Source organism: Xenopus tropicalis, chromosome 1, assembly GCF_000004195.4.
Source record: "Xenopus tropicalis strain Nigerian chromosome 1, UCB_Xtro_10.0, whole genome shotgun sequence".
Classification (NCBI taxonomy): domain Eukaryota; kingdom Metazoa; phylum Chordata; class Amphibia; order Anura; family Pipidae; genus Xenopus; species Xenopus tropicalis.
The window spans coordinates 154,122,414-154,266,592 of NC_030677.2; the positions used below are offsets into that span (position 1 = coordinate 154,122,414).

The window sequence follows — 144,179 nt, forward strand, 5'->3', positions numbered from 1 at the left end:
AGTAACCAATGACATGTTTGCATAGAAACAGCAGACCAGATAATGCTATTTCCTTATTTGTTGCTCAGGGTACTGGAACAATGCTGTCCATTTACAATTATCCAGATTTGACCAAAAGTAAAGAAATCCACCATGTCCTTGCTCACAAGACAAAAACATAAAGCAATTCAGAATGACATGATGATGGATGGACAGGCATACTATTTAAGAAATACTGTACTACAAAGATGGCACACACATGGAACACAGCAGAGCTGATAGCAACTACAGCTTAATAAAAACAAGACTTCTGCTAGCGATGTTGCAGTATCATGTTAAAGTGAGATATTTACATCTGCAGTGATACTGGTCCTGACTAATGTTTTGTCTGCCACTAGAGGACACAGAGAACCTACAGGAGTTATGAAATAAAAAGCTTGAAGTTTGTCCAGGAGCAGTAACCTGGGCAAACCTATGAGCAGGTAGGATTGCTGGTCACGTGCTGAAAGGCAAACTTCTTATTGGTTTCTATGGGTTACTGTCCCTGGGTAAACTTAGTGCAATTTGTTATATTTGGGGGTTTGAAGTGATCCATCCCCGATACTGGAGAACAAATGCATGAAATCTTTATTTGAAAGGAAGGACAACTGGTGCTTGAAAACCTCAAATAAAATTTATTGAAAAAATATAGAGACCTTGAGAATCAAGCGATAGCCAAGTCTCTAACATTTCCCTCTCTGCTGGATACAGCAGAGATATCCCAGCGCAGCATTTGGGTCTCGGAAGAAAAATCTGTTTGATTACCATAATTCTGTATCATTTTACAAAGAACTGTGTGCAGTCTGAAGCACTAGTATACAGGGCATACTAGATATGGTAAGATTTGCAAATAATCCCTTGGATATGCCAATGTTGAACTAAGGCAAGCAATAAAAAATGAGAAAAAGCTGTATAAGCAGGACTGTGGCAATATTTCACATAGATGAACCAATGGGGAAGGCAGTACAAGAGATAATGTTACAATACATCAGGCATAGGTTTTAATGTTGTTGCTTACATATCTTTATATTTTTAGTAATCCTAAACTTGCACACACCCATTGAAGGCAGGTAATAGCACTAGTCAGGTTTCAGACTGGAACTTAAAATCTTATAGGTATGTAATTAGATGATGTGGTCCCATATTCATTTCCCCCATTTTAAACATTCTTCTTGTGACCTTCATTATTCTACTGCCTGTCATTTTTGCACAGCCTTTATCACTCCATAACAGGTCACGCACTGTCATTCATTGTGGCCTCATGGCCTGTCCATTCTATTACTGGTTAACCCTTGTTGCCATTCTTGCACTGACTGCTTTAGAATTCATTTGCTCTACAATTTTCTTGTTCCCTGTTGTTTCTGAAAAAGCTTCATCTTATATCAAAGCTGATGCCTATTGCTCTGTTCTTCTTTATCCCAAAAATACTTTTGCAGTCGCCTATTATATCCTGATGTGTCGGTGTAAGCTCCCCAAGAATCTTCAGACGCATATTTTCCCAAAACAAGTCCAGCTATTAGAGGGCCAATTTACAGTTATACAGAGAGGTCACCTTAAGTCCAAGAGCAAGTGGATAGGAAACTGGGGTCCTTTGCCCCTACCAGGAGCTAAAATCTTTAAAGTCCCGTGTCAGTCTTTCCTTTTTGCTAGTAGATGGACCCGTTTCATCATCTTCAGCTGAACGTTTTCTAAAATACATAAAACAGAGTTTGAACACAAAGTGTAGTTATTGTTTTTTTTTTTTTAATACAAATAAAGGAAGTGCAAAAAACTCTTGTGAAACACAAAATAATAATGATATCTATATAGGATAACAATACACTGCACGAACCATGTTGTAGGTGCAGTTGTAAATGAACAATCTGTAATTGGCCTTGCACAGAATACATGCCAGTGAGCGTGGTTGGAAGAAGAGAAGCATGAACTAATATACAGTATCTCATGGGAAGGATTCTATAGTTACAGAATCAGCATAGCGCAGTATAACTTGGGATTTGGAAGAGCCGATTTACTGTATTATCTTAATAACCACTTAACTGATACGGCTGAATACAAAGCAATGCAACCAATGTAAATTGTTACTAGCAGGCAAATGTTTAGTGTCATATGAATAAAAATGCCCTGACAGAGGACCATGTTATTACCTGGATATTTTTGGCGGGGGGGGAAGCTGTACTCTGAGTGAAACACCTACTCAGGATTATTATTGCCACTGACTTCAGAACAATGTATACCAGCTGTGCAACCAATCTTTAGTGACATGCTGTGTATACCTGTGCCTTAAATATTAGTAGTATTGTGACACAAACAAAATAAGTGTAGTCAAGTTCAGGTCTCTGTAATAATACCACACATTTTTTCTAATTAATATTTAATATTAATATATCAGATCTGATCTGAGAACCAAAGAAAATACCCTGAAAGGCAATGGTGTATGCTAGGGAAGGTGCCTACACACTAGGTTTTTTTGCCTGTATTTTTGCCTGACTCAAGTCTGAAATTAGGTAATGCTTATCCAGCAGCTCCGAATTAGGTGCAGGTAAAGGCACTGTCACCATTAAACATTGCATTGTAATCTGGATTCTTCACTTAAAAGGGTTAAAATACATTATTACTCTCTTTATTGAAAAACGTGATGAAAAACTCTTAAAATGCCATGTCAGGTTATGGTCCGGTCCCAAGGAAAGGAGAGGCACTTATTAATTAGTCAGTCCCTTCGTCTTTCTTATTCACAGAATCTTGTTTTACCTAGGGATGCGCCAAATCCAGGATTTGGCCAAGATTCAGCCTTTTTCAGCACGATTCAGATTTGGCAGTAAAATTATTTACCCCAGGAATTCAGTTATGATAACATCAGAAATCCTTTTACAATGGTTACTCAAGAATGTCCAGAATCTGCATATTTACTGTATATTTAACCATGGAGTGTACAGGATTAGGATGTTATTGGTGCAGCTGCTGAGACCACAATAACGTCATTCAGACATGCAGCTAATGACATTTTCTGGAACTGATTCAGGAATAGCTAGAAAGCATTGACCTAGAGGATGACTGCAACTAATTTACTGCTTTAAAAAGCCCAGTGTGGCGCACGCCCTAATCATGCAGTTCTATAACCTAGCAACCCTGCTTTAGAACAATCTACATAGAACTGTCTGAGAACTATATCTAGAAGTCTATCAGCAGAAAAACTACAATTGCACTGTATAAGGCTGATAAAACTTGTGAGTACCAGCATATTCCATGGCCACAGTATGTACATATAAAAAAAGATCTATTATGCGGAAAGCTACTGACATTGGATTTTCTAGATCACAGGCCTTTTTGTAATTGGGATTGCCATACCATAGGGCTATTAAAAGGCAATTAACCATTAAATAAAAACAATTTGATATGGAGTCATTCAGCCTAGTTAGGATCAAGTACAAGGAAAGGTTTAATTACAGAAACAGAGGCACTGCTACCATAAATTGAGTTGAGAAACTTGCCTTAGGTGGCAGCATCCCTGAAGTTACCAGGAAGAGCAAAAAAACGGTAACTTCAAGAACCAAAAATCCGATTTTCAAACCAGAATTTCGACTCTAGTTGCACCCTCTCGGCCGTGAAAAACCTACGCGCTAGGGGCATAAGGGCAGCATATGCTAGGCCACTGAAGCTGCCCTGTATAGAAAGGAAGGAAATCATTTAAAAAATGAGAATAATTTGCTTAAAATGCACTCTATGGAAGATGGCCTTCCATTAAAGGGGACCCTGTCAAATTCATTTTTTAATTTAAAGCTTTTACACATGAAACAGAATTTTTTTTTTAATTAAATCATCCATACCTGTCTTACATACGCAAACAGATAAATTTGGCTTCATTAGGCTGAATCACCAATTACTCAATATGCATAGTAAATTAAACATGGTATATTTGTCCTTTAGCTGTAATAAACTTATTGTATCAGCCACACTGTATGATATACTCACGTTGCTGCCATGTTAATATACTTCCCAACTCCTTTCCTGTAGGCTTTGGGTTCCTGGCTCTGTTCCTTTTTTGGTAGCAGAGCTTTTGCCTTCATTTTTTCTTCTTCTTCTGCTTTCCGAGTCTTTTCCCTTTCAGCAGCCACCTGAGAAGAAGTTACATGTTGGAAAGAAATTGCCCTTGATTTATATGTTTCAAGCTAGATAACCACAAAAAAAAAAAACAGGCAGAGCTGGACAAACTGACAAAATGCACTTCTGTAGACTGCTTCATAAAGAGACTAAATACAAGTCAAAATAAATAGCTCTAGTTGCTAAATCAACAAATACATTGTAAGCTTTTTGCTCCTTCCTCAGTCATGAAAACGGTTATTTAAAACCAATGTGAATATAACAAACTCTCTATATTTTTTAAACCTTAGCAACCAATAAGATAACCAATATTTTTATTAAACCAGTAAATTCTACCTGAATATTGCCTGCTTTGGAATATCGCCTTGGAGCAAACTTTGCGCCTTTTATTACAATGTTTCTAATATAGTAAGAGTTGGAGCATGCTAGGTATCAAAATAGCTAAGGTAAAGCAAAGGTCTCACCTGAGCATCAGCCTCATCATAGGGATCCACAAACACTGTGCTACTTTCTATGCGAATCTCCTCCTTAAAAAAACAAACAAAAAAAACCAAAGCATGCCGTTTAGGAGATGGATGGAAGGGGGTCTTTTTTTTGGGGGGGGGGGCGCATGTGTATATAATATGTTGGATCTAATAAACATGATACCTTAGGACGGTCGGTTTTTGTATCAGTGTCAACATTCTCCATAGCAGTCAGGGTATCAAATCCCCCAACCACTCTGCAAAGAGAAGAGAAAAATCAGAAGGTTTTGACATTCACAATTAATTTGCAAAAATATCCTTCTTATTTACACACTGAAACTCACCTCCCAAACACTGTGTGCTTCCTATCTAGATAGGTACAAGATCGGAAGGTAATGAAACTGTAAGTAAAAGAAAATTCATTTACAATACATAAGCCAAAAGTGTATTGATGTAAATTTCCCACAACATGTGCCTTCAAGAGATGATGGTGAGCTTCTGGCTGCACTTACAACTGGGATTTGTTAGTGTTGGGTCCTGTGTTAGCCATGCTAAGAACTCCTCTCCCTGTGTGTGATAAGTTGGGCTTAAGTTCATCTTTGAAGGGTTTTCCCCAAAATGACTCTCCTCCTGCAAGTAAAAAAAAAAAAGAAAAATCAAATGAATAAAGATGAGCAAATATATTTGTGAAACAATAAAAATAAATACATATCCTTTCCACTTGATTAAGGGTCTAGCAAACATATGTACTGTTATTTTCCCCTTGCATTGTTTTCACTTGCTGCCATGTACTGCCATGGACTCAAGCTTGACGTTTCAGTCTTGCTTCAACCTCCGCAGTTTAAAAACTGGCAGCCAAAACCTTGGGCACTCCTTCTAAAATGTAAAAAATCCTTTACTTACCATATACTAAGGTTGCAGCCAAGCATCCCATATGGTGTGATCAGGCAAAAACAGATTTATAGCAGAATACCCCACACATAGTATTAACAGACCAAACCCCTACATTTACTCCTTTTATGTAAACTCATACTCATAATACTTATGGCAGAATAAATATATCTCTCCACTAACCACATTTTGCATCAGACTGGGATTTTAAAAAGGAATAATATCTGTAACTGTACATTAAGGGCCTAGCTCTGAAAAAGACAAGGGATAGACCACTTGGGTATTAATGTAAATGGTGCACATGCAACATAAGTGACCAAAGAAGTAGGTACAGAAAGAGATACAGAAAGATACAGAAAGAGGGAGCTGAACTTGTTCAAGTTGGTAAAATGAGATAGCAAACACAAACTATAAAGGTGGCCATACACGCACCGATATTATCGTACGAAACCTCGTTTCGTACGATAATCGGTGCGTGTATGGCATGTCAGCGAGCCGACCGATATCGCAGGAAGCTGCTGAAATCGGTCGGCTCGCCGATCGGCCAAGTTAGAAAATTTTGATCGGGCGCCATAGAAGGCGCCTGACCAAAATTCTCCCTTCAGAGCTGAATCGGCAGAAGGAGGTAGAAATCCTATTGTTTCTACCTCCTTACCTGCCGATTCAGCCCTGAATGGTGTGTGGCGGATCTGACGATGTTTCGTGCGACCGACGGTCGTACGAAACATCGTGAGATCGCCACGTGTATGGCCAGCTTAAACTAAATTACTGACCGGAACGCAGGAAGCCTGTACTCCCACAAATAATCTTTAAATATCTTTAAATTAACTTTATTTGCTTATGTTTTAACCCAACCCCATGGTAATGTAGTTTCTTAAAAACAGCAGCAATAAAAGGTGCCACAATTGAAATGCTGCTAAGCAATACAGTTTCCCTTTCAGTCAACCACCACCACCAGTTATGCCACTAAAGCAAATCTCTCAAATGACGACGGTTATAAAGCAACAATTGGTTATAGCACTTGCAACTTAACCCCTCAGCTAGGAAAGTTCAATAGATCACAAATTCTAGGACTCCTATCTAAAGAAGACTGTAGGACTGGTTTAGCTTGTGTACAGCACTTATGTAAAAGACAAAACATTTCTTCTGTCACTAAATTCTGCCATTTAAAGCATTTCTTAAAAGATCTTGGTAAGTTAAAATAAACCTCTCTCATTTTGTATAACCTGGTTAACTATACCATAGCAGCCCTTTAAACAAGTACTAAAGCTAAAATATTATGCCATTATGTCTGGGGAAAGGCAGGCTATAAAGATCTGCATATGGCATTACCTTTACACTGAGCGAGTTACATCACAGCAAGTAGAAAGGTCTGGGAATTGAGTTTCAGAAAGCACAAAACCAACAACAAGTTGGTTACCTGGAGAACAGAAGAGAGATACATGGCCTACCTGTTCCTGTGCCTGTGGGGTCCCCTCCTTGGATCTGAAAGAATGAACATGGAGTGGTTCAGTTCACGTTCCCTGATGAATATTCCTTAACCAAAATGCACTAAATTTAGTCTGAACTGTTGCCGGTACTCACCACAAAGTTACGGATGGAGCGGTGAAAGATTGTACCATCGTAGTAATTCTTTTTACACAGCTTGACAAAATTCTCACATGTCTTGGGAGTCTAAAAAGGTAGAAACAACCCAACCAACAAAATACTTTAAAAAGAGGTAAACCAAGACAAAATTTAATAAGGCCTAATCCCCACCTATTATTTGTATGCTATATCTGCCAAATTGTAAATTCTGACAAATGCTTATGTATTTACAATAAATGTATTTTAAAAGTATTAAAAAATATATATTTTTGTCTTATTTACATATACATGGTGCACAGCAAAAACAACAAGTAGGCGAATCAAGTCCTAAGTGTGCAAGTTTGATTATTTATGCACTAAATACTCATGTTTACACTTCCTAATTCCTAAGGCCTCCTATTCATGAGTTTGTGCCTGCTGTGGGTACAACAGATCACTAGATAAGTGGTCCTTACTCAGATAAGATAAATTGGGTCAGCACTTCTTTAAATATTTAACACTTAATGCTTATCCCCCCCCACCGTAGCTCTCTCAGTGAGCTGCTCATAACACACCCAGATCTGCATTGCCACAGTAACAGGATGAAAAACTGCTAAGGTGTTGCTATGGCAGCTACAATGTCTGTTATGAGTCAACTGCAAAGAAGCTTTCTCATATATAATGTGATTTTCCATCCCTTCTTACTTTTACAGTCTGCTACTTGCCCCCCAGAGGTACAGTACGACATTATTAAATGACAAATTAAAATACAACTGCATACACAAACCGTTTCTCCATACAGAATGCTACATTAAGTAACCGAGGGAGGAATTAAAATACAAATCAGTTATGTAACCTAGTGTTCACCCTCATGGTATTTGCAGTTTAAAAATTACAATACAAGAGACACTTTTCTTTGTTACCCAGGTAGTAAAATGCACTGCTACACTGCAGGCACATTTAGTGTTTCAGGCTGGTATGATGGAGAGATTAATATACAACCCCCCCACCACACACACCTGAACTGTATTTGCCTGCTCCTCTGTCACAAAAACGGGGTAAGCAATTCTGCTATTATCTATTATTGGTTTCTACTGGGGCAGAATATACTTTGTATGGTGCAACTGTGAGTTTTACAAATGGATTAACTCTTTTACTGCCAAGCACGTATGGCATACGTGCTGGCAGTAAAAGGGCTTAAACGCCAACGACGTGTCTCATACGTCGTTGGCGTTTAAGCGCTGCCCTCTGCAGCGGCGGCATGTGCCACGGCGGCAATGTGCCAGGGGGGCTGTCATCAGGGTCCTGCGAGCCGATCGCTCGCAGGACCCTCCAGGAAGCAGCAGACGCGATCGCATCGCGTCTGCTGCTTCCTCTCTCTCCCCCAGCGCCGGCGCCACTGAAGGTGGAGGAGATCGGTCTTCAGGACAGGTAAGGAGTATTATTTTTTTTTTGCATTTATACACTTACACACACTTTTACATACATTTATACACACTTACATACATTTACACACACTTACAGCACACATTTTAGCATTTTTTTTTATTTTTATTTTTTTCATTTTTCACACTTTTATACACTTATTTACACTCATATACACACTTACACACTATCACACAACTTTAACACATGTACACACATGTATACACAAACACTTTGGTTTTTTTTGTTTTGCTTTTTTTTTTTTTTTTTTTTCATTTTACCACTTTGTTTTTATTTTCTTTTACCTAAAAACTGTTTATTTTGACAGCGTAACTATTGGATCAGATATTCTGGCCACTAATTACACTGTCATGTAACTTATTTTGTTGTTTCACTGATTTGCACAATTTTTGTGGTTTTATCACATTTTATCCCTATATAAGTGTTCCTGATCTGTTTTTAGCATAGCTTTGCCAGGTGTAACTTTGGTGTACAAAAATAACTTTACCTATTTTGAATTCATCAGAATGTGTACTTTCCAAAAATATATGGTTTTCTGGGGGTCACTGTATAGTTAGGGGGGGTTACTGCACATAATACACTGACAGGGGGCTCTGTGTGCAAAAGCTGAGCTGGCAGGCGAGAAATCCTTATGCGCTATTTTCATTTAGGGTTCAGTACATACCGCAGACTTTGGTATATCTATGCATATTGGGCATCAAACTGTTCAGTAGGCCTCTGGTGTTCCTATTTGGGGTGATTTGTCTTTATCTGATCTTTATCAAGAAATTGTGAGAGATAAATGCGGCAAATTGCAACATTTTTATGCGATTTTCGAAATGTCATATAAATCTGCAAACTTAGGAAAGCTTTACAGCTTGGTACTTTGTAGCAATAAGAAATATTTACCCATTATAGATTCGGGGGGATGTGTATTTTCCAAAAATATATGGCTTTCTGGGGTGAATGTACTTTTTTTGTAGCATTATCCCACATAAAGGATGTAAATGTGTTGATTTTGCAGGAGCTGAAATGATAGATCATATGGGGGTATGTTCCCATTCGGGCCCCTACATGCCACATACTTGGGTAAACCTATACATATTGGGCATCAAACTGTTCAGTGGACCCCTGGTGTTCAAATTCAGGGTGTTTTATCTTGGTACCTAATGCTATGTGGGAGATAAGATGCTGCAAAGTGGAAGCTTTGAGGGGATTTTTGGAAATGTCATCAAAATTGCTAACTTTAGAAAAGCTGTGCGGCTTGGTACTTTGGAGTAGAAAGACATGGGTACCCATTTTAGATTCGGGGGAATGTGTACTTTCCAAAAATATATGACTTTCTGGGGTGAGCATACTTTTTACTTGCTTTATCCCACATATAATGATGTAAATGTGTTGATTTTGCAGAAGCTGAAATGACAGAAATGACAGTTCATATGGGGGTATGTTCACATTGGGGCCCCTACATGCCACATACTTAGGTAAACCTATACATATTGGGCATCAAACTGTTCAGTGGACCCCTGGCGTTCAAATTCAGGGTGTTTTATCTTGGTACCTAATGCTATGTGGGAGATAAGATGCTTCAAAGTGGAAGCTTTGAGGGGATTTTTGGAAATGTCATCAAAATTGCTAACTTTAGAAAAGCTGTGCGGCTTGGTACTTTGGAGTAGAAAGACATGGGTACCCATTTTAGATTCGGGGGAATGTGTACTTTCCAAAAATATATGACTTTCTGGGGTGAGCATACTTTTTACTAGCTTTATCCCACATATAATGATGTAAATGTGTTGATTTTGCAGAAGCTGAAATGACAGAAATGACAGTTCATATGGGGTATGTTCACATTGGGGCCCCTACATGCCACATACTTAGGTAAACCTATACATATTGGGCATCAAACTGTTCAGTGGACCCCAGGCATTCATATTTAGGGTGTTTTATTTGGTTACTTTATGACCTGTAGGAGATAAGATACTATAGACTGGAAGCTTTGAAGCAATTTTTAAAAAAAAAATCACAAATTTTGATAAAAACCAATAACTTTAGGAAAGCATTGCGACTTGATAGTTTGGAGTAGACAGACAGTTGTGCCTATTCTGTATTCCCCAGAATCTGTTCTTTCCAAAAATGTACAATTTTCTGGGATAAACCTTCTGTTAGTGGAATTTTGGCCTTGAAATCCAAAGTATGCAGTTTTTTTGGAGCAGTGCTTTGGGAATTTGGTAGTGTACTGCTGGGAGTTTTTGACCTATACAAGTGAGAAATCTCCATAAAACTATATATATTTGGTATTGGCACGTTCAGGAGACATGGGACTTTCCAAATCAGTTGTATATTTGTGCATAAAATAATTTTTGTTTCTAGTATGTGTGATTATATTATGGAAAATTTGATTTTTTTTGCATTTTTAGACATTTAGAAGCCTATATCTTGTTACAGAATTGGAATTACACAAAAATTCTACCATATTTTGAAAGCTTAGGTTGTTCTGAAAAAAACGATATATTGTTTTCCTTGGTAAACTAAAAGTCCCCCCGAGGAAAGGCCCCTAAAGTGAAACAGTGCAAAATGTTCAAAAACTGTCTGGCAATACAAGTTCCGCTTTGACCAAAATGGCTGGCAGTAAAAGGGTTAAAGGAAAAAAAAAACCTACCGACAACAGCAAAGTGAAGGGACCTTTCAAAGTAAGATATCCCTAATTTAAAGGAGCACTGCCCAAGCTTTCAGTTTATGGCACATATATGTATATTGCAAAGTCCTTTAGCAACACAACCTTGCTTGTCAGTGCCTTGCACTGCTTGGAGACCCTACTGCACCATGGGGAGATTTTAGTCTCTTAATGTATTATAGTGAAGAACAAGATACCTCTATATTTTTGTTGTTGTGAAAACTGTTCTGCATAAAAGCCTGGAATGTCCCAGCAGCCTCAAGGAAACTGGCTGCTCACAAGCAGTTTATCATTTATTGATATAGCGCCAGCAAGTTACCAAAGGCTTTATACTGATTTATAATGCACAGGGATCTTACAGTCATTTAATAAACATGGGTTACAGAGTAAAAAAAAAAAAAAAAAAAAATCAGAGGGCCCATCCTATCTTGTGCTACACCCAATAAATGGCTACTGACAACTTACACCCAACAGTTTTTTTTTTTAATGATCTTTTTGAACTTTATTTATACTAAATTCCAATTAATTTCCACTAATTTAATATGGCATATAAAGAAATTACAGGTTTTGATCGCCATTTTTAGTATTCTGTTTTACATATAAAGAAAAAAAAGAAAAAACATACTTTTTATGAATCTTTGTCATTTAAGTAACATATAAGTAACACTGGAGGCAAGACAGCAATTTTGAATTACCTTGTCACAATACAACTCCAAGTTGAGGTCACCTTTATTAGTGTGCAAGCGAACATAACCTTTCTTCTTTACATATTGATAACGCACGGTGTCTTCAGCAATAGCAGCTGTAAGAATGAAGTAATTTTAATTATTATTGGTACAGACCTGGGTACACCAAGAGATCTGTGTATGATCTGTGAGCCAATTTTAGTGTTTTGTGATATAGACTCAAGCACGACTTCACCCCATACAATTATATTTCTTGTACCAACACCCCCACAAAGAATGTCCTCTGCTTTCCTCTACTCCCTGAGGATATGCCTATTTACTATGGCTTAACATCTGCCAATCAATCAGAATGCTCTGCACATTCATCTTTATTCAGAGTCCAGTTTGTATCTGCCAACTATTTTCCTGATAAAGTATACTACAATACACACACAATAAATCTGTGACATCTTACCAGCTTCATGAGTAGTCTCAGGAGTCATTGCTGTGGAGGTGAAGGATGCACTCACAGCTCCCGTAGAATAATGAGCCTGGTAAAAAAGATGAATCATTTAGATTACAAAGGGTCTGTTATCAACTGTTGTTATCCAACCACCTACACTAATATTAAGACATTCCTTAGCTGCTCAAAATATTACAATAGAAATGATATAAATGCTAAGTGGTTAGTTGAGAAACAGCTTGGAGTCAGAGAACTGAGTGAGCAAAGACAGTCTAAAACAGTGACAGAAAGCACACCCTGCAGGAATATGTAGGGAAAAAAAAGAGATAAACTGATAGATAAATGTATACACACTGCATTGAGTTTATCTGTTGTTTTTTTCTCCGGGCCTTTCATAGTGGCTGCCAACATTTCATCCCCTTTAAAGTCTCTGTAAAGCTCACTCAGAGTTTCCCGAGTTTCCATGTTTGCATTTTTCAGGTAATATGATGGGTCCTGACGTGCCTTTTCCTCATCTGAAAAACAACAAGTAAATTTACAAAGATATCTTTTTGACTGAATACATTTTTACTTCTTACGTGCATGCTGGACCAGTTTTAAACAAGAAATTGCTGTTCACAGCGACCATTGAGAAACACAGAGGATACGAGTCCTTGCATATCCTTATATTCATATAAGTAATAAAAACTAGCATCTGGATAAAGTGTGTGTCTGTAAATATATATTTAAAAAAAATAAATTTGTATGAATAGTAAACTAACAATTTTTGAAAATTCCATGTACTAATCATTTGTTACATGTAGCAGTTCTTCATTCTGGAAGGTAAAAGCTGGGGCTGACTAAAACTATGTAGATTCAATGAATGGAGCTCAAAAGTTCTTTCATTTTAAATTCATCCAGTTTAACTGAAACCTCCAAATATCTTTCAGACTATTATAAAAGCTGAAATGAAGTGCTTGCCTCTCTGTTTTACTGCTGGTTTGTGGTCTGTGGCTTCTGTATAGTTTGCCTTAATTAACAGACTTTATTATGGCTTTCCTCTGAGATACTATCGCATTGGTCAGAATTTGCCTGTGTAACAGATCAGACCTATGCACACTGTTAAAAAGAGAGCCTTCTTATGACTATTGGGAAGAGCTGAAATATTATGTTTTATTTATAAAGCTTTAGAGCTGGGGGCAGTTCACACTGTTGAAGTAAGTTTAGGAAATGCCTGACGAGCCGCTCTATTTCGTGTTACAGCGGACTGCTGGTCCTGAGTAGTTTAATGCTGAAGAGAAAAGTGGCAATGAAGAGTACAAAGAGAAGACAACAGAAACTTTAAAGTCCCCTTCCCCACTTCCTTTATCATGGCTCTAGGGTGTGTGTGTCTGGGTTTAGGCATAACGTCCAACGCTAGCATGTTCGGGGGCATATTAAGGTCCGGTGCTGCCCTAGGTACCAGACACCCTAGGTTATTTAAAGCAATACTGATAGCCAGAAAACAAATCTATATATCATGTCCTGTCCATTTAATATGTTCCACATCATTGTAAGAAAGACACACTATATAGGTTGGCGCTAAACATGCACTTTAAGTGCCAAGTGCATCCATTTCTGCTTATATGTAATATTTCTTTAACAAAAAGGCAATATAGGACAAAACAGAAGGACAAACAGAAGGACCTCTTACCTGGATCTGTTACTTTCAAATTGTTCTTGACATGGTGGAAATTTGAGACATTGAATTTGTCCAGCTGGTTGGGGTCCTAAAGGAAACAGTCAAAATAGCACGGGTCCTTAAAGTACTCCAGTTCCATGCTGAATCCAGACAGGCTACCAAACATACCAACTCACGTGACTTGTGAATGCACCCATGATTGCAAGTGACTGAGGTTCAAATGAACAGTGAGCAATATACAGCATTTGTCACTTATCCACAGAGTTATCATTTGCCTGAGCAACAATACACCCAAGATAGCCAAATGTGTCAAGGGCTTGAAAAATGTAACATCTCTTTAAGGGCAACAAAGAAGCCAACAGAATGTTTTAGTCTATCCAATTAAACGAAAAAGAATACCAATATATTAAGATATTTGTGTTTGTATTGAAGAAGGACTAAAGAAGTGCACAGTTAATCAACAAATACTAAAAGTTCTCATCTTGATACTCTTTGGAGGCCATTCATATGCGGCAGGATCCAAAAGATTTATAAACGAGTTTCAGCAAAAAAAAAAAAAAAAAAAAAAGAAAAAAGAAGATTCCAAACTGATGTATTTGTGTATTCAACTTAGGGATGTACAGAGTCATCCCTAGAGAATGTACATAATATTTGGATTCTGCCAAATACTTAATCCTTCATAAAATATTCAGCCTAAACCAAAGTGAACCCTCACATGCATATTTAAGTTTTAGAAATAATAGAAAATAGCACCAGTTATAAACAAACAAAATATATTAGGTGCAGTCATCCAGACCATCACAGTGACATTTAAGGGTTCAACTAAACAATTGTGCCACAAAGTGCTAGGAGCTGTCAGAATCCTGGATTCTGTGCATCCCTAATTAAAATATTCTCATATTATAGCGGATAACCACCCCCTATCACTACCAAACCTTATACCTTAACCAAAATTTATGTAAATAATGCAACAGCAATACAGAATTCCTAGTCTTGTCATTTGAAGGAGGACTTTCCTACCTAAATCTGTGTTCTGCAATGAATAAGCACTATTATACGCATCCTTAATTATAAAAATGCTTCTCATGCCCCTGCAACCTTAAATATAACTTTCCTGTCCAAATTAATTTGTTTCTCAGCATCACAAGCAACACACAGGGGGAGATTCACTAAGACACGAACGCTCAGAGCGCATTCTCGCCGTTTTTTTTGCGCGGCCGCCCCACTTTTTCGCGCACCCGCGCGAAAAATTCGGAAAGGCTCTGCCGCTGTTTACAATGGTCAGTACGAAAATTTAGTGACTTTCGGATCGACAATATGATATTATCGTAATACAATTTTGCAATCTGCGATCAATTTGCGATCTTCAGAAATTTTCATTTCCAATCCGAATTTTTCCCATTCGTGATTCGAATTCGTGGATTAGTAAATCTGCCCCATAGTATGAAGTTGGTCCAAACCATGCACAATGTAATGCTACAAAAGGGCCTCCATCTCCGCTTACATGCTATATTGGTTTTGCCTCACACACTTGATCACTTTCTTGTGCAGTATGACCTTTTTTCACAAACTTATTAACTTCTGGTAGGGTTTCTTTCTACAGTTTACAATCTGCTATTTATATACTGAAAGCTTGGCAGTCTGTGATGCACTTTGAAAATATAATAAATTCCACATGCTATTTTTGTCTGGCAAACCACATTTAGGTTTTCAAACTCTATATATTGAAAAATATAAAGTTATGGGCAAACATAAGGAGGTTCAGGAAGCATCTGTAGCTACTTAGATATGTCTTACAGTGTGCTTAGCATACATTACAGTTTAGGAGCCTTATACTTAGGCTAATGTCCCACGGAGAGATTAGTCACTGTGTTTAAAAAGCGAGTTCCAGCGACAAGTTGCACGTTTTGTCTATACATAGAGAAGACTATTAATCGACAGTATCTAAAACGACGATACTACTTCAAATCGCTTATTGCTCCGAACCACTATGAGACCGTTTTCCAAGTGGTTTTACAAAGAAAGCATTGTCTCAGTGGGTCAAAACCCACTGAGAATTCCTGCGATTTTCCCATTGCACTGAAAGTAATTTATAATTGTGGGTGGGGAATAGGACACCTGGATTTGTGGGAAATAGAATCGCTCCATTGTTGAAATCTCTAGTAATCGCTTGTTAGGTAAAGACGAGCGACTTGTTGATGAAACTCTCTTTTTAAAAATCTCAGCGACTAATTTCTCCATGGGACATTAGCCTAAGGCTTTGCTCTGCCAGTTGGGTGATGGCACACAATAAGATTTGTTGTCTGCAGTAGTGCAGATTTAACCGCTGGCAACAAATCTTCTGAAAATGCAACCCTCTTCTGTAACATTAGAATTGCTGTAAGTAAACTATATTATTTGTGTGATTCTCCTAAATCACAGGGAAATGCTTTCCTTGGCATCTTTCCACAATTAAGCCGAATCATTGCGCATCATATATCTTACTTGCGGCAATTCTAATGTTACAGAAGGGGATGGCTTTTTGAAAGATTTGATGCCCATGGTAGCAAAGACTTAACCACAGGTAACAAATATTACCATGTGCCATTACCATTAGGGTAATGGCACACAGGACATTTTGATGCCTGTGATAGCAAAGATTTATGGGCAACAAAACATCCCATGTGCCAAAGGTCTAAAGGAGTAAAAGTATGGGATCTATTATCTAAAAACCCATTATACTGAATACTTTGAAAACACAATAGAGACATATTTAGTGGGGAAATTTCTATTTTTTAATAAAGTGACAAGCGTTATGGTGCTACTTTGCCTGGTCTTTGTACCTGGAGAGTTATTATGTCCTGGCGGGTGAAAGGTTCATCAGTGAGAAGGTCCTTGTAGCTCTTTGATTTAATGTTCAGTTGCTCAACAGCCTGTGGGCAGATATTACACAAGTAATACATATTACACTGCACATCCCACACTCAAAAAAAAAAAAAAAAAATAACTTTTGTATTTGGCAGTGAGGGGTGTCCAATAAGTAATATAGAAGGACATTTCTAATAATCTTCAGTGTCATTTGTATCTTTACTTCACTATTAATATTAAAACTTTGCAAGTTATATTGCCTTGTAGGACAAGCTTTCGCGACAGACACTATACCTTTGAGATGTATGATGACTTGGGTACAGTCCTATGTCTATACTTGTGTTGCAGAAAGGGACCCGTGTCAGATATATAAAACACTTTTTTTTTTGGAATGAACTTAGCTTATAGACAAATAACATATTGTAGTAGTACATATGCTCATATGAGTAGATCTCACCCGCAGTATAGGTGGGCCCAGGTGCTCATGCCCCAGACCTTCAGCCAAAGGGAACCATCATGGATACATCTCTGATATAAATTGAGGGCAGGCACTCCGGTATAGTCAAAAAGAATAGCGATTGTTCGTGAAAGGTAAAAGTAAAATCAATAACCTTTTATTTAACACATGATACAGAGAGCCTTACGCGTTTCGTACCTCCTGGTACTTAATCATAGGCTCATAGCCTATGATTAAGTACCAGGAGGTACAAAACGCGTAAGGCTCTCTGTATCATGTGTTAAATAAAAGGTTATTGATTTTACTTTTACCTTTCACGAACAATCGCTATTCTTTTTGACTATACCGGAGTGCCTGCCCTCAATGAACTTAGCTTATCCTGACAAATGATAACAAAGCTGTGTATTACAAGATTCCAAGTCTCAGTGTAGTTCATCACATCACAGTGAGTTGAATATCCTTACCTCATAAGAAAAGACATTTCCAGTTTTGTTCACAGCCACAATATGGGAGTTGTTGGTGAAAACAGAGAAGAGCACGGGACAGTGATACTTGCCTTGAAATAAAGGACCAGTATTTAATATATGAAATACATCAGTCTGTTAGCAATTAAGCAAAAGCCCTGCTATTGAAATGATGTCTTAGTACAAAGTTGATCCAGGGACTGGTGCAATTGTCCCTTTGGAATCACAAAATATTTTAAAACATTTTGAGGTAAACTGGAGAGAAGTGCTTTTGCACAGGGCACCTTTTACCTCTTGTATTGGTTATTGTATGTTTTTATTGTATGTTATCTGTATGTTGTTAGTTCATAAAATAGTGCGCTCTAAAAATACATGTTAATAATAAATGTTTTTCTTGACTTATCATAATGTCTAAAAGCATGCATTTTTAGGCTAGTCTCCACACCGTGTAGCTCCACAGAGGCCAACGCCAGGCCCGACAAAGGAGCTACAGGGGTGAGTGCATAAAAGTGGATCTGCTTTTCTCCACCTGTGTGCCAAACGCAGGGCAGATGAAAGTGGACAATACGCTATGTGTGCCCAATATTTGTGTTATTCCAGTGATGTCTGCTGTTAAACATTAAGGGTTAGCACTCCAAATACTGATCAAATAGCACCCAATATACAGTGTACCAAACTCACCATCTTGGTTCTTGGCAAAATTCAGTTTTATTAGAGACTTGGCCTCAAGCTTCTGTAAAACAGAATAGTTGGAGGGTGTATGGTAAACAGAACAAGCAGTGAAACAGACAGTATATAAGAAATACCATTTTCCCTCAAAAGATAAAAAGCATTTTATTATTCCTTAATTATGATGGATTAACATCAATATAAATCAAGTTCTAGCTCTGCTGGGAAGCTGACAGATCAGTAACTTTTTATGCTGTGACATACAAGTCTTTCCTTTGCTTGGCAGACTTCTTCCTAGAGAAATATTTCTGTGAGCATAAGCAGCAAGTATCCATTTTTTGCATTGGACTACTACAAAATTTTAATTTTATAAGCGGCGGATCATGTATTTTAATGCCTCAGCATTAATATGTGTGATTCACCAGATAATAACGCTTTAGGGTGAAGACACACGGGTTGTTTAGTTGCTGCGACTTTTAAAAACTCAGTTGCAGTGATAAATCATGGCAATTTAGTGGGTGTAGGGTAATATATATGTTGCCGTGACCAATTGTGCACCGTTTTGTACATGCCAATTAGTTGCCTTGACTTTTTAAGAAGAACTAGAACTAGGGCTGTACTAAAATAAAACATGGCAATTGCTTCCTTTCTTCTAATCAAAGGCAGAGAGGTACCAAATAAAACACATCAAAATAAGAAGGAATATGCAGTTCAGTACACCTGCCTTATTGCAGTGTCCGCATATTACTATGAATGATATAGTAATCATTGTATACTGCTGTAGAATATGTTGGTATTATTTAAACAAAGAATAACTATAACCACCACCACCCTGCAGCAGTGCAACAGCTATTTTTGCAGCAATGAGCAAGCCTTTTTATGACAACAGGACCTGACTTACTGGCTGGCTCAGCACCACTCCATCTCTATTTACTGGCAGAGTGAATATATTACGTACATTTTCTATGTATTGTATTGTATAAAAGTGTTTTGTTTCAAGGCCAAACTCAAACACATACCTTTCAATGGCTGTTTCTAAGGACATTTAAAGACAAGTGTGAAATGTGAATAACGTGCAGCTGGCAGTGTTGTCAGTGCAGGTATGTGTGTGATGTGCAGTTAGACACATCTTGCTCTATTTCTGTGCATCTGGCACACCTACCAGTGTTTGTACCTATATGTGCTGAAACTTCAGTGTGTAGCTGCTTTTTGTGTATAAAAGCAGAACAAAGAGACTGAGAAATTCTTAGCGGTACATGCCCTTTTGCATTTAGCCAACTATATAAAAGTGGTGCCAAGGTAGTTAGTTCCCTGTGGTATTCTAAGGCTACTCTACTACAGTTAAAGCATGAGCCACTGAGAGCAATTCTGAGCCCCCAGTTATGTCTTCATGACCATACATTTCTCCCATGACCCACAGGCTGAAATTTACACATAATTTCTTTTACAATATGACAAAAGCCTTTCACAAAACCTAAGCAGACAATTTGTATTGCACTACCACCTAAAATGTATAATTATTTGCAAGATTTGCTATCTACAAAAAAAAATGCTGACTAATTCCTTTAGATCTCTCAGTAAATATTAAGATCTCTTCCATGCTTCATTAGTCAAACATACAGGTCTATAGTTTCCAGGCAGAACCAGATTTCCTGTCTGAATGCATTTGCAATGTAGCACAAAGTCTAAAGAAAATAGGAACAAAGCCTGGGATCTAAGCTTCCTAAATAAAGCAAACACCCCTTAGAATACCGATAGGGAGGTTTCTTCCAAGGTCAATAAGGTGGCATAGAAGGTAAGGGAAATGTCTTGACTTTAGGGAAGAACCTCTTTAGGGACTGTGGCTTATCATAAGAAAAACACTAAAGGTCCCCATACACATTGAGATTCGCTCGCTTGGCGAGATTGCCAAGTGAGCGGATCTTCCCCCGATTTCCACACCTACGGGTGGGCGATATCGGGGAGCGTGTAGGTAAAAAAATAATTCGATCGTTTGGCATGGTTGTATGACAAGCCGGGCAGGTATGGCCTGCTGTTGTTGCCTCAACAAACAAAAACAATATAATGGTGTCCATACATGTAACCCCAGGTACAGTGTCTGTTGTTCAGACCAATAGTTTGGATACTGTACTTGCTTGGACCACATAAGGCCACTTTAAGGCAGCTATCTGAGAGAAAAAGAGTGAAAAATAAAACATAAAAGATACTATAGCTGTGAAATTTTATTGTCATTTTATTTTTAATTCCCCTAGGGCAGGGGTGGCCAGACTTTTGCATCGGCAATAGACCGGGGAATACGGAAGTGTGGCGTGAATGCATACGTACGCATCCACGCAGCACTTCCGCATCCCCAGCTTCATTGTGGTCCACCAAAAATCCACAGGGGGAACGACTGGTGGACCGCGATCAATGTCTTGGCCACCCCTGCCCTAGGGGATTTAGGCTGATGGCCCACAAAGCGAGTTAATTGCCTGCAATAGATCTCTGCCAGTGGATAGGCCTACACATCACTTCGGCTTTCTGAAGACATTTTCCAGGAAAGTGAGCTGCTTTGCTAATAGCAGGAAAACTAGTCTAGGTCTTCAAGAGCTTCAGAATCAGTTGAAGATGGATATTTCTTGGGAGTTTTTCAGAATAAAACTGGTCTTATAAGTGGGTCAGGAACCTTATTGCTTTCATTCTGGATCAGCTCTTTAACCCTTGGAGCGGAAAGTATGTTAAAGGTCAGGAATCTAATATAAATGTTGTTTTTTTTTTATAAACTAGTGTTATTTAATGTAAAGAAAATATGAAAGCACACAATAGATTCAAGGGAACAATGGTCATGCTTAATCTCTCATTTAGGATTTAAGAGTCTACAAATGTGTTGTTTTTTCAAGACTTTGCCAGAGTGCTCTGAAGACCCTGACCAATTCTGACCAATAATACAGTAGTCTAAACACAAAGACCCAGCATTTTATACAAGCCCACCATCACTGTGCTGCAGGACACAGTCATCTCCCTGGCTTATGAGAAGAAAGAAAATCTATACAGTTGAGTTAAAGCTTTAAATAAATTTCTTGTAGCCTACGTGCATGTGGGTGTGATATTTTAACTGCTCCAGCAATGACAAATGCAGGAATGCCTGTATATATACACTCATAACATTACAAATAGCCAAGGCATGCAAGCTGCCTGGGTGGAGCATAAACACATGTGAAAACGTATCCCAATGGCTATCATGATGCCCAGAGTTTAAAAGCACCCAAAAAAAAAACAAACCAAAAATATTGATTATTTGAAAGCTAGTTAATTGATCACATACAAAATTATGCTCTGGAGAATGGTATTATGAGCAGTAATCAGCATGGCTTTATGCAGGACAGATCATGTCAGACCAATTTGAGGTTAGTAAGAAGCTGGACAGATTTTGCCAAAAGCATTTGATACCGTTCCCCACAAACGACTGCTTTCTAAACAATGGTCTATTGGTCTTGTGAAGTAGTTTGCACATGGATAGAAAACTGCCTACAGGGTCGGGTACAGAGGGTGGTTGTTAATGGTACATTCTCTGCTTGGAGTAAGGTTCTCAGTGGGGTCCCTCAGGGTTCTATACTGGGTCCATTTGGTTTATTATAAGTAATATATCAGTATTTGCAGATGACGCAAAACTCTGCAGCCCATTCAATTCTATCCTGGATGTGGCATCCTTGCAGCAGGATCTTGACAAACTGGCAATCTGGGCGGCTAAGTGGCAGATGAGATTTAATGTGGATAAATGTAAGGTCATGCACCTGGGATGTAAAAATATGCAAGCCACTTATACTCTTAATGGGATTGCACTAGGCAAATCCATAATGGAGAAGGACCTTGGAGTCCTTGTAGATAATAAACTTGGCTGTAGCAAGCAATGCCAGGGAGCAGCTGCAAGGGCAAGCAAGGTTTTGAGCTGTATTATAAGGGGTATAGATTCATGGGAGGAGGGGGTTATTCTTCCCCTTTACAGAGCGCTGGTAAGGCCCCATCTAGAATCTGCCGTTCAATTTTGGTCTTCAGTGCTCAACCGGGACATTATTGAATTAGAGAGGGTACAGAGAAGGGCAACTAAGCTGGTAAAGGGTATGAAAAGTCTCGGTTATGAAAAAAGACTGGCCAAGTGGGGGTTGTTTAGACTGGAGAAGAGGCGCTTAATGGGTGATATGATAACTATGTATAAATATATAAGGGGATCATATAATAAACTCTCTAATGCTTTAGGTCCTTCCAACTGACACAAGGCCACCCATTCTGATTAGAAGAAAGAAACTTCTGTTTAAATAATTTGGAGAGGATTTTTTTTTTAACTTGATGGACATTTGTCTTTTTTTCACTTACAATGTTACTATGATTCTTGTAAGAAAAGCTGATATGAAGTTCAGTATAATACAATGCAATTTCATGAACCTTGGTTTTATCTTGATGTATAATAAACATAGCCAAAATATTTACTAGTCAGAAGCAACAAACAGAAAGTTCTGCTATACACATGTATATTTCTTGTGCAGGGTGTTAAAATGAATATTAGTTGTTGCCTTCTGATTTATTCATACATATTAAACTTTACATAATTATTGTAATCATAATGTAATCTAGTATTAGCAAACTGACCGTAAGAACATTTTAAGAGGCAAACCCAGTAACTGTAGACGGAAATGGTTTATTTGTGTATAATGGAAAGGGTAGGGACTACATAGATTACACTGGAATGTAGGTATAATAGCAGCTCCATATATGACAGAGATGCACAGTGGGAAGTGACTGACCTAGTTTCCTAAGAAGCTGGGACAGCGCCACACCATCCCCTACAGAGGTGAGGGAAGAGATAATCCAACAAGGGCACAAGGCAAGCAGCACTGGCCACACATAACAAGCTGCAGTGCATCTGCTTCACACACAGCCAAGTCATGAGCTCACACACAAAAGACATATAAAGTAACTAAGACAACCTGCCTCAGCTTACATTGCCCTCAGGTACGATCTATTTAGTGTAATAAAATCACTGCCAAAGACACACAAGTCTCCCTTGTAGTCTCCAATTAGCTACAGAACCCCACAAAGCACTTAAAGCACCTTCCAAGATACAGCAGCATATTTACAAGCCAGAAGCTGCCCAAGAGCCTACGGGTATATCATTTGTGATTCAACTTGTTCCACTTGGAATATGACACATATAAGACTTGCTCCAACAGGCCAAAAATCTAAAGTATGCATGCTGCCTTGAAGGAACATGAATGGGCTAACACTTGCCAAAATAACTGATGTCTTACATTTCCCCCACATTTAGTCTGTGCCATCACAGTGGCTAACATATCAGGGGGTACTGTGTGTGTGCTACATGATTAAAGTTATTTTAAGCACTGCAGGCCTACACAATACTCTCAAATTAGTTTTTGTTCTGTGCCAGGCACCACCACCTTGTTCTCAAATTGTTTTAGCATTTCATAATACAGTACCTCCCTATATCATAAGCAAAAAGGACACATATACACTGTTAAACATTTTTATCATAAGTTTAGGGAATTACACAGCCCACGTATGCATGGACAGGCAGGAATGCATCATATATCTTGGAACATCAGCATGACACAGATAGAATTAGGTCACAAATGGCTGCATTAATCATTTTTCCAGAGGCTTCCATTGGTTAATACCACTTGTCTGTACCTATTCAACTAGCCGATGTGCAGCAACAAAGGAAAAAACACACCTATGTTATAAGAAGGAGGATTCACACCCCTATAAAGAGACAAGATATTTAACTGCTCAATATTCAATAATGTCTGCAGGCAGTGCCACTATTTATCTCAGTTTAAGCATAACACAGTCCAACCAATGCAGATCCATGATAATTACTGAATCAGCTTATAGCAGATCAGCTATTTTATTCATTTAAAGTTACAGAAATGCATACATGTGAGAATTCGCCCAACAAGCAATAACTGAAATGTATGATTTACAAAACCAAATATATGAGAGTATAGTTAACTATACTATGCATTTGTATTTTATACTTTAGAGTCAGAGCTATCTTACTGCTTGAAACAGTCATTCCATCTAAGTTGAAATTCCTCAAGGGTAGATCACATAGGCATATCAGATTTTTGGGTATTGCAGACTCCACCCCCCACCTGAAAAAATGACTGTCCTATGATAAATCATGAATGAGATTATTGACAGTGGTGTTTTTTTTTTTTCTCCCAATCAACACTGTTATCAACCTAATAGACTTTCCTGGAAGTACCTAGATGGTTGATCTGGTTTATGATTTTAATCTTTGCAAAAATAAATTGCAACATTATTATGAATCAATTAGAATTAATTCTTATTAAGCAGATTTTTTGTCTGCCCTTAAGATTTCAACTTCAAATTTGCTTTCAAATTACCAAAATGTTTATAGGTCAAGGGCTACTGTGCACATTGAAATTTAAAATACAAAAGTCATTCACTGTCTCTTCCTTGAGATGAAAATGAATTACAGAAACCATTTTACAATTCTGTATATACCAGACACTTTTGATAACATTAACATGCTGTCGTTAAAATGGACTGTGATCTCCATCTAGTGTTAAGAAAGGGTACTGCAAACTCATTAAAAAGATCAGCACAATATCATAGGCAACGAATGAATACCTCTATTAGATACAAAGTGCATATGGCAAAATGTAAATAAGTAATCATCCTCTGAGAAACTGTAGATAGAGCTATGCAAAACACTGCTTAGGTCTTTAGGTGGCTATACAGGGGCAGACCCTGGTCCACAGACCAAATGGATGGATATCAAAACAAGGATGCATTTATTCAAACTCTAGTCTACGGGAAGCTATATAAGGAGTGCAATTTCCTGTGGGTGACAAAATGCTCCATGTGCCGTTAGCCCTATTCAGTTGACCGACAACAGGGAAATCATTATTGCTGTATATTATCTCTGCTCACCTCGCCCGTGATTGGGTTGGTGCCATATTTCTTTATCCAAGGGATGATGCTCCTGGAAAGGGAGTAAGAAATAATCTATCAATGCCAACATGTTTAATGAGAAAAGAATTGTATTTTTACCTAGAGATGTATGATTTTTAGCAAAGTAGAATAATTTAAGCAATAATTACATTTAAGTGCTTGAATGAACTGGTGTTAGCAAATGTTAGTGTCCTTCCTACTCTCACAAAAACTGTTATGCTTTGAGGAGGGGATTTTGTCATTAGAAAAAAAGTTTGAAAAAAGTGATCAGAGATCCTAGTTGCACCAGATATTACAGGAGAGAGCTGCGATGTTCCATTCAGCAACAGACAATATAGCAGTACAATAATTTCAAACTTGAAATGGCCATTATAAATGCGTTTAGGTCCAGTTAATGTGAACTATACAATGCTATACTATACTTGAGCTTCTCGAATGATCTGCCTTGTTACAATGTAAAACTAATAGAACAAAAAAGTATGTAAATTGAAAAAAAGAGTAATGTTACATTAAGTTGTTTGGGTGGGTATGGTTTCCCTTTAACATAGCTCTGTACCCTCTGTCTGATGGTGTCATTATGGTAATAGGTGTCAGGGTGCTGTTAAGTAGGACAATGTTCAGTTTTCAAACACTGGAAAACTAAGTAAGCATATTAAAGAAGAAGGAAAGGCATTATGGCATTTTAATTCCAATAGATTAGGCACACCAGTGCCACCTAGAAAGCTATATTATACCTAAGTAAACAGCCCTAAAAAGCTGCTGCCATTTTAGTTTGGTCTCCACAGCTTCCATGCAGCTCAGATCACATTCTGATGGGAGGGGGAGTGAATTTTTATGAATTATTATGGGAGGGGGGAGCTGCACAGACTGAAGTCTGATACCGAATAATACGTTTACAAATCCTGTGTTTCTTTTGATAGAGGACTCAGTGCAGCGTTTCTGTGAGTGCTTATGGCTGTATTTACATAGACCTTTCTGATAAAGCTTAGTTTTTAACCTTTTATTCTCCTTTAAGTTATTAGGACAGTATTTATGTACTCACAGCAAATCAAAGACTATTCCATCCGGTGTGCAAACAGGATATTCAAAGGGCTGTAAGGACAAACTGAGAAACATCCTCTGTCAGTTCGACTCCAAACTTGCATACAACTCAGTTTAATTCCTATTGTACTTTTTCTCAAACACATATATTCAACACTGAAAACTACCTACCTGCAGTGATCAAACGACAGGCGTCTGAAATTTGATTTTGGAATATCTGTAGAGAGATTAAAAACCACCCATAAAAGTAGCCAGTAAAGTGAACTGTACACTATGGCGCAGTAATGTTGCCCATAGCAACCAATCAGATCTTTACATTCAAACTAAATTGTTAATTGGCGTGTACACAGATATTCATGTCAGTAGAGGTGTGGGTTCACTTATCCATAAACCAATTATCCAGAAGTCTTTCTTAGCCAAAGATAAGAAAAGTATCAATGAATTTAGCAAATTAGAACAAAATAAAAACAAATGACCGAAATAAAAAATAGAAAACAACTAAAAAAATATGTTTTTCTAGTGTACTATCTGAAACTAACTGAACTTAGAAAAAAAAAAGAAAGATAAACAACTCCTTTAAAGCTTAACTAAACTGAATTAATCCATTTTGTTGGCAAAGCAATCCTGTTTGATTTACTTAATGTGTAATTTTTTTTTAGCAGGCTTACAATGGTGGCACAGAAGGAGATTAGTCACCAGCGATAAATCTTTGCTACTGCGGGCGACTAACTCCCCTGAAATGCCTTCCCACTGGCAACAATGTAAATCTCTGGAGGGGATTCACATTCTTGCCGGTGGGATCCCAAGAATTCTGGAAAATAGATCCTATAATCTGTTAATAAAATGCAAGAAAGAAATATGCTGGACTCCAGTTTCATATATAGAAAAAAAAAAAACTCTTGCAGAAATAAAAACACCTGTTAACTGAAATTAGGCAGAAAATCTGTATCAAGTGTTCAATGTACCAATAATGTCATGCAAGACAATCTTAATCGGCCAGATATCGATCGGGCAGATTAAAAAATTCAGTCGGACCGGGGACCGCATCGGCACGTTGATGCGGTCCACGAACTGACTGCGCCTATTCCAGCCGTTATAATTCGATCATTTGCCCCCAGGGCCAAACGACCGAATAAGCCTAAATTACCCCGATATTGCCCCATTGCCCAAGGTGTATGGCCACCTTTAGAAGCAGTTTTAAGTAAACAACAACATTATAGTCAGGAGAGATGGCTGCTACATCAAGGCGATGTATCGCTAAAACTTTCAGAATATAATCGATTAAAAATTTGGTACCATTGTGGAAATAATTAGGTTTTTCTTCAGTAACCCCCTCTTAGCAATCTGTCTCTTTTTATGCAGGAGCTGGAGTCAGATCTAATACATCACTGATGTGTGCTCCCTTTGCCTATACAGGTATGGGACCTGCTATCCAGAATGCTCTGGATTAGCAATTATAGGGGTGACTGCGGGTTCAAAGTGATAATTAGGAGCCCATGATTTATACTTAGAGGGGGGCAACAAGTGCACATAACTATATTAGATACTGGTTACACATCTCAGGGTCTAAGGCAGAGGTGCCCAAAAGGTAGATCACGGTCTACCAGTAGATCACTTTAAAGTTTCTGGTAGACCTCGAGGTGGAATGGAGTGGGATGACATCCCGCCACTTTTTTTTCCCCACCCCCAGCATACAGGAGCTTTTGAGTGCGGCTGCTCAAGCCATCCGTCTTTGTAGTTTCATCCCAGTATATAAGACTGTCCCCACCGGGTCGCTGTATATATTTGTTCCCACTTTATAAATGTTTCTGTGTGCAAACTACAAAGTGGGCCATGAAGACGGGAAGTAAAAACTACTACAATCCTTTCACATTAATCTTGAAGTTGGCACCCCCACATGGTCCTGCTCAGCTAAGTCTCAGTAAGGAGAACTGCATCCCTGGGGATGCGCCACATACTATTGTGGTTATAAGCCATAGTTCTCTGGAGAACTGTGTCCCCTTGCTTAAAAATATTATTATTGTAGCTGCACCCCCATAAATTACCATTTAATTGGCTGAGCACTGTAGCACAGGGCAAACATAATAAATAAATGAATTTGTTTTCTTCCAAGTCCAGTGAGTGCTGTGTCCATTTGTTGTTTACATTTTGATAACTACACCAGGCAATTTTTATTCATTAGGAGATTACATTACTATGATATATATGTTATGATTTGTTTTGATTTTTCAAAAGAAATCCCGGAGTTGCTGGTCTTTTTTATACTATTGAAACCCTTTAGAACCATAGAGGAGCACTCCCTAAACTACCCAGGCAAGTAGCCAGAGTGCTGGTAAATATGTTAAATAGAAAAGCATAGTACCACACTCAATGGAAAAACTTGTGAAAAATCAAAATTTAAATATACATACAACCTATGTATGTAGTTGGTCTTACCTGGTCTCTTTCCTCCATAGAAGTTTGTGTATTCTGTACAAGTGATGTACCTGGTAAAATAATTAACAAATAAACAGATTTAGTAACCACACAGGATTAAGGGAAAAAGATGGTATAAAATTAGCATGTAAACATTTCAAATGGCCAAAATAGGATACATAGTAAAAAAAAACTAGAAAGAAAAAATAGTCAAACGTGCAGAATCAACCCTCTAGTGACCAAAAGAGGGAAAAATTACAATTTAACAATTAAGTCTGTAACTATCAAAAAAAGTTAAAAATTATCAACTTTATTACAATCCATTAAAACAAACCCCATGTACAAAGCCAGACGTGTTTATGCTTATGCAGCATGTAATCATAGGCTGGATAAAATTAGCATGCCCAAAAACTAACATGTACAGCTTGAATGTATCAAAAAAACAAAAAAGGAGGATGCTCACTAGAACAGTAACCTATGCCAATGTATTTTTTGACAAAGAGAAGAACCAGTCTGAGGGCTGATGTCAGTGATTATTATTACTGGGGGGTATGTAACAAATGGGACCCGCCACGCTCAGTATGGCATGGTACTCGGGTTTTTCGTGCCATGGGATTTTTCTTAACAATTGGTTAGTCATCTTTAAAAATTGTTTTATTTATTTTAGGGTAGCATAACACATGTCCTGTAAACAGCCTTGGTCATTTTAAACTTCAGAAACCGTGAAAGCATTTGTGAACAATATAGTGATACTTAATGGTGTATAGTCTTTGTGGGGGCAGCAAAGTGGCATTTATGTGCCACCTACAACCTCCATTTCTGCTTACACAGGACCTTGATATAAATGCTTCCCAGTCTATCCTAAATAAAGGTCCCCACTGTATGCAATAAGTGAAAGCCTTCTTCTAACAGATACATGCCCTCCCCCTCACACACAGCATTCCCTTAAACAAGAAGATGAGAGGTTGTAACTCTGGAATATGCTATGTGTGCATTATTGGGCGAGTGTAGATCCACAGACACAGGTTACACAGAGCATGCACAAACAGTACAACAACAATACGCCGCCATTTTACGTATAAGTCGCATTTAAGGCTCGCAACTTACATTTTATCTTTTTGATGCTGACGCTTCCCCATTTTGTTTATCTGTTACTGAAGCCCCGTTCTGTTTCAATACTGAACACTTTTTCCAGACTTAGCGTCCAATTATAACTTCCGGTCCGTCTATTGGTAGGGCTCGGGTACCGGAAGTAAAAAAACGCGGAAGCGTCTAATTCGAAATATCTGTGTTCCTAATACTGGAGACGAGGATGCTATGGTTAAAGTGATTGGCATTAAAGTAGAACTAGTTGTAGATATGCTTTTGTTTGCTCCACGTTTCGCAAATTCATTATAATTAATTACATTAATATGTCGTTTCTGTAAAGGATTTCAAAGAGAAAAGGAGCATTTTAAAGCTGTCAGGGGCAACATGGAAAAGGGAGGGGACGGAGAAGATCTGGCGCGGAGTGAGAAAGTGTTGAAGAGAGCAATAGGTGATGTAGAATAGTAAGCGATGTGGCGGAGAAGATAAATGTTAAAAATAGGGCGTTTGGGGCACCAACCTCAAAGCTGATAAGGAGCAATATGAATATTAGTGTTTTCTTTACCTATTCTGACTCAAGAAATGCGCTAAAATAGGTGGCAAATGCTTTTTGGCATTCTCAAGCCCAGTACTGACTGTCAGAACTAGTTCCTGCCACTCTTTTGGTACCTGTTCTGACACATGACATTATTTGTTTTATCCTCTCTAAATGGTTTCCATAATATGGGATTAAAGGCACAGTTCAGTGTAAAAATGAAACTGGGTCAAATAGACTGCTCAAAATAAAAAAAATATTTGTAATAGAGTTAGGCAAAAATGTACAGTAATTATAAAGGTTGGAGTGGACAGATGTCTATCAATAGCCAGAATACTACTTCCTGCTTTCAGCTGTCTAACCTCAGTTAGTTTGTGAGCACGCAGATCAGATTGAAAAGTAGTGTTCTGGCTCTTATGTTTAACATCTGTTCACTCTAGCCTTTATAAATAACATTTTTGGCTAACTCACCTACCTTTGGCTTCAGCCCTGCCTAAATAGGTGCCTGGCATTGTTTGGTTCCTTTTCTTAGGGCCAGAACAGATGTGTTATCCTGGTTGCCTAAATACATGCTTCACTTAGGTTCAGGCTGCTGGAATAAGTTCCTGGTACCCTATTATAAGAGCTGGAATAGGTGTCAGCACCCCTGACCCCTGTTTTTAGTGCCAGAAAGGTCCCCTGGCCCTGTGGCTCTTGTTCCAAATCTTAATTGGGTTAATTACACCAGGCCCTTACTGGCAATCTGTGGGTTTGGCAAAGGGGCTACTTTAAGATGCCATAGACCAGTGCTGTCCAACTGGCGGCCCGCAACCCCCCTCTGTGTGGCCCCTCACCTGTCTGGCTGCTTTGATGGCTTACCTTTGTGTAAGCTTTAAATGGTATCAGTACTGGCCCCCTGCATGGTTAACACCTCAGATTCAGGCTGTAAACCCCCTGTATTGTTTAAAAATATAATCCCCTGTGTTGTTCACACCTTTTTATCCCTACATTGTTCACCCCCTGCAGTGTTCACACCTCAGACTCAGGCTCTAATCACCCATATTGTTCACATGTTCACACCTCAAACAGACTGTAGGAGCAGTAGAAACCCACAAATAAACCCTACACACTATAAAAAGAACATATACTGAGGTGGTACTGCAATTAAAAAGTTTTCTAATATATAGTTATTGTGCAGACTGTAGGAGCAGTGCCAGCATCGTGTCACTGTAGGCTGCCTGTGTGTGCCATACTCTGCCTGCCCTATGCTGCCTGTGTGTGCCATACTCTGCCTGCCCTATGCTGCCTGTGTGTGCCACACTCTGCCTGCCCTATGCTGCCTGTGTGTGCCATACACACAGGCAGCATAGAACAGGCAGAGTATGACACACACAGGTAGGGTAGGGAAGGCAGAGTATGGCACACACAGGCAGCATAGGGCAGGCAGAGTATGGCACACACAGGCAGGGTAGGGCAGGCAGAGTATGGCACACACAGGCAGGGTAGAGAAGGCAAAATATGGCACACACAGGCAGGGTAGGGAAGGCAGAGTATGGCACACACAGGCAGGGCAGGCAGAGTATGGCAAACACAGGCACGGTAGGGAAGGCAAATTATGGCAGGTTTTTGCTGTACTACCACCATTAATATGGCTATGGTCATGCAATAATATGGGTGTGGTTTCAAGTGGGTGTGGTTTTAAAAAGGGGAGTGGTCAAAACTAGCTTCCATTATCAGCCCTCCACCACGGAGGACGGAAAAATTCCGGCCCTCGGTACCACAGAAGTTGGACAACACTGCCATAGACAGTCACTATTTATTGTGCTGGTTGGGGGCTTTCTGGGCCTCTGTGTACTTGAAATATCAGGGCCTATCTTGAAACCCAGTCCAGACTTGCATGGCACCCATTGGTGCCAAAATACCCAGGACATTGTTTAGGGAGACTTCTCCAAAAGTTCAAGTGGCATTAAGAAAAATGTGAATATGTAAATATGAAGTAATTTGTGGAACAAGTCCCTGGCAGCCACTGGCCCTTATCTTAGTGCTGGAACGGGTCCCTTGGTTTTTGGCTCGTTGTGGGTGCTGGAAGAGCTAGCCAACAGTTCTGTCTATATAATAAGTGCCTAGAACTCTTCGGCATCTGTGATGGCTGTTTGAAAAGGTGTTTGACAAATTGCAATCCCTTTTCTGGCTGCCAAAACAAGCACCACCAGAACTGCACACCAACGTTTGAGCTCAGATATCTACTAATTTTTAGCCTCCAATCTGACTGACTGAAGAGGACCCTAAGCATTTTGGGTATCTATTTAGGCAGTCAGACTACTTTCCAGAATAGGATTCCAGCACTATTTAGAGGGTAATGTAATAAAAGGCACTAAGTAACTCATAGCAACCAATCAGCAGGTAGCATTTACTTGTTAGCCATTTAAAAGTAAACATTGTACTGCACCTGGGCAACCTTAGTGCCTTTTATTACATAAGATGGCAGAATAGAGAGCCAATTTGAGCCAATAAATGTTGTTGTTTTTATTCCACTGAAATTTTTGCTGTTTATATTTTACTGGCACTATATAAATTATGATAAGGTGCCATTATGTCAGTTTATCCATGTTCTAACTGGCAGATCAAGTTTGTAGCACCATTTGACCCCTATGCAAGAGGCGCCATTGCCATTTGACCTCTGTTCTCACTGTCTGAATGGTTAACCTATGCCATTAAGCACCTGTTCTGGGAGCCAGAAGAGGTGTCTATGATAATCAGGCCCTATTGTTGGGTGCTATATGGTCTTTGTTCTGGCTGATGATTAGATGGCTTCTACTTTGGCAGGTCCTGGATATGCATTTTAAAGGAGAACCAAATCCTAAAAATAGATAGAAATGCTGTATTTTACACACTTACCTATTGCACGAGCCTAAACTTTCAGAATGTCTCTAACAGTAATGATTCATACCTTCAAAATTGTGCATATGGAGGGGGGGGGGGTGTCAGGTGAGGAGTTTTAGCAATACATATGCTCAGTGCGCTCTGGGGAGCTGTTGAGAATAAAAGCTTATGGGCTCTTGGAAATCAGCAGAAAAAGAGGTCCAAATATCATAGATACTACAGGGCTAATTACTGAATTCTGATGAAGAATGCACTGGTTGCTGAGCTGCCATGTAATGAGATGTAATTACTAATCAGCCTTATATTGTGATAAAATATACTGTATACATAGAATATGTGTAAGTTGGTCCCTGAGCTCAGTAACAGACAGCAGCAGTGCTTGCACAGTGAATCAGCAGAAAAGTAAATGGGGAGCTACTGGGGTATCTTCAGAGGTGCAGATCCTTCCTGCTAAAGGGCTGTGATTGCCTTGGGCTGGTGTAGAACCCAGAAACATAATGTGCAGCATTTTTTTAGCCCAGTCCTTAGATAAGCTTTAGTTTCTTTTCTGGCCCATTTGGTTTATGTTCTGGCCAAAAGGAGGGCTTTTAGAATATGCCAAAAGGGTGAGGTCATATGAAGCATATACAGTGGTGTGAAAAACTATTTGCCCCCTTCCTGATTTCTTATTCTTTTGCATGTTTGTCACACTTAAATGTTTCTGCTCATCAAAAACTGTTAACTATTAGTCAAAGATAACATAATTGAACACAAAATGCAGTTTTTAAATGAAGGTTTACGTTATTAAGGGAGAAAAAAAAATCCAAATCTACATGGCCCTGTGTGAAAAAGTGATTGCCCCCCTTGTTAAAAAATAACTTGTTGCAAGTTATCGCAAACGCTTGATTGCAGTTATTGCTGCTAAGGGTGGCCCAACCAGTTATTAGGTTCAGGGGGCAATTACTTTTTCACACAGGGCCATGTAGGTTTGGATTTTTTTTCTCCCTAAATAATAAAAACCCTCATTTAAAAACTGCATTTTGTCTTTACTTGTGTTATCTTTGATTAATAGTTAAATGTGTTTGATGATCAGAAACATTTTGTGTGAAAAACATGCAAAAGAATAAGAAATCAGGAAGGGGGCAAATCGTTTTTCACACCACTGTATATGCTCTCAGCCCTGCATTTTCCATCCAGCTAAGAGAAGTGGATCTGCTTTCCTATGCTGCCCACGTGCCTGAATTGAAAACTACAGAATCCGCTTCAGTGCAGCCACACAGGGGAATAGCGGAGTGTAAGCCCGCCTGTAAAAACATGAAAGCAGGCATTTTTGCTGCACACGGGCAGTGTAGGAAAGTGGATCTGCTTCTCTCAGCCTGATGGTAAAATGCAGGGCTGAGAGAAGTGGATCTACGCTTTTGTATGCTTAAAGGACCAGTAACACCAAAAAATTTAAGTAATTAATCCACTCCTAATCTTACTACCGCTTGGATTTTTTTTATAACATCTTTACCTAGAATTATGCTTATAAAACGCTCTGTAGCAGCAGGGTGATACAACAACAGGCATTCTGCATTCCTGTACTGGAAGTTAGCTTTGTAGCAGAGTACCTTTCCGCGCTTTTTTGTTTTTTTTTAATCAGTGTATGCAGTTTAAATTTATGTTCACAATCTGTTACAACATTACCCCCAAATTTGTCCAAAGAAACAAACATAAATTTAAACTGTACACGCTGGATAGGGGCTACTTGAAGGTTACTTCAAAAAGACAATATGCCACCCTAACTAAATAATCTTTGCTAAAGTCACAGGCCACACTTCTCCAAAATGTACTTTCAGGGTGTCAGTGATTTATTCTGTTATTTCTGTACTTTACCATAATTCCTGGTACAGCTACAAAGGAAATGTAAGATATACATCTTCTATACATATATTTATTGAAACATTTCCATTTTATTGCCACACCAAATAAAAGCATGGTGTTTTTCAGTGCAGGTTTTGTTCATTTAGAACTTTTTCACTTCAAGCCCCTTCAGTTCAAACCTTTGGTCAGGGGCCATTAGCTCATAGCTAGGTATACAGATATGGGAGAATTATCAGTGTGTAAACCATAGTTTCAATAATGTTTAAAGAAAGCACATTTTTACCCCAAATCTCACCCTTATTGATCTTCAAGCTGAGCTTTAGGTGTATCTAGAAGAGCAAGAGCAGTTTAGATTGGGAAGTATAGGTTGTGTGCTGGGTTTACTCGGATGGGTTGAACTTGATGGACAATGGTCTTTTTTCAACCCTATGTAACTATGTAATTAAGCTTTCTCCCTAAATCTTTTTCTAGCCAATATTAGTCTGAGCTCAGGGCTGACCCCTTCAGCACTGCTGTAGGAAGATTATGGGGTAGAGGTCTGATAAATGTAAAAATGGCAATCATGTCCTCAAAAAACAAAAATAAATTACAAACCTTGCCCTATATACCATATGGAACATTCTTATTATAGCAATAATATATATATATATATATATATATATATATATATATATATATATATATATATATATTTTTTTTTTTTTTTTTTTCTTTTTTCTGTTGAGGTTGAGTTTATAAACATCATTCTTCTTTGGCAAAGTTATATTAGGACCTGTCACTGCTCACAAACCAAAGCAAACAGCTACCAATGATTTTCATTTTAATTCAGCAATTAGAAAAGGAATGAAAAAAAAAAAAACAGTTTTACAAATGTTTAGAGTAAAATCTGAATGAGGACAGTTTAGCTGTAGAATCGCTCAGCACCGCAGTCATGATTTGGACTTCCTACATTCAGTGGACACGTAGCTTTTTGATTGTTGGCCCATGGAGAGTATCACAAGTTAGCAAAGTCTAGTACAAAAATAGTCTTGTTGGGTAGCATAGACTTGTGTTATTCTTTTTGTATTCAAAAGTGAAGTTTGGCTGCATAACAGCTATCAAGTTTCAAATAGTGCAAGGTCTTGTCATTACTGGACAGAGCCCAAGCTTTGGGGGGGAGGGGGGGAATTGCTTTTTAAGTGTATTAGTAATGTACTATGTGCTTTCTTGCAAACAAAGTCCAATATCCTCAATTATAACATTTTAATCAAACCCCGCTTTTTTCAAGTAACCATGAAACAAATTGGAATGACAGGGCTTCTAATGGATGCTAAGAAGGGCTAGAATGGGCTGTAGGCTTCCTAATGGGCTCCTCATACTTAACCATATTTCCTTTAGCACCACTGTTTCTTGCTTTGCAAGTTGCTTTGCTTTTCTTCTCTCCTTACCAGCTGGTTTTCACACAAAGTAGAAACAAATAATAACCAAGGAGGACTGTCAAGTGAATCAAGTAATGCTATTTGTCCCTCAAAATGTCCAACTGCTCTTGATATTCTGTGAAAAGTCGCTGGAAACGCAGGTTCTGTCCTATCAGAGGGAGAAGCTCCTTTAATAGCTCTCTTTTCCGCAAACCCTGAGCAAGAAATAAATTGAAAGTTATAGTCAAACATTGTCTGATTATTTTTTGTCTTTGAACTTACAAAAGTTGAAGAGCATTAATGTGCTTGCAATTAAGCAAGCCGAAGGAGAACAGGATGGCCATCCCTTGCCATACTAACCACAAAGATTATGGCACTTCATTATTTAACTGAAAGGGATGCTAACACTGATCACTGACTAAGCAGAGATCCCATTCCAAAATAATAATAAGGAAATTAAAGGGGAACAAAGGCAGATATCATAGCATTCAGACTAAGTGAGAAGAAAACATGTTTTTACATTTTCTATTATGCTACCTATAATATCCTAGGTGAAACCAGGCCTCAGTATGCATAACATACAATACAACTGATAAAAATGAATGCTGACTACGTTTCTATTGTCTATGGCCAAAAAACTGAAGAGCACAAAAATTGTAATACATTAGAATTACATTAAAAACATATAACATAATATTATGCTACATATATATAAATATATCTATACTTTTCCAAATTGTCTTACACCCACCCCCAGCCCAATTCATGACATTCTTAAACACAAAAATACCTAAACTGCCAGTTCTCCTGAACAAACAATTCAATGCCCTCATTACCAAATATAAGATACTAGATGGTGTAGACTCTTTTCTCCTTAAAGGAGAAGGAAAGGTAAAAACTAACTAAGCTTTATCAGAAAGGTCTATGTAAATACAGCCATAAGCATTAGTCGCGCCGCAACCCATCCGTTGTCGCTGGTGACCAATCTCCCAGCAATGCCATCCCACCGTCTAGAATGTAAATTGCCGGTGGGATGGCATATGCGGCGCCGCGATTTGCCGAAGTTGACGTTTCCTCTCAAGGCAACTTCGGCAAGTCGTGGCACCGCGTATGCCATCCCACCTGCGATTTACAGTCTTGCCAGTGGCATGGCATTGCAGGGAGATTAGTTGCCCGCAACAAGGGAGATTTGTCGTGGATCGACTAATCTCCCCACGTGTCACTGCCCTAAGGACACTATTGAGAGAACTGAAGGTATGCCTGCAGCTTGAGATTAACTCTTTATTAGCCTTTACTTCTCCTTTAACACAACACCAGGTCCTGACAAACTCCACCCCCAAATTGGTGTTAATAAATCGCTGAGTTCCAACAGAGTATATTGGTCAGTGAGTTGTAATACTTCACCTGACTTACCAGAATTCTTGATTCCCATTGACTATCACTAGAATTATGGACTGGGCCTAGCAGGTCCTGACATACTTCTCGTAGCCTCTGTTCAAAGCCTGGGTGATATCAAGAGAGACATGCCTGTTAAATAGCTTAAAAGAAAAATATTAACCCCCTTCCCCTTTTTTACATGAGCTCATTAAATTGAACCATTTCTCCACCACTTTGGGCACACAGTGATCCAACACCTCTCTCACCTTCTGGGGCTTTAAGCCCCTCTGTTTTCCATAGTGGGTGGTGCATACATTCTCTGGAAAGCATAAGGACTGTAAGTCTGAGAATCCATCCAATCACAATGGAAAAGGTGAGGGAGGGGTTGGATAACTGTAAGCCCTAGGGGGTGGGGACATGCTTCCTTTAAGCAGACTTAGTTCATCTTGGTTTCCTTTCAATCTGAAAAACTATTTGTTATTTAGTATTTTTTTTTTTAAGCAACTCTCCAATGTGTAATTTCAGCAGCTATCTGGTTGCTAGGGTACTGATTACCTTAGCAACCAGGCAGTGGTTTGAATGAGAAACTGAAACATAAATAGAAGGGGGCCTGAATAGAAAGATAAGAAGTACAAATTAGTAATAATAATAATAACAATAGATTTGTAAGCTCACAGAGCAATAGTTTTATCTGCTGGGGTCAGTCAATTAATAAGATGCAGAAGAAGAAGGCAAATAATTCAAAGACTACAACAAAAAAATAATTGCAAAGCTGCTAGGAACTGGACATTCCATGACATTTTAAAAGTTCATTTAAAGGTGAATCACCTCTTTAAATACAAATACTTTGAGATTATGTTTTACAGAAGCAAATAAAAAATAAAGAGATTATCTACGGTTTCCTTTCAGTCTGCTTATTTTGAAGGCCTCACCTTCATTGACCAGGTATCGTGCATAGATGAGCAACCAGTGCCTGTATTCCTGGCTGGACTGCAGCATAAGAGCAGCTGCTACCTGGTTCTCAAGGTAAGCCATGGTGGTTTCTTGCTGCACTTGATGAGGCATCGTAAAAAGGCGAGCAGCCTGTCTGCCAGCACTGAAATAGGAGAAAGACATTGTTCCACAACTCTGTATTATCAGATAAGAGAACTGTACTTATATGCAACCTGCTTTCATTCTAATGAAAAGCTTGTAAAATGCTTTGAATGCTTTCAACTATAAGGGCAACTCCTAGCACATAAAACCATTAAGGGCTCTGGCACACGGGGAGATTAGTCGCCCGCGACAAATCTCCCGTGTCTCGGGCGACTAATCTCCCAGGATTGCCATCCCACCGGCAAAAATGTAAATTGCCGGTGGGATGACATACGCAGGCGACTAATCTCCCCGTGTGCCAGAGCCCTAACACACCAATATATGTAAAACTATGTATTTTTATCAGCCTCAGTAATTTTTATTCAGCACTTACAGAAGCAGAAAGGCAGCAAAAACATTTTGCCTACAGTTGCATCGGTACAGGTATGGGACCTATTATCCAGAATGCTCTGAACTTGGGGTTTTCCGGATAAGGGACCTTTTCCGTAATTTGGATCTCCATAGCTTAAGTCTGCTAAAAAATCATTTAAATAATAAATAAACCCAATAGGATTGTTTTGCTTCCAATAAGGAATGATTCTATTAGTGCTGGGCGGTATACCGGTAAAAACCGATCACCGTTTTTTTTTTTGAAACCGATATGAATTTTCTACATACCGGTGTGCTGAATACTTCCAGGTGCGCGCGTGACGTCAGCGCGCACGTGACGTCAGCGCGCACACTCTACAAAAGCGCCATCGCTAGGACGCATTCAGAGTCGGATACCAATGTGAGCTGTCGGGGGGTGCCTGGCCAGTAATTATATTTTATGTGAAGGGGATGGGGTGGGGGGTTATATTTATGTGAAGGGGATGGGGGGGTGTTTGGGGTGGGGGTGGGTGGGTTATACTTATGTGAAGGGGATGGGGTTGTGTTTGGGATGGGGTTGTGTTTGGGGGGGGGTGGGATGGGGTGGGGTGGGGGGTTATATTTATGTGAAGGGGATGGGGGGGTGTTTGGGGTGGGGTGGGGTGTGTGCGGATGGGGGGGTGTTTGGGGTGGGGGGGTGCGTGCGGATAGGGGGGTGGGGGGGGTTGCGTGCGGATGGGGGGGTGCGTGCGGGTGGGGGGGCTGCGTGCGGATGGGGGGGTGTTTGGGGTGGCGGGGGGGGTGCGGGTGGCGGGTGTTTGGGGTGGTCACCTAATCATGCATGGGGAAAAAAAAATACCGTCAAATACCGTGATACCGATATAATTTTGAAAAATACCGTGATATAAATTTTTGGTCATACCGCCCAGCACTAGATTCTATCTTAGTTGGGATCCAGTACAAGGTACTGTTTTATTATTACAGAGAAAATGGAAATCATTTTCAAAAATTGTCTGCTTATAATGGAGTCTACGGGAGACGGCTATTACGTAATTCGAAACTTTCTGTATAACGGTCCCTCCCATACCTGAAAAACTTTTTACTAAATCCCAACATAAAACAATGCTGACCACTTTCAGGATTTGAGTGCTGAGAATGCTACTATGCAAATATCACTGGCCCCTCATACTTTTCTTTCCTTTACAAATCTTACTTAGACGCTCGTCCTTGAATTATGGCTAATGGTCCAGAGCACATGATGGCGTCTTGTGAGGGCATGCAGTTCCGGTAATCTGCACACTGTGTCAAGGAATCCTGTTTGTCAGAGACTAGACTCCTGAAACAAAGAAGTCAACAATAGATGTCACAATAAAATTATATACATTTGATCAGGGTTGTCTAATAGGAAGCATGTGGGCTTTCCTACTGGAATCAAAATATCTGATCCCCACTAAATTTCTAATGGTGATATGGCATGGTAGCAGGACGTAAAGGACAACTCTTGTTAAGACAATAACCCTTTTAAAGAAAAGGGCTTTCTTCAGTGTTAAATTAAAAAAGGATCATTGGCCCAAAGAACTGACATCAAGTTGCAGGTAAAACTTAGTCCCTTTGTTAAATGTATACTGAAACAGTAGAATTCTTAATGAATCAGATAAAAGTGAGTGTAGGACTGGCCTGAAGTATATTGTAAATATATGGACAAACAATCCCTGTTTTGTTCCATATAAGGTTATAGCCTTGGCTTGCAAATACAAACCGGATTCCAAAAAAGTTGGGACACTAAACAAATAGTGAATAAAAACTGAATGCAATGATGTGGAGGTGCCAACTTCTAATATTTTATTCAGAATAGAACATAAATCACGGAACAAAAGTTTAAACTGAGAAAATGTACCATTTTAAGGGAAAAATATGTTGATTCAGAATTTCATGCTGTCAACAAATCCCAAAAAAGTTGGGACAAGGCCATTTTCACCACTGTGTAGCATCTCCCCTTCTTCTTACAACACTCAACAGACGTCTGGGGACCGAGGAGACCAGTTTCTCAAGTTTAGGAATAGGAATGCTCTCCCATTCTGCAGACTGGCCATTTCAGTGCCCGGATCCTTCTCCTACGCAGCCATGATGTTGTGATTGATGCAGAACGTGGTCTGGCATTATCTTGTTGAAAAATGCAGGGTCTTCCCTGAAAGGGATGACGTCTGGATGGGAGCATATGTTGTTCTAGAACCTGAATATATTTTTCTGCATTGATGCTGCCTTTCCAGACATGCAAGCTGCCCATGCCACACGCACTCATGCAACCCCATACCATCAGAGATGCAGGCTTCTGAACTGAGCGTTGATAACAACTTGGGTTGTCCTTGTCCTCTTTGGTCCAGATGACATGGCGTCCCAGATTTCCAAAAAGAACTTCGAATCGTGACTCGTCTGACCACAGAACAGTCTTCCATTTTGCCACAATCCATTTTAAATGATCCCTGGCCCAGTGAAAACGCCTGAGCTTGTGGATCTTGCTTAGAAATGGCTTCTTCTTTGCACAGTAGAGTTTCAGCTGGCAACGGCGGATGGCACGGTGGATTGTGTTCACTGACAATGGTTTCTGGAAGTATTCCTGAGCCCATTCTGTGATTTCCTTTACAGTAGCATTCCTGTTTGTGGTGCAGTGTCGTTTAAGGGCCTGGAGATCACGGGCATCCAGTATGGTTTTACGGCCTTGACCCTTACGCACAGAGATTGTTCCAGATTCTCTGAATCTTCGGATGATGTTATGCACAGTTGATGATGATAGATGCAAAATCTTTGCAATTTTTCGCTGGGTAACACCTTTCTGATATTGCTCCACTATCTTTCTGCACAACATTGTGGGAATTGGTGATCCTCTACCCATCTTGGCTTCTGAGAGACACTGCAACTCTGAGAAGCTCTTTTTATACCCAATCATGTTGCCAATTGACCTAATTAGTGTTATTTGGTCTTCCAGCTCTTCGTTATGCTCAAATTTACTTTTTCCAGCCTCTTATTGCTACTTGTCCCAACTTTTTTGGGATTTGTTGACACCATGAAATTCTGAATCAACATATTTTTCCCTTAAAATGGTACATTTTCTCAGTTTAAACTTTTGTTCCGTGATTTATGTTCTATTCTGAATAAAATATTAGAAGTTGGCACCTCCACATCATTGCATTCAGTTTTTATTCACAATTTGTTTAGTGTCCCAACTTTTTTGGAATCCGGTTTGTACTTATTTTTATTTCTTATAAAAATGTTGACAATAATAAAAACATATTTTTTAAAAATAACTCTTTGAGTAGCATGGCCACCAGGCCGAGACCTGCTTGGGTTTAGTTTGACAGACCTGCCCTTGACCCAGACCCACTGGCCGACATTTCTATTTCTTCACATTAGTGAGATTTTCCCAAATAACAAAAAGGTTTAGCTGAATACCAAAGAAATGTGTACTAAAATTTTTATCCAGTGCTTTTCAGTGAAGACACATGCAACGATTAGTCACATCGATAAAAAGTCATGGTGACTATTCCGCGCAGTGCAATTTTACAAAGCTATAAGTTGCAGCAACTTATGTAATACCCTATGGCGGAAAAGTTGTTGTGATTAGTCGCTGCATGTCTTCGCCCTTAGAGTCATGCATCCAAATGTGAAGTGATAAAAACAGTAGTGGTATATTGCTAAATCACAAACTGAATCCTATATTTGGTGCTTTTTTAATTTTTTGTAAATGTTGGAAAACCAGATTTCATTTAGTGAAAGATAAAGGATCAAATACACAAAAAAATCAAAAGGCATTTACTATAGATGTCAACTAATCCTTTAGTTTCAGCAAACTACATAAGAATAATGTGTAGTACATGTTACCAGCATGAATAAAAGACAGAGACGGACAGTGAGGCACCATCCTTAGTTTACTTTACTTAGTGTCATATTGTCTGTACCATCCACCTGTTGGCAAAAATATAAAGCCGGTGCAGAAAGTTTGTTCAGCAAACGCAGCAAAACATACATGTACCTATCTTCTGCATTTTATGTGGGATACCCCTTTTCAACCACAACGCAGTTCAGTATCCAGACCAACAATTTATTATTATTATTATTCTTCCCCTTTACAGAGCGCTGGTAAGGCCCCATCTAGAATATGCTGTGCAGTTTTGGTCTCCAGAGCTCAAACGGGACATGATTGAGTTAGAGAGGGTCCAGAGAAGGGCAACTAAGCTGTTAAAGGGTATGGAAAGTCTCATTTATGAAGAAAGACTGGCCAAGTTGGGTCTGTTTACACTGGAGAAGAGGCTCTTAAGAGGTGACGTGATAACTATGTATAAATATATAAGGGGATCATATAATAACCTTTCTAATGTTTTATTTACCAGTAGGTCCTTCCAACGGACACGAGGGCACCCACTCCGTTTAGAAGAAGGGAGGTTCCATTTAAATATTCAGAAAGGATTTTTTACTGTGAGAGCTGTGAAGTTCTGGAATTCCCTCCCCAAATCAGTCGTGCTGGCTGATACATTATATAGCTTTAAGAAGGGACTGGATGGCTTTTTAGCAAGTGAGGGAATACAGGGTTATGGGAGATAGCTCTTAGTACAAGTTGATCCAGGGACTGGTCCGATTGCCATCTTGGAGTCAGGAAGGAATTTTTTCCCCTCTGCGGCAAATTAGAGAGGCTTCAGATGGGTTTTTTTGCCTTCCTTTGGATCAACTAGAAGTTAGGCAGGTTATATATAGGCATTATGGTTGAACGTGATGGACGTATGTCTTTTTTCAACCCAACTTACTATGTAAATACCAAAAAGCAGAAAGCTTACAAGATAATGGTCCCTTTAGGGGCTCCTCCAATAATAATAATAATAATGCAGATTCAAGAAGAATATTAATTATTTCTTACCATGTGGAGAGACTGGGACTGAAGCAATATGCTTTCCCATTGGACAGGTTTAGCACCGGTATCCCCCTCTTTGTTAGCAATGTCTGAGAAACGGTCATATCGTTACCTGTAGAAAATTAATCTGTACATTAACATGTCTTCACCACCATGCCATAATCTATTGTATGGCTAGAGGACAATTCAGCAACTGGTTAACAGTGTGCAATTACCTGATAAAAGTGGTTGTAATGATTCATCTTTGATGATTACCTTCTGGTTCTGGACATCCCTGTTGGAAAATAATAATTAAAACCATTCAGCTATGTTTTAATATAGTAAAAACTATAAGAATAGCCCATTTAACAATAAATCTGCAACCTTTTTAATCTAGCCCATTGTTTTCAGTCTCTGGGGCTCCTATAATAAATGCCTGCAATAATGGCACTCAGCAGTTGCTCCCAAGTGCTCTGGAACATGGAATCACTGTATTAGGAGATTATATACTGACACAGGCAACACTTTCCTGGTTCACTAACCCACATTCATTTCATTCTAACTGCACTGGTCAAAACTAATTGCCTCTTGATTTCTATGGGCTCATTACTAGATAATCTACTATAGCAATCAGTTCAGGAATAAAGTCCTGTAATATCAATGAAAGGGTTTTGTGCACAATTACATACAATGCACTTGTTCTGCGATGGGAAAAATTCACAGGGACAACCATTCAGGCTAAAATTGCACAATAGAACACATTTATATAGCAGATAAGCTCTGTAAAATACAGAAAGCTAATTAGGAGTTAAATGCAAGCCATGGCTCTCTATAGAACTCAATAATGGAAACCTCTCTTATTTGAACCAGGCATTTCTTATCAAGGAATAGTTTATTTATAGATGCTAGATATAGAGATGTACAGAGTTTTTGTGATGATTCAGTAGGAAACACAGTAAAATATGCAGTTTTCTACAAGTCTGGTAGCTCTTAGCAAAAATCAGAAATTTGCTTTCATTATTCCAGCTGCAGTAGACAAATAAGCTTCTTAATTAATGCTATGGGTTACTAGTTCAGGAGCAAACTAATTAATGATCTTAATGTATTGTCATATACAGTTTCTCTTCCTTATTTTCCATTAGATGGTGATGTGTAAAAGTGCATAAGATTCAAGCATGTATGCCACTTAAAATATTGCAGATTGCTACTGCTATGTATCATAATTTTTAAAAAGTGCTGCTGTTTTTCTATACTATTAACAAACATGCACCATTGGCGATGGATATGCTGAGAAAAGTTTGGAGTATTTGGTAGCTAGGGGACCTGCTACTACATTCCTACAAAAATCTTGGTTCTCCTGAAGGTACTCAAGTACTGATGGTTGTAACCTCACCAGACAGAGAGAGCAGCAGCAGCTGTGAGAGCCATAACATAGGATCCTGTACACTGCAGCGTGGAAATAGGTGAGGGAAGAATGATGGGTGGGAACAGTCTCCTTCCACTGCCTGAGAAAATAGACAACATTCTTTTCTCGCAGGCCACGCACACCACCTCGCTATAAAGATCAAAACAAACAAACAATGATCATTTTACCAAAAGTCAAAATTGTTGAACAATATGAATTATAAAGAATAATTTAGGCAATACATAATGCATTTGTTGGTTGTTTTCACAGCTAAGATTAAATATGGAATGAGGTAGAGAGAAATCTTGAATAGCCAAAATGGTAAAAACACAAACAAATCCAAATTAGAGCGTACTCACTGTACAATAGAAACATTTTAAAGTTATATTCATGCAGCATTTATGAAGAAGGAAAGTGCCAAATGTTATGCACCCCCCAGTGATTAAGATCACTTACATACACCGGGCTGATGCTTCTATTGGCAAAAAAATTGCACCAGCCCGGGGTACATGTAGGTGAGTGATCCTTAACCTTTCCCATAATTTTGCTGCAATCTTGGGGCCCACACATGAACAGTAGAGCTTTGTGGCTCTTCACTATACTGTGCATGTGCAGCTGGAGTGAAGAATAAAAAATGAAGAAAGATGATCACCTGCATGTACCCTGAGCTGGTGTGTTTTTTTTTGCTAACAGGGGCACCAAGCCTGGGGTATCAGGTAAGTGAATACAAACACTGGGGTGTGCATAACATTCAACCTTTCCTTCTCCATTAAGACAAGTTTAACCATGCACCGGTGGTACAACTTTTCAACTAGAAAAGTGTTTAATTAGGTAACTGAACACTAGCATGATGTCAGCTAGTAAATTCTTTAAAAGTACTACCAGCATATGCTCAGTAAAATGTAAAACCACTAGAAGAGATGAGTATAACTTTCACTGAGTTATATTCAGTTAAGTCATCCTGCATGTTTCTCTAGGAATACTTTGTAATGAGACTGACTTGCTGCCTGCTGCTGCAAGGATACGACTTGTGAGCACCGCTTCCCATTCTTTCCCTTCTCGGTGACACTTGAGCTGGCTGAGTTTGTTTCCACCTACTGTTTTCACTTCATTCTCAACTTCAATGTACATGGAAGGGTCTGAGCTTAACTGAACAGAGAAAAGAAAGAGATAAATCATTGTTTCCAGAGGAAGATTTAAAGCAGAACTTAAGTCTTCAATAAAAATGTTATAAAAATATTTTTATAAAAAAAAAGGAGAAGGAAGAAAAGGGGTAAGAAAAGGGTTAGGGCAAAGATCAGTATCCCATTATGCCCCTATAAATAGAACCCCTTGGGTCTGTGGATTTTTTTGTGCAGACCACAGATCTGTCATGGTGATGTTCTGCCAGGCATTCAGGAGTTTACATACCACACTGTACCTTTATTGAAAGACTGCATTCAGTAATCTTGGTCTCTGTTACAAGCTTTTTGTGGGTAGGCCATTCATTTATACCAAATAAATTTTTACTTATTTGGACTATCATGGGCCAAGTAATTTAATCTCTGGCTTACAAGTGCATCATTAATGATTTTCTTTAATGTATACAACATCATAATATTGTTGTGTATGACAGGATGTACAATAACTGTATAACTTGCACCTCAATAACTATCACTTGCACCATATCATCATGCCATTTTTTCTGCTACCTCACCACTTCACATATGCTCATAGGTGTCAAATAAAGCAATCACTTTATATACTTAAGTTTAATGGATTTTTCAGACCACTAGACAACAGTATTTAAAAAAGTGTTGCTTATGCTCAGTTTGATATGCCATTTGTTTTAACAGGTCTGGAGCAAGAGCAACAGGAGGTATTTTTAATCAGGATAAAAACATAACAAGAAATAGGACTTTAATACAAAGCATTGTAAATGACCATTTTCATTTTTTTTGGCACTTACCTGTACAGTAAAAGATTTTTGAGGAGTGGGAGTTGGAAGCTTAAGGGTTAATGAGGATGTTGTTACACATGTTAATTCCTTTTCAGAGGTTGATGCCACCTGAGACTGAAGAGAGAGAGAGAGAGATTTTTTTTTTCTTTTAGTTTTAACTGTGGTAACCAAAGAAAAATATTTATAAATATACATATATTTATGAATCCCATAAATTAAAACTATTCAAATGTGTTACATCCCCTGAACAAGTGTTGCACTATTTGTTGTATGAAGAATACTTCAACACCCCGACAACTGCACCTGCAACTTAAATGTCACACCGCACAGTTACTGCATTCAGCTGACATTTTGAGATGCGATGAGTCTTAAACCCCTAATTTTAAATCAATTTTAATTATTCAGGTAATATAGCCAGCAAAGTGTGTTGCTTAGAAAATGTTTAATGCATGATAAGACATCCTTCTTGCACTTAAAGACAGCACCATAACAAGGTATACTACTTCATATCCTGAACAATAACTTCTTAGGCCTTTTCTGAAACAGTGCTATTGTTCAGGTCACAGTCCTTTTGCTGAAATAAAGGCTAGAATATGCCTTATTACGGTGATGTCTATCTATTGAATATGGCCATTGGAGAACAATGGCATACCAAGAACGCGCCAGGCCACAAATATTAAAGGAGAGCGGCTACAGAGAAAGCAGATACCCCCCCCCCCATGAATGCAGGTTCTGCTTCCTCTATAGTTACGCCACTTTCGGGGAACATGCACCTAAATAACCTTTGTTTTGAGTGCTGACTTCCAGAAAAATTGGAAAGGGCACTCTTGTTGCCCATTTAAAGGAACAAAAATGAATTCTAAATTCTTTGCATTAGTATGTGCATCAAAAAATACAGAACTAACCTGCAGAGTGAGGGAGACCGACAGTCGGGGGTCTTTGCGTGGCCTCCCTTTCTTCCTCTTCTCTCCAAGATCAGCATCAGACTCCCCTTTTCGTTTGGAAAGCTGTTTGGTTGCAGGAATCTTTTCCTCACTGTCACTGCTACTCTCAAGGACCTCTCGTGGCTTTGAATCCTTTGTAACATTTTGCTCTTTTAGTCTGTGCAGATCAGGAAATAAAGTTTTAACTTTTATCTTAGACTTGTTGGGTCTCAGTTCACCCAGGTGGAAAATATAGTATGCTGCACAATGGCATTGTCAAATAAATTTAACATTGTTTACACAGAAACTATTTTGTTGAAGTACATGCTATGTATTTTTAGCATCTAAAGCACACCTTAAAATGTTGTTGCCAGCTTAAACCTAATTGTAGCACTTACATATGGTTAGGTCACAACTGTACTTTGCTCAGCACAAACTATTCAATTCTCAGAAAGAATTTATACTGGGACTGGTGCTTGATAACAAATAATTAAAGTTGCACTAATAATACTATAAGCAATACCATGCCAGTGTCTTATTAGAAAAAGTATATTACATTAACTAGAACAGTGATGCCCAACTTGGTGGTACTAAGTGGTGGTATCGTGGTAGAGAGACAATAATGGAAGCTAGTTTTGACCACTCCCTTTTTTAAAACCACACCTACTTTAAACCACACCTATAGTCATGGCCAAATTTTTCCAGAAAATCAAGTATTTCTCACAGAAAAGTATTGCAGTAACACATGTTTTGCTATACACATGTTTATTCCCTTTGTGCGTAGTGCTGGGCGGTATGACCAAAAATTTATATCACGGTATTTTTCAAAATTATATCGGTATCACGGTATTTGACGGTATTTTTTTTTTCCCCATGCATGATTAGGTGACCACCCCAAACACCCGCCACCCGCACCCCCCCCCACCACCCCCAAACACCCCCCCCGCCACCCCACATAATGTCACACAAAACTCCAAAAATGGGTTGGACAAAATTATTAGCACCCTTTCAAAATGGTGGATAAATAAGATTGTTTCAAACATGTGATGCTCCTTTAAACTCACCTGGGGCAAGTAACAGGTGTGGGCAATATAAAAATGACTCCTGAAAGCAGATAAAAAGGAGAGAAGTTCACATTGTCTTTGCATTGTGTGTCTAAGCATGGACAACAGAAAGTGGAGAAGAGAACTGTCTGAGGACTTGAGAACCAAAATTGTGGAAAAATATCAACAATCTCAAGGTTACAAGTCCATCTCCAGAGATCTAGATTTGCCTTTGTCCACAGTGCACAACATTATCAAGAAGTTTGCAATCCATGGCATTGTAGCTAATCTTCCTGGGCGTGGACGGAAGAGAAAAACTGATGAAAGGTTGCAACACAGGATAGTCTGGATGGTGGATAAGCAGCCCCAAACAAGTTCCAAAGAAATTCAAGCAATTCAGAGAGCATCAGTGTCATCGCGAACTATCCATCGACATTTAAATGAAATGAAACGCTATGGCAGGAGACCCAGGAGGACCCCACTGCTGACACAGAGACATAAAAAAGCAAGACTACAGTTTGCCAAAATGTACTTGAGTAAGCCTCAATCCTTCTAGGAAAACGTCTTGTGGACAGATGAGACCAAGATAGAGCTTTTTGGTAAAGCAAATCATTCTACTGTTTACCAAAAACGGAATGAGGCCTACAAAGAAAAGAACACAGTACCTACAGTGAAATATGGTGGAGGTTCAATGATGTTTTGGGGTTGTTTTGCTGCCTCTGGCACAATGAATGTGTGCAAGGCATCATGAAATCTGAGGATTACCAAAGGATTTTGGGTCGCACTGTAGAGCCCAGTGTCAGAAAGCTGGGTTTGCGTCCGTGATCTTGGGTCTTCCAGCAGGAGAATGACCCCAAACATACGTCAAAAAGCACCCAGAAATGGATGGCAACAAAGCACTGGAGAGTTCTGAAGTGGCCAGCAATGTGTCCAGATCTAAATCCCATTGAACATCTGTGGAGAGATCTTAAAATTGCTGTTGGGAAAAGGCACCCTTCCAATAAGGGACCTGGAGCAGTTTGCAAAGGAAGAGTGGTCCAAAATTCCCAGTGAGAGGTGTAAGAAGCTTATTGATGGTTATAGGAAGCGACTGATTTCAGTTATTTTTTCCAAAGGGTGTGCAACCAAATATTAAGTTAAGGGTGCAAATAATTTTGTCCAGCCCATTTTTGGAGTTTTGTGTGACATTATGTCCAATTTGCTTTTTTTCCTCCTTTTTTGTTCTGTTCCAATACACACAAAGGGAATAAACATGTGTATAGCAAAACATGTGTTACTGCAATACTTTTCTGTGAGAAATATTTGATTTTCTGGAAAAATTTCTGGGATGCCAACAATTTTGCCCATGACTGTATGTTATCACAAGAAGTTTAAAGACACAGCACACCAAAAAAAAAAAAAAATATTTAGTTCTCACTGTAGGGATATTGCCCATCAATGAATGATGTGTCATTAATGAACTCATTTTAAGACATACCATTAAATCCACAGGTCTCTGCCTCCCCTGTGGATAGTGCAGCAACCCCCAACACAAACACCTTAGGGACCATATATAATAACTATTTCCAAATTCTAAAAAAACCCCACCAGACTCCCCTCCCACAGGCAGAGCAGGGAAGGCAGATTATGGCACACACAGGCAGAGTAAAGCAAGCAGAGTATGGCACACACAGGTAGCTTAGAGAAGGCAGAGAATGGCACACACAGGAAGCATAGGGCAGGCAGAGTATAGCACACACAGGCAGAGTAGAGCAAGCAGAGTATGGCACATGGAAGAAGAGTAGGGCAAGCAGAGTGTGGCACAAGTAGGAAGAGTAGGGCAGGCAAAGCATGGAACACACAGGCAGCATAGGACAGGCAGAGTAGGGAACACACAGGGAGCACAGGGCAGCCAAAGTATGGTGCACACTGGGGGCATAGGGCAGACAGCCTGGGTAAAGCAGACACAGGCAAAATAGGACACAAGACAAGGAAACCTATCTTACAGGTGTGAACAATGCAGGAATTTACAGGTGTGGTCAATATGGGGGTTTACAGTCTGAATCTGAGGTGTTAACAATGCAGGGGCCAGTTAATCTAAGTACTGCTACCATTTAAAGCTTATACAAAAGGTAAGCAGTCACAGAGGCCAGACCTTAATGGGGGCCAAAAATGGGTGGGCTGCGGGCCAGATACCCCACCATTGAAAATCCTGATATTAAGGGAAATGTAAACATTCAAACAAATTTATGTAAAATTGCTCAGAGTGCTCCTCTCAGCACTTTTGCATTTTATGTTTTTTTTCTACTTTTCAGGATGAAAGATTATTGAATTTTTATTTGAACTTACAGCACAACCTGCTGTTCAGTTTAGCTAACTAGACACAGTCAGTAAACACTTTAAGGAAAAATAAGGATCTTTCTACATACAATCAGTAAAAAATTCCACACAGTTTTGAAATAATTAAGTTACTCTTCAGTATCCCCCTGTAAGTCATCTGTTTTTCTACATGCAGCTTTGTGTTAGAGTTGATTATTTTGAACTCTAATACAATATATAGGTAAAGGGAGCACACACTAATGTACCTGACCTAATCATAACCAAGACAAATAACTGATCCCAGAAATGATTACATTTTTAGGTTTTGGTTTGGTTAAGCAGCAATTGTTACTTTCAGACATACCGGTCAACCGCTGTTTGGTTCAAATGAGCAACTCCTGCTGTTCCTGAGGTGGCTTTTGAACGTTCGGTAAATCTGGAGTCAAGTGCCTTCATGGGTTCTATCTTTGGCTGGGCAGAGATGCTATTGGGGGCTACAGGACTGGAAGATGAAGCATTCCCACTAGAGTAGAGAGGGTGAAATGTTACTTAAACTGTTCATGAATGTGATAATCAATGCCCAAAGAGTAAAACAATTTTTTTAGCCTTAAAGTAAAAGTATAAAAATAACAGAAAAAAAAGAAAGTTTATCAAACACTGAAAGTGCCCAAGCAGAATGAACCTCTACTGTAAATAGTAACAGTGAAGTAGTCTAACCTAACAGAAAGCTACACATCTAAATAAAAGAATTGCAAAATCAAAAAATACCTAGTGAAAAAGCTGAAAGTCTGTGTACAAAGGAGTTCTGGCCTTCATCTTATAAAAGGACTTTAAATGCTCATTTCAAAACACCCATCCTGTTTTAACCCTTTCCCTGCAAGGTGCCTTGCGACCAATATAGAAAAGCAATCTAAATTAAGCCTCCTTTATTACCTCTCTTTATTTACGGTTTCCTCAGCTGGTTTTGTGTTTCCTGCAAGTTCCGCATTAGACTTGGGGGCCCCAGAAGAGCTGGTTGTGTTGGAATCCAAGGATATGAGTTGCTGGTTGCTTTGTGAAGTCAGCATTGAGCCCGGAAGTGCACCAGATATTGGAATACTATTAAAAAATGCTGTGGAAAAGTCCCTGTGAAAAAATCCCCCAAAAGGCCGAAAAATTAGCATGTCAGCCAGTATCACCCAAGCTGTAATGTAATTTAATCAATATTAGTTTTCCCTAGCACTGCAGCATTGCCAATGTTTTAAACACAGGTTTAATTTTATTAAGAAAACATACCCAGTGTCTAGCTGAGCAATGCAGAGTGGTGTGATCCTACGCCGTCCATCTGCTGTCCGTGTCTCCACTTGCTTTTTCAAGAGGTTCTGTGGGGTGCAAAAAAGGTACATTATAAGCAAGGCCAGACTGTCGAGCAACACATCACATCTCCATTAAACTGCATAAGCTTTTGTCCTTTGTCACAGTGCCTATTCCCTAAATTCCAGCAACATATTAATGTATCCTTTACATGTGTTAGCTTTAGCATCTCACCCATGAATGCATAGTTACTTTGGTTTTTAGCTGCCACATACACAGAGGCTACAGTGTATGTTATGTGAAAATGTCTGTACACCCCATGGCAATTTTTAGCTTTTTATAGATATCTGATCATTATTTCAATATTATTTATAGATAAAGGTGATATAACAAATATCACGTTCCATTTACATTTTGTATTTCATTGTGTAAAATACACATAAATAAAAAAATAAATAAGTACTCCCCTACATTTATCACTAGCTCAAATACCCAGAAAGTTTAGTCTGAGAGCTGAATGCAAGGTGCTGAAAGATGTTTTTATAAACCCCACAATGCCATCATGAGACCTACAGGTATATCTCGCTTCTACTGATGTCAAAGTCCATTAGAAAGAGGCTGCACAGATTAGAGCTGCGTGGAAGTTGTGCCAGAAGGAAACCTTTGCAGTGCACAAAGAACATCAGGGCAAGACTAAAGTTTGGCTCTGAACACAATGGGGCACATTTACTAATCCACGAATCCGAATGGGAAAAAATTGTATTGGAAATGAAAATTTTGTGACTTTTTCGTTGCTGTCTTTTCGTATTTTGCGCAATTTTTTTGGCCCCGTCGCGACTTTATCGTATTTTGCACTACTTTTTCGGCGCCGTCGTGATTTTTTCGTATTGAGCAATTGTAAGCGGCGGAAAAACCAATCCGATTTTTTTGTGACGGTGACGAAAAAGTTGTGGAAAATATATAATAAAGTCGTAACGCCGGCGAAAAAATTGCGGGACATACGAAAATGTTGTGACGGCGACAAAAAAAAATTGCAAAAATACCGATCATTACGATCCGTTCTGTTCGTGCATTAGTAAATCTTCCCCAATATGTTCTGAACAAATAACGCAAAGATGGAGTAATCTGGCCACAGTACCAGAAGACAGCATTTGTCCAGAAGAATCTGGTAAATGTAGAGCATGTAGAGGAAATGTTATGGTTTGGGGCTGCTTTGCTGCATGGGGGACTGGGCAGATCACCATTATATAATACACTATGAATTCTTCATTGACCAAGAGCCTGCTTGAGGATAATGTAAGTCCACCTGTCAAAAGACTGACGTTTAAGTAGACCTTGCAAAATGACATTTCCAGTAAATCCACTAAGGAATGGCTACATGGCTAAAAAACAAAAACAGAGTGTTTTGTAATAGCCAAGTCAAAGCCCAGATCTAAATACCATCAAGATGTGATGGGGTTGTGTATGCAAGAAACCACTCAAACATTGCACAGCTTAAAAAATTCTGAGCTTCTTCCAACCAATTTTGTCTTTTTTTCAGTTACATCACCTTTATCTTTATGTGTTGAAATATTGTCTATTTATGTCATATGTAAAACCCTGCTTCATCTAAATAAACCATTTTCAGACAAATATACTTTTTTTAGTACTATGTGCCATTGGGTACTCCTAAATAGAAAATTGCCATTTTGAGAATTAAGGGCCGCCCCCCCCCTAGGATCATAGGATTCACAGTGCACACAAACAAGCCAAGGCACACATACATGCTAGGCCACATCACCCAATGAATGGACAAAGTTCTGCCTTTCCACACTACGTCCTGTTACAGTTAGAGCTGCCTCCCTTCCTGTCAGGTGATCTCTGAGGGACCACACAGCCCATCACAAAATGGTGGATCAAGGGAAAGGATGTAAAAGAGCAATATTTACCGATATATATATTTCAGTTTTTTCGAGATTCTTTAATAGTTTATATTATGTTAAGCGACCTATCTGCTGGTTAAGTATTCATTTTGGGGGTATAGTTTTTCTTTAAAACAGGAAGAACTCATACTCATACTTCCATACGTGTAGGACACTATAACTGGCTTTCACTTATATTCCCTCATTCAAGCTTACAACATAAGCTCAATGATAGGGCTTGTGCTAAACAATCTTTTTGCCTATTGTTTTAATTAAGAAATGGTCTCTGTTATTTCTGGCACTAAATTAAAAGAAAAGACCAGCTTCACTTTAGCACTTCCTGATCCCAAAGAATATCAGACAAGCCTATAAAATTGAGCTGCTCAAAGCTTAGACATGAGAGGGGTTTGCTTCAGAGCTATATAAGGGGCTCTGCCCTGTTTATAAAGGAAGGGGGGGGGGAGGTCAGTGAAATTTCAAATTAGTGCTTTATCATAGGAAAAATGTTTTTTTTTTTTTAATTAAATCAATAGACAGAATGTAATTTCAGTCCTATTTATTGTGTTTATTTTTAGAAAAGGTGTCTTTAGATGTTTACTGTCTCTTTAAGAAGGTTAGCATGCTGCTAATATCTGGCCCTGGCAAGCGGCAATTTCAAATGCAGAAATCCAAAATATTCTGTATTAAAATATTATAATTTTGCTTTCTTGCTATATAATATAAGCTACAGGCTGCAAACCTAATTATACAACCAAATATAGGACCATTTTTCTCATACATGGGGAAGGCAAATCTGCACAGAGCCAATGGTTTGGCCTACAGACTAATACTTTGAAAAGTATTTAACAAGATATTTAAGGTTTTTATTTTATGTTTCTAGTAAACATAGATATACATACATATTTCCAATGCCTTATATAATTACCTAGGTCTTATTTAGAGTGAGTTCACTTCAGTCCACCAAGGGCTACATGAAAGGGGTTTTGACAGGCAAGTTTGGGTGGGAATCCAAAAGTAGGCCTCAGATTATAATAAATGTTAACAAAAAATGGCATACGTATTAATAGAGTTTGTTTTCATTTTTAGTATATATTTAGCATTGCAGTATACATATAGACCATTCTTTACAATACGATATATAAACATTGGAATGGCATTTAGTAACTGGAAGGCTCAACTAAATCCAAGACATCTTACCTTTCTTATGTCCTCCAAACTTTCCCCATTCACCATGCTTGCCACATTATGAGCTGGAGCCTCCCTCTGTGCTTGCACCCTATGTTCCCCATCCTGATGTGGCTGCTGCCTCTGCTGAAACTTGAGCATCTCTGGATTCTCTATAACAGTGTTAGACAGCTGGGGCTCTGTTGTGATGGCCAGACTCTTTCCATATGTAGTTTGGTGGATATTATTCTGTTTTGTATTGAGAAGCAGAAGCAATTAATCCTCTGGACTGTCAGCAAATTTACTAGAGATGCTTGAATTTGCAAACTGATTCTGCCGAAAAACGTTAAATGGCTGAATTTAGTGTGTAACACATCCAGGGTAAACAAATCAGGCAGACAGTGTGCAAGCAATGCTCAGCATTTTAACACATTACAGATTCAAAAAACACAAGCAAAAGCAATCTATTATATTAAAAAGGCCAGAGACACAACACACAGAAAGAAGGCTTGAAAAATCAATAAAAACGGACAAGTACCTTCTCTTCCTCACTTAATGGGTCACCAAGCTCATCCTGGGAGAAATCGAGATAAGCAACTGATCCATCCATAGAACAGACCAAAATGCCCAGTCCATTTAAAGTCCTGTAAACCAGAGATCAGACACAGTTCAATATTTTGAAATGAAAGCACCGGGTTAAAAGTATAGACTGAGCTGTTTCAGTCGAGATAAAGCAGGAATTGGGGGGCTGGTGACAACGTAAAACCTTGTGGCATGGTAAAAGCTTCTAATATCTCTCTTGAGACTGACTCATTTAGATGTGATGAAACCCTAGAGAAACAGTTAAGAACGGGAATCCAAGTTCTCAAGTTTACAGTAACAGTTACCAGTACCATTGGCTGCAAATAATAAAATGTGCTACATGTATGCCCAGATTTAATCTCAAGGTTGTTACTATGTCCAAGGTGTCAGGTTATTTACTTTGTCCTGTGCTCCTAACATAGTAACAGGAGTCCCTCAAAAAATTAGCCCTCATTCAGATTTGTTTTTACCAATTTTGCGACTTTAGTGTTTAAGCAGAGCCGGTACTCAGTATCCCTTAGGGCAAGGTCCTTTTCTGGTGTTTTGTAGTCGTAAGAAAATGCACTGTGTGTCACTGCCCTTAAACTTTGCTGTAAAGTTTGCACTCAGCACTTCAAGGTCAGTGATGGTCACACATTCACAGAACAAAGGTCATAAACCCCCTGGATTTTCAATTTTAACAAGACAAATAGAATTAGATCCAATTTCAACTGCTCATAATACTGATGGCCACACAAACACCAGTTAAAATAACAACCAAAGATACTCATGTAAAACTTTTTGTTATTATTATATACTGTGTTAGACTTTTAAATAATGTATATAATGTATTAAGCTTTAATATCAAACACTAAAAATACTAATGTTTTCAAATACGTAAAAACCAATATTGTTTTCCTTAATATTATTTTTAACATTAAACACTTCCTCATACCTCCAAAAAAGAATGCAGGCAGCAAAGAACAAAGTAGTAAAAAAGCATAAATCACAAGAGGCAGTGAAATTAGAATCCATTCATTAAGAGGTGGAAGAGTTTATAGGAGCCTAATTAAGAACAGCTAAGATAAAATGGCATTCCTATGTATGACCTACACATACACTAGCAATAATCAAAGAAGTTCACTACCCCCCTGTGCCCCATCAACCAATAAAAGATAAAAACTGAAATGTGGTTACCAAAACAAAGAAAAAAAACTGGCAACTGGCATGTTTGGTTCAAATCATGTTCATTGATTCTGTTATCTGAGATTTTTAGCAATTTAAATAGCCAAGAGAAAGAAAGGGAGAGAAGTTTCTTTTTATCCGTTTTCCTTTGCTGGTCTGAATTCAGTTATATCTGCCACCATAATATGCTAATGCATAATTTGGTTTTAAAAAATAATTCTAAACATAATCTTTAAGCACAACAAACAACTAAAACATTCAAATTGAAACTATCAACAGATATAAAGGGAGATAAACTATTATACAGAATATAACATAGGATCGGCCAAAACAAGAGAAATGGTTCTTACCAAGAGATATCCATTATGGATTTGTCAAAAAGTTCATGTATTACAACCAAAGGCCTCTTAAGGCAAGTGAGCTGCAATATAAAATATATGTGTTAAGTACACCAGCAATACCCACAAAATAGCCTAATGTTGGCCACTTGTAGGTGTGTCTCCATGCAACCTGGATAAAGGGTAATATTGCCAAAAAGGTAGCTGGTCAAATAAAGCTATTTATTTTTAATAGATAATCATATATCGGTTTCATTATTTAGACATATTCAATATATTGAGTAGTGGTCATTCCGTTTGGCTGCAATTAGCCATATTGAATCACCTCATTGCTTAAATGTGGTAGGTTTACAATTTTTATATGTTTTGTGCCATGTGTTTCAGTAATAAGCCAGCAAGGGCAGCATGCTCACCCATACTGACAAGGACCGGTCCTTGCTTCCAACAGCACAGCAGCAGTAAGGACAGTTGGTCTTTGTGGAGCTCCCATTTTTTTGCTTCTTCTTAAAGATTTTTGGATTGAATTTCTGAAATGGAACATACAGTATATAAATAAATAAATATATATATATATATACACACACACACACGTATTAATAAATGTCCTTGGTGCCCAGAAAGTATCCATTCATTCCTGCTACACTATAAATAAACTGATGAAACATTTATTTAAGTAGCCAGAGCACTTCTTAAAGGAATAGTAACCAAAAAATGACAATGTATCAAAGTAATTAAAATTGTTTTGTGCATTGTATTGTATACAGTTGCCCTACACTGGTCAAGGTTGTGTCTTTGCTGTAGAAACCCTACTATAGAAGGGTGCTGCTGGGTGACTGCTGTGTAGCCACGGGGGTTGCTATTCAAACTGAAATACAGCTAAATACCATCATATTCTCAGGGACACTTCTGCCATGAGGCAAGATAAGAACCTTGCCTCAGGAAGCAGCTAGTTACCAGGGTGGCAAAAGGCCACCTCTGGTAACTTCAAAAACTGAATTTTCGTTCTTTAAAAAGAAAGTTTAGCTCTGCTACACTAGTGATGAGGCCCCCTCTAGACCCGCGCCAAAGCTAAAACGGTAAGTATGACGCGTGAGAGAGGGGAAGGCTTCAGGATCACCGCTGTGTATGCTGTTATCTGCTATGTAACCTGTGCTTTTTCTCCTTTTTTCCAGCTTGAATGGCTGCCCCCATGGCTACACAGCAGCTTATTTATATAAACAATAGTAGGGTTTCTGAAGCAAACACACAAATTTTACCAACACTGCATTATATTTTAGGGGACCAGAAAAAATGGTACAAAATACGGAAAAATTTAAAATCAGGGAATTTTATTATATTTTAAATATTAGTGGGACCACAAAACTGGTGTAAAATTGAGGTTTCACTGTACGTTAAACCACTTTTTTCGTGTTACTATTCCTTTAATACAAAAATCAGCTAGTATTCCCTAATTCTCTGATATCTCTAGGAATAGGATATATTACCCAGAATGCTTGGTTTTTAATAATTTAAAAATATTTGGTAGATATTGGCCTTCCTATAATTTGGAGCTTTCTGGACAGGTTTCTGGATAAGTGATCCCATATCTGTAACTAAATTATAAATTAGTGTAGTTTGCCATGGCCATCTCCCTTGCAAGAATTTTATCAACTATTTATTGTTTTGCAATGTCGGTCACTTTGCAAAACAGAGTTACTTTTTAACCTCATGCCCTATACAAAAATCTCCTATAAAAGTCACTACAATGTCTATAGTTGCCCTAGCTAAAACTACAATCCAAAGAAAAAATGGCTGTGTACAGATATAGCACTGTAAACAAAGCCAAGTCCTATATTACTTCTACCTTCCCATGGACAATCAGAAACACTTGCTGATTTACACTGCTGCCAGCTTGATTTTAGCAAGAGGAAGAAAGATAAATGTTCTTTAATAATTTGTTGTTTCCTGGAGGTGAAGTTATGGCATAGGGGTTTGCACCATCATGGCAATATAACAAATGCATTACATAGAGAGAAAGCAGGTAAGTTTTTTTTAAAAAAACCTTGAATAATGTGGAGTGTGGACTACAAAAAAAAAAAAAGTGATCTAATGGGGTTGTTAGTGGACACTGCTGCTACTCTGAAGTACTTCCTCACCACTAAAGATTTACTTATACATCACAACCAAACTATTGGGCTCGGCTGCCATAGGCTGCTTCCCTGTACTGTTATCAGGCCAATCATTGCACTAGAGCAGCAGGCAGCCCTGAATGCACTACTTATGTACGGATTGTAAAGCATATATAGAATTTCTGAATGAGACAGAAGGATGCCTCATGTATGACTTTTTTGCTTCTGGAACAGGCATATTTGTATTGCACCAAATGTGTGTCAAGTATTTAATAACCCTGTATATTACATATTGCAGGAATATTAATTAAAACAGCAGACTGCCTTTTTATTCTGCTATGGAGAAATAGGCTGTCCCATTGACCTGAAAGCTATAGGAACTCTTGCTATGAGCTATATGCCAGTCTGGGACTAATAATATAGAAAGCATTATATAAAAATGCCATAATCTAGAAGGAGTAGTTACCTTTTGACATGTTTTATAATGTCCTATTATAAGTAATTTATCCATCATATTAGCAACTAGATAGCTGCTGAAATTCCAAACAAGAGAGCTACTGAACAAAAAGTTAAATAAACCAGAAAAAACAAAGAACAACTGCAACTGCGAACTTATTTGCTTACCACCACTGTGACAGCTTTACGATGTCCCACAAAGTCCATGTTTGCCTTCCAACCATCACGTTCAATGATTTGGGCCGTGGGGCCAGAGTTGTTCATGGCATGAGCCGATACCAGGTAATGTCCATCTGGAGACCAGCTAAGCCGCAAGACATGGGTTGTTCCTCCACACTATTGGGAAGATGGTGTTACAATTTTAAAAACTGTCAAGTATCTTAATCTGTTGGATGGGTTTTGGCAATTTGAAAAAGCGATGCTGCTCAGTCTAAAGTGTGTTTTTTTCTGTATATTTTTGTGGTCATAATTTCCAGCAGGTTTCACAGAAAGGCGTGTTACCACCTTATACTGTATATTCCTTTTATATTAGTGACCAAAGTTTGTAGGCTTATCTTGGCCCTGATAAATCTTTTTCCTCTATACTTGGCAAAAGGGTTATGCACAGTGGTTGGGCAAACTGTCATGAGGAAAATACAGAATACAATATTTTTTCTTTGCCTATTTACAATACTACAATTTTACCTCACTGCTATTTTTTTATTTTTTTGAAGGAATACATATTCTGGTACATGTGACTGATTTTTTTCTGGCAAACAGGAACCCTGTTTTTGCATTATAGAAGGGAGTTTAGTTATACTCTCAGGATCAAAGCTACTATCCAACAACACAATACCTGATCGATTACCCCTTCTAAAAGGCTCATTTCTCTATTTTCTACACTGCTGCTTGGAATGCCTGAGAGACTGAAATAAATAAGGGACCTTTACTGAGGCAAGTAAATGGATGCACTGGACTTATAAACTATATAAATATATTAAACCTAAACATATAAAGTATTATGTGACAAAAATAACAAAAGTATTAAAGATTTGTGTAGAAAATGAAATGGTATTAAAATAAGATAGGGTAATTATGTAATACAGTATACTACAAATGTATACTAGGCCATATGAAATGTAATGTAAGGAATGGGCTGGTAATGTTTTCCGGTCATGTTTCTGATTACCTCATCAAATGGTTTTGTGATGCTTGTTTCTAGCTGCCAGTCCATCGTCCTCCAGACCTTGATGCTTCGGTCATCAGCCTGAGAAGCAATGTACTTGCCAACAGGATCCCATGTTAGTCCTTTCACCAGCCCCGAGTGGCCCCGTAATGTGGAAATGATCTCTGTAAGAAGGAGAGATCATTTAAAGGTGGCACAGAGTCTGAATAGCTTTGTGTGCAAGAATCCACCAACACAGGTTGGTCAACTGCTGTAGTAGTAAGTAAAGAAAGAAATTTCTGACCATTAGTGAATTTCAGCACAAGATTTACATTTGGAACTGTCTGAGGCACAGACATCTGAACATCACCTCTAAAACTGAATTGAATTTCTTTAAAAAAAATCTTTAAAATGTTCTAGCAAGGTTTTCATATAGTCTACTAACAAACTTTATGGGAAAACTGGCAGCTAAGGATATGGGAAGGAGTGTGTGCCTAAAAGCAGCCCATGTTAGCATGTATAGAACATAGCAGAAAGAAGCAATCTTTGTTGTGAAAAAGCATTCTAAAATAAAACGGACATAAATGTTTTATTCCTACCTGGGAATTTCAAGGCATTCCATATAACCACTGTGTTATCCACACTGCATGAAGCTAACCAGGCATCATGGGGTGACCATGATACGTCCATCACATCTGATGGGAAAGATGCACAGCACAAGTATGAAATGAGGTAAATTGAATGACATATGCAACATAAGTTCCAGAAAAAGAAACTTGTTGCTTGGAATTATTTTGCTCACCTCCAGAATGACTCCTGAGAATGGAAAGGCAACGCCACTGCTCTACATTAGCCAATTTGCTGCTGGAACCAAAAACAGTGCTGGGTCCAATGTATCTGAAAATCAGTTAAAAAAAAAAAATTACTATTGTAATTGGATCTATGTGTATATCAGCCATATTCACATCCCTCGCCAAATGATTTTGGCTACAACAAAACAGACTTCAGCCAACAAATCCATCAATTATTTCCTCTTCAGTTATCGCAAGGGAATTTAAAGTCTACGCCAGAATATGTTTTAAATGGAATGTTATTAAAAAATTTACAGTAGGTTTATTTTTCACATCATTTACCCATCCACTATTGCACAGTGGAAAGTGATTTTTGCAGAAAACTAGTGCAAAATGACCCCGTTACGCACCGTCAGCATTGCCAAAAACAATCTCTTACTAAAATGGCAAAAAGAAGAAACTCTTAAATATAGGACTTGTGGGCACAATGAAAAATGTTTCCACTATACAGGTGTTTATGTAAGCGTCTCCAACTAGTGATATGTTTAATTTACTGATTGCTTGGGAATAGCCATCACTAAATAACTTCTTCTGTTGTTCATGAAAGCATATTGTTCTTCTTTTTAGTACTGTGCTTAGGATAGGATTTTTTTAAGGCATGTTAGCAGTGAAAAGTTCACAATCCTAAAGGCAGTGTAGACATCCTCAGCTCACCCTGATCGTTTCCACACCATGATAAGCTTGTCATCCCCTCCAGATGCTAAATAAGCTCCACTGTTGGACCACCGGACGCAGTTCACGCAGGCTGAAACAGAGTGTATGTAAGATTATTCCTGTTCCATGTGACAGCACTTGTTGAGGATAACATATTTCTTGCACTGGGTCCTTTCTTCGAAACTCTATTTTCCCATCCCAGGATTGTGTCACCATCTTATAATTTTCTCCAGCTCTCACTAGAGCTTTGAACCCCCAGGGCCGTTATATGCCCTCTTGATTGGTACCTAAGTGGTTGTCCATCTGGCAGAGCATCTTGGGAATATTTTCATTCTTTTCATCTTCCTCTTTGAGTAAAGGTGGCATATTCCAGATAACAACTTTCCCAGAATCTTGTCCTAAAGAGGAAAAAAAACATTACAATATACCCCAGTGTACTTAAATTGGTTCACCTTCTATGTCCAAATATCATTAAACCACCAAGAATGCTCTCAGCATGTTAGAAAATCCATTTTCCATATATTTAGTAAAAAGGCCACTGTAAAAACTACTATTTTTATACCTGTTAAATCAGTCCTTCTTCTGTCTCTCTGGACAGTTTTCTGAAGGGATGGGACTGGCCTATTTTGAACCTGGCACAATGAGAACTTCCTATATGCTTACATCATCACGTCCAGGCTTTGCATTTACTTTTTTCCTACTGGACCGATTCATTGGTTACTTGTGCACGCTAACCAGTTGCATAAATCGAAAGTTCTCTTGCAAGTCCCTTGCAAAGGCTTAGGCAAACAGACTCAGCATATCACAAACCTAACATACTGTTATGTTAGATTTGCAGCACTCTGTCACAGGCACAGGAAGCAATATCAGACTGACAGGAGACACAGCTGACAGGAGTTAAGTCTGCTGACAGTACTATGCATCATATAAGGAAGCAAAAAAGCAACTGTAGTGTTTATAGGGGTCTGACCCCCCCCAGCACAGGGTTTGTGCAGAAGTGAAGGATCAGCAGAGGGATGATTCTGAGGAGAATATCTCTTCAGCTGCACATTTTTTGTTAACCTTTTACATAGCAAAGATTGTTCTATTAATGTGAACTGTGAGAACTTAAGGGATGCCAAGCCTATGTTGGTAGACTAGAATAACCTTCATACCTTCTCAACCAAATAATGAAGCTGGGGGCTTCAGTTTAACAGTGGCTGGAGGGCTGCAGGCTGGGCATGCTTAATCTGTGCCATATGGTAGATAAAATATTTACGAGGTTATGCAATATAAAATGCAAAGTTTGCTCTGTCTCCTATTCACCTACATATCAATGTTACAATTAGCTAGGGAAAATCTGCATAAATGTCTAATTGGTGCAAGAATTATAGAAAACCCCCACAATAAAGACATGGATACAAAACACTTTAATATTCTCCACTCTATATGTTAACAAAGATTCACAGGAAGGTGATATCAATGTAACACTCTTTTAGATATTCTATCACAAAACAAGTACTTTGCATAAAACATTGTGATACATAGTACAGAAAGATGAGTATCGCCACCCAACAGTTTCTGTTTTATGGAATGTAGATATCTTGGGCAAGTAAAAATGACCCAAACGTTTTGCCACAAAATAAATTTCTCTTGGCACAGGCTTATTCTCAAAATACTGAAACAGAAACTGTGTTGGGTAGTACTTGTTAATTTCTCTGCACTATGTATTGCTCTGTTGTATGCAAAGTCGTATGTACTTTTTTTGTGATATGAAAAGTGAAAGAATCTTGTTGGCAATAATAAGCTCTTTATGTGAGTCAAGGTAAAGGACAAGGAAACACTTTCTAAATACATCTTATTTTTCCTGCGGTGCCACCTCCTAAGTCAATATAAGATCACAGTCAGGAACACCATTTTCACTTATCCTATGTCATCAGATGGTGGTAAAAAAAAAAATGATCTCTCCTGATCCAGGTAATGCACACACGTGGCTTTCTTATAGATGCTAGTGCACATGCTCCTGGTCTTGGTTGCAGTGCAAAAGTTTTGCATTGTAGTTTTTTTTAATTACTCACCATTTTCTTTAAAAAAAAAAAAATTGAACAGCACTTAAGCAGGTAACATCTAGCGCACAGAGTTATTAGTGTTCTAATTATCAAGTAAGCAATGTAAAGTATGTTTACTGCCATTAATTACATATAAGGGGTAAAGTGCACAAAAATAAATGCTGAATCAATGTTACACACACATTAAAAACATACCTTGACCTCCTGTAGCAAACTTGGTGCCATCTGGATGAATGTCCACTGAAAAAATGGGCTTGCCTTGAAAACAAACAATTGTTTAAAGTTACTATTCATTCTTGCAGGATGTATATATAAAGGCTCAATTTTACACATGAAAACTTATTTTGCTAGGAATTATAAAAATCCACCAAAATATAGCCAAAACTGAAAAGCTGTACCAAAAAACTCTCTGACAAGCTAGAAAATAAGACAACTAGCAACAATGTATTGGCTACAACTGTTGAAATATATATAAGCGTTATGGCTCACAGATCATTTTAATTGACATAACTGTACCAATGGAGAGCTGCAATGATAAGACATGAAAAAAATGTGGCAGGTATTTTCTTGCTGCTCTAGGTACAGATGATATCACCAAATCAAGTCCAAATTTCTGCAGCTGCTGCCCATAAAATATGGACTGGTGCATTCAGTCAGTAATGGCTTGCCATGGACTACCAGCTTCAATTCTATGCAAGTTTAGTTTTTTGTTGCACTCATTTTCCTGGAGAAAGCTGTGTGTCCAGGGGTCCTATAAGTCTTAGGTTTCCTTCACGATAAAGCCATGTTAAAATGATAATTATCTAAAGCCTAAAAAATGAATATAGCAAATACATATGGAAACATCACCTCATTTCCGCCCCTACAATTTAGATTGACTGTTTGTAAAATGAAATGAGAAAACAAATGTTGAAAATATCTGTGACCAGGGACACATAGGTGGGCCTCACCTGCAGTCCCATAAGGATTAATGGAAATGTGTTGCTTAATGTGCCTAATGCAAACATGCTACACTGCCATTTTGCATTTATTTAGCTGCAGCTATAACTGAAATACATCAGTGGCAAATGTTTTGTGACAGATCAGACAGAATCAGTACATAAGAACAGGGATCAAATTGCAAAAGGTGAGCAAAGTTTCAGATGCTCACTTGACAAGCTACTTTCTATTGCACCTTCCATGAAAGATGCTCAGCGACTTGTCAACTGATGCTCCACAACTTCTGAGCTTCTGGCTGGCTTTTTTTCTTTCTTTTTTTGCCACACTACTTTTCGCTTCATTGTGTTGCAATTCATGCCTCACGTCAATGGCTCATTGGTATTTTTAGTAGCCATTGCGCAGGTATCCTTCATCTGCGATTAACAAGCTGTTGCTAAACTATACATCTCAGCATCCAGTTCTGCATACTGGCTACTGGAAAGTATAATTCAAGAACTGCTAGACACCTACAGGAATATCTGTGTTGTAGGTAGCAGTTCCCTGCGATAACTAGAATTGACTTAAAAGCGCCTCTAACTCCCTCAGCCCCCGGGGACCTTTCCTCCCTCACCATTATGATTAACCCAGGTTGGTTTCAGGAGCTTCATTGTCCCGCAGTGCCCCGGGGATGTATGTCAGCTCCAGCCGTCCATTGAGCCACGGGGATATTCCCCGCCTGTTTGCCGGCTTCTGCCCGCCTCGGAGCCGCCTCTCAGCGTCGCTCCATCCCGCTCCGGCACAACCACCAAGACCGGAAGCCCGCGGGATGCACAGGTCAAAACTGTCCCGCCGGAAACATGGAGTTAAGAGCACGCGTTCCTCTGTAACCATGGGGGCACGAATCTTAGGGTCATAATTACTGCGGGAAAGCAAAGCTGTTCTTCTCAGGGCCTGTTAAACAATTAGGGTTGCTGTCTGGCCCATGTTTTACTGGCATGGTAGGTAAAAATGATGCTTGATGCCAATATGTGTTAATAGGGAAGGAAGTAAAGACTATAGCAAGGCCTGTATTTGTTTCTAGATGGCTAAACGATGATCATTAGGCTTTCTGCTATAGTGTTTCTGGAATCAGGACCAAGAGTACAGAGATCAGTCAGACACATACTGCTTTCAGCGGCAATTTAATTTGCAAATAATTGTAATTTGCCTGCAAGTCAGTAAGATTCTGCTGGAAAGGTGGCAACTCAAGCTGTGGCTGTATGGGCAATTGCTCTGTTATTACTGACTATTTTGTGCTCTAAATGCCTCATCTTATATACACCACAATAGACTTGAGGTCCCCACACACGTTGAGATTCGCTCGTTTGGCGAGATCGCCAAGCGAGCAGATCTTCACCCGATATCCCCACCTACGGGTGGGCGATATCGGGGAGCGTGTGTTTTGGTCCTGGGGCCAAACAATCGAATTATATTGGAGGCAATGGGGCAGTTGGTTTGGGGACCGCATCAATGAGCCGATGCATTCCCCGATCCGACTGAATTTTCTAACCTGGCTGATCGATATCTGCCCAATTTTAGGCCAGATATTGGTCAGGCAGGCCCCTTATTTCTGCCCCTACACGGGCCGATAAGCTGCCGAATCGGTCCAAGGGACCAATATCGGCAGCTACAATTGGCCCGTGTATGGTCACCTTAAGGGGCACATTCATCAAAGTACCACAGGTCCAAATAGAAAAAATTCATATTTTTTCTAAAGTTTAAAACTTTTGCATATTTTCTGCGATGTTTTTGTTAATTTGCAAGACTTTTTCGTACTTTGTGACAATTTGCGCAACAAAATTGTATTTGTACAAAAGTTTTGGATTCATTCAAGCTTCGGTATTGTGACTTTCCTTGGGCCAGGTTGGAGCTGCAGAGTGCCATTGAGTCCCATGGGAGGCTTCCAAAATCATGCACTGAAGGTTCAAAGTCAGAAAGGTTTTCTCGCTGTTTACGATCGTCGGATACAAAAATTGCTTAACTTTCGGATCGTACCACGATATTTGACTTATCGCAAAATTAACGGATGCTCAGAAATTTTCGTATTTAATGTGAATTTTCGCAAATTGTACTCGTAATTTGTACTGTAATGAATCTGGCCCTTAAACTGGCCACAAACAAACATATCAAAAAGTGACATAACTAGAAGTTAGTGATCCCCACAACAAAATAATTTTGAAATAAGACACATTGGGCTCTTACACAAAAGAGCTTTGTCCTGTATGCCCCTGTAGTCATGGGCGTCCACAGAAGGGGGCAAGAGGGGGCACTTGCCCCCCCCCCCCTGGAAAAGTAGCAAAAAAAACCTCAGTCGGACTTCTGACTTGCCGGCTGCAGCATCTCCCCGGCACTTCCCACTCGTGACGTCAGAGGCAGCGCCACCTGATAGCAGCGCCACCTACGGCCGGCAGACAGTCAGTCCAGCGGCAGCTGTCTGAGGAGGGTCCATAGGCACTTACATGGCACAGGGTTATGTTGGGTTTGAGTGCAGCTGCTCAACCCTCATAAAATAAACCACTGTCTCCTGTGAATGTTTCCCGCACCGATGTTGTTTCCATACAGGTTGGAACTGGCCAGTGAGTCCAAACACAGGACTGTAATTTTAGAGGCGATCCCGGGATATTATTAGTTATATTACTTATGTGCAACACTATATACTGTTTTACTCCAGTTGCCCTCTGTCTACATGTACATGTGCAGCACTATCGCTGCTCCTATCCATTTGCCCCGCTAAGAGAGAGCCTGCCCACCCCAAGCATTCCTACACATACACACTCCCATGCCTCCCCCCCAAATCCCAAACAAATGAAAGGGTGCCCCGCCTCCGGCCGCACAACTGGACGCATCACACCGGCCGCTCCCTGAAGCCCTTTCTGTAGCTCCTGTAGCCGCTCGGTACGACCCTCACACCCACCCCAGTTCCGTAAGCGAAGCTCCACTCGCAGCCCCTCTATCTGTACACATCTGCACCGTCCATGCCCCCTATTACTACAACCTTCACCTCAACTCCTCTCCCCGTTTCTCATGTGGCACTGTGAGGAGGCGGGCTTTTCCCTAGCAGGTACAGGCGCTGGACACGCCCCTAAGTGACTTCAAACTGTCCCCGCCCACATTCTGGTCACGTGACTGTGACATCACGACCTCCTGAAAGCCGCTCCAGTCTGGCACCCAGTGAGAGTTTACATCATGTATATGTATATATATATATATTTGTCTGTTGCAGGATGATGCTAGCTTACTTGCCCCCCCTTGGAAAATTTTCTGCGGACGCCCATGCCTGTAGTGTTTTTTTTTATGTGTTTTGCCACAAGGGAACACATGCATTATCACAACCCATTATATCCTACAGTGTCTATACATGCTGTATTACATGGAACTGCCGTATGCAGGTGGAAAACAGCAAGTTGCACTCCATGTGCTGTCATGAGAAAATGTTTTTTTTTTTTTAAAAGCATCCGTTAATAGAAATCCGTTTTTCAAAAACACAGATTTTTTTTAATATTTAATTTTATAATATCACAGGGGGCTAGCCATATTCTTCATTTCTCAGGGTGCCACAGCCATGTGACCTGTGCTCTGATAAACTTAAAGGAAAAGTAACATTAAAAAAGTAAAAAAGCTATTCTACCCTGCACCAATAACTGCCCTATCCTGCAAACCACTTAGTATTTGAAATGCTTTAATAGAAAATACCTGCTAAAACTTGGCTTCCTGTCAATTGAACTACGGCAATACGGCGAAGGAAGGAGCAGCATCCACTATGCGACAATCGATTGATCCAGCCTAGCCTTCCTTCTGTATAGGAAGGAGTCAGTATACAATAAAAATCACGACGGTACTGGTATTGGACCCCTTATCTGGAAACCCATTATCCAGAACGTTCTGAATTACGGAAAGGCCATCTCCCATAGACTCTATTTTAATAAAATAATTCACATTTTTAATAATGATTTTCTTTTTCTCTGTAATAATAAAACAGCACCTTGTACTTGATTCCAACCAAGATATAATTAATCCTTATTGGAGCCAAAACAATCCTATTGGGCTTAATTAGTGTTTATATAATTTTTTTAGCAGACCTAAGGTAGGAGGTCGGAATTATGGAAAGACCCCTTATGTGGAAAACACCAGGTCCCGAGCATTCTGGATAAGGGGTCCCATACCTGTATCCCTTTAAATGTAATATGTGAATCCCAGCTGGATTTTTCACCAATCCTTCACATGATCATAACCATATACGTTACTGCACATTCACCTGAGGGTTGCATGACCGGTATCTGTATTCCTTTTCTCCCTTGGATCTTGTTGCTCACTTGTAGTGGTGGTTGGAGTTTTTGTTCTGACATTACCCTAGCTCTTGTGTGTGGAAGCAATAGTATAAAACCTGAATGAATTGGTACTAAGCAGATCTGATGCTGCTGCTGCTCACCTGGTAATGCATCTCTGTGCTCATACTGAAGCAAGGTGAGGGGGGTTACATTTTTGCCATATAAAGTGCTATGATGGGCCAGCTTCTCCCCTTGCCTCATTGCAGAAGCAGTAATGTGCATAAAAAAACACCATTCCATGTCACGTTAGAAAAAGTACCTTTATTTAGCACTCACAAACAAGTGTCTGCTTACTATATCTAACAGGCCTGAAATTGTGCATACAAAACCCACAACTGCTTTTGTAAGAAAATGGGCTTTATATGAAATTTTGACACTAACAACACTAATCACTCATTTTTACTGATAACTTTGTTAAGAATAAGTATATTATTTAAGGTTTTTCATGCCTCTTGTACATTTTATGCAAATAATGTTTTCATGTGCAAATAAAAAGTTTTTTTCTTTTCTATTCTGAGAAAACATTCAGGCAATTGCTCATTTCTAAATCTTTTGTGTTTGTTATCAAGATTGGTCTTTGTTAGAGTTCCTTGATTTTTTACACCATTTTCACCTTTAGGGCTTTTGTACACGGGGAGTTTAGTCGCCCGTGACAAATCTCCCTTGTTACGGGTGACTAATCTCCCCGATATGACATCCCACTGGCGAAAATGTAAATCGCGTATGCCATCCCACTGGCGATTTACATTTTCGCCAGTGGGATGTCATATCGGGGAGATTAGTCGCCCACAACAAGGGAGATTTGTCACGGGCGACTAATCTCCCCGTGTACCAGAGCCCTTAGTGAAGGTTGCATGACTGTTATCTGCATTCCTTCTTTTTCTTGGATCTTGTTGCTTACTTGTAGTGGTGGCTGGAGTTGCTGTTCTGACATTACCCTAAAGGTCCCCATACACGGGCCGACTATAGCTGCCGATATTGGTCCCTTGGACCGATTTGGCAGCTGATCGGCCGTGTATGGGGAGAGCAGAGCGGCCTGGCCGACCGATATCTGGCCTGAAATTGGCCAGATCTCGATCGGCCAGGTTAGAAATTCCGGGTGGATCGGGGACCGCATCGGCTTGTTGATGCGGTCCCCGATCCGACTGCCCCATTGCCGCCCACATAATCCAATCGTTTGGCCCCAGGGCCAAACGATCGGATTATTTTTTTTTTACCTAAATGCTCCCCGATATCGCCCACCCGTAGGTGGGGATATCGTGGGAAGATCCGCTCGCTTGGCGACATCGCCAAGCGAGCGGATCTGCTCGTGTATGGCCACCTTATCTCTTGTGTGCGAAAGCAATGGTATAAAACCTGAATGAATTGCAGGGTTGCTGTCTTTGGTGTTATGTAAAAGTCCATACCAAAGGTCATTTGAGGTAAGATTTATTAGACACATACGTGGGTTCTGAGCAAAAGATAGTCAGAACAACAGAACAAAGAAAGAGCTGGGTTTTTATATGACATGGTAACATACAACATGATTACAGATGAGTATGGGTGTTACCAGTTTGAACAAAGAACTGGACAGCATCCATCCAAGTGGGGGGGGGGGGGTGCCAGCAGCTGGGTTCTAAACATCAACACAATACATAGGTGATAACACCTGCTTTAGAGCTTTAATTCCATTGGTACCGGAATGAAGGGTTATATGAATTGTTTCACGACATCCTCCATGAACCATTGAAGGGGGGGGGGGCATAGGAAATCTGCATACACAAAATGTATTCATTATCAGTACTAAGCAGATCTAAGTATATTATTTAAGGTATTTCATGTCTATTGTACATTTTATGCAAATTGGTCTTTGTTACAGGTTCTTGACTTTTTACACCACATTTGTAATATCCCTGTTCAAGAGGTCACTGGAGATGTAAAATTTCCCTTCTCTCTTATAATATAAACAAATCAGGTGGCATATCCATACTTTCCCATTAATGGCTCCTGCTATAAAAAAAAATTTTCCACTGTAATTCTATTACTTTTTTCCTAAAGGGGCTAGTATTGTTGGTTCAGTTAAAAGCAAAATTACAAAAAAGTACTACTGCGGAAATCAGTGTTTAAAAAAAATAAATAAATAAAAACATATTTGCAAAGGTTAATGCACAGTTACATTTTATTCTATGAAAACAAAGAAACAAGTATTGTGGCATGTGCAAAAGTTAATAGCTCCCCATTTGGCACAGATCAAAATGTGTAAATGGCTTTTATATCCAGCTAAGAGCCTTTCATTTTTTGATGTGGGTATTGTGCCTACACTTCTTTGCAGATGACTTCTAATTCTGAGATCTTCTAGTGCCGCCTTGCATGTTTTAGATCTACTCACAGTGGACTGTGAGGGACATTCCAAAATCTTCAGCTTGATTTTCTGCAAGAGCTCATTGTGACTTTTAAAGGGGTTGTTCGTCTAAAACTTGTCAGCGTGTCAGAAAATCAATTTTCCATAAAAAAGTAAAAAGGCCAGTGTAAAAGCTACTTTTTTTTATACCTGTTAAATCAGTCCTCCTTCTGTCTCTCTGATCAGTTTTCTGAAGGGAGGGGGGTGACCTATTTTGAACCTGACACACTGAGCACTTTCTATATAATTTTATCATCACATCCATGCTTTGCCCTTACTTTTTTCCTACTGGGCCAATTCATTGGTTGCTTGTGCACTCTAACCAGTTGCATAATCCCTTGCAATGGCATTAGCAAACAGACTCAGCATTGTGTTAGATTTGCAGCACGCAGGAAACAATGTCAGACTGACAGGAGACACAGCCAATAGGAGTTAAGTATGCTGCCAAGACTATGCATGACATCATTTATGGAAGTAAAAAAGCAACTGTAGTGTTTATAGGGGTCACTGACCCACCCCTCCCAGCACAGGGTTTGTGCAGTAGTGAAGGATTAGCAGAGGGATAATTCTGAGGTGAATAGCTCCTCAGCTGCACATTTTTTGTTAACTATGTAAATGGCAAAGATTGTTCCATTAATGTGAACCAGGGCCGCCATCAGAAACTTTATTCATATGGGGCCCCCCATGAACACAAGCATGCAGTACCAAAATTTTGGCCACACCCCTTGTGTGTGCAATATAAACAGCTGATGTTACCTTATAATAAGCAGTTCATGTAAAGAGTTCCATTGATTAATGTGAGAATAATTCAGTCAGTCCATTGGGGGTCAGTGGAGTTTGCCCTAAGTTTACCCCCTTCCCATCTACCTTCCCCCACTCTGTGCTGTCATTGCTTGATATGGAAGAAGTTACACAAGTTTTTATGTTAACTGCATAAGTTTAGGGGTCCAATGATCTTGCTGTGCTAATAAGTCAGTATTTTAATTGGGGGGGGGGGTCAGTGGGGTTTATACATAAGTTATGTAAGTTTCTTTGAAAGTAATGTAAGTTTTTGCATAAGTTACATAACTTACGTAAAGCTGCCCATACACAGGCAGATCACCAAGCGAGCGGATCTTTACCCAATATCCCCACCTACGGGTGGGCGATATCGGGGAACCTGTAGGCGAATTTGATCGTTTGGCCCTGGGGCCAAACAATTGAATTCCAACGGCGGCAATGGGGCAGTCAGTTCGGGGACCGCATCAACGAGCCGATGCGGTCCCCAATCCGACTGAATTTTCTAACCTGGCCGATCGATATCTGGCCAATTTCAGTCCAGATATCGGTCGGCCAGGCCCCTCTTTTCTGCCCCTACACGGGCCGATAAGCTGCCGAATTGGTCCAAGGGACCGATATCGGCAGCTACAATCGGCCTGTGTATGGGGACCTTAAGTATAGGGCACTAGTCAGTAATACTTATTGGGGTTTGGGTGGAGTTGTTTTTCTAGACCCGCACATCACTAGTGTGCACATAAAAGAAATTGGCTTAGATTTTTCTTTGTTCCTATTTTACAGTGTTTTGCTTTAGATACTGCATAGCTTATAAAAGTAATGTTTTAAACCTATTGTATTATCTTTATAATACTTTTATTGTAGACCCAGTAGCACTGAGCTATCTTTATTCAAGTTATAGCAGATGGCCTTTAAGGGTTTGGACATGGTTTGGCCAAACTCTAAGGATTTGCCCAAATCTGAATCATGCAGAAACTAGTGAGATCCTGAACTGAATTCTAGCTTCAGTGCATTATTTAATAGTAACAGAACCTTGCAGCAAAACCCTTCTTTTTCGCGGTTGCGCAATTCTTAAATAAATTTAAGGCATTTTAAAGGTTTTTTTGTATGTAAATAATGCTTGCTATCTGGTTGGTATATTTCCATGTGTCACACTGTTTCTTTTCACTATCACAGTCCATTGTCGCCAAGTACTGCCGGAGCGCCCAGGCAAATGTACACTAAGGTATTTTTGTAGGTAGGACAAGGGCATCCAGTGCATAGACTGAAAACTAGATTTATACCAAATATTGTATATTTTGTCTCACAAAGAGTCTGTGGCTCAAAAACCCCGCTCGGACAGTTCTCTCGGCACACGGGCAGAAGTTGCACAGAGAAGCAACAGAAGATGTGAAATGCTCTGTACGGTGCAGAAGGCGGAACTTGTGTAACGCGTCTCTGTTTCCGCTCGAGCCGCTTTTGTACAGACACAGGACACTGAGCAGTGTGTATGAGGCTAGCAACTACCTTGAGGTTACAGAAGGCCTACAGCGATTTAATAATCCCGGGGCTAAGTTATCAGCAGGACATGAACTCGGCTGCGTGTGGTACGCTGTTACATGTGTGCAGGCAAGGCAGCAAGAGCTGGTGAGTTACGCGGCCCGGCGGTTCATATATTATTGTTTATCAATGATAACATTTCGCATAAATGTATTTTATCCTGACCTGCCTTCTCATGTAGAACTGCTCACTAAGACAGCCCTGATATATTCCTTCCGCCCTCAAATCTGAGTCCTGCACTGAAAAAAAAACCGATTCAGCTGGGCAAGGCTGGGCATCTTTAATGTACTCTAAATGGTTTTACCGTTGCATTTTTTTTTTTTAGGAATCTACAAATATCTTTCTTCTTTAGGAAGAAAGCTTGCAGTCTGTTTCTGTATCCCCACAGCTCTAGTGCAGACATACATTGTCAATTTCTGCCAGAAAACGTAGTGTAACACCTGTTTGGCCGTTAATCCAGGCTAGTATTAGGTAAAGCATGTGTTACATGCGATCCCCCTTTCCCAGGATGGGCCTCCGCTAAGTGGGAGATGGCCTATAGGAGCTATTTTGGAGATGAGGATGTTGTCGAGCTACAAGTCCCTGATGCTGTATGGTGTAGAGGTAGTAATTAGGACGCCAGAAGGTTCTTTGCTGAATAACTGTAGAACGTTTATTGTCACAGACAATGTTGAAGCAGGGTTATACTCACAATATTTGAAGTAGGTAACACACAGTAGTAGCAGTTGTAATTATGCAAGGCAGAGTAGCACCACAGTGGAGGTAGATGAAGAGCTAGTAGCAATCCTAAGGATAATCACCCTTTACTGGACCGGATCCCTACAGCCAACGTTGGATTAGGGGTAGATACTGCCTGATACCTGTGTCTGAACTGCGGTCCCTACAGCAAGGCAAACAGAGCCTGGGTATTGCTAAACCCTTAACTTTCTCCTATGTTGGAGCCAATACTGCTCTTACTAGATAGCCCTGACTATCTCACACTATCTAGAGTGTGCTATAACAGGATCAATCCTACTACTGACTTCTCATTCACGGGGCCCTGTCCCCGACTTTCACTATAGCACCAAGGGGCTACTCTAGGGCAGGTGGCTTTACTGGGGCCTATTCTGATCCCAGGCTCTATGGAGTTGTTCCCTGAGAGTCAGAAGGCAGCCAAAGAGGAAGCCACCCCTCCTTGCTAGACACTTTATTAGTCTGCAAGGGGAGTGGTCATCCTAACTAAGCCAATAAGGTATTGGAACTAGATACATGGGACTTTGCCCAGCAACAGTACTAGGAAATAGGCAGTAGGGATTTAAAGCCATAGGGACTCTAATACCTATGGGTCCCTACAGTAGTCTTGTGTTTGCTGGTGGATATGGCCTGTGTGTGCCTGCACCAGAGTGTATTCAATGCTTCCGGGTGCAGGCAAAGACGATTTTTCAAGTGTACGGTCGGATTGTCAGCCTACGCTCATACGTGAAATAAAAACTGTTTTCAATATAGTTAGGTAGCCAAAAATTTAATCTATAAGGGCTGGAGCCGGCAGATGTCTAATATAATGGCCAGAACACTACCTCCTCCTTTACACACATGCAGGGTAGGGCAGGCAGAGTATGGCACACACATGCAGCATAGGACAGGCAGAGTATGGCACACACAGGCAGGGTAGGGAAGGCAGAGTATGGCACACACAGGCAGGGTAGGCAGAATATGGCACACACAGGCAGCATAGGACAGGCAGAATGCTGCCTGTGTGTGCAATACTCTGCTTGCCCTATGCTGCTTGTGGGAGGTGAACCTGGCAGGGGTTTGTTATGGGAGTTTGTTAGCAGTTGGAAATAGCCATTAAATGGTCCCTATGGTGTGTAATTATGTACTGGGGGTTGCTGTGCTATCCACAGGGGAGGAGGAAGCATATGGATTTAAGGGTATATCTTAATATGACATAATATAATTCTTTCACATATGAATGACGGTTGATATCCCCACAGTAAGGACCAAGCATTTGGGATTTTGCTGTGCTACCACCATTGTGATAAAATAGGTGTGGTTTGAAGTGGGTGTGGTTTCAGAAAGGGGAGTGGTCAAACTGGCTTCAATTAGCGGCCCTCCACCATGTATGCTAGAGAAATTCCGGCCCTCGGCACCGCAGAAGTTGGACAGCACTGCCTTAGGAGATGACCACAGCAATGGGGCAATGGCAATAAGTGGGATTTTCTAACAGGCCCAATATTGGCTGAGCAGATAGTTGGTTTGACCCTGTATGGGGGTAAATGAGCTACCAAATCTATCTGAAGAGGCAAAGCAGGCACCTTATATCAGCCCACAAATGGCCTGTTGAATGCTAACACTACACATGGCTGATTCTCAGTCTGTGGATAAATTCAGGCTGCGGAGCCCCTACGCTTGCATCAGCCCTCTCATGTGTCTGCACACAGTGCAGGGATACGCCTAATGGTGGAACTACATAGGATAATTTGGATGAATACAGTTTTCCCTGGCCATCCATGTCGGCAGTCACTCATGGGTTATTCCACCTATGAATGAATGCTGCCATGGATAGCCAGGAAAGGAAAAGTTGGTATTGAATTTTCCCTTATTTGCCCCACAAAACCTTTTTGCACAAGTGGCAAAATGTTTTTAAAATATTTTGTGCTCTCACACTTTTGGGGCATTTCCTGGGGGGGGATTTTTAGTTTATCTATAAAAACTATACATTGTTACTGTTAAGGAAAAACCAAGCTTTCTAAATTCGCCTTTTGTATATTTCTATATCTGGAACAATCTCTTCACCTCTTGTATCGGTTATTGATTGCTTTATATGTTACTTTTGTATGTCCAATGTATGAAACCCACTTATTGTACAGCACTGCGGAATATGTTGGTGCTTTATAAATAAATGTTAATAATAATGCCCCAAAAAAATGAAATAAAAATGATATATACCATTTTAGATCAGAAACTCCCAGCAATAAAGCACTACAGCAGAATATGGAATACTTTAAATTCAAAATTCAAAAATCCTGGAACATTAGGTTTACCCCAGGAAACAATACATTTTTTAAAAAGTACACATTCTGCATTATCCAAAATGGGTAACTGTCTTTCTACTACCAAACATCAATGCTTTTCTGAACTTTCTTTAAAAATATATGAAAATTCAAAAAAATTGTGTCAAAGCTTGCACTTCCAAGCATCTCACATAGCATTAGGTACCAAGAAAAAATATCCTAAATATGAAAGCCAATGGTCCACTGAACAGTTTGATGCCCATTGTGCATAGGATTACCAAAGTATCTGGTATTTAGAGACCCCAAAAGGAAGTTGGTGCATACATTTTCCATGGCATATATCTTTACTACTAAAAATACTAGTAGTAAACTTGTAGACTATAAACACTATATTGTTTTAGTATGCACTTACTTCTATAATGTGTTCAGGATAACAGACCCAGATTTTCACCTGTAGCTGTGCAGCTCTGTAACTCCATGTTAAACACCTCCCAGTTAAGTTTATTAAACTGTTATAAAGTTGGTACAAATACATATTCTGTATATCGAGTAATTTGTAGTACTTTGTACTATGTTCTAACAGTAAAAGAAATTCATTGTTTTCCTTACAGTCCCCCTTGGATATGGAGACGAGAGAGTCACTGGCAAACATCTCTGCTGACCCTACGCTCAACCATACCAATGAGGTAAAGAAGTTTCTGAGAATCTGTCTGCCTTGTAGAAACACCTGTAACTGAACAGTACCGAACACCACGTCATTAGCATTTGTTTCCTTAAAAACGGAGAAGCTTTTTTTTTTTTTTGTAATGTCTGTGTTAGAAAGCAGTGAACCAATAAGTTGCTGTTATGCGACTGTTATAGAGCCCTTAAATGTCAATAGAGCAATCAACTTTAACCTATTTTAGCAGTAAGAAACAGCAACTTAAACAGCATCCTAAAGTGCAGGTAATGGTCAAAAATCCAGCTTTATTTAATAAAGCCGAAACCATTGGTGTTGGATTTTCAGATGTATGTAATTATTCTCTTGCATGGAGCAGCTCAGTGTTATACTTGTCATACTGGCCACTCAAGGTTACATACAAGACATGTTGTATATCACAGTAAAACTGGTTTTATTCTTTTTATGGTAATTTATGGCTCTAAAACTTTTTGTAGTTCTTTGTGAAATAACTTAACTGGTGTAATATCCTATATAGAGAGCCATCATAAAACTGTTTATCATATGAATAAAGCACAATTACAGAAATAAGTCTCGTATTGCTTCTATATTCTAAATATTTGTATATGTGCTCTTTGTTCCAGAGCAGAGCCTAGGAAGAAGAAAAAAGTGGATCCTAAAAGGGAACAAGCAATACGGGAACGTATGAAGAAAAAGTTAAAGAAACTGGAGCGAATCCCTCCCCAACTCATCCCCATTGAGGATTTCATAAAGCCTGCAAAGTTTCTAGATGAAACCAGGTATGAGGTGCTATGCATATACAGATTAAAACAAAATGTTATACATAAACTCACACAGTATTGTGTGCTACAACTATCAGCATCCTGATATATATAGCCAATTAACAGGTATATTTATTTTTGTAAGTAACAGGTACAAAAGTATTTTTGTAAAGATGAATGTGAGCAGTTTATTTCTTATTAAGCATATACTGCTTTTGTTCTGTCTGGCAGAGTGAGGACCCCTCCTCAAATAACACCAGAAGAGCAGGAAAGAAGAGCACTGTTAATGAAGACATGGGCATTAAGCAAGCAACAAGAACATGAGGCAGAAAACAGGGGACTGCAGTCACTCCTAGAAGCTCAGGAAGAGGCTCTTCGTGAACTGCGTCTCGAGTCAGAGGAGTTGTACAACGCAGCTATACTCACTGATCCAGGATTGCTTCCTTTAGAAAGTCAGGGACCCTGTAACACTCCTCCTGTACCTCAGTATAATGCACCTGATGGGAAGTACAATGATGTCACTAAAGTGTACACACAATAAGTCTGCATTCATAGTAGAGGCAATGCCGTATCTCAGCAGGGGAGCATGAACTGTTTTAAGTGCAAACTGAGATAGGAGGGACTCAAAAGCTGCCTCAAAAAACCTTACCTTCAATCCTCTATTGTCAATGTATAAATATTGCTAGCAACAAATAAAGTTATAAAAATTCTTAGAACTTAACCTTATCCGCCTTAAATGCAAGAAAACCATGGGGCACATTGGAAGGATAAGCACAACAGTTTAAAAAATGATTTTAATGCATATTCTAGAATAGCGCCCAAACAATTTGCCAAGCAATGCTTTGCAAGTAATCATTATCAGCAGTTATGTATTAATGTGGACAAAGTGTGTTCCAGTGTGGTATCCCACATCACCATACACACTCAGATCTGGTTGGGCATATTAGTGTTTGAAACCATATTGACTGACTGGGTGGCCATATAGGGCAGCTTGGGGCTGGGTTTCAACAGAAAATCCTGTAAACCTGCCAGACCACAGATCTGTCTAATTTTCAAATTTCATCTACCAATGCCCCAGGTCAGTGGGTGCATTGGCATGTATATATATGGGACTGCACTAGGCAAATCCATAATGGAGAAGGACCTTGGCGTACTTGTAGATAATAAACTTAGCTGTAGCAAGCAATGCCAGGGAGCAGCTGCAAGGGCAAGCAAAATTTTGAGGTGTATTAAAAGGGGCATAGATTCACAGGATGGCGGTTATTCTTCCCCTTTACAGATCGCTGGTAAGGCCCCATCTAGAATGTGCCATTCAGTTTTGGTCTCTGGTGCTCAAACGGGACATTGAATTATAGAGGGTCCAGAGAAGGGCAAATAAGCTGGTAAAGGGTATGGAAAGTCTCGGTTTTGAAGACAGACTGGCCAAGTTAGGGTTGTTTACACTGGAGAAGAGGCACTGAAGAGGTGATATGATAACTATGTATAAATAACGGGATCATATAATAATTTACCATCATATAATAATTTACCAGTAGGTCCTTCCAACTGACATGAGGGCACCCTCCCTGAACTAATTGTACTGGCTTGATACATTAGATAGCTTCAAGGAGGGGTTGGATGGCTTTTTAGCAAGTGAGGAAATACAGGGTTATGAGCAATAACTCTTAGTACAAGTTGAGCCAGGGATTGGTCTGATTGCCATCTTGGAGGAAATTTTTTCCCCTCTGCAGCAAATTTGAGAGGCTTCAGATGGGGTTTTATGCCTTCCTCTGGATCAACTAGCAGTTAGGCAGGTTATATATGGGAATCAAGGTTTAACTTGATGGACATATGTCTTTTTTCAACCTAAATTACTATTTTACTATGTTTAATTTCAAGCCTAATACCTGTGTGATTAAAACACCTTTGCCTAAAAAGATACAGAAACTGCATAGGTGGAAAAGGCTGAATTTGGTGGTGCATTGCAAAAACTTCATATACAAACACCATTACTAAGTCCTAAACTACGTGGGAGATGGTGTCAGATCAACAGAACACATCCTACATGTCTGATGCAGTTGCAGGAGTCCAAATATAATGGGACTGAAAAATCTGATTCATAAACTACTTGTTTCACCTGACACTCCAGTCGGAAGGACACACTGATGGTGTCTGACAGACATTTCTTATCGAAATACATTGAACATCAGACGTAGATGCAGGAACAAAACACACCACTTTACTTTATCTGATCCAACTTGCATTTAGGATCCTACAAAATCTTCTGCTGTTGCATGACACTATTTTGTAAAAAAAAAAAAAAAAAAAAAAAAAAAAATCTGATCCAAATTTCCCATGTAGTTTAGCCCTAAAAGCTATAACCACTGTCCTCTCACAGCCAAGTGTTATTCATGTGAGTGGAAGATTAATTACCATTTTAATTAACAAGTGCTCATACTTTATTTTTTTTTTTTTACAATATTACACAAAGGCACTCTTCAGAAAAAAAAGTAGTACTTCCTTGCCTCAGTAAGTAAAGGTGGCAGTGCACATGCAGACTGTACTCACAGATGATCACAAGAAAAGGAGTGCTGCAGCGTGTTCATCTGGGAGTTATACTTGACCCTTGGTAGTGGGATCAGCAGCTTGCACCCAACATTACAACAAGCACTTGGTATAGTGAAGCATTATCCATACTCTTTGCATGCAGACTGGACATTTCTGTATGAGCAGCCATACAAGTGTATGGTCGTTGTTCCATTCAGGTGAGCACCTCAGGAAGAGAAGCTACCACTCCTATCCAATGCTTTACAAGTGACAAATTTTCAGAACAGATAACCTTAATCCAATGTCCTGTTGGTTATTCATAAATAGAAAATAACCATATTAAAGGACAATGAAAAAATAAATTAAAAGTCTAAAGGCATTCTTTTTAAGTACTTACTGCATATCTAAATTCCCAGATCCCTGCTTGCTTCTCTGAGATATGGTGCTGGCAGCCTACAGCAGTGTGAAGACTACAGTGACATCACTGAAATCTCTCCCCTTCCTGTAGGTGCCAGCGGCAGCCTTCCTATTCTCTGAGCATGTGTGTAACTTGATCCTGTCTGCTGTTCTGAGCTACACATGCCCACCAGCCAATCAGAAGCGGATCTGCCAGAGGGGAGGGGGGGAATGAAACACATGTGCAGTATGAAGCAAGGAGGGAAAGGAAGGGAGAATACCTTTTTAGAGAAATAAGGTAGAATAAATATTTGATTAGGTGAGCCAAAAGTGGGGCGTTTTTACTAAACAATAGGAGGACTATTGGGCAGTATGCTTTTTAAATTTTGACTTGCATTCTCCTTTAAGGATTAAGGACCACCTCCTGGGATCATAGGATTCACAGTGCACACAAACAAGCCAAGGCACACATACTTGCTAGGTCACATCAGTCAATTAATGGACAGAGTTCTGCCTTTTGCTTCCATACTGGTCATGTGATCTTAGGGAGCACACAGCCCATCACTAAATGGTGCATCAATGGAAAGGAAGTAAAAGGGCAATATTTACTATAATATATATATATATTCCAGTTTGCAGGGATTCTTTAATTGGTCACTTAACATAATATAATCTTTTGGTTACATATGCATTCTGGGGGCATAGATTTCCTTTAATTGCAGAAGAGACATGGGTTATGGGGGGAAAGTCATCTTACCACTTTAAAAGCGACAGTATCTCACAATGGCGTTCAAAAAATAAGCAAAATAGCACTTGCCACTCTGCAAGTTATACTATCATCTTTGCTTAACTAGGACAAACGCAACAACTTCTTTTATAATACATAATTCTTTATTGTCTAGGTTTTCTATCATCTAGTGGCAGATACCAGTCTGGTGGGGGATTTTTTCTCAATGTCCATACGGGTGAGTTATTCCGCTTGCCTTCAAGCCTTGTCCTTTCACTCTGTTGCAAAGTTTCCTGTATTAAAAGAATCATTACATCAGGTCTTAGTGCACTTAGCCACCAGCAAACCTAAAAAACAGTGCTAAACAACAAATCTCATGATGTAAACCAGGGAATCCCAATTTGTAGCATTCTGCTTTTTGCAAGTTATAAAATCCAATCACAGAAATCATAAAGGTAGGCAAGTCCTCAGCCAAACATTAAATGAGAAGTTCACCTTTCAAGTATTTTTTAGTATGACACAGATAGTGATATCTATACTGAGCTGATTTGCAATTGGGCTTAATTGTTTGTACTTTTTTCATTATCTAACTTTTTGGTTGCTAGGTTCCAGTTTACCCTAGCAACTAGGCAACAGTTTGAATGAGAAACTTGAAATATAAATAGGAAAGCCAGCCCAGCCTGCTCCTCCCGCCTGGAATACATTGTGACCATACTCCCACCCCTTTTGCAGAAGGAAGGGGGGGGTGCAGGAGCTTGTGGTGCTTATGTCCTACCCCATTTGTCTGCTGTACCTTTAGAAGCTCACTCTTTGTTTTCTCCCAGTCCCTGCAAGTCATGTAGTCTCTCTTCCATTCCTGGCACTCTGGTGCTTTTCCATGGGTGTAATAATTATGGAAGTGGTTTCTCAGACTCTTGCAGTGTTTCCATTCAGACCAATAATCATCACAGTCACGTGGTGGCTAATTGGATACAAAAAGGCCAATCACAGATTACTAAGAAAACAAAAATACACATTTATGGCTTTTCTTACCAAGTTTAAATCCAGTATTGACAAAATGGCTTAGATAAATCAACTGCTGCAGATGCAGTTTCCTCACTGCCCACAGATTAGGCAACTTCAAGTATCTTCTCACTGCAAGCAGTATTGCAACTACTGTAAATACTAAAAAATAAATCAGTTCTAAGAAAAATATATCCCAAAACAAGCTTGAATACAAATACTGATATTTTCTCTATTAAACTGCATGTCCCACCATAATACTACAGCTACACAGGCAGCATTTTGCATAGGACAAAAACACTGTAACAAGACCCCAAGGAAGCAGCCCCTGACTGCTGGAGGAATGCGCTCAGTGGCAATGGCAGCAGTTTCAACACCACATGTTTATAAAGAGGGAATATAAAATGATTTTCTGCAGGGCTTAGTAACAATCCGTCCCAATATGGTGCGCTCTTTTACAGCGTTGCTATCATAAAACCCTGAAAAAACCGCCTTAGGTGCATTAGAATGAACCCAAGATTAGATTACTTCGGGAATACTGAACACCCAGATTTAATTTCAGTTACTAATTGAAACCTCACATACCCTCCAACCACCCGTGTCAGACATGCCGCTTTCTACTGCCACACTGTCCCGCCCATCAACATGAGTCAGCCAATCGCAACGACCTACAACCTGAAACGTTTCATCTGTTTCCGATTTACAGGCTCCCAGAATCCCTTGAGCGGTGACCTCTGATTGTTGGGGGAAAGCGTGACACGATAGGGCAATAATCCTGAAGAAGGCGGGGCTTAGGCGCAATATCGCTGATACGGTGTTGAGTAGCAAATATAGTTGGTCAACGAGATTATGTGACTAACTGATGATTGGTGTTTGCAACCATCTGAGGTGACTCATGCCTGTTGATCATTTTTATTTGTTATGAGCGCTGCTAATATAATACTTAAGGTATGAGTTTCTTATCTCAGTATTTCCTTTAGTGTGTAAGCTCTTCGAACAGAGCCCTCTAATCAACCCTTTTCTGTTTATTGGGTATCTCTTGTTTTGTTAGAATACAGTTTTAAAGCAAACACAGCATATCATTTTGGTGCCATATAAATGGTGATGAAATAAAAACTCCCCTGGAAGCAAGTGGCTCACTGACTCTGTTTCCAGTTTTAATGCGTTCCTTATATGCTGCACCACCTGTCAGAAATAAAGCAGTCAGGCTGCAGAAGTCTTGAATATTTTGCTCTGATATCTCATATTCTTAATATCAATGCAAGTAAAGTCAAGTGTAGCCTGCAGTATATGCCTATAATGAGTCAGTTGTCAGAAAAAGACATATTTATTGTCCAGGTTGCCTCATTTTATATGCTGGCAGAATTAACCAGAACCTTAGTAGATGTGAATAAGAGGTCCTGATAGCCATGTTTGCTGGCACCTACTCCAAAGTAGAGACACAAAACATGATAATCTTATTCTCAAGTGGGGCATTTTTGGCCTACAAATGCTGTGCCCTAACTAGCTCACACATGAGAAAGAAGGGGGGGGGGGGGGCATGTGATGCTCATTTCACCATTTAAGCTTGTGACGCTGAACAATTTACACAAATGTGCATAATCTACACCAAAGCTGTCCAACTGGAGGCCTGTGGGCCGGATGTGGCCCCCCCCTTTTTTTTTTAAAGCTTTTATTTTGCATATTTTACATTACAAACAATATAGAAAATAAGAGAGAAAGAAAAGGAAAAAGAATTGTATGGATGGAGGTTCGTGTGATTTGCATTTAGGTAGACTTTTTTGTATAGTAAAGCAACTGCAAATAGCATAATCTGGAATAGGACCAAAGTTGTAGGTCTGCAATTACTCCTAGTAGACACAGATCAGAAGAGCGAATATTTTGAAGTGCTAGCTTATCATAAATAAATTGTAAACACCTTGCCCCAGAGAGATCCAAAAGACATGAAACAAAGTGCCAACGTCTGCTCTACATTTGGGACATTGATTAGACACATTGTTATAAATTTTTGCCAGACGATAAGGGGCGAAGACACATGGGCCGACTAGTCGGCACGACTTTTTGAAAAGTCACGGCGACTAGCCCGCGTGATGAAATTGCGCAATCGATTTGTCATGCCGATGCAATTGTACGTTATGGGCGGAAAGTTGCCGTGATTGAGTTAATTAGAAGTTGCGGCGACTTATCGCCCCGTGTCTTCGCCTAAAGGGTCAAATATACTCTATTTAAGTATAATTAAGAACTATGTATGTATATCTTTATTTATAAAGCGCTACTTATGTACGCAGCGCTGTACAGTAGAACTAGGTCTGTATGTATATATATATATATGTCATCAAGGCTTGCCACTGCTGGGTTTATCAGGGGGGTTTGATTGCCACATCTGCACTTTGAGAAAGGCTGCTTGTGTGGCCGAAACGTCAGTCCTTGATCCAAATAAAAATTTTTTTGTTTTTTGCATCTAAGACCTGAGTGTGCGGCATATTCTTTCTAATTTTGTATGCTCACTTTATACTGCACCCAGGCAAATTATTACTTCATTATATGTGAGTGCCTGTTTTCACCTGTTCCTGAAAATCATAGATAATAGTGCACCCGAGTATTTTGTCTCCTATGAACACCGTTAATATCCCTCTACTGAGCACACCTGACTATGGCAACATCTGATGGACGCGAGGTTGTGGAGATTCCTTTATCCGGATTCCAGTTTTCTGATGCTGAGGCTGCTGACATTTTGTTTGATGAAACAGCGGACGACATTACCCCTCTATCATCCAGCACCGATCTTTATCACCAACTCCTGAGGCTTAAACAGCGCGAAATAGACCTCAAACTACACGGCATATATTTGTCTGATTTCTACAAGAAACAACACATACCGAGAGGCTTTAGGATTCGCAACATCCCTACTATTGGACGAAACAACGTTGACTTCTGCAAGAGGTGGTGCCAGATCCTCAATAAATGCTCCATGGACTTAATACTTCTGGTTATAGAAGAGGTCAGTAAAAACCTTAAGACTGTTAATATAGAGATCGCTGCTTTTGAATCAGCACATCTTTCCATACTGACGAATGATAAAGAACATAAGTGGCTGGATAAACTACAAAACCAGATCACTCATTATACAGCAGAATTACATAAATTTAAGAAACAGAAAGTGACTACTGTTAACACAGATTACCAGAATAGACGGGTTTACAGGTGGTTGACTGGGGGGAGACTGTGTCCAGAGATAGGAGGGCCCCGTATAACAGGTTCACACACTCAGATAGAATTGATTCCTCCCCCTACACTAACACCTCCTCTGACTCAGACACCCCCGTGAGGGAACAAGGTCCACGCAGAGGGAGACCGCTCCGTGCACCAGTCCATCAACTACCATCTAATACACAAGCCTCCTCTGAGGCTGTTTTTTTAGGGCTAAACACCCGCCCTCCGGTAGGGGGCGCCCCCATAAGAGGAGAGGGGGGCACCAACACCCGTTCCGTAAGAAACCTGAGAACACGGAACAAGTAGTGTTTAATCTGAGTACCCATACACTGACTGATTCTGAACTGTCACTCCTCTCCAAGGGTTTATCCTTTGTCCCCACATCAAGAATACACGCACTAGACATGATGATTGACATTCATAGATTTCAGCGTAATATGAAATTAAAAGATAATTTTCGCACCTCATCTGACAAGGTTTCACGCTTTAAAGCTCCGAGTCAGTTTGAGCCCCCCAACACCCCAAAATCTATTGAAGCCTTCACTAGATTACTTGTAGATGAGGCCCGTAAACACACAGACACTACACAGGTGTACCCGAATTTAACTAGGAGCGAAAGGGATGCCATCAATAGTCTCTCACAGAATGCCAACATCATTATTCGTCCAGCCGACAAGGGGGGCTCTGTAGTGGTGCTAGACTACTCCTACTATAGGCAGGAAATTTTACAACAACTGGCAGACACCACTGTCTACCGCAAACTTGATAGGGACCCTGGGTGGACTTTCAAGAAGATAATTGACAATACACTACAAATAGGCTTGACAGGGGGCCTGATCACAACTGATGTCTTTAATTTCCTTACTAAGAAATACCCGATATGTCCCATATTCTACACACTCCCCAAAATCCACAAAAGTTTGTCTGCTCCACCGGGTCGCCCCATTGTAAGTGCTTGCGACTCTCTTCTGCAACCCCTTTCCATCTATGTAGACTACTTCTTACAACCTATTGTACAAACATCTGGGACTTATATTAGGGACACAGGGGACTTACTCACCAAATTACAAGCCCTATATCCACTACCAAGTGGACTGCTACTGGCGACTATGGACGTTTCTTCACTTTATACTGTTATTCCAACCTCAGACGGGATTGAGGTGGTTAAGAAGTACCTACAGAACTTTAAGGCCAGAGATCGTCCGCCGATTGAATTTTTGTTGTCACTACTGACCCACTGCCTGTCCCTAAATTACTTTAAGTTTGAATTTTCTTATTACCTACAAACCAGTGGCACAAGTATGGGGTCTAATGTTGCCCCTTCATTTGCTAACATCTACATGTCCCACTATGAAAACACGTACATCCTCCCTAAATATGGACTACACATTTTTAAGATGTTTCGCTTTATTGATGACCTGCTGTTATTGTGGACTGGCACACAGGAACAATTCATGTCCATGATCCAGGAATTGAATGACCTACCTACCACTATACGCTTTACAGCACACATTGACCCACTATCTGTGGCATTCCTGGACCTGACACTGACTATTAAGGGCTGCACCATGATGACTACCACCTACAGAAAGAGTACGGATCGGAACACACTCCTACACCACGCATCCTGCCATCCACCACATCTCCTTAGGAGCATCCCCTACTCTCAGATGGTGAGGATGGTACGCAACAATTCAGACCATAACCTTTTACACTCACAGCTAGATGACCTCTACAGAGAGGATACCATCTCCAGCACTTACTCCAATGTAAGGAAAGAGCACTACAGCTACCACGTGAGCATACTATGGGGACAAAAGCCCCCTCACCACAAACAGCACAAGGAAACAGACTTACGTTCATCACTACGTTCACTCCTGACAAAAAACCCCTAACAGACTCTATTTTATATCATTGGTCGGTGCTAGAAAAGGACCGGACACTACCTCCTATCTTTAGGACACCACCAAGAATTGCCTATAGACGGGGCAGGAGTTTACGTGACATGCTGGTTAAAACCGACCCGGCCCACTGCTATCAATCTGTTACACCCAACACGTGGCTTCCAACTGCGAGACCAGGGTGCTACAGATGCCCCAATTGTACCACTTGCAGCTCGCTCATTACGGGTACTACATTTAACCATCCTCACACAGGGCGGAGAATACTGCTGCAGCACAGGCTTACCTGCACCTCTAAGTACATCATATATTTTATTAAATGTCCCTGTGGCTTGTTGTACATCGGTAAAACAATCACGTCATTTCGTGACCGAATGGCGAACCATAGGTCGGCAATACGGGCAGCATTGGCCACCGGTGAAGCTGACACCCCTGTGGCCGCCCATTTCTTGTCCCAAGGACACTCCCTTGCGAGCCTCAGATGTATGGTGATTGATTTCATTCCCCCACCAATTAGGGGTGGTGATCGGGAAAAACTGCTCCTACGCTGTGAACTTAAATGGATACACAGACTGAACACTCTAAGCCCATATGGACTGAATGAACTGATCTCATATGCCCCTTTCTACTTAAAGTGAATAGTATGAACTGTTTCTATCTAATTTTGACTTCCCCTTTACCAATAGATGATGTGCTTTATTCACTATGCGTGTACAATAATCAACATGCTCTATATTGCCTTATACACTGTACAACACAGTGTTCTAACTTCTAAAATAACAATTGTGTACTTACTACTATTAAGTATCAATTTGATGCTATTTATTTTGCCTTATATGCTGTGCAATACAATGTCATAATATCTATGTTGCAACTTTGTATCCTACTACTATTAAGCATCTCTGTCTGTTACGAATGTGTTTCTGTGTTATATACTCTGTTTTCTATTTCACACTGTGCCTCGGATGTATATACTATTGTCTTGAAACTTGACTTATAGTCTCTCTAGTCTGCTTTTCCCTCTACCTTGGGAGTTTCTTCAAACATCGCTATCCTGTGACTGTAGGCACTTTCTCCCTTATACTACCCAGCTCAATTACTCTGTATATATCAGGTCCAGTATTTGGTACCCCTGGCTGGCTATTGGAGGCTCACTGACAATAAGTTGGGTGCTAACCCAGATCACTGGGCGCTATAACTCTACAAGGCATTCCCCAGGATTTCTGAATGGACTTATACAGTCTGCTTTATGCTTTTACCAGCACTACACGCTCCTAGCCTGTCGGTATCTGCTGCTGCGTCGCATTGACAATAGGGTCCCCCAACATCGGACTCCTGGTCATGCACGCAGCTAGCCGCAGGCACCTCAACAAACCGCTAATGAGCACTGTCTCACAGCGCCAATTATGACACTCATGTCAGTACACTCCGCTATATGCCGAGGTATAAGTATACTTAGACGCTCTGAGGAGCGCTATGTGAACTACATGGTTCCCTTTCTTGATACATTGCCACCCTCTGCAGCACAATATTGTGCTTACGGTGCTCTTATTGCTTCCTTGTGCCCCAAGCCGCCAGCCTACCTATGTGTATGAGCGTATTACTTAACAGTATGGACAAACATATACAAATTACCACAGCGTCCTTCGAATCAGAGCGGGTACTGGGAGTTGCAGTTCAGCCACACAGTGATTCAAGCGCCCTTTCTTTGCACACTTGTTGCATTTTATTTATTTCACTGGGATTTCCCGCTCCTTTTACACAGGGTGATTCACTTCTCTTGCACTTTCTACTCATTTTTGGTTTCCTTTGTAATTGTTTTATTCAAATTGTGTCTGTACAGTGTCTGGTGTTTAGACACACCCACTCTATGATGTCATCAAGGCTTGCCACTGCTGGGTTTATCAGGGGGGTTTGATTGCCACATCTGCACTTTGAGAAAGGCTGCTTGTGTGGCCGAAACGTCAGTCCTTGATCCAAATAAAATTTTTTTTGTTTTTTGCATCTAAGACCTGAGTGTGCGGCATATTCTTTCTAATTTTGTATGCTCACTTTATACTGCACCCAGGCAAATTATTACTTCATTATATGTGAGTGCCTGTTTTCACCTGTTCCTATATATATATATATATATATATATATATATATATATATATATATATATATATATATATAGATAAATCGGGGACCAGCTTGAGGGCATCAGGCCACATCTCATCATCTAATATTGGGATGTCTCCCTGCCATTTGGTCTTGTTTTTTTCCAGAGGGGAGGGACCTGCTGAGGCTAGTATAGTGTAGAACCAGGAAAGGGGTTTGGTCAGGTCTTGTCTATGAAGGTACACCTCCAGGGTTGATGCAGCTAGTCTTATGGGGCTTGCGGGGAATTGTATGATAAAGGCATGTCGAAGCTGTAAGTGTCTGAAGAGCGTGTCTGGGGGGAGGTAGACTTCTTGCCTTAAGAGATCATAATTTTTACATTCACCACCATTAACTAAATCCCCAAGATGTGGCCCTTTAAAGGCTTTTTATGGCCCCCAGTTTGCTCAAAGGCTTCATAGACTTTACTGTATGATGTAATAATTTTAAATTTAATCCAGCCTTGGAACATGCTATATGAGAAATAATCAGCCCACTACACTGATCTAGATCATTGCTAATGTGCATTGAATGTAGATTCAGCAGCGGTAACGAGCACAAACAGTAGTAATCAGATTGTGTTGTAGTGAACTGCTATTAGAATGTGTGGGCACAGAAGAAATGTTGAAGAGCCTAAGTTCTATTTTTAATACACCCCCTTTCAAGTGAACAGTATTTCAAACACTGAAAATGAGTAATCTGTTATTCTATCAAGTTCTTTTTTTTTCCCCTCAACATGCACTAATTTAATTTAATTTATTCTCATTTACTGCATTTGGGGAGACAGATTGCTGAGAGGGGAATAACAAAGAATAATTTGAATATTTTAGAAATGGTACAGAATGTTTGTTTAAATTGATTGTTTATCTGGAAAAGTTCATTTAAATATTGTAATCAGACAAATAGTTCAGTGCCAGTACTGAAAAATATTGGTTATAACTTTTATTTTGTCCATGACCTGTATGTCACTTTTAATAGTTTTGAAATTAACTGCCTCCTTCTGTCTTAGCTTCACCTTTGTTAAAATGTATTACTTATTTTTCAGGATATCATACGGGACCGCTTCTATTTACATTCCAATTCCTCATTCAAACCACTGACTGTCTAGTATAGTAAATTGAACCCTAACAACCTGCTTAAACAAAAAGCTAAATAATTTTAAGAAAAAATTGCCACAGAATATCCCTGCCTATGTTGTTATGTATGTTAATTTAAAGATGAATTAACCCCTTAAGAAACACTACCATGTATTTTGCAATTCATATATACCAAATAAGAAATAAATGCAAATGAAAACATAGCTTTAATACCGAGTGATTTATTGAAAAAAAGCATGGCATCATTTACTTTTGGTTTCCCCTGTAAAACCTTTAGACTGATCCTGCTAGGAATGATTATGCTCCAAAAATATTGGTTAATTATTTTCCCATAGGTTAAAAAAAGAGTAATCTGCCTAAATGGGATCTAGAACTGGCTAATCTATAATCCAGAAACATTAACTTGATGATAATTTAGCTGCATAAATCCATGTTTGATGCAAAAAAATCCTATTTTTTTATTTCTTTTTTAGCAGCTTAAAGGTATAGTGATACAACAAAATTACAGAAAGGCCCCTTCTCCAGAAAACAAATCTCATACTTGTACCACAAGTGTTTTGAAACATTCTGAATGCTTTATAAATGTAACCACTGTTTTACTCATACTGGTATGACTACAACCCTCTGTTCCCCAGTTCAAAAAGAGAAAAAGAGGTTGACAGTCGTTCTGTACTACTCCAAGAATCAAAGGCTTATTAATTTGCAGCATAATTGAAAATAAAATAAAAACGTATACAATTCCTTCTGTCTTTTGGAATGGGCAAAACCAAGGTCCTTCAACCTCGTTTCCTTCAGCTGTCAAAATGCAATCCCCATCAATGTTAGCTAGCAGGCTGTGTAAGTGGATTAAAGCTGCATTTTAAAAACTGGTCTTGGCCTACTGACACAGCTCTGAATATGCCATACTGTATGCAGGTTATCTCCTTATGGGTTTGGGGGACTGCAGATGAGCTATTAAATGAGATATACAAGCTCATTGCTAAAAATCACAGCTACATTATGTGTGTAGTCCATCCTGAATTTAACTAAATATTTTAGGCCAGTATAATAAATTATAGGTTTAACATATTTTTTATTTTTTTTTTGAAAACCAGGGTGTACAGATATGTTGTGATTTGTAGAATGTGGCTAAGTTAGAACCAGACAACTTATCTTCCATGTAGTTTTCCTTTATCAGACAGTATATTTAGGATATAAAAGTATTTGCAGCCATACTGCTCAGTTTTATAACATATCTGTTTCAAAGGGAAAATAAATGGAAGATGAATAAAAACAGTGTAATTTAGACAGCAAATGCCTGCTTTCAGTGATTGTTTAGCTCACATTTTATGTTTTCTCCGGCTTAATGATTGTCAAGTATGGTGTTGTCACAGCTGTGAGACAAGAAGAACTTTTCTTTAAACAAGGGTAAGGGTCCCTGCTCCACATCAGTCTGAGATCTCCATGCATTAAGCAGACACCTTTGAGACTACCCTGTACACTTACTTCCTGCAGAACTTGCTAAAATTTCTTAGATTAAGACATAAAACCAATACACTGCAACCTCATTTTATTTCCACTTCTCACAGCCAGTTATGGTTTTCTGCCTTTCTTCCGCAAAGACTGTCCTTCTCCAGAAAATGCAATAAATTGGCTCACAGCATCATCCTACAACCACAAAGGGACAAGTGATAAGATTGATACAACACAATCTACAAGACAATTCAGTTGTGAATCTAAATGCATGTTGTATGCAGTTCACATCATTCAATTCAATAATAACCTCTAAAAAGTCTCCCACTTAAAGGGCTCTGGCACACGGGGAGATTAGTTGCCCGCGACAGGGAAATCACGGTGCCGCGTATGCCATCCCACCGGCGATTTACATTTTCGCCGGTGGGATGGCATTTCAGGGAGATTAGTCGCCCGCGAACAGGGAGATTTGTCACGGGCGACTAATCTCCCCGTGTGCCAGAGCCCTAAGACATAAATAAAAGTTCATTATTTTACATCATGCACAAACGGAATGATAGAAGGTAAATGCTTATATGGAGAGAATTAAACAGCTTAACGCTTACATCTTCCACCTTCTTTGCCTGTGGCCTTGAATTTCTGATGAATGTGATTGTTCCAATCTTGAAGTCGTAATTTGGAATTCCTCTGTAAAAGGAAACAGCAATGTTAAAACAGACATCAGGTCATCTTACACTGCCACAGTAAAGTAAAAATTGAAGTCATTCGCTGTGGTAACAATGATTATGAGCACTCAGTCTAACCCATGCTTTAGCGTTGACTAGCTGCTATTTTTTCAGCAACTGGAGAAACCTACACTGTGGTGTTGACCAGCTGCAAACACAAATTAAAAAAATAGACAGCCAACAAATTCAACCATTTTACATAAAACGGAGGTGTTAGTACCACACTCTGGGAAAAATATCTAAGCTCATATGCCACGTCAAGGCCCCTCATTTAACATAAGTCCTACCCTACCTACTGTGTACTAAATATTGAAGCGCATTTAAACCCCTAGCAACAATGGCAGAACTACAATCACCCTTTGTACTGAGGAGCTATAAGGCCATTTCTATTCGCTAAGCCTGCAGCAAGAATGTGCACTATTTGCACCTGAGCAGTGGAAACACGTTGATCTCCACTCAGAAAGACCAGCTAAAGAGACCAGCAAGGAAGCTTCCAAGTTTCAGTTTTCTATAATAAATTCTGTTTAGGAATGCTGTTATGTACGCTTGGGATGCACCAAATCCACTTTTTTTTTGGATTCGGCAAAGCCCGTATCCTTCGTAAAAGATTCAGCCGAATACTGAACCGAATCCGAATCCTAATTTGCATATGGAAATTAGGATAACGAAAGGTTAAAGAGCGCTGCGCAGGCAGTGCGCCACGAAAATCTTTCAACTTCTGTGTTTATGTGACAAAAAGTAATGTGATTTTAAGAATTCGGATTTGATTTGGCTGGGAGCATGGATCCGGCCGAATCCGAATCCTGCTGAAAAAGGCAGAATCCTGGATTCTGTGCATCCCTATTTTGTATGATATAGGGATTTATACCAGAAACATATTTTATTTCATGGACAAAAATTCAACTGATTTGGAAAGCATCATGTCTCCCAAACGTGCCAATACCTGATATGTATAGTTTTATGGAGATTTCTGACTTCTACAGATCAAAAACTCCCAGCAGTAAATTACCAAATTTTCAAAGTATTACAGCAGAATACGGCATACTTTAGATTCTAAAGCCAGAAATCCTGGAACATTAGGTTTACCCCAGGAAACCATATCTTTTTTGAAAAGTACACATCCGGACGAATCCGAAATGGGTAACTATGTCTTCCAACTCCTAAGTATCAAACGGCAATGCTTTACTGAATTTAGCAGTTTCTATAAATAATTATGAAAATTCTAAATCGCCTCAAATCTTCCACTTTCAAGCATCATATCTCCCACATAACATTAGGTACCAAGAAAACACACCCCAAATATGAAAGCCAAGGGTCCACTGAACAGTTTGATGCCCATTGTGCAAAGGATCACCAATGTACCTGGCATTTAGAGACCCCAAAAGATAGTTAGTGCATAGAAATTGCCCTGGAGATCTCTTTAGCTACTGAAAATTCAATAAGTTTACTGCATTTTCTGTGGGGTACAAACAAAAAAAAATACATTGACCCCCTAAAACCATATATTTTTGGAAAGTACACATTCAGGCAAATTTAAAATTGGTACCCATGTCTTTCTACTCCAAACTACAGAGTCGCAATGCTTTCCCAAAATCGCCGGTTTTGATGAATTACCTGAAAATCACATCAAATCTTCCACTTTCGAGCATCTTATCTCCCACATAACATTAGGTACCAAGAAAACACACCACAAATATGAAAGACAAGGGTCCACTGAACAGTTTGATGCCCATTGTGCATTGGATCACCAATGTATCTGGCATTTAGAGACCCCAAAAAAAGTTGCTACAATATAAGCTACCGGCATGTGTATTATGTGCCATAAGACTCTCTAACAGTACGGAGACCCTAGAAAACCATACATTTTCTGAAAGTACAAATTCTGACAAAACAAAAATGGGTAAATACATCTTTCTACTGCAAACTACCAAACTACAAAGCTATGCTAAACAGAACAGTTTTTATAACATTTCTGAAAATCGTCACAAAGCTTGCATTTTACCACATTATGTACCCCCACATTTTGTAACGAATCAACATAAAACTTTCTAAATCTAAACGCCAGGGGTCTACTGAACAGTTTGATGCCCTATATGCATATATTGGCCAAACTACGTGCCATACAGGGGCACCCAAATAAAAATAGTGCATAAGAATTGTCACATAAGATGCTCCGGCTCATGCATTTTTGCACCCGGTATGTGTATTATGTGCCATAAGACCCCCTAACAGTACGGAGACCCTAGAAAACCATATAGTTTTCGAAAGTACACATTCTGACAAAACAAAAATGGTTAAATACAAATTTCTCCTGCAAACTACAAAGCTATGCTAAACAGAATGGTTTTTGTGACATTTCTGAAAATTGTCACAAAGCTTGCATTTTGCCCCATTATGTACCCTACATTTAGTAACGTACCAACATAAAACACTCTAACGCCAGGGGCCTACTGAACAGTTTGATGTCCAATATGCATAGATTTACCAAACTATGTGGGGTACAGAGGAAGCCAAATTGAAATACAGCAGACAAAATGTCCATGTGCAAAGACAAGTAACAAAGAACAATGAGAAATGCAATAAATTGCTAAAAATAAAAAAAAATCACTAAAATCAATGTTTTTTGACTTGAGCAAATAAGTTTTACAGACAAAGTCGAGTGAACAACAACTATGCAATAAAATGGCTAAAAATGCAATAAAATACCTAATAATGCACCAGAATCACAGAAAATGTAGTAAAAACACCAAAATAATACACAAAAGGTATTGCGCAGTGTGGTTAGCGAATACGCTATCCGCAATGGCAATAAAAAATTTTTTCAGGCAAGACTAAAACCGATGTGATAAAACGCGAGGGGATATATGCAGTACAAATGATGCCATTTCAGTGAGGGAGATGTGCCCAACGGATATAAATTGTAGGCAAATGTAGGCTTTACGTGTCCTTTAAAAAAAAAAAATACCCATGGCAATATCATTCATGCAAGTCTAGTCAGAGCCATAATTATTAGGTGTCACAAAAATATCATTTAGGGTCCCCAAAACGTTGGAAACCATAGCTTGCTTAAAGGAGACATATCCTATAAAAATTATGAATGTACCAGGGAATTATACTCCTCTAGATTTAGAAGGATTGTGCTTAAAAAAGTTGTGTTTCAAACTGATTTATTGAGAAATTCCACAAAAACCCCACTAGCCCCGCCCATCTGTTCCACTTCCTGCTGGCTGAATTCTCTGGATGAGCTGGGGAGCCGGCGGCCCTCCGTACACTGCACTGTAGGATAGGAACCAATCAGCAGCTAGGCTGACCTGATAGGGAACTGAAGCCTGTCTTTGCTTGTGTGAGTGCAGGGCTGTGATTGGCTCTCCCCATCCTAATGTGCTTCTGGCAGGGACTGTTAGGACACGCCCACTCTTCATTTCACACTTGAGGGAGAAGTGAGAGGATCTATAGGGAGCTCCAATAAAGGGGCCATTGTTACAGAGAGGATTCATTTTTAGCCCAACCAGGGAAACCAGCACCGTATATTATTCATAATTGCCTACAAAATAAGCGTTTTTCCCCATTTATCCAATATGTCTCCTTTAAGAACTTCTCATTGTATGTTTAAGGTTCAAAATTCCATTATAGGTGTTTTTCTTGCAACTTTTCTGCGGCATTAAAAAAAAAATAATTACAAAAAATAAAGTAGCAGATACCAGAAATATTGTAACATCAGTAGTAGGGTTTGAAAATGACAAGACCTTGGTTAAAAAAAAGCTGAATACACGTCATCCCCCCCCCCTCAAAAATAATTGCAATAAGGACTGATCTTATCAAGAATTTTAAGTTTTTTGTATAGGGAGGCCCCAAATTCATATTTGGAATCTGAACCCTAAGTAAGGAGGAAAATGGAAAAAAATCCTACCCTGCCTGTGTGTGCCATACTCTGCCTTCCCTACCCTGTCTGTGTGCCATACTTTCACTGTGTGTGCCATTCTTGGCTGATTTGTGCCATACTTGGCCTGTGTGTGCCATACTCTGCCTGTGTGTGCCATACTCTGCCTTCCCTACCCTGCCGGTGTGTGCCATACTCTGCTTGTCCTATGATGCCTGTGTGTATGGCACACACAGGCAGCCTACAGTGACACAATGCTGGCACTGCTCCTACAGTCTGCACAATAACTATATATTAGAAAACTTTTTAATTGCAGTACCACCTCAGTATATGTTCTTTTTGTAGTGTGCAGGGATTATTTGTGGGTTTCTACTGCTCCTGAGGTGTGAACAGGGGAACAATGGGGGTGATTACAGCCTGAGCCTGAGGTGTGAACACTGCAGCGGGTGATCAATGCAGAGATTAAAAGGTGTGAACAACACAGGGGATTACATATTTAAACAATACAGAGGGATTACAGCCTGAATCTGAGGTGAGAACCATGCAGGGGGCCAGTTAATCACAGTACTGATACCATTTAAAGCTTACACAAGAGTAAGCCATCAAAGCAGCCAGACAGGTGGGGGGCCACACAGAGGGGGGTCCGCGGGCCGCCAGTTGGACAGCACTGGCTTAAAGTATACCATAAAGTACTTGGCCCTTAATCCAACTACTGATTTGGCAAGCACACAAGAAGAAAATTGCATTTAAACTGTTATTCTGCTGGCTAATCTGCCCAGTAGAACTCTTTGTTTGCACCACTGCTTTTCCTATACCTCAATACTAAGTGGCAGATTTATAAAAACGTTTAAAGTTTACTCCTATGGAAGTTTTAGAAGCATATTTATTAAATGGTGAACTTTTACCCATTGTATTTACTCATAAATACACTTATAAAAATCCCATAAGAATGAATAAAACATGTATTCATGTATTAAGCTCTAAACTCACATTTTGATAAATCTGCTCCTAAATGTTTCCCACTACATGATTAGCACTGTTGTAGCCTAAATAAGAAGTAAGATACAACTGACCTCCGTATGTCTTCTGGCTTTAATGGGAAGGGACTGGGGTCAATCCCCTTCTTCTTTCCATCCAATCTGTTCCCAGAACCAGAGAATGCCTGAACCAGAAAGATAAGAGTTACTTTTCAAATTTAAGCATAGGTGCTAAATTGCACCAGTGGAACAAGCATTCAGAAGTTTGCTTTACATTTCTGAACTTGAAATAAATTGGTGAAAACTAACTGATGTTTATAAAGTCCTAATTAAAGAATAGGCATAATGTAATCTTTGCCTGATTTTCTAATCATATATTGTATAACTATACCCCAAGAATCAGCCTCTCAAAATTACAAATAGGCCTTAATGATATCACATTTCTATATTTAAATAGGAGGGTTGGTGTAGGTATTCCATTCACCCATGTATTTTTTTTATTAAAAATATATGAACACTGTCTTGACTCACCCTGAACCCAAGGTCTGCTGCATACTCACTGTGGTCTGGTTCAATTTCCTTGGGAACAAGACAGAAAAGATAAATGAGAATTTGCAGCAAACTTTGCTACCTATTTAACAATGTGTGAGTTAAACATATAGCAGGCACTCACAGATCCCACAAACATACCAAAAAAACCTTTATTACAAAAACATGTCAGATACAAAAGCAGCCTTACAGTCTTGCTTCAATTCTCAGGCTTTTGCACTATGATATAATTAATATTGAAGATATCACACTTAAGTACACTGTCTGCTTTTAGCCATCATTGAAAAAATTCAAAATGGAATGCTAAACATTTGGAAATATGGTAATAAGATGCCAATTACTTTTCTGGTTTTCTCCATAGTCAGGTGTACCACTGCACTTCCTAAACCTGGTCATACACTAGACTGGCCATACAACTGGATATACCAATACAAAAGGCAGGATCATCAGCTGGTAATTTATTGCTCCTGGCAGTTTGAACTTAAATTTGTAAATATCACCTTTGAGGTATATTTGGTAGATGTTGCTGTGTAGTAGCTAAACTTTTCCAACATACATCGTATTAACAATACATGAAAATCTTTAACTGCTCACTAATCCACATTTAACCAATACAGCACCACCTTCCCCCTGTAGGCTGTGTCCTTACTGTTGGTTCTTCCTGCTGTGTATGTCTCTCTGGCTCCTTGTATCCAAGTGGGGCATCAAAATCAACCTACAAAACAAAAGTTGCTTGTTAAGGAAGTGAATCCTCAGCTGGAATTGTCATATTTGGGAATTTCTCACTCAGGATCCACTGGCTTGTACACAATCTTATTTACAAAAACATTGTTCTGGTAAGCTTGCCAATTTTTTTTTTTTTTTTAAAACTCAGTTCTTGTTCTTAAGTCCAGCTAATAAAGACATTGCGCATTTTAACAATGTTACCATTATTTTAACAAAATTATTATTACTCATGCTTCAGATAATTACAAACCGGATTCCAAAAAAGTTGGGACACTAAACAAATTGTAAATAAAAACTGAATGCAATGATGTGGAGGTGCCAACTTCTAATATTTTATTCAGAATAGAACATAAATCATGAAACAAAAGTTTAAACTGAGAAAATGTACCATTTTAAGGGAAAAATATGTTGATTCAGAATTTCATGGTGTCTACAAATCCCAAAAAAGGTGGGACAAGTAGCAATAAGAGGCTGGAAAAAGTAAATTTGAGCATAACGAAGAGCTGGAAGACCAAATAACACTAATTAGGTCAATTGGCAACATGATTGTATAAAAAGAGCTTCTCAGAGTGGCAGTGTCTCTCAGAAGCCAAGATGGGGAGAGGATAACCAATTCCCTCAATGTTGCGCAGAAAGATAGTGGAGCAATATCAGAAAGGTGTTACCCAGCGAAAAATTGCAAAGATTTTGCATCTATCATCATCAACTGTGCATAACATCATCCGAAGATTCAGAGAATCTGGAACAATCTTTGTGCGTAAGGGTCAAGGCCGTAAAACCATACTGGATGCCCGTGTTCTCCGGGCCCTTAAACGACACTGCACCACAAACAGGAATGCTACTGTAAAGGAAATCACAGAATGGGCTCAGGGATACTTCCAGAAACCATTGTCAGTGAACACAATCCACCGTGCCATCCGCCGTTGCCAGCTGAAACTCTACAGTACAAAGAAGAAGTCATTGGCAAAATGGAAGACTGTTCTGTGGTCAGACGAGTCACGATTCAAAGTTCTTTTTGGAAATCTGGGAACGCCATGTCATCCGGACCAAAGAGGACAAGGACAACCCAAGTTGTTATCAACGCTCAGTTCAGAAGCCTGCATCTCTGATGGTATGGGGTTGCATGAGTGTGTGTGGCATGGGCAGCTTGCATGTCTGGAAGGGCAGCATCAATGCAGAAAAATATATTCAGGTTCTAGAACAACATATGCTCCCATCCAGACGTCATCTCTTTCAGGGAAGACCCTGCATTTTTCAACAAGATAATGCCAGACCACATTCTGCATCAATCACAACATCATGGCTGCGTAGGAGAAGGATACGGGCACTGAAATGGCCAGTCTGCAGAATGGGAGAGCATTCCTATTCCTAAACTTAAGAAACTGGTCTCCTCGGTCCCCAGACGTCTGTTGAGTGTTGTAAGAAGAAGGGGAGATGCTACACAGTGGTGAAAATGGCCTTGTCCCAACTTTTTTGGGATTTGTTGACACCATGAAATTCTGAATCAACATATTTTTCCCTTAAAATGGTTAATTTTCTCAGTTTAAACTTTTGTTCCGTGATTTATGTTCTATTCTGAATAAAATATTAGAAGTTGGCACCACCACATCATTGCGTTCAGTTTTTATTTACAATTTGTTTAGTGTCCCAACTTTTTTGGAATCCGGTTTGTACATGAACTTCTGTTTCTTTATTCATATTGCAAACTGGTCATGAGTGCATGCAATTAACACTTTTTTCTTAATAGTTAAATGTATAAGAAAGACATGTCATATGGCTTGCCTCTCCTGTGGCATTTCCCATAGTTATGAAGCTTTTTGTGTACAGTGCTGCATATCCAACATTTAGTGTTTGCAAAGCAGCCTATAGAGCCATTCGGCAAACTGGGGTATATACAGTACATATATATCACATATATTATTATATTATTTAAAGAAAAACAATTGAAAACTAAATCTATGATATATGTCTTATACAGACCTATTTAATCTCAATGTTAATTTTTAGCACACAGAAAATAAAAGAGCAGAGTAATAAAGATCCACAAAAACACATACAATACAAACAGTGTGCAAAGTATTCCACCAGCAACTATTTAATAGTAGCTAGTTATGCAATGTATTATATTCAACATAGGCTGCCATTCAATATTCTGTGCATTCTATAAGACTTCCGCACATCTTGGTCACTAAAATACATTTTAAAAAATATTCCATCTCTTTTGTTTACTACCATAGAACACCTGTATTTCATGGACTATGCTTGATCTTTATTCTGTTCTTTGCTGTACTGGACCTTGATCCTGACTGCTGATGGTAACCACATAAAAGGGCATACATGTGCTTTTAAATTAGTTTTTTTATGCAGCAATTATTGTGATTTCGAATTTCTGAGATTTATTAAGAGCAAAAATCTTGAAAACTATAATGAAAATATTCTGCATCGAAAAACTAGAAAGTTTATGTAGCAGTCAATTGGAGTTGTATTTTAAAACCTCAAGCTATTTTCAAGTTGAGTTTCAGATTAATTTAAAAAAAAAAAAAAAAAAAAAAATGTAAATACAGCCATAAGCTCTCACAGAAATGCTCTTCAAAAGAAACACAGGATTTCTTGTCTCCTTTTTTGTTAACATGTACTGGGATATCAGACTTCCTCTTAGAAAAAACCTTTATTCCCGGGGCCAGAGTCTGCGCAGCTCTCCCCTCTCTCCCTTCTCCTGCTCCCCACTCCCATATGAATTCATAAAACTCACTCCCCCTCCCATCAGAATGTGTGATCTGAGCTTGGTCCCTGTAGCTTCCTGCTGCTAAGCTAAAATGGCATCTGCTATCTTAAACAAATGGAGGAAGCTTCTAGGGCTGTTTACTCAGGTATGGTAAAGCTTTCAGCAGGATTAATATAGCGTTCTAGGTGGCATGGATATGCCTTTCCTTCTCTTTTTAAGGAAGGGGTGAATTGGTAACATGAAGGTTGGCATCAGATAATAGTCAGATGCATAACTAACAGACAACCCAATGGAACTTACATTCATATCACATTCTATGATAGACACAGCTTTGTCAGGTTTTGTTTCCATAACTCGAAGTTCATAGATCTGTAAGAAGAAAGGTCTAGATAGAAAATGAAATGGCTACAAAACTTTAAATGATAAAACTAAATATAATAATTAAAGTTGTGTATTTTAACAACAGAAAACAGAGTGGCATTTAGAGCCTGAAACGAGCAGCATTTTTACTTGGTTCAGCTGAAATTATGCTGTTGGTTTTTAGGAGAGGCCCAAACCAAATCCTAGAATTGGTGTATGCCTCATATAGTATAATCAGCACCAAAACCATTTTGCTTCTTTAACATTTACCAAACTTGGGTTTGAGTAAAATTACTACAGACCTTTTCATTGTAGTTAATGGCGATTACATCTCCAGTGGTAAGACAAGCAAAATTCCTCAAAGCGTTCTCCAGTCTAAAATTAGTGTTAAGGTGGATCAATCGGAACTCAATCAATTCTGTAAAATCAATTCTGTCAAGAAAGCGTGATGATCATCTTACAGGGGTTTAAAATTGTTTATCAGTGTTTCCAGATAGTGATTTGTTTTATTGGCTCCTACATGATATTTCAAGTGTTATTTTTACTAGAGTAGCATAATATGCCATGGAAAATGTTAAGTAAGATGAATAATTACGTGTATTCTTTTAATAAATATGACTAGGATTTACAGTCACCATATTTATCATTTATGTGGCTTATTTATATCTTATTTTTATCTGAAAGTATTTACATAGAAATACAGTATTCAAACACTATTCTTTGACAGTGTAGACAAATGTTATAAACCCCTCGATCTGCAGTGTGACCCTAATGGAAGTACTTTACCTACCAGTTGGTTATAATAAATTGCACCCAGAAGCTGCAACTTCTAAACTGTCCTTACTAGACCAGCATTGCAAGTACATAGAAGACACACTGAATCCCTACCAAAGTTTATATGAGACACATGTAAGGTATTTAACTGAATCTGCTGGATTCTTTCCTCTGACAGCTTATGAAATAAACACATGTTGGAGCATATATAAAAATGCAATGGAAGGATACACAGCTTTGGGGTTAGTAATATCCAAGAAATCAGGGCTCTGTGGCTGGAATTTTGAATATGTGGCTACTTGAAGGTTAACACTTTCCACCTGTAACAGTCCTCCTTCTTCTAGCAGCAAATTCTGCATCATCTGGTAATCAAGGAACACAAGCAATAGCAAATAATACAGCTAGATAAAATCAAGTGAATCTGCTTCAATCAATTTTAAAACGACTGTGCCAATTCTGAGAAGTGAATTAGTATGGTGTGGAATATGTATCTACTGTACAGTAGATACATATGCATAGCATGCACAAGTAGCACTTACACATGTGTGTGTATATGAATATACGGGTCCGGATTTGTGGCCACAAAGGCCTGGGCCTAGGGCATGCCGCCCAGCCGCAAGTAAAATTTGCTCACATACAGAGCACTGGAGAAGGGATGCACAAAAAACGTCAGCATGTCCTGTCCCCAGTGCTCCGTATGTGAGCGAAAAGGACGCGATCAGGGTTGGGGGGTGGTTGGAGAATAGGGTGACCTTTGGGCGCCCCAAACTGAAATCCGGCGCTGTGTATATAAAGTATACATATACTAACCAATGGATAAGTATTCCGGTACTGTCCCTTTTCACTTATGTTGGGAAACAAATAAACTTTATCAAATGGCATAATCAAATGCTAAGTATGAAACCCCTTAACTATAAACAGCATAGGTGTGGAGATGCAGCAGGCACCTTTCTATATACTGTGCAAGTTAACAAAATGATTCTCCGTTTACTTAATTCAGTTACTTTACACTATTGCCACATTTTCAGGAAAAAATACAAATTTATTAATTACATTGGCATCAAGCACCATTTTTACCAGCCAAGTGGCAACCCTTCCCCCACCCCCCATGCATTTTTATGCTGTATAATGTATTTGATTTGTATTTCTAAATGTGCTATGCAGCATATTCAGTTGTGATTATGCATGCTTTGAGTGTGTTTGCTACATTCAAATAAAAATTGAACTGTAGGCAGTACGGTGGCTTAGTGGTTAGCTGTGCTGCCTTGCCATGCTAGTGTCCCCAGTTTGAATCTCACTTCTCATTTGTGTGGGGTTCCTCCAGATACTCTGGGTCTCTCTCACATTTGAAAACATACAGGTAAAGTGTACATTCCTTAAAAGGTTTTTGGGGTACAATTCTGGGTCAGGTGTGGGATTGTATGCACCTGTGTAATGTGTAAGTTTTGTAAATATTCCTTACCCAATGAGGCAAGTAACATATGCCTTCATCTGCAACAAATTCAAGAACACCGCAATGTGTCATCCTGTCAGAATTTTTATTGGTCAGCTTGAAGAGCATGGGGTAAGTAATGTTCAAACGACCTGTAGAAAATAAATATGATAAATTGGTAACTGCGCTGTTACCTTTTGTGCCACAGTAGCTCTATTTTTACAATAAAACTAATCTGATTTTGAAACAAATACACAGGTTCTCTAGCATCAGCTTTTAAAGATTTGTATTTCATTTGGAAAAAGTAATGTTAACATATCAAAGAGAATGCATCCACAGAAAATCCACGGTAAGCAGTCACACTGTTTTTCACAATACTACCTGCTGTAGACAGATCAGCTTTGGAAAATTGTGACATTTTCATGTACACCTTTATCAGCCGGTTTAGAATGTGTGCCCCTGTCACTTCTTTGCTCAGTCAAAGGGTAAGTAAAACCCAACGGACTCTGGTATATGCCATTATTATGCCAGAATTACAAACAGCATAAGTGTAGCGATGCAGCAGGCATATTTCCCTGGTAATGCTGAGGCAGAAGTGTTTGGGCCCTCTGATGCACTAAGGCTAATGCCACACGGGCGTATTTTTGGCAAGCTGAAAAACGTTTGCCGAGAATACGCCCTGCTACTGTCGATTTGGCCTACCTTGTGCCTGCACCCGAATGAATGGAATACGCTCCAAGACTTCATATTTTCGGCTACATGTTCCTGCACCGTATCGTATTTCATTCATTAGGGTGCAGGCACAGGTAGGGGCATTTTTTAGCGTATGGTGCGTATTCTTAGCAAGTGTTTTTTGGCTTGCCGAAAATACGCTCCATATGCTACATGTGGCGTTAGCCTAAGATTTAATCAAGTAATCCAGGCAGAGCATACTTACTGAGTTGATCTAAAGCAGATGGAGGCATGATAACTGAAAAAAAGAAGAACAAGAAAAGTTACAGTAGTATAGTCTGTGACACACCATACACTATACACATTACTTCCAGTGACCCTTTTTCAAAAATGAATAAAGAATCACTGAAAGTGCTCCACTTTTTAAAGACTGAATTATCTCCTTTGACTAGAATTTTTGTTTTTCCTCACTCATGAAAGGACCAGTAAAACAAAAAACAAGAAAAGGTTTTATCTGTATGTAAATATAATATACTATTACCCTGCACTGGTAAAAAGTGTATGTTTGCTTCAGAAACACTACTACAAGTTATATGAAGTATATGGCACAACCAAAAGAATAGGGTAAAAAGGCACACATCTACACAGCAGAGTACAATGGTGCTGTTTTTACACAGCATAATAAACATGGGTCAAATGCCATTCATTCTTTCTACAGAACAATTGATTGAAAACCTCTTATATAATATAGAACCTATAATACTTAATGCTCAGGACCAGGGGTTTTTCCTGTACAAGCGGTCATTGTGTAATTTGGATCTTCATGCCTTAAGTCTGCTCAAAATGTATTTAAACATAATATACCAAATAGGATTGTTTTGTCTCTAATAAGGTTTGATTATATCCTAGTTGGGATTTAGTACAAGTACTGATTTATTACAGAGAAAAAGGAAATTATTTTCTTAAATTTTAATTATTTAATTAAAATGCAGCCTATGGGCCTTGCCGTAATTTAGAGCTTTCTGGATAACAGGTTTCCGGATAACGGATCACATACCTGTACTGGATATGTGTGGCCAAGAATTACCATTGTGTCCACTTTCCACATCCTGTACAGTTTGCATGATGGTACATGATGATAACAGAGATCTCATGACCTGTGACCAGGCCTGGACTGGCAATGTGTGGATTCTGGCAAATTCCAAAAGGACTGCTGTTAGATGCCATAGACAAGCACTATTTAGTGAACTAGCAGGGGCCTTGAAATGCAAGGGCATATATTAAATCCCAGTCTGCTTGTGGCCCACAAAAAAGTGGTCTAGTTTATGATTATTAGATATTATTACCTATGTTTAAATAATTTTATCTTGAAAAAATTACAGTACAGCTCTTAGTCACATATTACTTACTTTTCCCTCCTTTCTCCACATCAGATCGGTCATTGGGACCCGCCAACATGGAAACGGAGTAGCAACGGTACTGAGTAGAGAAGCGGTTTTGGAAAACCCGGGGTATGGGGTGGTCAAACATGTTGAAAGAAAACTAAAAGAGAATGGAATTAGTGAGATTTTGGAGCTGTTATTTCATTAAGCAACATAAAGATACATCGTGATAATTTGAGAAATTCTTTTTTACTTTGTTTTTACCCTTTTAGTGTTATTTAAGTGATCTGTAAAAACAAAAACTATTACGGAAACATACATTCAGATTAAAATCATACTGTTATTTTTCATGTAAAAAAAATCTTACATACAACAACTCTTCTTTCCCATCCAAGATGCATATAGCAGTAAAAAACTAACCCCTCAGTCACTGTTCAGCCTCCATAAAACCTGGCAGGTAAATGGTGTTTTATGATGATATATAGGTATACATGACATGACGCTATCACAAATGTGGAAGACAGATCTTACCATTTTGTTACCGGCTTTCTCTTATTATCCCGGCGGACCTAACACTATCTTAGTCACCGTCCTTCCCGGAAGTAAATATAATTGCGAATCAGACGATCGGAACAAGAGAAACTACGAATCCCAAGAAGCAACACGCTAAAAGCGGAAGTTAATAGACCGCTGTCAGATATCGGGAAGCGACCAATTGGCTGCTAAACTGTAGGACGCAGAGGCGGGGTTTATCTTGCGCTGAGCCTTCACGGATTGGGCGGGGTTGGTGTATGTCACGACGAAACGGGCTGTTTGATTGGCCACCGCTGCTCTAAGGGATTTTGGCGCCAGTTTCGAGGGCAGCCGTCAACTTGTCGAGATGTTTGTGAGTGATCTCCGTAAAGAGTTTTACGACGTGATCGTTACCGAGGTGAGAAGGGTAACCGGGATAAAGGATTTTTTTTCCCAAATAAATGATATGACACCACTCACTGTCTCTTCTCTGATTTCCAGCGCGTTCTTCTCCTTGTTGCACCTGATGTTGATGCTCTCTGCGCCTGTAAGGTACTTCAGGTAAGAACAAACCAAAATTAAGTTTTTTTTCAACAATTTAAATCACCATACCTACTTAAAACAACATGTAACTATGAAATAAAGCCAATAGGATTGCTTTATCACTAACAAGTTTTTATGCAGCTTAGTTGCTGTAAAGTACAAGATACTGTTTTATTACAGAGAAAATGTAATTAAAAAAAAAGATTTTGCATAAAATTGACAATGGGAGATTTCTGCATATCTGGTTTCCATTAAACTCACAGTGCCCCTTGCACAGATCCGACAGTATAAACACTTCATCCCCACATATAAAGCTGGTCATACCACCTAGTTTGCCAAATGAGTGGATCTTTGTCCCATATGTCACAGCACCACACTGATTGTTAGGCCTTCGACCAATGATTGGATCATAATGGCTGCTAATGCAGGCTGTTGGGAGAGGTCCACATCAATACGTATGTGGTGCTCTTCCCAATGGGTTTTTTTTTTTTTCTACACTGCCTAATATGTTGGCCAGGTAAATATCAGGGATGAAGTCGGAGAGGACCCATGTACCGGTAAATACAACTTATTTTATTTCCCACCAGATAATGTGCATGGTACCAACAGTGTTGCAGCTCTTGAACCATTTAGGGTCTGCTACTAAAACACTGTTACTAAAACAATGTAAAGTGTACTAGTGAGTATAAGTTACCAATGATAGAAAAACCTAGAAAGAAGGATAAATATTTCATTTCTGAAATCTGAACACTTGCCCCAAGTTGGTTCTATTATTCCTCCATCTCCAGCCTTTTGCCCAAATGAAAACATTTTATAGTGTAAAATTCTTGTGAAAGTTTTGCATTTGCTACATATAAATAGTGCATCTGTGTAATGGTGGATACTATGATTTAACTTTTATTTTTACCATAACTACGTAGTCATATTTTTTGGTTTTGGTCAAATGCACCTTAGAAGTTTAGTCCAAACCCTTATTAGCACATTTACAAAATATTGCAACAATTGTGAACAAATATTTGTTCTATTCAATTGTCCAGAGTGGTAATGTGCTTGGTCTTAAATTTTCCAATTCTTCCCCCTTTATTAAAGGAACAGTAACACTAAAAAATGAAAGAGCTTTAAAGTAATAAAAATATAATGCACTGTTGCCCTGCAATGGTAAAACTGGTGTGTTTGCTACAGTAACACTACTATAATTTATATAATAAGCTGCTGTGTAGTCATGGGGGCAGCCATTCAAGCTGTAAAAAAGGAGAAAAGGCACAGGTTACATAGCAGATAACAGATAAGTTCTGTAGAATACAATAGTGTTTTATCTGTTATCTGCTATGTGCCTGTGCCTTTTCTCCTTTGAATGGCTGCCCCCATGGCTACATAGCAGCTTATTTATATAAATTATAGTAGTCTTTCTAAAGTAAACACACAACTTTTACCAGTGCAGGGCAGCAGCACATTATATTTTAGTTACTTTTATACACTTTCATTTTTTGGTGTTACTGTTCCTTTAACTCAAACTGCCCTATCACCTTGGCTGATATCATAACATCGGGCAGTGTGCTCTAGAAACACTATCCCATCAAAGATGAAGACCAGGTTTCTAGAGCCCAGCTGCTGGACAGTGATAACCTGCACTTGAAGTAGTGAGCCATTTTTTGGGCCAAACCAGCTCTTTAAAGTCATGTGATTTTAATAACCATTTAGTTTAGGGGAATTAAAAAATCTGCAAACAGTGCTAGGATAATCCAAAATCCTGGATTTGGTGCATGCCTCTCCTTAATGCATTAAAGGTACCTGCCATTTAAAAATCTAGCACCAAAAAAGCATAAAATATGTAGTCTTAGCACTTTAAATATAGGCTGAAAACTGTTGATTTTTCTTAGTGAACTGGTAGACTATTTAGCATTTTTAAGAAATTTAAAAATGTCTAAAAAGTAGTTTTGTTTTTTTTTTCTCATTTTAAGTGTATGCTGGCCAAATTACCCACCAAGTAAACCCATCATTTGATACACCCTGGGTGTACTAGTAAAGGGCAAACAAGTGCAAGATCATTTGTATTATACGACTAGTCACAAATGTTTAAAGTATTCTGGATGCATGGACATTAATTGATGTTTTAGGAGTTTTCTTTAAAGGACATGTAAACCCCACGCACAAACAGCCTCTTAGAAATCTTTTTTTAATACCTGTCACACTGGTTGTCCAGAGGTTAATAGAAAGGCTGCAGCATCCCATTAATCACTTAGATTTCCTTCTCCTCCTGTAACCCACTCAGCCCCCTCCCTCAGAGATTTGCTTTGACTTCTGGCTTGTGGGCATGCTCAGTTGTTCTAAGCTCCGATTACCAAACACGCTCTCCAGTCTAGCAGCCAATGAAGAGATGGCATTTCTGGGTCCCATAGAAGCTCAGGTCTAGCTGTCTGCTTCAATGTTTTTCTTCTAACCTCCTGTCCTGAGCTCAGCTTAAACAAAGCAGAACTTTTATCGAAGACAGTTCTGCCTGTGTGAGCCTGTATTCTTTATGAAATGTATGCTGAATTCGGGTCTGTGTGTGTATGTTTGCAGATATAAATGTATTTGATTATGTATCAGGAAAAATGGCCACTGGGTGAAAGCTGCTATTTGCTTTAGAAAAAATGTAATTGTGCTGATAAACAGAGGGGGATATATGCAGTGCAAATTATGCCATTTGGGTGGGGGAAGACGTGCCCACCTGATATATATTGTAGGCAAATGTAGGCTTTACATGTCCTTTAAGAATCTGTATACAACTAAATTGCCCCCTCCCTCATCTGCTATGTTGGACTGTTTTAACAATCAAAACAAATCCGGTGTAAGCAAAGCCTTAAATGGGAACTCCATTTTAAAAGTATATGTACATTTTAATATTGAAGCAATATGCCTTTTTATATTTTTTTCTGACTTATAAGAACTTAAAATAAAAATAAATTAAATAAAATCTTGATCTCCTTACAGACAAAGCATCAGTTCCCATAGTGTAATGCAACAATGCATTGTGGGAGTTGGTGTCTTAGCTGGAGGAACGGTGACTTGCTGCATTGTTTAAACTCTAGGGACAAGAACAAAACTTTTAGACAGATGATGCGTGCAATATCATTTAATTTAATTGGATAGCTGCTAAAAATAATTAACTATATAAGGCTGCACAATGACGCTGAAACCCCCTCATGTAAACAGAGATATGATTTTTGTATTAAATGTCTTCTCTGATAGCTTAACCAGTGTTAATCTTTTTTGTGCACAGGCATTATTTCAGTGTGATCATGTACAGTATACCTTGGTCCCAGTCTCTGGCTGGCAGGAACTTGAAACATTGTTTCTTGAACATAAAGAACAGGTAATCTGTCATTCTTGTACTGTTTCTTTTCCAATTCTCATTTTATAGCATATGTAACCTCACCAGTGCTAGGTGTCTAGTTTGGCTGCATCTTATATCTGTTATACAGTCTGCAATTTTATTACCCATCACCTTCTTTCCAGATAAGGCCAGAGGTGATTTTAGTTGCAGGGGCAACTAGCTGTACATCCGCTTTCAGCATCATTCAACTTACGGCAGAAGTTTATAAATATAATATCAGTAACTGTGGTTTAGCTTTGATGCTCCTTCTTAAATGGCCAGTGGCACGTTCAAATAAAAATTCCCTGAATGCAGTTATACAATGATGTTTATTTCAAGCATTATCATTCATCTCATGCATTATGTAGGGGATCTAATTGCTTAAAATGGGATGGCTTAGCTACAGGAATGTAGCTAAAAGGAGTGAAGAAAAGCTTTCTAGTACTAGTTCTTAAAGGGGTTGTTCACCTTTGAATTCACTTTTAGTATGATGTAGAGAGGGAGATTCTGAGAATTTGCAATTGGTTTGCTTTTTTTAGAATGTTTAATTTGTTCTGCATCTCTCTAGTTTGGAATTTTAGCTGTTATCTGGTTGCTAGGGTCCAAATTGCCTTGGCAACCAGGGGTTTACTAAGGTAGAGTTGCAGTGAGAGACTAGAATATGAATAAGAGAAATGGTCTGAATAGAAAGATAAGTAATAAAAAGTAACAATAAAATTGTAGCCTCACAGAGCAATAGTTTTTTGGCCCCCATTTTAAAGCTGGAAAGAGTCTGAAGAAGAAGGCAAATAATTAAAAAAAAAAAAAAAAAAAAAAAAAATCTGTACAAACTAAATAATGAAGACCAATTGTTGCCATTCTGCCACATATTCAAAGTTAACATAAAGGTGAGCAACCACTTTAAGTTGCTGTATGTGCATTCTTATTTAATCAGTGAAAAGTTCAGGACGTCTGTAACATTTTAGAGGTTACTCACCTGGGCAAGAGCACTTTGTATACTGCCTTCCCAGTCCTAGTTTATTGTGTTTTTTTTTTTTTTTTTTTTGTTTTCCTGGCAGTGCTAATTCTGCCTGTATAATTTTTCCCCATTGTGTAATTACAGTTCCGTTACTTTGTTCTCATAAACTGTGGTGCAAACATAGACCTTCTAGAGACTCTACAGCCCCAAGAAGAGGCTATCTTTTACATATGTGACACTCACAGACCAATAGATGTGGTTAATATATACAATGATAGTCAGGTATGTAGTCTACAGAGTGATACTGGAAATCTTTCAGAAGTAGAAACACTGATCTGCTTATTTAATAAAAATTACCATTAAATTTAAAGATCAAGTTGCTGATCCGGCAGGATGATGACTTGGAAATACCTGCTTATGATGACATTTTCAATGATGATGAAGATGAGGAGGATGGGGATGATTCTGGAAATGAAAGTGATGGAGCAGAACCTTCTGGAAAGAGGAGGCGATTTGATGAGGTATATGTCTGTAATGTGTTATGTGCAAACACAGTTTATCTTAGCAGTTAAGGAATTTTGGTGAATTCTCAGTAACAAAATTTTAATTTGATATATAAGTGTAGCTTTTGTAACCCATTGTTAATTCTTGGTCCAGTTAAGCCATATTTTGTCAGTCTGCCTTGATTTCAAGTTTTGCTTGAAAAGCCTTACTAACATATACTGTTCAACCTTCTGTATTTAGGCAGCAGTGGAACGAAGGATAGAGAGGAGACGCCAGAGGAGGGAGTGGGAGGCTCGAAGGTAGTACCAAAAAGTTGTGCATCTTTTTTTAAATTTGTGCAGGTTTTTTGGTAATTCCATACGATATATCAAGTTGTCTGTAATTTTTGACCAAGAAAGCTATTATGTTTACCTTTTTTCATAGTACAGTCTGAGACAAAATAATGTTGTTGCACATGCAAATAAGATAATTGGGCTTATTTGCTATTAGAACTGGCTTGCAGTTGGCATTGGGTCAGGGCTGTCTGCAGGCTAGTCAGGTTCTTCTACTTCATTCTTAGAAAACCAGTTCTGCATGGACCTCCCTACGCATAGGGTGGCATTACTATGCTGAAACTAAGTGCTTTCCTGACTGTTGCCACAAATTAGTGAGCACATAATTTTTAAGAATGTCATTGTATTCTTTTTATTGTTTAGTACTAGGTCCCCTGGTTTTAATAAGCAAACTTTAACCCTACAGTGTACAATAACATTGACAATTCTGTGCTTCCTGCTTTGTGACACTCTTATAAGGTCTCTGCTTCTTACTCTGACAGCAATTTAGGGAAGGCTTTCTTTTTTTTGTACACAATAATTTCCCTATGTACAAAGCAATGAACATTGGGTCTGATTAAGCAGTGGAAGAAATTGACAGGCAGGTGTCTTAACCATGACCATGTAAGGCTTGCTTCAGGGCCGGATTTGTCTTCTGGGTGCCCCGTGGCCGCTCCTGTTGGTGGCCCCCCGCGCGCGCCAGCCGCGAGTGTGCATGCACTCCTTTAAACTTCCATACGGAGCAGTGGGGAGAGGTCCCGACTGCTCCGTATGGGAGCCAAATTTAAAAATTTTGTTGCGGCAGGGCGGCCCCTAAAACCCCTAAACTTTTGCTGCCCTAGGCCCGGGCCTTTGTGGCCTCTCCACAAATCCGGGCCTGGCTTGCTTGGGTGCTTTGTTCCACAAGGAACTGGCAAATTTTATTTGTCATTTTATGGCAGAAAGGTAGTGATTGAAAAGGCAATGTAAGAGTAACAAACTGTAGCCTTAAACTTGAATAATTGAAGCAAGTGAAACTTTACTCATAAGCCTGTCCTGAAGTAATTTTTTTTTAAAAATTACCATTACCTGGAATCCAACACTAATATAGCTTATGCTACATAAACCAAATCTGTGGCTTACTGAGGCTTGACTTGACAATAGCCAACCACTGTATAAGGTAACAGGAACACCACTGAGTATGTTGCATTTGAGTAAGCTTTAAGCTTCCCCCTTTAGTTACATTTGTATTATAGAATCAATCTATACTTGTTTTTTGATTACTGTTGACAGACTAGGCATTTAGCTGTCCCTTGTTTCTTTGCAGGAGAGAGATTCTTTTTGACTATGAGCAGTATGAATATCATGGAACATCAGTAAGTAGTAAAGCTGGTTATGCACTTCCATTATAGAAAGAAATTTATATATAATCTATATATCTTGCCAGCACTAATGCTTAATTTAACTTTCCTTTTTGGAATTAATTGGCATCTTTGGACTATAATGACTTTTTATTATAATTTGAAATTTTTAATTCCTATCATCCTGATATACCACTTTGGCACCTGAAACCATTGCTCATGTTTTGTTGTATTTATGATAACTAATTATTTCTTTTGTTTGTATAGTCTGCAATGATGATGTTTGAGTTGGCTTGGATTATGTCTAAGGATTCAAATGATATGTTATGGTAGGTATGCATTAGTTAGTATAATGAGGTATTACATTGTAGATTAAGCGTTTTTTTGTATCTGAATTATGTATTTTCCAGATAAAAGGAGAATGTTTATTTTCTTTTGCAGGTGGGCAATTGTTGGGCTGACAGACCAGTGGGTTCAGGACCGAATAACTCAGTATGTTAAACTGCTTTTATACTACTTTTGAAGAAATTGTGCTATTGTGTTGGCAAAAATTCAGTACTGTCATTAAGGCTAGCATTTTACAAGGGGACGTGTTATGGAAAACATTTGGATTCACAAAGAGCCATTCTCATGAGTGGCCAGTGTGCTTTGTGTTATTTCAGTGGAGATATTCAGACTTAAGCTTTGTTTTTTTTTTTGTTTTTTTTTTTTAATTTAAGCACTACATTGCAGTTATTTGCTTCTTATCCTGACTTCTACATATTGGCTCTTAAGGGGGTCCCATAGTCTGCAGAGTGCAGTCCCCTGAATTTATAGTTTTGCCACCACTATTTTACTTGAGGACAGAACTTATTTTAAGGTTGTACTTTTTTTCCCCACTAGTAGCCATTTTCTTTTTTTCATAATCCTTTTGCAAAAGTCAGCAGCATTATTTGCTGACCAGAGGGCATGGCCTTCGGGAAAAGAGTGGTTGCCTTAATGCTGTGGCTGAACATTTGTTATTAAGTATGCTCATATCCTGTTAGTTGCCATAAAATTATGAGCAAAGGTATTCCCTTACTTAAGCACATTAAGATTTTAAGAGGAGAGTGGCCCTTTAACTATAAAAACTAGAATAATTAGTTGGTTCAAGTCATGTCTTCCATTCCTGCTTGAAAAACATCGCTAGTGGTAGAAGTATTGTTATGACTCATTTAAAATGCTAAACTAGTAAAATATTATCCTAGTTTTGCTATAATTAGTATGACACTAACAGATTACACTTACTATACTCCTAAGAATGAAATATGTGACCGATGTTGGAACCCTCCAGCGCCATGTTTCCCGACACAACCACCGCAATGAGGATGAAGAAAATTCACTCTCAATTGACTGCATGAGGATAGCATTTGAATATGAGTATCCTTATAATATGATCTGCATAAAGAAATTGAATTTTAAGCTCTTTTACTTAGAACATAAAGTATGGTATTATATCACCTCTCTCTCCTTATTCCTGGACATTTGTTTCTGTTAAAGCAGCCAGCCATGCTAATCCGTGGTCTATGTACATATGTAAGAAAAAAACCTAGTAAGTTTTATACTTGAACCAAAAAAAAAGCAAATGGGTTTGACTATGCATTTGTCCACTGGCAGCATGAAAACTTAATATACTTTTCATTTTTTCTTTTGAAATTGTCACTATTGTAGGTACATAAAAGCAGCAAACTTAAGTTAAAAAAATTAAGATGATAAACAGTAGATAGAATTAGACAAACTGCAAACATCAGTCATGTAGTTCTATCCCATGAAAACATAAAAATTATTTACCTTCACATTAACTTTTAGTATGGTATAGACATTGATATTCTGAGACAATTTTTAATTGGTTTTTATTTTTTGTGGTTTTTCCCATTATTTAGCTTTCTCTTCAGCAGCTTTCCAGTTTAAAATTTCAGCAGCTATCTGGTTGCTAGGGTTTTGTTTACCTTAGCAACCAGGCAGTGGTTTGAATGAGAGACCGGAATATAGACTATGAATATAAAGATAAGGAATATGCACAGAAAAAAGACACCAATTTACTACATTGGGGTTTGCTTAACATGTTGAGCCCCCAGTGTATTATCCTTTTCTTGTCCTTTAAAAAAATGACTAGTGCTGGAAAATGTAATCCTGTACATGCAGTATGGTCCATGACCAACTTGTATATCAAATAATCAGGCCATCTCATAGAATGAATAGCTCTGCTTTAGCATTTGCATCAGTAAACCATGTTAGTAGAACCAATGGGCTTTGTAATGAAAGAACCAAACTGATCTTGCTTACCATTCAGATTTATTACTGTTCTGTTTGACCAGATTTTCTGTGGAATTTAAAAAATGTGTGTTATTTAATTTATGAGCAGAATTCAGTAATACAATCCTAGTTTGGCAGTTGTAAATTACAGATTTCTTTTTAAGTGGATTATTACTATGTTTTTCCATTCATCACAACTGCAAGGACATGTGTATTTTAACTGCCTAATTATTCAGTATAGGTTAGATCCTACTTAATATCACATGACAGCACATGGATTCTGCATCTGTTGGACAGGCCATCATCTATTCTGAACCTATACGGGTTTGTATATGGCCAGTTTGACTCTGGAAAACCTAGAGAGCACTTTGCTGCATCCCACAAAGCAAGATATAGACATTAAAACAAACTTCTTTTTTTTTTTCTCGTGGAAGTTGAGAGGTTACTGAATAAATGTATATTTTAGCTTTGTGTTTTTAAGTGTTCCTCATATACGGATTCACAAATGCATTTAAAAATGTGTAATTAATGGTCAGTATTTTTCATGATTTGCTTAATAAGTATGCGTTAAACAAATTCAGAATTCTAAGAACAAACTGCCACTTTGGTACAATGCATACATGTTATGGTGGAAATGATCTTGTTGTCATCCTTAACTTATTGGTACCAGTCTGCGTCTTTCGCTGTATCAGCATTGGTCTCTGTATGAAAGCATCTGTAACTCCTGTTACACATCTGCTAGTCTCAAGCTATGGTCTGTGCAAGGGCAGAAAAAACTTCAAGAATTTCTTGCAGACATGGGGTAAGCTTTGTTTACTTTGTATAAACATGGTAATGCTGATTGTTCTCCATATCTCACTTGATGCTAGTTAACACTTGAAAAAGCAAGCTTGTGCGCTCTGTATATTATGTGCAAGCCCTTTCTGAAATCTGCCTTTATCCAAATACCATTGCCGGATTTACAATATATTAGAGTGTATTACTATTTAAGTATTTTATTTGTATATGTTATTTTCAGGATGCCTCTTAAGCAAGTAAAACAGAAGTTTAATTCTATGGACATATCTTTAAAGGAAAATCTACGGGAAATGCTTGAGGAGTCGGCAAATAAATTTGGGTAAATGTTTAATTGTTGTTCATTAGTTTGTCTAGAATGTTGCTCACCGTTGACTTGTGATAAACTTTGCATTCAAAACATTGTCACTATTTGGTCCTTTGCTTAGCTGAAATACTGGGGCACCCACATGTTAAACATGCTTAAATGTCTAACAGTCCAAAAAATATGAAATTCTTTTTATTAAAATACAATTTATTGGGTATAAACTTTTATGGTAAGTCATAAGGGCACTTGGGGCATGCTTGTGATGCCATGTCAGTGGAGCTACAAATTGGAGTGGATCCACTTTCCTCAGCCCTGTGGCCTAAATATATTTAGTCAACACCCTTAGAGCCTGCGGGTGTTGTTAAACTTAGTATCAAAAAATTTGAACAGTTCAAAGCATAATGTGTAGATAAGAGCCGAATCTGTAATTTTTGTGTAAAATTTTAAATAGTCACAGCAAAATAAAAATAAGTCTTTACCATCAACATAGGAAGAACAGTAAAGGGCACAGCTAAGGCTACATATCTAAAGCTTTGATTGTTTGCATTCCTCTGAATGCTTTTGTAGAGTTTAATAGGTAGGTTAAACTTGATGAACTTGTCTTTTTTTTCCCAGTCTTACTAGATAACTTGATCTTATGTAGTTTTGTGAGCAAAACATGTTGCTTGACATAGTTAATTGATGTGTTTCTTTGTGTGCTTTAGATGATTCCTTATTATGATTGTTTATTTAAAAACCACCGGTTGCTAATTTTGACAGAATGAAGGATGTGAGGGTGCAGACGTTCAGTGTGCAGTTTGGATTTAAGAACAAGTTTCTGGCCAGTGACATTGTATTTGCTGTGCTTTCTCTCCTGGAAAACATTGAACGAGATGAGAAGGGAACCGATAACTTTATCAAGGCCTTAGATAGCCTCTCCAGGTTAGTTACTCTACTTTACCCTATTTTAGTATTTCTGAGGCAAATGGCACACGTCGTTTCACAAATGCGTTCACTGACAGGCACAGGATCAGCCTGGATTTTTATATAAGAATTTTATTGTGGTTTTTATATTGGAATGCTGAACTATGCATTTTCGCATGAAAATTCACTGTGTGTGGGCTGACAGGCTGATCTTGTGCCTATTAATAAGCACATGTACAGAGGACAAAAGGTAGCAGAACACTTCCTCCATTGGTGTATATATGATTGCTCAGAAAATGACCCATCTACCATTAGCTTTAAGATGGCCATACATTGCCTTGTGGGCCAAAGTTGCCTTGCAAGGAAACACTGGGTGACTTGGAAAGCCGAAACAACATATATTTTCCTACAGGATTTACATTACCGTCGGAAAACATTCAGATGAGATTAGGAAGCTTGCAAAAGAAAAGGAAACATTGCTGTTAATTTTCCAAATCTCTCTTCTTTCTTCAGGAGTAATCTGGACAAACTGCACACTGGCCTGGAAATGGCCAAAAAACTTTTACGTGCTATTCAACAGACAGTGGCCAGCTGCATCTGCACAAACCTTATATTGTCCCAGGGCCCCTTCCTCTACTGTTACCTGATGGAGGTCAGTGTTTGTATGTGATCCTGCTATGTACTCGAGTAGAGCCTTATTTATTTGTATAGTCATTACATTTAATTAGGTGCTCTTGTATATACATTTTATTCTTATGTAATAAGTCCCTGTTGCATTTTATTTGTAATGTTGAAAGTTTATATTGCTCCACATTATGGACAGGTTTTTTTATGCTGTTTTATATCTAGTTGAGAAAATAACTTTGGCGGTTCAGTGTATAACTGTTGCAAATATATAACAATGCTATTCCCACAGATGGCTTATCTCTTTATGTTCTAATGTTTGCTGTAATGTGCATTTTACAGCAATGATTTCCATTATACTCAGTGGGAGGTGGTTTAAGGTATTTTAGCTTTGAAAGAAAAGTCGCATATTTAAAACAAAAATACATATGAATACATTAATATAGCAAAAGGTTTTATTATATCTACAAAATGGATACCCTATTAGGTTTATATGTTATATTTCCCCTTTAATACAGTGCAGTTGGGCCCTTGCAGAGTTGTCCCACGTATGGGAAGACCTGCACAGAACCTCTGTTATGATGATCATATGCTGATTTGGCTCGGCATTTATGTGGCAAAATAGGGCAAAGATCTGCTTGTTTGATGACCTTGCAAAATGAGCACATTTTTGTGTACAGCCAGCATAAGTAACCAATAGGCATCTGTAGCCCTGTAGTGTTTTTTATTCTAAAGTACTGTACTCTGTACATGCATAAGATGTTATCAGATCAATACAAAGCAATATAAGGTGGGACATTTTGGTAAACATAGGTAAGCTGGTATTTTAACTAACTTAACTTCACATTGTAGGAGCTGCAGTTGGTTGAACAACCAGTAGGGGCTGCTGTTAAACGTGCTGTCTTTTTCTTTCTGAATAGGGGACACCAGATGTTAAGATGTTTGCCAATCCTATATCTCTCTGCCTGCTTTGTAAATACTTGCTGAAGTCCTTTGTGTGTTCTGTAAGTAATAACTTCTCTAAATCTTAGGGCTCTGGTACACGGGGAGATTAGTCGTGGGCGACTAAACTCCCTCGTGTGCCAGAGCCCTTAATGTTATAAGAAAAAAAAAAAATTGGGGGGGGGGTGGTGGTGGTGGTAATTGTTTGTGTATTTTTCTGTGGCTTCTAAAATGGCCAAAAGAATGTATAGATATTTAACCAATTTTTCACAGACATGCACACAAACCATTACCCTTTTTACCTTTTTTTTTTTTTTTTTCATATTACCTTTTCCCCATCTTGATGTGCTGACGATATCTCTTTAGAAATGCAAACCATGTACCAGATGACATTGAAAACAAATCAGCCTGTAGGCTGATTAGACAAATTGCCTAAGGGACGCATGGCCCTTAACATTCTTGTATCAGGCAATGACATCACACAGGCACAGAATTAGGTCACTGTTTGGACCAGTTTTACCTTTTGGCAGGGCAACTGTGCCTGGAGTCCACCAAAACTAGTTGTTTTTCGGACAACATATACATAGACTGTTGAAGACTTGTGCAATTCAAATTAGGGATTGCGGCAATCTTCAACTACCTGCCCAATGTTACAAGGCCACTGTCAGGACAGGTGGGGGCCCCAAATGTTGCAAAATGTGGAATTTGGGTAGATCATGAGCATGTTAGGGCCCAATGCTTTTAGGACAGCTCTATTGGCACATCCTAATGAGAGCCTGCCCAGGGGTTGTAGGAGCTGTTATTGCATGTGTCATTTCACGATGATAGATCTTTCTGAATTGACCTATGGGTCTAATTGAAAAATTGGGGAAGACGTTAAAGACATTTGTGGGTGTTTAATGTTTTTCTTTTCCTTTTTTTTTTTTGCTTTCATTAATTAACCGGTTTTAAATTAAGTCTACCCAAATTGTTGCCCAAAGAAAAGCCTAAGTGCCCCGTCACATCGGCCATTTTCCACCACCTAACATCAGTGTGTACTGTGCTTGACATGGCCCTAATACTACGTTTTTTTAAATTTTTTATTAAAGACCAAAAACAAACGCTGTAAGTTGCTTCCACTGGTGTTGGCAGCTCCTCTGGATGCGGAGAAGGGGACGGTGATCATGGTGGGGATTCCCCCTGAAGCAGAGAGCTCAGACAAGAAGAAGTAAGTCATTATTGTGGTTTCCTTTCTTTAAAATTGTAATTCTGAAAGAAAAAATTATTGAATAATGTGTGTGTGTGTGTGTGTGTGTGTACAGTATATACAATTAAAGAAAATGTGCCTGCACTTGTCTCCAAACGTTCTATATGTTTGGCACGAACCAGCATTCTCAAGTATAAAAACAATAAAATGTCTTTATTTCACATGTCACTTGTGTCCAATGTTTTGGGCCACATTTGGACCTTCCTTGATTTAATATTTGAGAGTGCTGGTCCGTGTGTGTGTGTGTACAGCACTCGACAGGTCTTGTGCTAACAAAAGTAATTTAGATTTTACTTCACAAACCCAAGAATTTTTCTTAAGTTGTTTTAGACTCTGCTTAGTATTAATTTTTTTTTTTTTCTTTTGCCGTCATGCTGCAGTTTTTTTGGACGAGCATTTGAGAAAGCAGCGGAGAGCACCAGTTCTCGGACGCTCCACAACCATTTTGACATGTCCAGTAAGTAACTGGTTGCTTTTTACAACTGCAACATTATGAGTTTTAAAAACTTAAACCAGTAACATTAAATAGAGCTCTCTGAAAGACTTTTTCATTGAAATACATTAACTGTTGGATGTAGATGCATGTGCAAACCCACCATCTGATCCGACTTGCATTACAGCTGTGGGGATCAGATTTTGTTGATCCTACAAAATCTTGTGCTGTTGCTTGGTCTTGCATGGGTCAAATATAACCAAATCTGACCAAAATCTCCTTTTGTAGTTTAGTCTTAATCCTTTAGATCGGCATGAATAGCATTGGATACGGTTTATTTCCCTGTGTAAGAACTAAACCCACTGTATTCTATGCAATTTATCTGTTCTCTGCTGTGTAAAACTGGAGCCTTTTTGCCCTGTTCAGCTTGAATGGCTACCTCCATGGCTGTACAACAGCTAATATTTTTTTAAACTATAGCAGTGTTTCTGAATCTCACACCTTTTAACAGTGCAGGATAACAGGACATCATAATGAATGCATATAAATCACTTAATTTGTTGGTGTTACCATTCCTTTAAGATTTCCTTGAAGCTTAAACTTAATTTTTTGGGTTCTTTCCTTTTGTACTAAGACCGTAGTTGTGCACAGTAGCTGGCTACCTCCGGCACAAAGGAGTTCTAATGAGGTCAGCCTACAGGAATTCTGACCTCTGTCCCTTTTGATATATTGGAGTGTTTGGAATGTTGCCAGCCAAGACTATTACTCTATAGGTACTTGGTAGGGAGGAAAAAAAGGTTGGCTTCCTGTATTGTGCCTAGGAGCATTCACTGACTCACGTTCACTAATCTCATAATAATGCCTGCATTACAGTAAACATCCTACCTGTGCCTTGCATATTGCCATACAAAGTGTGTGCTTGATATGCAATGTATGTCTAAACTTCTATTTATATTTTCTGTGTATTAAGTAATTGAGTTAAGGACAGAGGACCGCAGCAAGTTCCTGGATGCGCTTATCTCTCTGTTGTCATGAGGTATGTAAAAGGAAAGGTGTTGCTTTACTAGTCCATATATGCAGTATGCATTGAACATTTTGCATTGATAAAGTGATAATCTTTAGTCTTTAGTATCATGGGTCCAGTTAATAAAGAGTTTAGCAGTTTATCAAGTATCCCAAGAAAATTAGGCATTGTATTAATTAGGTGGTACTGGGACTGAAATTCGTGTGAGCTAGTGCTGTCAGTGTCTGGGGTTAATACAACCTTGCACTGTTCTGTGTACAAGTAAAAGCAATTAGTGAAGAGGAGTTTTTCCAAATTCATAGGTGAGGCAGGTCTGGATTGTTGGATAATGTTGCTTAAAGGGGCAGTATACCAGTTTTTCAGCATGAGTGCAATAAATGTGACTTGTGCTTAACATACTTTTTTACCTATAGTTTTAATCACAAAAAAATCTATGGCTTCTCATATTTATTGCGATGAACTTGGGATATTGAAGCTGCTCCATGTTTCTACCTTGCAAGGTAGACAAATATATTTCCAGGCAGATTTCCAAGCAGAAGTCCAATGTGAGGGGGATTATCTGTGCATTATTCATCATAAGCGCTATTCAATGCACTCATGTAGAACAAGTGGTATCCTGCCTTGTGTAATCTAATTCAGTCTGATTTCATATCTGCTCACACATAACATATGGCACTTGGGCTAAAGTTGTTTTCATTTTTGTTCTCACTTATTCATTATTATAGTTGAAGGAATACTGTCATGGGAAAACATGGTTGTTTCAAAACCCATCGGTTAACAGAGCTTCTGCAGCAGAATTCTGCATTGAAATACATTTTACAAACTTTTTTTTTTTAATTAATTTTGAAATGTCACATGGGGCTAGCCTTGGTCTTCATATACCAGGGTGCCACAGCCACATGATCTGTGCTTTGATAAACTTATAGGAATAAGGTAGTTTTCCCCTTTACTTCAGTGACTGACTCAATATAAAGCAATTGGCCATTTCTGGGGGGCTTATACTTTAAAGCTATATTGTTTGTATTAACTTTTTTTTTCCTGTCATTTCAGTAACCCATGGCTATTTTCACCTGCCTCTTCTCAAGATCTCTTACTGACTTTTGTAAATGTGCATTTTAGTCTCCCATTTTAAAGTGTCTTTTAAAAAAATATATATGTACTGACTAAATTATTTAGCTGAATGTATTAAGCCCAGTGTAATAACATGTTTGTATCTAAAACTGTAAATAAAAATTAAATTTCTATTGTAAAATTTGATGTCTATTAAGTATTTGGGTAATTACAGAATGAGTGAATGTTAGCAGTGTACATTTAAGGAGCAATACATTTTTGTTGCTCAGAGAAAGCATGTTGGCTGTTCCAGGAATTCCTTTTTAAAGACTATTGATGCCTTTATAAATCCGGTGTCTTGTGTAACCACAAACCATGTGGACCACTTTGGTTTTAAAGGTATAAGAATTCTTTCAGGCAACAAAATCGAACTGCCTTACTCCTGGTACTGGAGAGTGTTTCATCCTGACATTTCATGTGCAGTGGCTGAAACTGCCAAACAGGCACAGGTGACATGGCTTTGACTGTATATGACTAGCAGTGAAACACTTAAAGCAGAGTTAATGCAGTATTTATTTGGGGGGGGTAATTGGGGGAGCCATAGGTACTTGAACGTTTTCTGTTTTAACTAAGTTTGTGGTAACGAGGACATCCAGGAGGATATAGCAGACAGGAAAGTGGACACTTGAGACGTAAGAGATGAAAAAAGTTCAAGGCAAAGGAAGTACATTTGAATGTCATCAGCATAAATAGAGTACTAAATGCCAAAGGAGGAAATGAGCTTTTGAAAATGCAGTGTATATGCAGAAAAGCAGAGCCATTAGCACTGATCCTTTTAGAAACCCATGTCAGAGTTTTGGTGGGGGGTAGGTTTTACCAACAAAGTGTGTACCTTCTAACTGACCCCACACTTTTTTTCCAAATGCCATGTTTGCTAACTTAAGAACCCTCAAGTGATCCCCTTTGCAGTAAAAACACTAGATACTCTCCATGTCTATCGCTGTGTAGGGGCACAAACAACGGGCCTGCCCGATTGATATCTGGGCTGAAATCGGCCAGATATCGTTCAGGCAGGTTAAAAAATTTAGTCTGATTGGGGACCACATCAGCTTGTTGATGTGGTCCCCGAACCAACTGCGCCTATTTGGCGTTATAATTTGATAATTTGGCCCCAGGGCCAAACGACTGAATTAGCCTAAATTCACCCGATATTGCCAAGCGAGCGGATCTTAACATGTGTGGCCACCTTGATTGATGTATGTGCACGAGCTGAGAAATTGACCTGTCTGTCATTAGCCTTAACCTGTGGATTATCTATTTAAATAGATATGAGCTCCAGTGGTATTACAAAGTTACTGGGACCTGAAAAATTTTGGAAATAAGTCAATTTTATCAACATATAATAGAACTGCTTATCAATGAAAGTCCAATGTGCCCTTCAGCAGTCAGTCTCCTTCCTCTATAAATAAAACCCTCTTGGGCACTGCCACATGGAGTGGATTCTCAGCTTGCAGATAAACACTGGCTGAGATTCTGTCCCTAAGGGTCCCCATACATGGGCAGATCCGCCTACGGGTGGGCGATATCGGGAGAATCTAGGGTAATTCGATCGTTTGGCCCTGGGGCAAAACAATCGAATTATAATGATGGGCATAGGCATTTAAATCCAAGTCTAAAATCTAGTCTGATCGGGACCGCATTGGCTCGTTGATGCGGTCCCCGATCCGACTAGATTTTCTAACCTGCCTGATCGTGATCTGGCCCATTTCAGGCCAGTTATCGGTCAGGCAGGCCCATCTGGAGTGCGCATACACGGGCCAGTTAGCTGCCGAATCGGTCTAAGGCAGTGCTGTCCAACTTCTGTTGTACCGAGGGCCGGAATTTTTCCGACCTACGTGGTGGAGGGCCGATAATGGAAGCCAGTTTTGACCACTCCCCTTTTTGAAACCGCACCCACTTGAAACCACACCCATGTTATCACATGACCATACCCATATGCAAAAACCTGCCATACTCTGCCTGCCCTACCCTGCCTTTGTGTGTGCCATACTCTGCCTTCCCTACCCTGCCTGTGTGTGCCATACTCTGCTTGCCGTATGCTGCCTGTGTGTATGGCACACACAGGCAGCCTACAGTGACACAATGCTGGCACTGCTTCTCCAGTCTGCACAATAACTACAGGGTATATATTTAAAAACGTTTTAATTGCAGTAACACCTCAGTATATGTTCTTTTTGTAGTATGCAGGGATTATTTGTGGGTTTCTACTGCTCCTGAGGTGTGAACAGGGGAACAATGGGAGTGATTACAGTCTGAGTCTGAGGTGTGAACACTGCAGGGGGTGAACAATGCAGAGATTAAAAGGTGTGAACAACACAGGGGATTACATATTTAAACAATACAGCCTGATTACAGCCTGAATCTGAGGTGAGAACCATGCAGGGGGGGGCAGTTAATCTCAGTACTGATACCATTTAAAGTTTACACAAGAGTAAGCCATCAAAGCAGCCAGACAGGTGGGGGGCCACACAGAGGGGGGTCGCGGGCCGCCAGTTGGACAGCACTGGTCTAAGGGACCGCTATCGGCAGCTAGAATCAGCCCATGTATGGGGACCTTAAGTTCCAAAAAGCTTATCGATCTGCCTCCACCCAAAGCCATTGCATTGGCCCAGGTACTGGCGCTGACAAACTGAGTGGAATCTGACTCAGAATTGCATATGCGAGTGTTTCTTTGTCTAAATCCCATCTGTGTGCCTGTACATCAATTGGGGAAGATTCTTGCACTGCGTTTATCTGAAGGCTGAGAATCCGCCATGTATGGCAGTGCTTAGGATTTAGATAAGGAGGAGTTCATTATACAGAGGGCTTCTCTGTGGGCTGGTAGTTTATTTACCTTTTCTCTTCCTCAGTTGCTCGGAGGAGCCAGTAGAAGCTCGATAGGGAAACTTTCAGATTGTGTGGGTTTAGTGCAAAAAACAATAGATCATTTTTAATTAAAACAGGCAAAAGGTTTGTACTGCCCAAGCTGGATTTTTAAACAAGGGGGTAGATTGGCAAGAAAATATCTGTTTTATTCATGTTTCTCCTCTCATAGACTGCAATTGTTAGAAAATGTAAAATTTTAATTGATTTTAAAGATTTTTTTAAATGTAATTGCAAATAAAAACTTTTGTGTAGTATTTGTTTATCCCATTCTGTTCTCTGGTTCTAATGCTTCAAACAATGGGACAGAAGTCAGTTCTCCTCCAGGTTTGTTATTTATCTGGCTTCTGCTATATTGTTTTAGCAATAAAGCTGGCCATACATGTACCAATAAAATCGTAGTTTTGTATGATTTTCCGGCCATGTTTGGGCTTAGAATTATCTTCCCAAAAATTTGGGTTGCATAACTATGAAATCTGCGCATCTATTGTATATATATATCATTGGGGGACCTACATTGGTACGATTGGTGTCTGCTAACTATTTCATGTTCAGAATATCCTCTGATTTGTATTTTTAGGGCTACAATTTCAGATTCTGAATGTTCGTTTTAGATTGTTGCATTTAAAGATCGATATCCAAACATTCGTTGGAAGACTGAAATCTGAAGAGACAGCAGTGCATAGAACTTAGGCACTGCTATTACAAATAACTCTATAGGAGAATTAGTCTGGACATGTGACATATTTGTTGGGCTTTTAGATCAGTCCAAGGCAACTACGGCCCTTTAGCAGGGAAGATCTGTGCTTCTGGAGATGCCCTCGGTAGCTCCCCATGTTATTTTCTGCTGATTCACAGCTCATGCTCTGTGCTGCTGTCAGTTAATTTACAATCTACAGTTTACACACAAGTCTGATTGGTAACCAATCAGTATCACATTACATGACAGCCTAGAAACCATTAAGGTCCCCATACACGGTAAGATCCGCTTGCTTGGCGATCTCGCCAAGCGAGCGGATCTTCCCCCGATATCCCCACCTACGGGTGGGCAATATCGGGGAGCTTGAAGTTAAAAAAAAAAAAAAATCCGATCGTTTGGCCCTGGGGCCAAACAACCGGATTATGTAGGCGGCAATGGAGCGAGCCGATGCGGTCCCCGATCCGACCGGATTCTCTAACCTGGCCGATCGATATCTGGCCAATTTCAGGCCAGATATCGGTCGGCCAGCCTGCTCGTTTCTTCCCCTACATGGGCAGATAAGCTGCCGAGTCAGTCCAAGGGACCGATATCGGCAGCTTCTATCGGCCCGTATATTTGGACCTTTACATTCTTTCAGAATTCACTGTCAGCCTTGCAGCATCAGCTACTATAATATATTTAACCTTACTTTCTTTCTCATCAGCTTTCATGAACACAGTGAGCATGTGCAGAGCTACTGGCAAGCAAAGAATGGTCTAACAAGTTTAGAGAAAGGGAGCTGATGTGGACAACTTTAAAGGCCTGGATCATTACTATTATATGGATGCTGAAGAAGTACAGGTCCTTCTCAAAAAATTAGCATATTGTGATAAAGTTCATTATTTTCTGTAATGTACTGATAAACATTAGACTTTCATATATTTTAGATTCATTACACACAACTGAAGTAGTTCAAGCCTTTTATTGTTTTAATATTGATGATTGTGGCATACAGCTCATGAAAACCCAAAATTCCTATCTCAAAAAATTATTTCATCCGACCAATAAAAGAAAAGTGTTTTTAATACAAAAAAAAAAAAAATCAACCTTCAAATAATTATGTTCAGTTATGCACTCAATACTTGGTCGGGAATCCTTTTGCAGAAATGACTGCTTCAATGCGGTGCGGCATGGAGGCAATCAGCCTGTGGCACTGCTGAGGTGTTATGGAGGCCCAGGATGCTTCAATAGCGGCCTTAAGCTCATCCAGAGTGTTGGGTCTTGTGTCTCTCAACTTTCTCTTCACAATATCCCACAGATTCTCTATGGGGTTCAGGTCAGGAGAGTTGGCAGGCCAATTGAGCACAGTAATTCCATGGTCAGTAAACCATTTACCAGTGGTTTTGGCACTGTGAGCAGGTGCCAGGTCGTGCTGAAAAATGAAATCTTTATCTCCATAAAGCTTTTCAGCAGATGGAAGCATGAAGTGCTCCAAAATCTCCTGATAGCTAGCTGCATTGACCCTGCCCTTGATAAAACACAGTGGACCAACACCAGCAGCTGACATGGCACCCCGGACCATCACTGACTGTGGGTACTTGACTCTGGACTTCAGGCATTTTGGCATTTCCCTCTCCCCAGTCTTCCTCCAGACTCTGGCACCTTGATTTCCGAATGACATGCAAAATTTGCTTTCATCCGAAAAAAGTAATTTGGACCACTGAGCAACAGTCCAGTGCTGCTTCTCTGTAGCCCAGGTCAGGCGCTTCTGCCTCTGTTTCTGGTTCAAAAGTGGCTTGACCTGGGGAATGCGGCACCTGTAGCCTGCACATGCCTGTACACGGTGGCTCTGGATGTTTCTACTCCACAATCTTCCTCAGGGCCCGGTCACCTCTTCTTGTTGTGCAGCGTTTTCTGCCACACTTTTTCCTTCCCACAGACTTCCCACTGAGGTGCCTTGATACAGCACTCTGGGAACAGCCTATTCGTTCAGAAATTTCTTTCTGTGTCTTACCCTCTTGCTTGAGGGTGTCAATGATGGCCTTCTGGACAGCAGTCAGGTCGCCAGTCTTACCCATGATTGCGGTTTTGAGTAATGAACCAGGCTGGGAGTTTTTAAAAGCCTCAGGAATCTTTTGCAGGTGTTTAGAGTTAATTAGTTGATTCAGATGATTAGGTTAATAGCTCATTTAGAGAACCTTTTCATGATATGCTAATTTTTTGAGATAGGAATTTTGGGTTTTCATGAGCTGTATGCCACAATCATCAATATTAAAACAATAAAAGGCTTGAACTACTTCAGTTGTGTGTAATGAATCTAAAATATATGAAAGTCTAATGTTTATCAGTTCATTACAGAAAATAATGAACTTTATCACAATATGCTAATTTTTTGAGAAGGACCTGTATATAAAATAAAGCATTTCTAGCCATAATTCATTTTAGTCTTTAGTTCTGCTTTAAAAGCATTGGTAATAATTATGCAAAAACACTGGTTTTGGGTGGACTTTCCTTTTAACTTTTTATTTAGAATGTATAGTTCTCCTTTCACATGATCACGTCTGAGAAAATAAGTGGCAGCAAGTCAGTTTAGATTTTGATGGTGTGCATCTGAATGCAATCTCTTGGATAAAAGCCCACGGAAAAAGGAAATAACATTTCTTATAAGCCACATGACACAACTGCCATTGTACAGGGCAAAACGTATAAAAGTTGCTTACGTGCAAAGCCCAGTACGTTTCATTCCCAGCTTCATTCCCATTCCCTGAGTATCCTGACCAAGGAATGCCATGTCTGTGATTTTAGCAGTGACCATCACCACTTTGCTAATATAATGTGTGAGTTCTACAGCAAAACAAGCTAATTAAACTGCGTGAATGGATTCCAGCCGGTGAACTCGGCAAAGGACAGCCTGTGCGCCTTAGGGCCATTTAAACTCTGCTGAGACAATGAGGATTAGCCTGGTTTTGAGTAACTACGTTCAGTTCCCCCAGCCCCAGCCTAGAACTGCTGGTGTATTACCAAAATCATGTGACTAATACAGAAAATGGATACAAGGGCAACAATACAGCATTTCTACTGCAAGCAAATATTAGATTCAACATTGGTACAATGGGGAAGGTACCTGTATTTTCAGAAATGTTTTGCCTTGGCCCAAAAAACTCTACTGCACAGACCAGATATCTAGCTGAAATCGGTAATGAGTTACTGCTGATTCGATGTGATCAATATGATATATACAGATTCACCTTGCATAAATCTGTTTCTGACATCAGAGGGTAAAAGGGTCAATAACAGCCCGTTATTCTAAACCTTTATCATTCCTCTGTGTTGTCCTCAGTGACACGGCATTATGTCATGTGTAGGTTTTCTGCAGGTGTCGGTCATAAAATTTTAAAAACAGAGTTCATTATTTTGATTAATACATTGGCACAAGCTGGCTCTTTCGATTTGTAGTGTTTCTACACATGCTAGGTCTGATATTGCTCAGCCTGGAAACATGGCATCCATGGAATCTACAACAATGGACTTAACCATAGCTGCCCTCATCATAGACTGTGTCTAATATGGCAGTGCTTAAAGACTCCAGCCATGGCACACATACATTTGAGTAATGCAATGCCAAGGTTAAAAAAAATGTAAGGGTAAAAGGAGGGAAATTTATTAGCAGGATGGTTACACAGTTATTTACAATATAGGAAAAGAAGGGGGACTTAGAGATTTTTGATTGCAAAATGACTATTCTTTCAGACAAAATAGCTGATTTTAGTCTCTCAAAAGCTTTATGGGAGAGGCAGAACTTTCCAGGCTCTGTGCTGCTGATGTGTGTGTACAGTTGGTGCCTGCAGTCACAGTGTATCTGACTGGAATTCTTTTCATTTGGCTAAAAGTTGTGCAGTGTACCCAGGGGTGAGCGGCGGACACTTGCCACTGATCCAAAAGAAATTCACTCTGACAGTTACACAGTGCTGTTTACATTTCTGAAGCAAGGCCAGTGATGTGGTGTCTGGATGCATGTACATTTCCAAAAAAGACAAGGATTTATAAATATTGTCATAGCAGAGAAACCAAACTGGTTAGAGTGAGAAGAGCTAAATGATCCAAAGAGCCCTTCACAATACAAGACATGCAGTGAAGCCTTTTGAAAACAGAAGGTATTTACAAGCCTCATTCTATACACATAACAATGCTTTAAAAGCAGAAATGCAGATCACTCCTAAATGTCCCTCTGCCAACTTTGCATCAAGAACCACTAGTTTAATAGACAGATGTAGCCAAATAATTCAGAACCATATATTTCAACTTTTATTTTGTTTTAGATTGTATTTAGATTTAATCAGCACAAGATACTGGGACATGGCTTCTGAGTGGGAAGGACTTGGAGAACAGCAAGTAAAGAAACCGACCTGGTTAGGGTGAAAAAGGCTACACATCAGCTTATTTATATACTACTATATATCTATAATTGCATTCTGAAGCAAACACACCAGTTTTATCAGTGCAGGGCAACAATATACCTGTATTATATTTTAATTACTTAAAAACACTTTTTTATTGTTAGGATTCCTTTAAATCAGCAGTTATGGATGCATTGCTGGACACAGGAACCTTAATATGAGATTTGCATGTCTCTGCCCATAATTTCTTATGTGACTGTTAATAAAAGCTAAAGACCCCTTCTTAAAGGAGATGGAAAAGCCTGAGTGGTCACGTCCAAAAAGGTGCAGTCGCGGCAAAAAATGTTGTGGCCACATTAAAAAAGTTGCACGCTTCCCGCACAAATTTTTCACAGTTTCCCTAATTTATCCACAGTTTTGCAGATTTTTTGTCACTTTGGTAATTTTTACACAGTTTTGCCAATTTTTTGTCAAGTCAAAACGGGACAGATTTACTCATCACTGTTAGGCAGCCCCCAGTGACTGCAATCATTTACCTGACACACCAGGCCGTTACTCCTGTTAACCGAAAACCCACACCAAACCCCCAGTGATTTTCTTCTCCTTTGAAGGACATGTAAAGTCTACATATTCCTACAAATAGAAAAAGAAAGATTGCCAGCCCTTAGTTTGCCTTTAAAAATAATTTTTACAAAAAATGAGGTGTTAGTACCACGTGCCACGTCAAGGCCCCTCGTTGTACGTGAGTCCTACACTGCCTATTAGCATTCTAAGTCTGAAGTGCAATTAAAATAAAGTCCCCCCAGCAAACAATGTGACTGAGTAGTAAGACCCTGTTGCACCTACCTTTAGCTCAGAGGCTCTAGTTAACATACGCCTGAAAGTTATTTCTTATTTTAAAGGCTACATAGCACCTAGAACCAATATTTGGCTGCATATATTCCTACAAATGTATATCAGTTGGCCATATCTCCCCACCTAAATGGCATAATTTGTACAACATATATCCCCTCCGTTTGCCAGCACCATCACATTTTTCTAACACAAATAACAGCTTTTACCTGATGCCCATTTTCCCTCTGACACATAATCAGTGACCTTAGTAATCTGGGGTGACTTAGTAATCTGGGTTGAAAATAACTGAGCATGCCCAGTAGCCCACAGCCAAAGTAAATTCCTGAGGGAGGGGGCCAAATGAGTTAGAGAAGGAAAAGGAAATCTAAGTGATTAAAGGGATGCTGCAGCCTTACTATTAACCTTTGAACAACTAGACTGGCAGGTAATGAAAGATTTCATTTTTTTTTGTTGGGGGTGGTTACATGTCCTTTTGTCATGGCAAATCTAGATGAATAGCATGAGACATATAAATACCTTTAGTTTTCAGAAGGCTTTACACCAAGGGGGGCATTTACTAATATTCATCATTCTTTTTTCATGTAAAAAAGGCAACAACATTTTTTTGTGATTTAAAAGCCACAAAAAACGTTGTCATCTAAAAGCTGTCGAGGTCAGCTTTTAGTCAATGGGATATGCCCTGGTCAAACAATCTATTTAATTTGTGGTTTTAGAGGTTTGTAAGTCCATGCAGATTTGTAGAAATACCACAAACCACAAAAAATCTAAATGTCTTTCAATATTAAGTTTGGAAGGTAGAATAAGGCTAAACCTTTACCAATATTTCACTGTTCTTTCCTGGCATCAGTGGAGAATCTTCTCTACAAGTGTAGAATCATTAAAAAAAAAAACAAATTCCCCATGAGGCAATTGATGTTCAGGTTGGAATGATCTCCACCGCTTTGTACACCAGACTTTTTTTACTTTTTGGTAATCTTCATTTAAAACCACTTTCTCCCTGGCTTTAACATAGCAATTACATGCAGGTGTCCTTCTTTTAATACAATCTGCCCTCGTTAATTTAGTACAAAAGGAAACATTTCAGAAAAGTGTTAAATATTCCTGTTATTTGGGAAAACTAACTCTAAAAACACACATTTGTAAGAAATTGTTCATCTTGGGTGCCATTATTTGTGTTATATACATATATGTTTGGGTCTCATATTTATGTGTTATACACTGTGTAGAGGGGAGTTCTACTGATTACTATAAACCTGTTGTTCAAGTTACCCCCGAAGCCAAATCTCCATATCAAAAGGTTTATTTCTGTGGATGGTGGTGGGACAGTATATCTGCAAGAAGCCATAAGGGCTCTGGCACACGGGGAGATTAGTCGCCCGCGACAAAACTCCCTGTTCGCGGGCGACTAATCTCCCCAAGTTGCCATCACCTGCCATCCCACAGGCGAAAATGTAAGTCGCCGGAGGGATGGTACACGCGGCGGCACGATTTCAGCAAATTGCCGAAGTTGCCTTGCGAGGCTTTTTCGGCGATTTGCCGAAATCGCGTCACCGAGTGTGCCATCCCACCGGCGACTTACACTTTTGCCGGTGGGATGGCAGGTGATGGCAACTCAGGGAGATTAGTCGCCCGTGAACAGGGAGATTTGTCGCGGGCGACTAATCTCCCCGTGTGCCAGAGCCCTAAAACTCAACAGTTACTGAACAATGGGCAAGGTGTGGTTTTTATCAACCCCATCTGATCAGTTGGTATGCGGGGGCAGTGGCTGAAAAGGTGTATAAATGTGGACTGGACAGAGGGAACCTGGGAGGACAACCTGGGAAAAACTTGGGGGGGAAGAACCTGGGAGGAGCACCTGGGGAGAACATCAGAAGTGACCGGGCAGGATGTGAGAGAGACCAGAGGAAGCCATGGCTAGAGAAGAGGAACCAGACCCCCATGTTCTGTGTTTGTCGGTAGCTATAATGATGTAGACTCCATTATTAATTTCTAGTTGTAAATAATGTGAATATATTGTGTTATGTTAACTATTCTTTTAATTGTAACAATCCATTGATTTGCTACTCAATTTATTCATTTTAATATACACTTATTGGTGTGGGTTATTTGTCTGCTTCTCAAAAGAACCGGAACCCTAGTAAGAGGGGTGATTATTAATATTATATTATTATTATATAGTCAAAAATCTTACACATTGATTCATATTAAAGAACCAGTAAGGCTCACAAATATTCCTGAAGATCAAGGGCACTTCCTACTGTCTTGGTTTGTCCGTATGTTGATTGTACTGTTCTGCACAGCACCACACACAGTTATAAACAACATTACATAGGCTTTACATTACTATAGGCTAGAGATATGATTTGGTTTATTTTCATTCATGAATGAGCTGAATACTGTGAAAGTGAGGACTTTGAAACAAGCAGCCAGAAGTAAAAACACACTTTCCAGTTAATGTTTTTTTATATAAAGTAAAAACAGACTTTCCAGTTAATGTTTTTTTATATACAGTAAAAACAGACTTTCCAGTTAATGAAGTGTAATTTTTGCTGCAGAGTTGCCACTGTTTTGATAAATTACCTGCTTTGTATGTTTAAATTCTGCTCTGTCTTTGCTGTGTCCTTTTCTTCATATCCCATTGCATTGTGTGCTGTTTTATTTGTTTTTAATGTTATAAATAAACACTGGTTTAGACACTGCTTGACCTTTAAAACAATGGAACAAGCTTTAGTTTATAAAGTGTTCTTTGCACAAAGAAAAAAAGTTTATTATAGGAAAAGCCTGCCTGTCTGCGACTGAATAAGGGACTTAAAATAATACCACCGTTATAATACAACTTATAATAAAGCAGTTGCAGCTCTTAAATGTATTAGTGTAGCAATGTCTATGGATTATGCATGAATTTTGTTTTTAAAACACAGTAGCTTATCCACAATATGGCACTTTAGTCCTAACTACTGCAGCCATAATACAGGGAGACCAATCATAATTCATCATACCTCTAACAGGTGCATGTAGACCTGCATACTGCTTTACTGCAAGTCTCCTATTCTGGTTGTTTATGCTCAGTAGTACCCAAGAACTCTGCACAATTCCTGGCTCTGGCTTCATAGCTTCTTAGGTGACAGGTCCTGCTCCCCAACAGCCCTTTGAGTTTTTTCCGTGCTCTCTTTTTTCTGCACAGCATTTATGCCTCAAAATGGTAGCCAGGAACAAAGGGGGCAGCTATATTACCCCACATACAGTGGTGTGAAAAACTATTTGCCCCCTTCCTGATTTCTTATTCTTTTGCATGTTTGTCACACAAAATGTTTCTGATCATCAAACACATTTAACTGTTAGTCAAAGATAACACAAGTAAACACAAAATGCAGTTTTTAAATGAGGGTTTTTATTATTTAGGGAGAAAAAAAATCCAAACCTACATGGCCCTGTGTGAAAAAGTAATTGCCCCCTGAACCTAATAACTGGTTGGGGCACCCTTAGCAGCAATAACTGCAATCAAGCGTTTGCGATAACTTGCAACAAGTCTTTTACAGCGCTCTGGAGGAATTTTGGCCCACTCATCTTTGCAGAATTGTTGTAATTCAGCTTTATTTGAGGGTTTTCTAGCATGAACCGCCTTTTTAAGGTCATGCCACAACATCTCAATAGGATTCAGGTCAGGACTTTGACTAGGCCACTCCAAAGTCTTCATTTTGTTTTTCTTCAGCCATTCAGAGGTGGATTTGCTGGTTTGTTTTGGGTCATTGTCCTGCTGCAGCACCCAAGATCGCTTCAGCTTGAGTTGACGAACAGATGGCCGGACATTCTCCTTCAGGATTTTTTGGTAGACAGTAGAATTCATGGTTCCATCTATCACAGCAAGCCTTCCAGGTCCTGAAGCAGCAAAACAACCCTAGACCATCACACTACCGCCACCATATTTTACTGTTGGTATGATGTTCTTTTTCTGAAATGCTGTGTTACTTCTACGCCAGATGTAACGGGACACGCACCTTCCAAAAAGTTCAACTTTTGTCTCGTCGGTCCACAAGGTATTTTCTCAAAAGTCTTGGCAATCATTGAGATGTTTTTTAGCAAAATTGAGACGAGCCTTAATGTTCTTTTTGCTTAAAAGTGGTTTGCGCCTTGGAAATCTGCCATGCAGGCCGTTTTTGCCCAGTCTCTTTCTTATGGCGGAGTCGTGAACACTGACCTTAATTGAGGCAAGTGAGGCCTGCAGTTCTTTAGATGTTGTCCTGGGGTCTTTTGTGGCCTCTCGGATGAGTTGTCTCTGCGCTCTTGGGGTAATTTTGGTCGGCCGGCCACTCCTGGGAAGGTTCACCACTGTTCCATGTTTTTGCCATTTGTGGATAATGGCTCTCACTGTGGTTCGCTGGAGTCCCAAAGCTTTAGAAATGGCTTTATAACCTTTACCAGACTGATAGATCTCAATTACTTTTGTTCTCATTTGTTCCTGAATTTCTTTGGATCTTGGCATGATGTCTAGCTTTTGAGGTGCTTTTGGTCTACTTCTCTGTGTCAGGTAGCTCCTATTTAAGTGATTTCTTGATTGAAACAGGTGTGGCAGTAATCAGGCCTGGGGGTGACTACAGAAATTGATATTGAAATTGAAAATTGAAATTGATAAACCACAGTTAAGTTATTTTTTAACAAGGGGGGCAATAACTTTTTCACACAGGGCCATGTAGATTTGGAGTTTTTTTTCTCCCTTAATAATGTAAACCTTCATTTAAAAACTGCATTTTGTGTTCAATTATGTTATCTTTGACTAATAGTTAACGGTTTTTGATGAGCAGAAACATTTAAGTGTGACAAACATGCAAAAGAATAAGAAATCAGGAAGGGGGCAAATAGTTTTTCACACCACTGTATGGTGGAATCTGCCTTACCTCAGGGGATTTTAGGCAGTTAAAGGGGGTGGAATGCTGTAGAACAGAGATTCCCAACCTTTTTTTTTTTTACTCTTGAGCCACACTCAGATGTAAAATGTGTGAGCCACACAAACATGAAAAAAGTTTTTTGGGGATGCCAAATAACTGTGATTGGCTATTTTGGTAGCCCCATGTGGACTGCTAGCCTGCAGGAGGTTCTACTTGGAGTAAAACTGTATTTCTGGGCTTCCAAAACTTGTCTCCAAGCCAGAGATTTAAAAATGAGAACCTTGTTTGAGGCCACTGGGAGCAACATGATGTTCACGAGCCACTGGTTGGGGATCACTGCTGTAGAAAATGTGTGTTGGTTATATAAATAACAAAAGGTTTTATTATAAAAACTTATATAATAAAATATTTTATACTTTGGCCTGCACATTGGACGCCCCTGTTCTTTCATCAGTACCTTACAGGAGAAGGAAAGGCTAAGTCACTTGGGGGTGCCAAAATGTTAGGTACCCCCAAGTGACTTTAATCGCTTACCTTTTACCCCAGGCTGTTGCCCCCGTTCGGAGAAAACCGCACCAGCCCGGGGTACCTACAGTGAGCGCTTCCTGCTTCACGCTTGCGCATGCACAGTAGAGTGAATAGTGGAACTTTAACAGAGAAGTCGGCTTTTCACTCTACTGCGCATGCGCCGGCCCAGGGATTTTCACAACTAAAGGAAGGAGGAAGCGCTTCCTACAGGTACCCCGGGCTGGTGCTGTTTTCTCCTAACAGGGGCACCAACCCGGGGTACAAGGTAAGTGATTTAAGTCAGTTGGGGGTGCCTAACATTTTGGCACCCCCAAGTGACTAAGCCTTTCCTTCTCCTTTAACCCTGTGGGACTGTTTCATCTTAATGGGAGGTTTGTACTTTATCTGAGGTGCTGCAGGATTCTGTGGGATTATCATACCAGAATGGAATTTCCCTGTCATTCCCCTTTGCCTTATCTTATGTCCTCCCTTTAAACTATTTTGATACTTCCCATAAGAAGTCTGCTGCTGGGAATTTAGTATTACCTGAAAAGGAGAATGCACATTTGTGCTAACCATCGCTGCCAGAAAGAACTTACAGGAGTTTCTCTTTGCAATGAAGAAAATTAAATGACCAAAACAGAATAAAAAATTAATCCAATAAAACCCCAAAACAAATATAAAGAATCCTGCTTATTATATCTGCTTACAGTATAAAGCAACGGTTCCCAAATGGTGAGGCTGCACCATTAGTGGGGCCTAACAGGGGTGCTGCTGTGCCCTGTCAAGAATCTTGCCTCAGGCCACCCCTGGTAACTTTGGGAGCCAAAACACCAGTTATTAAACTGAAATTTAGGCACTAGTGATACAGCCCCCCTTCACCCAATCAGTCACTGATTTTCTGATTGCCTGAGGGTGAGGGGGGGCAGCATTGGGAAGGTAGGTCACCTCAGGGCGACCTGGGGGCCCAATGGGCTAGTTTAGAGAGTGTGATAATTTTGTCCCCCTATTCATATATTGCTAACTTTGTGAAGGGTCCCTTACCAACATTGCAAAATCGTCTAGACATACCACAGAGTATGAAGGAGGGGCATAAGCCAGTGGCGTGACAATAAGGTGGAGTGCCGGTGGGGATTTTGTTAAGTATAGAGAAACAGACCCCGCAGTCTGCCCCCCCCTCCCCGCAACCACAGGGTCTGCTTCCTCTTTACTTACAGCACGCCACTGGCATAAGCCAGAAGGCACAGCAATCATTTTGCCTCTGAAGTCACACTGCCCGTGCTGGGCAGTGTGCATAGGGTGAGGAAAAATATCCCCATAAATTTGAAGAGCAGCTCCATAGGCGGAGTGTGGCTTTTTTGTTTGGGGAGGCTAAAGATGGGCCATACACAGACTGATCTAAAGCAAATGTGAGACAATTTACAAAACCAGCACATTATATGCAGTGAGATGCAGTGGGTACTGATGCCCCAGCTATGCAGTCCTGGCCTGGTATTTCAAGTACACAGAGGCCCAAACAACCCCCCATAGCCCAATAAATAGTGACTGTCTATGGAATTTTACTGCAGCCCCTCTGCAGCTCCGCCAAAGTTGCTGCCGCCCCTCTCGGTCCCCCCCGTGTTTAGCTTTTAGGGGGGGTCGCATCGCTAGTGCAGAGAGTGCAGTAGCTCTGTCTGCACAAAAAGAGCCGAAATTCTGCTATTTTTAACTTAACCTTAACTGCTCTTTTCCTACTTCTCATTTAATTTCTCAATTGTGTAATAAGTCGTGTGCATTGGGCCTCCATTTAAATTTCTTTAACTAGTGAAATTACCGCAACATGCTGCATTCCATCTGCGTTCAGTGCTTACGTCTATTTGTGTTAGCAAAGCCCCATTAGAAAGAACAGGATGCTTTTCTTTCTGCGGTGGAACGTAGGGAAGGGCTGGAAGAAACTCTTGTGAGTATTTGAGTATGGGCCCTTAGATAACACAGTTCCAGCTTTTTTGTATGTCATAGTCTTGGCATTAACCAAGATGTGGATGGCAGCTGAGTGTGCAAATAATAGTCACATGGCACAAAGTGCTGTAATATAAGCTCTAATACAATGCAAGCAGTTGTAAATTAACGTAACTACCAGTGATATCCTACAGCTTAAAATAAAATCTGTCACGCTTCCTACTGAACAAATTGCACAATCAGACAAATATAGAGGTCACAGTAAAACCACTTAAAGAAAACATAAATGGGAAGAGGAAAGCCTGTAACAATGGCCTGAAATACAGTAAGGCGGAACTTCTGCACAAAGCCAGCTGAGACCCCAGATATAAAAAGGAAAGCATAAAATTCTGCTCCTTGCAGAATAACAAATTGCAAAATGATTTGTGAGTTTCTTTCCTATTTATGGCGCAAATATGGCATACATCACCCTACTGCAGTGTCAGCTGGGACAGTCTGGTTCTTCTGTTGTACATTCCCACTGTTCGGAGACGTTTAGGGATAAAACACAAGACAGCATTAGCAGCAAGAGCACATTTGATAGATGCTTTGTAGAATTTGCTTTTAACATTCACTTATAGTGTTATGGGCAGGGTTGATATCAAGGGCCCTAAAATGTGTCCTTTTTATAATTATTATGATTAACATTGTATTAATAAGGGGCCAACATATTCCACAGTGCTGTACAATAAGTAGGATTCATACACTGGACATACAGAGTTACATACAAAGCAATCAATAACCAATACAAGAGGTAAAGGGGGCCCTGCTCAAAAGATACTGCATATATCCCCTCGCGTTTTATCAGATCGGTTTTAGTCTTGCCTGAAAAAATGTTTTATTATCATTGCGGATAGTGTATTCGCTAACCGCACTGTGCAATACCTTTTGTGTATTATTTTGGTGTTTTTACTACATTTTCTGTGATTCTAGTGCATTTTTAGGTATTTTATTGCATTTTTAGCCATTTCATTGCATTTTCAGTTATGCATAGTTGTTGTTGACTCGACTTTGTCTGTAAAACTTATTTGCCCAAGCCAAAAAACATTGATTTTAGTGTTTTTTGTAGGACCAAGTTATTAAGCACTGGCATATCGATAGAGGAAGAGCATGCCACAGTCGCAGAAGGGACAGGGGGGCCAGAACCACAGGGCCTGCTTCCTCTATAGTTGTAAGGAAATCCCCCTCCCCAGCTGCACTCCTACCTGTCAGCAGCACCAGTGAGTAGCCGGCAGGGGACCAGTATGGGCACTGTGTGTTCTGGGCCCCTCTGAAGTTTTTTTTGGAGACAGGGCCAGTGCCACTGCTATTAGGTGAGAGAACCAATGTTGTCTCTAAGCATATGTTTGCCTTATCTATGGGTATATAAAAAGTACCTTTTAAAAAACATTTCTACACAGAGCAATGGGTACAATGGCTACATAAGGAAAATAATTTACCAAGTTTTTAGGATAATTCATCTCTTCTCAGCCAGGCAAGGCGATTAGATCAAGATAGGTTGCACTGTAGATCAAATCTTCCAAAGTCCAATGCTCCAGATATCCCTTGTTGATCCAGCTGGGTCTCTTTTCTTGGGAACCCTGATTATCACCCCACCTGTCTAGTCATTTACATCTCTTTGGTTGGTCTGTACTTTAGATGCAAGGATTGTTGTGAAGTTTAATGGCAGGACGTTTATTGCTTACACTTTTACAGTCACCATGTGATGGCAGGGAAAGGTTGTATGCATGTGGGCTTACTGTGGAGTATTCAAAATGCAGTAGTAGTACATCCTTACACAGCCTCTTTATTCTCCTAGTTTCTTCTCTTTACATACAGTACTATTCTTCCATCTATTTTACCTCTTTGTTCATATACAGAAATAAGGAATGACTATGAAACAGGTCAAATGGTCAGAAGCAGAAGATCCCGCTGGGTTTTCCATGTATCCTGGCAAGCCAGTCTGACACTGTGTGTGCATGCATGAAGATGACTCTTTCAGTTTGCCCCAAATTTTAGTTTCCCTGGTTTAACAACCCTGTTTCAGGACTAGGGCAGACATTGCCTGTTACTTTATGACACATGCCCAGTTATTGTACTTTATAACCTCCCCCTTCTCACTTTTTTTTGGTAAGGAGCCTACAATGGGTACAAAGGTAGGTCAGGATGATTTTCCTAAATACAGTGAAATTAAAGCAAAGTGCACAACTGAGTTTAAAGCAATTTCTGGGCCACAAAGCTGATTCATTTGGGTCTATAAGAAAA

The 144,179-nt window shown here is 39.3% G+C and overlaps 6 protein-coding genes across 6 annotated transcripts; 2 read left to right on the forward strand and 4 right to left on the reverse strand.

Annotated features, from left to right (window-relative positions):
* Nucleotides 1-630: 630 nt before the first annotated feature.
* Nucleotides 631-29,986, reverse strand: ppil2 (peptidylprolyl isomerase like 2). The gene is given in 20 exon segments (NM_001045571.2): nucleotides 631-1,706; nucleotides 3,988-4,130; nucleotides 4,581-4,643; nucleotides 4,765-4,837; nucleotides 4,925-4,981; nucleotides 5,093-5,210; nucleotides 6,923-6,956; nucleotides 7,056-7,145; nucleotides 11,832-11,938; nucleotides 12,277-12,352; nucleotides 12,619-12,779; nucleotides 13,937-14,012; nucleotides 16,747-16,836; nucleotides 17,693-17,784; nucleotides 18,374-18,425; nucleotides 25,313-25,364; nucleotides 26,376-26,438; nucleotides 26,546-26,591; nucleotides 28,811-28,860; nucleotides 29,897-29,986. Coding segments are annotated over 20 exon segments (1,566 nt in total). The 5' UTR covers nucleotides 29,929-29,986; the 3' UTR covers nucleotides 631-1,615.
* Nucleotides 29,987-35,917: 5,931 nt separating this feature from the next.
* On the reverse strand, nucleotides 35,918-67,313 carry hira (histone cell cycle regulator). Its single transcript, XM_002931904.5, has 25 exons — nucleotides 67,074-67,313; nucleotides 65,720-65,782; nucleotides 63,764-63,874; nucleotides 63,477-63,567; nucleotides 62,774-62,868; nucleotides 62,571-62,666; nucleotides 61,996-62,156; nucleotides 60,996-61,163; nucleotides 58,677-58,790; nucleotides 58,276-58,346; nucleotides 56,718-56,823; nucleotides 56,213-56,428; nucleotides 53,097-53,182; nucleotides 52,755-52,946; nucleotides 52,186-52,344; nucleotides 48,463-48,658; nucleotides 47,567-47,671; nucleotides 46,619-46,767; nucleotides 45,607-45,768; nucleotides 44,450-44,508; nucleotides 44,241-44,346; nucleotides 40,545-40,667; nucleotides 38,821-38,984; nucleotides 37,925-38,013; nucleotides 35,918-36,726 (listed from the first exon to the last, which is right to left on the reverse strand). The coding sequence occupies exons 1-25, from the start codon at nucleotides 67,108-67,110 to the stop codon at nucleotides 36,610-36,612; spliced, it is 3,036 nt and encodes a 1,011-aa protein (XP_002931950.2). The 5' UTR covers nucleotides 67,111-67,313; the 3' UTR covers nucleotides 35,918-36,609.
* An 8,103-nt stretch (nucleotides 67,314-75,416) lies between these two features.
* mrpl40 (mitochondrial ribosomal protein L40) lies at nucleotides 75,417-80,642 on the forward strand. The gene is given in 4 exon segments (NM_001016249.2): nucleotides 75,417-75,589; nucleotides 79,107-79,181; nucleotides 79,798-79,953; nucleotides 80,167-80,642. Coding segments are annotated over 4 exon segments (600 nt in total). The 5' UTR covers nucleotides 75,417-75,530; the 3' UTR covers nucleotides 80,477-80,642.
* A 3,084-nt stretch (nucleotides 80,643-83,726) lies between these two features.
* c22orf39 (chromosome 22 open reading frame 39) lies at nucleotides 83,727-85,255 on the reverse strand. Its single transcript, XM_004910575.2, has 3 exons — nucleotides 85,172-85,255; nucleotides 84,378-84,545; nucleotides 83,727-83,877 (listed from the first exon to the last, which is right to left on the reverse strand). The coding sequence occupies exons 1-3, from the start codon at nucleotides 85,193-85,195 to the stop codon at nucleotides 83,749-83,751; spliced, it is 321 nt and encodes a 106-aa protein (XP_004910632.1). The 5' UTR covers nucleotides 85,196-85,255; the 3' UTR covers nucleotides 83,727-83,748.
* An 8,756-nt stretch (nucleotides 85,256-94,011) lies between these two features.
* ufd1 (ubiquitin recognition factor in ER associated degradation 1) lies at nucleotides 94,012-109,140 on the reverse strand. Its single transcript, NM_001006805.1, is given in 12 exon segments — nucleotides 94,012-94,583; nucleotides 94,994-95,075; nucleotides 100,067-100,155; nucleotides 100,502-100,549; nucleotides 101,169-101,234; nucleotides 104,271-104,339; nucleotides 104,633-104,705; nucleotides 105,336-105,466; nucleotides 106,567-106,688; nucleotides 107,474-107,506; nucleotides 108,618-108,750; nucleotides 109,122-109,140. Coding segments are annotated over 12 exon segments (924 nt in total). The 5' UTR covers nucleotides 109,125-109,140; the 3' UTR covers nucleotides 94,012-94,508.
* Nucleotides 109,141-109,356: 216 nt separating this feature from the next.
* Nucleotides 109,357-125,914, forward strand: cdc45 (cell division cycle 45). Its single transcript, XM_002931882.5, has 19 exons — nucleotides 109,357-109,521; nucleotides 109,605-109,664; nucleotides 112,909-113,001; nucleotides 114,104-114,241; nucleotides 114,331-114,480; nucleotides 114,704-114,762; nucleotides 116,081-116,129; nucleotides 116,382-116,443; nucleotides 116,556-116,606; nucleotides 117,393-117,512; nucleotides 119,059-119,190; nucleotides 119,407-119,505; nucleotides 120,250-120,411; nucleotides 120,907-121,045; nucleotides 121,938-122,021; nucleotides 123,048-123,166; nucleotides 123,586-123,662; nucleotides 124,609-124,674; nucleotides 125,713-125,914. The coding sequence occupies exons 1-18, from the start codon at nucleotides 109,471-109,473 to the stop codon at nucleotides 124,671-124,673; spliced, it is 1,710 nt and encodes a 569-aa protein (XP_002931928.1). The 5' UTR covers nucleotides 109,357-109,470; the 3' UTR covers nucleotide 124,674; nucleotides 125,713-125,914.
* The last annotated feature ends 18,265 nt before the right edge of the window (nucleotides 125,915-144,179 follow it).

Bases quoted from the DNA above. Each gene is read 5' to 3' on its own strand.
- cdc45 (XM_002931882.5), top strand. From the start codon at position 109,471: ATGTTTGTGAGTGATCTCCGTAAAGAGTTTTACGACGTGATCGTTACC. The intron at 119,506-120,249 runs GTAAATGTTTAA...TAATTTTGACAG, and splicing joins GAGTCGGCAAATAAATTTGG to AATGAAGGATGTGAGGGTGC. The intron at 122,022-123,047 runs GTAAGTAATAAC...TTTTTATTAAAG, and splicing joins TGAAGTCCTTTGTGTGTTCT to ACCAAAAACAAACGCTGTAA.
- c22orf39 (XM_004910575.2), bottom strand. From the start codon at position 85,195: ATGTCTGACACGGGTGGTTGGAGG. The intron at 84,546-85,171 runs GTATGTGAGGTT...GTATCCAATTAG, and splicing joins CTGACACGGGTGGTTGGAGG to CCACCACGTGACTGTGATGA. The intron at 83,878-84,377 runs GTACAGCAGACA...CTTTTAATACAG, and splicing joins CAAAGAGTGAGCTTCTAAAG to GAAACTTTGCAACAGAGTGA.
- hira (XM_002931904.5), bottom strand. From the start codon at position 67,110: ATGAAGCTCCTGAAACCAACCTGGGTTAATCATAATG. The intron at 62,157-62,570 runs GTAGGAATAAAA...TCCTTCTTACAG, and splicing joins GAATGCCTTGAAATTCCCAG to AGATCATTTCCACATTACGG. The intron at 45,769-46,618 runs GTCAGTCTCATT...TGATCTTTATAG, and splicing joins CTTGCAGCAGCAGGCAGCAA to CGAGGTGGTGTGCGTGGCCT.